General features: G+C 39.5%; 5 protein-coding genes across 6 annotated transcripts in view; 2 read left to right on the top strand and 3 right to left on the bottom strand.

Annotated features, from left to right (window-relative positions):
• LOC139730810 (nuclear envelope integral membrane protein 1a-like) overlaps window positions 1-1,889 on the bottom strand; it is a 16,936-nt gene extending 15,047 nt beyond the window's left edge. The window contains exon 1 of the mRNA XM_071641679.1: window positions 1,804-1,889. Within this exon, the coding sequence (XP_071497780.1) occupies window positions 1,804-1,843 (40 nt within the window). The 5' untranslated portion in view covers window positions 1,844-1,889. The remainder of the gene's footprint in view (window positions 1-1,803) is intronic.
• A 3,178-nt stretch (window positions 1,890-5,067) lies between these two features.
• LOC139730809 (speckle targeted PIP5K1A-regulated poly(A) polymerase-like) lies at window positions 5,068-15,607 on the top strand. The gene is made up of 9 exons (XM_071641678.1): window positions 5,068-5,297; window positions 7,957-8,147; window positions 8,867-9,094; window positions 9,670-9,979; window positions 10,471-10,654; window positions 12,610-12,839; window positions 13,458-13,550; window positions 14,397-14,948; window positions 14,988-15,607. The coding sequence occupies exons 1-9, from the start codon at window positions 5,204-5,206 to the stop codon at window positions 15,605-15,607; spliced, it is 2,502 nt and encodes an 833-aa protein (XP_071497779.1). The 5' UTR covers window positions 5,068-5,203.
• An 11,496-nt stretch (window positions 15,608-27,103) lies between these two features.
• Window positions 27,104-112,015, bottom strand: LOC139730845 (uncharacterized). The gene is made up of 2 exons (XM_071641717.1): window positions 111,664-112,015; window positions 27,104-28,665 (listed from the first exon to the last, which is right to left on the bottom strand). The coding sequence occupies exons 1-2, from the start codon at window positions 112,013-112,015 to the stop codon at window positions 27,104-27,106; spliced, it is 1,914 nt and encodes a 637-aa protein (XP_071497818.1).
• A 21,956-nt stretch (window positions 112,016-133,971) lies between these two features.
• LOC139730808 (large ribosomal subunit protein bL32m-like) lies at window positions 133,972-137,995 on the bottom strand. Of its 2 annotated transcripts, XR_011710943.1 has the most exons (4): window positions 137,889-137,995; window positions 136,459-136,717; window positions 134,975-135,483; window positions 133,972-134,927 (listed from the first exon to the last, which is right to left on the bottom strand). XR_011710943.1 is itself a non-coding variant. In XM_071641676.1 (3 exons), exons 1-3 carry the CDS (start codon window positions 137,992-137,994, stop codon window positions 135,264-135,266), a joined length of 585 nt encoding a protein of 194 aa, XP_071497777.1. In that variant the 5' UTR covers window position 137,995; the 3' UTR covers window positions 133,972-135,263. The 2 variants fall into 2 exon arrangements, 1 of the variants encoding a protein (XP_071497777.1); XM_071641676.1 differs by having other exon boundaries at window positions 133,972-135,483.
• Window positions 137,996-141,517: 3,522 nt separating this feature from the next.
• LOC139730807 (proteasome subunit alpha type-2-like) overlaps window positions 141,518-144,179 on the top strand; it is a 6,911-nt gene continuing 4,249 nt past the window's right edge. Inside the window, exons 1-2 of the mRNA XM_071641675.1 lie at window positions 141,518-141,624; window positions 143,514-143,723. Of these exons, the coding sequence (XP_071497776.1) occupies window positions 141,587-141,624; window positions 143,514-143,723 (248 nt within the window). The 5' untranslated portion in view covers window positions 141,518-141,586. The remainder of the gene's footprint in view (window positions 141,625-143,513; window positions 143,724-144,179) is intronic.

Raw genomic sequence — 144,179 nt, 5'->3', positions numbered from 1 at the left:
TGTACAAAAGGGACTGAATGTTTTACTTCGACACAGCCGAAATTCGACTCTCGTACTTCGGCTTATCCAAATATTTCTTACGGAAAATACATAGGGGAAAATCGGGACTTTTTATTTTGCTTCGAGTTAAGTGATTTTCGACTCACTCGACGTCGACTTATCCGAGGTTTACTGTAATATGCATAATTACTCGATCAGTCAGATAGCTAAATATCTTTACTCTCCTTTCCACAGTCTTACTTTTACAAGAAAATTACAAAATGTGTCACTATGCTATGCGGTGTCCACCAAATGTAACAAAAAAGGACACCGCGTAGCATCGTGATACATTTTGTAATTTTCTTTTAAAATTAAAACTGTGTACAGGAAATTTGAGATATTTAGCTATCTGACTAATCTCGTAAATATGCATATTGCATCAAATTTTGGTCAAGCTAATTGCCATAATTTGTCTCTTAAGACCAAATTTTAAAATATCACGATGCTACATGGACACATCACGATGCTACAGGACACCGTTACATATTGTTTAATAACTTCATCAAAATTGAGTCTGAATGGCACAAAGTTTCCAAGAAAATGTGTGGCCTCAATGCAAATGTAAAGCCTACAAACAATAAATGTATAGCATAATGAATATTGAGTTATGCTGAAATGTATTTTTCAAATATCACGATGCTACATGGACACTGCCCCAACTTCATGGAATTACCCATATACAATTATACCACTTTGGGACCCAGTTTTGTAATGTTATATGGTCATGTCCAAACTCAGGACTTCTCTGATGATGGCAGCACACGAAGTCTGTAGTAACTAGTATTAACAATTAAATTATAGGCGCTAAGATCTTGATAGGTACTGAACCATGAATAAATTTTACAATAACATAAATCTTTTCTCACATTTGGGGTAGACTCGATCATGACACCAAGCACAAGAAGAATGGCTTTCCAGGGGCGGATTCAGGAATTCCATAAACAGATAAAGGGAAGCTCCCGGAAGGCACCTTTACAAAGTTAAAGGGGGGTGCACACGCCCCCTCCATTTTTTTCTTTTTATTTCTTTTGTTTTGACATAAATTTTACCCCAAAAAAGGGGGTGCACGCCCGGTGCGCCTCCCTCTGCTCTTGATCCACCGCTGCTTTCATTGTAGGGAGTTAACACAGTAAAGCTGTTACTACTACTAACGCTACTAGTAGTGTTAATAAGTTTCTACAACAAATCTGCAAGACTATTGCTATCTCCAAAGTTCGACGAAACATTCATTGGGTTACACCGTCACCGACCATCCATGCTGACCATGGCCAGTGCAGAGTCTTGCACAGTTGCAGAGATCAGATACTGACCCACATAACCATTAAATTTAACGTTAGACTATAATATGTAACAAGTTATATGATCACGCATAAACGGCCAGATCTATTTAGTAAATCTATAGCCTGACAACGAAGTAGAACCAAGATAATCTAACGTTAGATGGTCTACATTAAATCAGATAGAGGATCTAGATATCTTGTAACATGGTTAGGATTAATTATTTTTCACTTTCACCTAACGGCTAGGCCTGTCATTAGTCAGTGTCAACTTTGTGAATAGACACAAATCAAATTGACCATGCATGTGCTACCACATGAAACCAGAGCATCGGGACTAATAACCGCAGCAGCGACCCCATACGGACAAATACGTACCGACGGGGTTACGGGACTATTAAGAGAAGTTGTTAGAGCTATGTAATCATACGACCCTTTTTCTATCAATTTTTGCTACAGTTAGAACTCTCTTCCTGTCATTACTTACCGACTAAAACTGAAATGACCACAAGAAGTCTCGTCAACATTTCGATCGGCTATTCAAATGTAGTTTTCACGATGACTCTAAACACTAGCAGACAGCGTGAGCTCGAGTGTCTCGCGCTCATCATGGTCAGATCGAAAATCCCCGATTGAAAACCGTTGAAAATTCAACAAGCTTTTGGACTTTTGGAGCCATCCATCTAGGTTCCGAAATGGTTTCTATGAACCGACTGGTAGATCAAGTCTATCAATAGAGTAGAAAAGGATGAACTCGTACATGACTCGAGAGATAATGTGAATTTGACTTTGTGGATATTGTTATCCGAAATACCTCTGCTCGGTTTTTGTCGATGTCTTTCTTGTTAATGTCTATTTCGGACATGACCGGGGCTTCAGTACGACATACTAGTATGTCTAACAATAGTTGATTTATGTACTGATATAGCAATATTAAAAAGGGATGGTGTAGACAGATTGAGATGGGACTAATAACAGGTTTCCAACTTTTTTGTTGTTGTTAGATAATGAGAAACATCTTATGACACATGAAAGAGCGTGCAATTCTGAGAATTATTCAAAGTTTGTTTGATGAAATGGCTGATATGAAGGAAAATATTAAGATATCCTAATAAAAGGTGGGACTCACCTTTCATTAAAGGACTATTGTTTTAATTTGTTTGTGGATATTTCACCCATTTCAAAACCAATTTTCATCAAATAAACTTTGAATATCTCTTAAAATTGTACTGGGTATGTTCTTTCTCTTTGTATCATAAGTGATTTCTACTTATCTTGCTAAAAGTTGAAATCTGAGTCCCATCAACAAAACAGACAATTATTTTTTTTTAATTCATCTGCCACTCATTGCGTGCCCCAAACTTTTATTAGGACCATTGTATTAAGTTGCTTGTGGATATTTCAGCCTTTTCAAAATATTTACTGATGATAATAAGTAAATGATAATGAGAACGGGACCGGCGCTACATTTAAAAAAAAAGGGGGGCAGTTTATATTTCTGGTGCCACTTCCGGGATAAATCGACTGGCAAGCAAAACAAAAACAAAAACAAAAAACTTAACCATATTTTTGGGTGCCATTAAAACAAAAAAGGTAAAAAAGTGGGGGCACAAGTGGTTAGACCACTATAAAAGTATATACCTTGTATCACATAATTATTATGTATTATGCAAAATGTGTTTTTTATGTGGTTTAACGCCCCCTTTTTTTAGTGTGGTTTTTCTTTTCTTCTTTTATTATTTGCTTATCAGCCGATTTTGGAAATGAAAGGGCAGTAAATCAAGTGTTAAGACTTTTTTTTTAAAGTTGTACTGACCCATTGTCACTAATCACCATTGTGAAAACAATAATGCCATATTTGAGCTGCATGGTGAATGCTATCATAGGACCTACTTAGCAAGAATAAACTAAGTGAGGATATGATTCGCTACTCTCTTAAAAAAAAATTGAGTGAAAATATTCACTCTTGAAAGAGTGAATACAAAAAAGAGTGAATTTAGAGTGAAATTGGAGTGAATTTTGAGTGAAGATGTTCATTTTCACTCATTTTGGAGTGACCTCGGGGATCACTCGAAGATTTTGGAGTGATCCCTGAGGTCACTCTAAAACGAGTGAAAATGAACGTTTTCACTCAAAATTCACTCTTTTTTGTATTCACTCTTTAAGGAGTGAATATTTTTACTCGATCTTTTTTTTAGAGAGTAGAACTGGAACCAGGAGACTGCAGCCCCCCCCCCCTCCCCCTCCCATCCCTGCACACTTTTGGAAAAAATACAAAAAAAAAAACATGTACCAGTCGGGAGTGGGGGGAAGGGAGGGAGGTCATTAAATTTGGTCGATAATATTTACAGTGATATCCCTTCCACTGTTAAAGGTCCTGTTTACCTTTGGGAGCAGTGATTTAAAAAGGAAATCAAGATATCGCTTTTGATGCATAATGTGTAGGTCAGTTGTATCACCAAAACGTCCTATACCATATAAGATTTATGCAATAAAGCCTAGAATATAAGGAGATATCACAATTTTTCTCATTAAACCATAGCTGTAGATGGTTTAATAGTCTGTTATATGGAAAAAATCATTATAACTATTGTTCACATTTTGGATATTTTACAATACTGAACATCGATTATACTGGTTCAAATTTTGACATTGGTTGTTTCTATCCCTAACTCACATTTTAGAACTATTTTGAAGCACTAATGCTGGGTTTTTAAGTCTTCAGACAACATAACAATAATTTATTTTAGAAAGGTTACACATTTTAAGTTTGAAATTTCATGTCCAAAATTAAATTGAAAATCTGGATGTTATGTTCGTTGATATAATGCACTCATTATAGGTGATGACGCTAGCACTCCATTAAAAATGTACTGGTAATTTGTTTGTAGAACACATGAAAATTCAAAATTTATCGTTTGCTATCACTTTGGTGAATCTGAACCATTTAAGTGGGTATATAATATTATACTGATTTGGAAAAGTATTTTCCCTCCAGCGGCGTCGATCCGTTTTCATAATAATTGGAGAGGGAGAGGCCAGACTTGGAGTTGGAAAAGCTGTGAGAGCGAAAAGTGGGGGATGTCCCCATGGAGGAAGGGGGCTATGGATAAGAGATATAAAGAGGATAGGCAAAGAGATACAAAGAGGTACCGGGTACTACAATTTTAAGAAATGTACTATACTTTTGTACTATCATTCAAAGTTAACACATAGACTTTGGAACCAGCCGGTTCATGGCACCGAAAACTTCCTCTGCCACGGTGATGAATTGAAAAGGAGGACGCCCTCCCAGGCGCTAAACATGAAATACAGTACTCGTGCATGCGGATGGGTAAGCACTATTTGGGCACCCGTCCCGCTTCATCATGAATATTCATCAGGCAGTAAGATGCTGTACTAGTAAATGGCAGAACGCTGGATACGTGCCATAGAATGTAAAAACGTATCGCCGGGAAATATAAAAATCTCGAAAAATTGCATCAACGGGGAATGTTAAAACGTCTCGCCGGGAGATGGACAAATGTTCAGTTTTGACGGGAAATGTAAAAACGCTGCCCGGAAATGTAAAAATCATGTATTTACATGTAGATGATGAATATTCATGATGAAGCGGGACGGGTGCCCAAATAGTGCTTACCATGCGGATGCATGCCAGGAGATGCCTGTACAATAACAAACCCGCTACTATACTGTGTGCACGTGTGTTCTAGCATAACACCTTACATACACGCTGTATGTAGCCGTCAGAACCATCTGTGCTGTGCTGTGTTGTTGCACAATTGTGTTGTAAATCACTTGTTGGCGCACCTAGGGCACAGTCTCTAGGTCGAGAGCGCTAATTAGAATCTGTGGAAAACCTGCAACGAACATTTCTACAAGGCAACATGGAGCAAGAAGGTGGAATTGGAAGTGATGAAACGATATCAACCAGAGGAAAAGTCTTCCACTGTGATCTCTGTGATGTAAAAATAACATCAGGTAAAAATCATTAATGATTATTGTAAAAACTAAAGTTTTAACACTTGTTAATAATAACGTTAATTATAATGTTATAACGTTAATTATAATGTTATAACGTTACAACTAACATTACAACTTAGTACAAGTAGAGTCTAGATATTTAAATTTACATTAACAAACTCAGCAATATTAAATATTATCATGATAAGCCAGCGCCGATAAGCCCATGGCCCTTCTTCAACTTTTAATTTAGATTAACTCCTGTGTGAGCAACTAGATTCATTGTCGAATAATATGATTCACATTACTGTAACCTTGTGAAGTGCAAAACTATAGTTAAAAAGTGGATATTTTCGCACGACTAATTTTTTGCGCTTGGCCGGGTAAGAAGAGTTTCGCGTGTTTTTAATTCCGCGGAATTAAGACATCACGCACAAGAACATATGGCAAGCAAAAATATTCGCGTGCTTTTATTTTTGCGCTAGTTTTTGGTTGCGCGAAAATTTCAACACCGCAAAAATTTCCACTTTTACAGTATATTGTGTGTGTGTGTGTGTGTACTGTGCTCGGGGAAAAGTCAAGTGATGTCACGTGTGGTGTTGACAACACCTGAACACAGTAGGTAGACCATCATTATTACTGGGTGGGAGCTGGCAGCACCACACATGATGTAAATTTACCTATCATATTCATAGATAGCTTGAGTTTTCAAGAGTGTTAGACCTGTTTTGTTACAGCAGGGAATAATTTTCAAACTCAAATTTGTAGTTTCAGCTGATGAAAAATATCTTCAATGATATTCTGTAGTACACTTCTATATGTAACAAGAAAACTGCAGCACAAAAGTTAGTTTCTGTAGCAGTTTGGTGTAAAAATGCGTAGCAAATTGCTATGCGATACCAGGAAAATTATTCCCAGTTACAGTGCTTTTAAAACCATGAGATATATTCGTAGTGAGAGTGTATTAGTGGTGAAGTTACAGTTGCAGGGTATTTGCTTTAGAGCAGTCAAAATATGTATATTTTTTAGGGGCAGCTGAGCTGAGCTGAGCTGAGGCTGTTACATGTTGACCATGTTGACCTTGAATACTGCCCAGCCAACACCAACACTGCAAGTGCAACAGTCAAGAGTTGGTCACTGCTTTCCAGAAGAAGGCTGCCCCTTCTGTCATCAGAGGGTTGAAATCAAATTAAACCTCCTGTAATAAGGGTGCTGTAAACTTTGAACTTTGAAGCAAGATTTTTAATGGGCACTTCACTGTTAAAAATTTTAGTAGATATGCCACCAAATCTATTTACTATCATTGACTGCACCATCACCTCAGTTCTTGCTCTAGTCTTACAGCTCAACCCATCCCCCCCCCCTCCCAGTTTAGCATGGAAATAGCAGCTTCCTCAGGGATTTTTCGTCAAGGGTTCATATTTCGATAACATTTCAACAGCCAGCACCTACCCCCATTCAGTTCTGATGATTAGTGATTGTTGTTTATTTTGTTTTTATTTCATCTTATCTTTTCTAATGTTGACTGCTTTAAAGTTGCCCTCCAGACTCATTTGTTTATAATCTGCTTTCCAGTAGAATTGTATTCATTATGTATGTTCTTATTTTTCAATCATTATTGCTCCATTTAATTTCATGTACCGGTATATGTGTGCTTAATGATTTCTGTACTTCATAATTCACTTTTTCTCACTGCGCCTTGAGCACATTAGTCATGTGTAAATGGCACATTATAAGTAGGGGCAAGCATGGTGTCACTGGACACCATGGTATTACCGGACACGCACATTTTTGCGTACTAATGACATTCTGTACGCGCGAGACTTCGTAGATTAGCCTCACAGAACTTTGTGTGGACCGAAATCGCAAAAAACACCACATAAAAATGTAAAAACACGAAAAAATTCACATTTTACCTCAAATTTATAGTTGAGTGACCCGCACCTCGTTTATAGTTAATATTTATGCATGTTTGAATCACATTTCACGACTGAAATTCTATGAAATCCTACTCACATACAGGAAAAATGCTGAAGATTCTGTAAGAACCAAAAGTTCACTGATCAATATCGGAAAAATTGTAGCTATCGTCCTCAAACGCGAACGATGCGGAATAGTTGTGCGCTAAGGGGCAAGCAACTCATCACCCGCGCGTGCAGCTCCCATAGACAAAGCACGTATACTCTAACCAGTTGTCGATTTCTCACAAGGTTTTATTGCGTGAACTGTTCGAAATGGTCAAGACAGACATTTTACTGTAAAATACGAAATTTGAGCTTCATTTGCAGATTTTTTTGTGTGTCATCCGCTCGGTGAGAATGTGTACGGTGATTTGTGGGATGAATTGTGATTCTGGTGCAAGGATTAGGTGAGAAAAACCTCGATTATTCGATTACGAAAATAGCGTCCGGTAATACAATGCGATTTTGCACGGCGCAAAAAACCACTATTTTTAGAGGGGTATGTTTGAAGCATATTTTCTAAAAACTGGAACGAAGAAATGATGTAAGTTGGCTGAATTCGTAATTTCCATGAGTCTGTGAATAAGTGGTGTTGTTTTTAGCCGAAATTTCATTCTATGAGTACGGAATTCAAAGCCACAAAGAAAAGCGTCCGGTAATAGGATGTTCCACCCTACCTTGCATTATTATTATTATGATTATTATCTTTGAATCAGCCAAAGCCGTCCAGGATCATCTGCAGGGAAAGAAGCACCAGAGGCTTACCCTGATCCAGACCACCAGGCAGAAGGAGGCAGAATGCAGCATCTTCGTCGGAGGGCTCACCAAGCTGGTGTCTGAACTGGAGCTGACCGACTACTTCACAAAATATGGCGGCGTGGCTCAAGTGATTGTGGACAAGGATAAGGTAAGTGCGTAGTCTTGCCATGTTCATCACAGCTGATTTTCCTGATACCAAACAAAATAACTCTGCCATCAGAGACTATGTTGTCAAACTTCAATAAGGAGTAAACTGTCAACGGTTAGAAAGGAGCTTTTTATTAACTATTATTTGGAGATTTTGTTGTTATGTAATAGTTGCAGTAAGTTTGTTGCTATGGCACAAACTATTTGCAAAATTGGGAATAACTGTTGAAAGCCAGGAGGAAAGCATACAAATTTAGACTGCTTGAATGACATATCAAGGGACAGTTTGAAATCATGAATGAGGTATGGCTTGTATCTCTGTCAAATTTGTGAGCTGTAGAGGCAAACCTATTCCATGAAAAATTCATGTTCTTGTAGGAATCGCAGGATTTCAGCATACCATACAAAGCAGTCATTTGTGATTCATATATAATGGAAAACAGGTGTATTACAGATCTCCACAGAATTGTACGACTGTTGCAAAGCTGTTTGACCTCACCCAATTTATCAGTTTGATATCTGGTACTGCTGATGTTTTTGTGGGGTTTTTTTTTCAGTCTGCTCTCTGTTTCTCCTACCTCTAACTAATGACTTGATCTCGAAGTCTTGTCAAAGCAACTACTGTGACGGTGAAATAATGGTAGTAGTGATTTGTATGATCCTGGTGTATCCTTCATGACAAGTATGTTTTGTTTTGTTCTTGCCGTAATCATTTTTCAGGGGAAGTATGCTATTGTGCAGTTCAGCGAGAAAGAAACTGCGGAGAGGGCATCCGAGGAGGAGAAGCAGCTCATGAACGGCAAGAAGATCACCGTGCGGCCGAGAGAAAACAAACCCTTCGCTATCAAGAGCAAACACCATTCGCCCCCAGGGAAGGGGGCCCAGGGGAAGACGGCCAAGGAAATGGAGATGGACGTCGTTCTGGAGAAGCTCTTGGAATCAGAAAATGTGAGTCGAGCACTCTCTGTCCACTGTCAAAGTCCAGATAGAAAACCATATAATGAATAACATGAAAACATTTTGTAAATGTTTTACCAATGTGTTTGAATTTTGATCCAAACTCAGTTGACTTCAGTCAAAAGACTCACTTATGTCTCAGTTGCTTCAATACTGAGAGCTGCAACTTGTTCAAATGCCTGCACATAGCTTGTTGAAACCCGAGATGTTTAATTTAGAGCAGGCATTTATTCATATTTATATGTATTGAAGAGAAAATATGAGCTAAAAAGTGTGTACTCCAAAAAGAACTGACACAAACACAGGTTTCTAAGTCATAGTATTCCAGTTGTCTGGCTGTCAGATTCTTGGTCTGAAGCATTAATCTCAAATCTGAACCTAAATGGCTCATTTAACCTACCATGACTTGATAATTACAAAAAAGTATGAGCTAATTATTGCTGCTTTCCTCCCCCCCCCCCCCCCCCCCCCCCCCTCAGCTAGAGCTTAGCTTCAATATTTGAAGGTGTGACCTACTGCCCTTGATTAAAGATTTTCTACTTGTTCTGCTTTTATCCCTCGTGCAGGTTTCATGTCAGTTGCAGACACTCATGGAGGAAACCTGTCTAGCGCCCTCAGACCTTCAGCTCCGCTACCTCATTTGCGACCTCCTGCAGGAGGTCTTCATCGAGATGTTCCCGAAGTGTCGGGTCTACCCCTATGGGTCATCCGTGAGCAGTTTTGGGGTCAAAGGGTGTGACCTCGACCTGCAGATTGACCTAGGACGGGGCGACGAGACATTTGCGTACCAGTTTGCTTCGCTTCCGGGCTCCTCGGAGACAAGCATGGAGACAACTGCAGAGGTGATTTCACCCAGCAGTTCTCAAGATCAACAAATGTTTTGAGAGTTCAAAAGGCATAAATTGGGACACGTAACCATAGATAATGTTATTTTCTACTAAAGCAGTGGAATTGAAATATTTCATCTCTGAAATTTGACCAGAATATAAAGAGTTAAAGCCCCTTGCTAACATTTGCAGTTAGAAACAAAAATTTGTGCTTCAAAATAGTTCTAAAATCTGAGTTTGGGATGATAATAACCAACATGAAAATTTTAATCATTACTTTTTCCCTTTGAGACACAATTTTTTCAGTGCTGCATGCTTCAAAAAAAAAAAAAGTCTCTTGCAGAATATAGAACTCCTGTGGGAATGTCCAAGTGTCATATTTACGCCTCTAAAAAGGCAATATGTATACCCTTTCCTAGAAACTTTGTGAAAATCTTAATTTGCAATTCAAATGAAATTTTCAGTTGGACATCAAACTATCTGAAGAAGTTACATGTTGTACTGTTTTTCAGGATCAATCTGCACTGGAACAACCAGGCCCCTCTGACGAGCCCCGCCCTGAGGATCTGTCCGGCAATGCTGCCCTTGAGGTGCTATGTCGCCTCCTGAAGGAGTGCGTGCCGAGCTGCCAACATGTGCGAGCCATCCCCAGCAGCCGCCGCCCAGTCATCAAATTCAGGCACAAGGAATCTGGGCTACTCTGTGACTTGTCCATGGACAACAGGTAACGATGGACACATCATGGCATTTTTTGCCCGGTGTAGCCTCTTCATTGTTAGAACTGTTCTCCCAGACAACCCTTCCATTACTATAATCCCAACATTGCTTGGTAGCCATTTTTTTCTGCGTATTTACAGTCGGGTCACAAGGGATAAAGGTTGTATGTGCCTTTCGCAAACGTCATGAAATTTTGCATGGTTGAGAAATCATGTCTCCCATCATCGTGTATGAAATGTTGCGGTAATACACCTCAGAGTTTCGAAGAAAACAAATGAAAAACCGGCCCCATGTCACTCAAGAATTTGTACTGAAAATAACTGTTGGAATTTTTTTTTCAGGGTCCAAATAAATTCACTGGAAATCCATAGTATTGTTTCCCCCTCCATCATAAAAGAGTTTCCAATTTTCTTATTCTGAGGAAAGGTCTGAATTACCTACCTCTACCATATACCGGCTTATGAAAGGTCGCAAAAAGGGACACAAATATTTTTGTCCATGGATGAGCAGTACAATGAACCAGGAAAGCAGGATTTTCATTTTTATGCCTCCGCAACGAAGTGGCCGGAGGCATTATGTTTTCGGGTCGTCCGTCCGTCCGTCCGTCCGTACGTACGTACGTCCATCCGTACGTCCGTCTGTACGTCTGTCCGTCCGTCCCGTTTTGTTTTTGTCGATATCTCAAGAACCGTGTGGTGGTTTTACATCAAACTTGGTATGAGGGTATATCCTTGGGAGATAATACTTTGTGTAGATTTTAGGGTCACAGGGTCAAAGGTCACAGGTTATTTTGTGAAAAAAAATTGAAATTTCATGTTTTTCTCCATATCTCGCAAATGGTTCAAGGTATCTTCATGGAACTTAGTGTATATGCTTGTACCGATGGGCAGTGATTATCTAGGGAAGTTGGGGGTCATGGGTCAAAGGTCAGGGGGTCAAAGGTCAAGGTCAAAGGTCAAGGTCAACTCCTCAAAATATCACTACTTTCCTTAAAATGCAATATGCCTGAAGGTTTTTTTTTTTTTAAACTTGATGTATGGCATGTATTACCCAATTTATATTCTGGGGGAAGTTTCTTGCCAAAAGGTCAAAGGTCAAAAGGTCAAAGGTCAAACTAATGAAAGTGCTAAATTGCACTTTTTCCTCCATATCTCGAAAGTAACTCAAGGTATCATCATGAAACTTACATATTTATGCATGTTCAACCTAACAGTGATTCTCTTTGGAACTGTGAGGTCAAAGGTCAAAGGCCAGGTTTAGATAATGCTATTTTCCCATTTGATACTGAAATTATACTTTTTCTCAATACCTTGAAAATTACTCAATGCATAAACTTATAAAAGGGTCAAAAGTCAAGTAAAAATCATCAGTTCCCCAAATACCTGCACTCTGACATTTTAATCATTCATCCAATTGAACCTAGTTCTAGGAAAGTGAACATTCAGCACATTTGTGTCAAACCTGTCATTTTGATATTTTGCCAATTGTGTGAAACTGTCATCACACATTGTCAAGACATTGTACTATAGACCTATTGGGAGAACCATGCATTATGGCGGAGGCATATCAGTAGCCGTAGCGATATATCTAGTTTAGACTTGTAACTTTATACGAGATACCAAGAAACCACTTATGAAATAGTACAGAGTATACTATTATAAGAGGAAATCAGAGTAAATCAGATGAAAATCTGTTTTGGAATGGCTAAGACATCAAAAGTAAAACAAAGCAGTCCTAATAACAGGTGGGTCCAACCTTTTATTGTGTTGCTCTGTTTTGGATATCTCAGCCGTTCAAAACCAGTCTTCATCAAAGGAATGTTGAATCCCTCCTGGAATTGCATGTCCCTTCATATTTCATAAAAGGTTTCTCCTTATCTCACCAAAAATGTTAGAAATCTGAAGTTAGGTCTCGACCAAAACTATATGATCCCTTTAATTCACAATAAATCTTTCTTCCCAGACTCGCCCTGCGAAACACAGAGCTCCTCCACTTCTACTCTTCCCTGGATCCCAGGGTGGCTCCTCTCACCTTTGGCATCCGCCTCTGGGCCCGTCAGCGCCAGCTGGCTGGGAATCAGGGTCCAGGCCCTCTGCTGACCAACTATGCCTTGACCCTTATGGTTGTCCACTACCTGCAGAACACCCAGCCACCAATCTTGCCTACCGTCCACCAGCTCAGAGCGCAGACAGGTGAGGGCAGCAGACATTCTTCCCATCCATCTAAATGGGATTTGATGTGGGTCACTGCCCATCCCAATTTGCCATTTTCGACAATGCATGAAATTAAACCCCACTTTTTACGCTTTACTGACATAATGGTGCCACTAAGATTGAGGGCATATGATTTTGAATAACAAATGCACCTAAAGTGGCCAAGCTCTGTTTCTATGAAAGCTATTTTGGGCTTATTTTTCTTCTTTTTTTTTCTATAGAAAGTCCTCTCTCATATGCTTATCATGAGTTTCCATCAGCATATATATGTCCATGCTTTCAAAATAGCAACATTAAAAAAAAAGAAAAAAAAAACCTTTGGTATGGTCAAAATAGCAGATATGATGGAAAAGGTTAACGATAGCTGATTGTACTGCATTACCATGGCAGTGATGATACAACAATCAATCAACTGTTAACATATCAGTTGTTGTGTAAATGGCTACACTCATTGTATAACTTACAGTAATTGCATGCTACGACACGAAGCCCCAGAATGCTTGGAACAAACAAATCTTGCATAACAGTCGAGTATTTGTGTGTCACTCCCCCATTTTGACAGAGGAATTGTTCTTGACTTACATTTGTCTCTCAAAGGACCAGCAGATGTCGTAAATATTGATGGATGGGATTGTTCATTTGTAACTGATGCTACCAAGATTGGTCAGAGTGATAACACCGAAAATGCCGGTGAGTGCCAGTTTGTTTGTCCGTATGAATTAATCCTTTGTGCTGGATATGTATGTCAGGTCAGCGGGGAGTGAAATTTGATATTAAGGCTTGATAACGACTTGTGTTTTGCTCTGAATCATGTATGTTTATACTCCTGTGGAAGACCAAGCAAAGTGAAGTTAAGATCTCTAGCTTCAGAGGAACTTTATCTGATGGCTTATATCTTAAAGCAATGAAGGCTAGAATACTCACAAGAGAATCAACAAAATGAGAGCATGAATTTGTATTTCTTTTTCTTTCTTGATAACACCTGGGGCCAGTTTCATAAAACTTGTCATCAGTGACAAGTTGTCATAGGTGTGACAAGCTACTGAAATCCTTGCATCTGATTGGCTGAGAGCAAATTTGTCATAGAAATGTGGCAGTTGTCGCTGATAACAAGTCTTATGAAACGGGCCCCAGATCTACATCTACATGTGTGTTCTAGATGAAGACTGCAGGTTATAGATGGATTTTCTTCTTGCTCTGTGTGATGCTTTTTGCATGATGTCTGGCGATTATGATTTAGATTTTTTAATGTTAGATTTTAGTGGACACATTAGCTTAATGTATTGCTTTGGTTTGAGTAATCTTTTTAAAACATTTTCTTTGTATGTATCTTTCACTTCAATTATTCAAGGACCATAGTTGTCTCATGGAATATATTATGAGAGGGTTTTGTGCCCTGTAGATGTAAAATGTTTCATGGGACAAAGGATGAAAGGAGAAACTCCAAAGTGATGCTGTAAATTTTTACTTTCTTTATCATGAAATCATGCCCAGACTTCCTTTTCACTTTTCTTCTGTTGGGGCTCTGACACCCAGAATCCTTGATGAAAGGTTTCTTCAGCTTCTACACCAAGTGTGACTTCACCACCAGCGTCCTGTGCCCAGTCTCTGGCAAGACGGTTCCCCTGACCCAGTTCCTGAAGGATCCTGGTGAGGGGGGTCCAGTGGACTCACCCCAGGAGTTCAAGGTGAGCCCAGTCAACATCCAGGATCCCCTGGAACTCAGCCACAATGTTGCCATGAACGTCAACGACAAGACGGGGTCCAGACTGCGGGAGGAGCTCCGTGCTGCAAACCTGACGTGCATCTCGCTGCGCTACCGGAAGCAGGGGGCAGACGCCCAGACCGGCGAGATCCCAAAGTGGGGCCTCCTAAGTCTAGTGGAGGAAGTGGACACTGCATCGAAGAAAAAAGAGAGTTCCAGTGGAAAATCTCCTGCAGTTGCATTCCCGATGAAGGTGAACTTACTGACCGACAAGTTTGTCAAAACACATTCAGACGAGGGGGCAATGAAACGGGCGTGGTGCCAGGAGGTTGAGAATTTCTTGATGCAGCTGCTAACCGATGTTCTCTTAATAGAGAGCGGAGGTGCAGAGAAGGGCTGTGGTGATGCAGGCGTGGCAGGAGAAAGCAGCAGCAGCCCTCGCTCTGGTTCGAAGCGAGACTACAACCACGCCCTTGGAACTGGTGAGGCTGGCGAGGGGGTCATGGAAGACAGCGGACTGGTCAATGACTTGCATGACAGTGAAGAGGAAGGGCCTTTGCGTAAGAGACTGAAGGTTGATCCTCCTGTTGATGACGATGACCAAAATAATGTGTCCATGTCATCTGCTGAAAACACTAGCTTCACATCCACAGAAGGATTGACATCTCCGCCCATCTCGGATTCTCCGGGTGAGGACTCCGATGGGAGTATCTTTAGGAGGCAGGTGTGGTGCAAGTCTCATCATGCCGTCTGGGTTGGGAGGAGAAGGCTGAGACGAAAGCTCCAGTTGGAGAAGGTGTGGGGAGATGCCCCTGTCGACGAGATCTCCCGAGAGAGGCGCATCTCGGCGGAGCTAGCCAAAGGACCATCGCAGCCGGACATGGCGATAGAGTTCAAGTTGGAACTGCGGCACAGATTAGCGCTGGACTCCACAGCGGTCGTCTTGACATTCCACCCCGTACAGAATGAGGCTGGCATCAGGGACTTTGCTCATTTCTTTGATATGTTTGGATCAAGGATGCTTACCCACTTACAGCTGTGACATTTTCTGCTGGCACTTCTCACCAGGAACATTAAAGGAGCGGTGCAGCCGAAATGCCAGACTGGATAGTTTGAGATACGTTGGACAGGCAAGCTTCAAGGGTCATCCAAGATTTCCATATGGACTTTAAAAGTATTACCATGTGCGAGGAGGGAAGAATTCTGACAAGTTGAAGGTCAGATTATGGTTCAGTATTTGCTGCAAATTTTTTCGCATACATGGTGCTTTTATCCTCTTCTTTTAGCCATCTTTTAATTTTCATTAATATTTAAGTGATAAGATTTTGCCTTGAAGTTCTCAATGTATTGAAGTGTATTGAGATAAATGAATCATTCCATGAATATTACATTTTGAGGATTTTACATGTGGAGGTTGGAAGATGGGTCACTCCACCGATGGATGTTTGATTTATCATAATTTGAAGAGGGAGAATGTGAGATGCAGTCAAACTTGTGAGACTATGGCAACCACTGACGTACAGCATGACTGATGGTCTTTTTGGACAGGTTAACACATAGGTAGGTTGGCAGCCTATTTGAGTTTTTTTTATGCCTTTGCAAACAAAGTGGCCGGAGGCATTATGTTTTCGGGTCGTCCGTCCGTCCGTCCGTCCCGTTTTGTTTTTGTCGATATCTCAAGAACCGTGAGGTGGTTTTGCATCAAACTTGGTATGAGGGTATATCCTGGGGGGATAATACTTTGTTTGGATTTTAGGGTCACGGGGTCAAAGGTCAAAGGTCACAGGTTATTTTGTGAAAAAAAGGTTGAAATTTCATGTTTTTCTCCATATCTCGCAAATGGTTCAAGGTATCGTCATGGAACTTAATATATATGCATGTACCGATGGGCAGTGATTATCTAGGGAAGTTGGGGGTCATGGGTCAAAGGTCAGGGGGTCAAAGGTCAAGGTCAACTCCTCAAAATATCACTACTTTCCTTATATTTATGCAATGCCTGAAGGATTTTTTTTAAAACTTGATGTATGCATGTATAACCCAATATATCTTCTGTGGGAAGTTTCTTGCCAAAAGGTCAAAGGTTAAAAGGTCAAAGGTGAAGTGAAAGTGCTAAATAGCACTTCTTCCTCCATATCTCAAAAGTAACTCAGGGTATTATCATGAAACTTACATATTTATGCATGTTCTACCTAACAGTGATTCTCTTTGGAACTGTGAGGTCAAAGGTCAAAGGCCAGGTTTAGATAATACTATTTTACCATTTGATACTGAAATTATACTTTTTCTCAATACCTTGAAAATTACTCAATGCATAAACTTATAAAAGGGTCAAAAGTCAAGTAAAAATCATCAGTTCCCCCAAATACCTGCACTCTGACGTTTTAATCATTCATCCAATTGAACCTAGTTCTAGGAAAGTGAACATTCAGCACATTTGTGGCAAACCTGTCACTTTAATATTTTTGCCAATTGTGTGAAACTGTCATCACACATTGTCAAGACATTGTACTATAGACCTATTAGGAGAACCATGCATTATTGCGGAGGCATACACCAGTCGCCGTAGCGACATTTCTAGTTTTTCCATCACATGATATCTTTTAGTGTTGACATTACATGCATGTGTCCTCCAAACACCTATGAATGCCAAAACGTCGTCATATGGCTTTATGAGGTAGGGATAGTCTTAACTCTTTGTTCTTATAATTTCACTCACTCTTTGTTCATGGTGCAGTTGGCCTAGACAAGGCTGTTATGTGAGATGCTGTTAGGCTGGCTAGAAGAAATGTTTGATACTAATTAGCATGCCAAACAAGTACGTGAAGGGCTTAACATAACCCCAAGAGTAGAGCCGCTCGACACAGTAGCCGTAGTCACATTGGCAAAACTTCAAAGTTCTACAAGTGGACGGCAAACTTTCCGAAAACTTCTTGCGAGACTTCATGTGAAACTTCCCACTCAAACTAGGGAAATTTCCTGAAACATCACACATCGTTTGGAACTCTGTGCAGTCTGAACGCTCACACTGAAACTTCGCGAAGTTCGACCCATGACCAGCCCGCTGCCTGTCCATGATAGCGCCTATGAAGCGCACGCTCATTTAGAATGTATGGGTGTGCATTGTTTATGTGACAATCATTAGCTGTCATTTGTTGTGCGCTTTCTTCTTTGTTGTGTGTGCATGGCAGCAGTTGCCCTAACTTTGAGAACGGAAACTTGGAGAAACTTGGCTGCCAGTGTGAACGGACGAGCAAACTTCGCTAATACAGTTGAACCTCTCGTATCCGGACAAGCTGGGACCGGGGCTCATCCGGATGAGGGATTTGGCCGGATACGGGAGACTCAATGCTGTATACATGTACATATACATACACATGTACTGATGTAGCCCATTGTAGTACCACATGTAGTAATGTGTATACTGCAACCTTTTCATTGTTACATTTGGGGATGTTTGGGGATGTTAAAATGTCTGAAGGTAAGCAATTTGGAAGGAAATTTGATGTAATGTATGTAAATCATGTTGGAAGTAATATGTAATTCATGTGTGTTTGTGTAGGAGTTCTCAAGGAGTTGGGGAATACCCCTTTCCTCCCGTAATTATTTTTAAAAAATCACGGCGAGATTGCGTCCGTATAATAGAGACATCCGGATAAAGGGAGGCCGGATAAGAGAGGTTCAACTGTAGTTCTCGAGGTTAAACTTTTGAGAAAGTTTTTGCCAGTGTGACTGCGGCGACTGAAATGCTGCCGTCAGGAGGCCAGAGAGATGGCCGCTGGCTGTAATGTGACAGGTGGCCACTATTTGTAGGGTTGTTAACACATTCACCTGATCCTGATGGAATTTTTAGTGGCTGCATGAAGCAATTCACCTTTACAGACAGGTGATCACAAACAATAATTTTTTGACTGTGCATATTTTATATATTTGTTTTTCTCTCTGTGTTTTGCTATTTTATGAGAGGTATCGTGTTGTTTAGAGTGTTTTTGCTCTTTTCAAGTGAAGATAAACATTCTTCCAAAGTACCTTGTAAATAGATATCATGCAGCTGTAGACGTAATGTCTCTAAACATGTCCTTGTTTTTTATAAAAGCAACTCCAAAAGAATTTACCATATGCACACTTGAAAATGCCTGAATAAGTCAAAGATCAGATTCTGTGTCTAAGTTCTCAGACAAGGTTAGAGTTGTGAAAGATTTTGCCAAGGTGTTTTGTTGTTGTTGTTTTTTGGGGGGATTTTGGTTAGATTGAGAAAACATTTGGCAGAATTTGAGCTGTATTGACTTGTGCAGTTTATGCCACAAATTTGCTGGCATAGGAGTTTTCATCATGAATTTGTCATTTTTGTGTTAAAAATTGGGGATCCAAGTGTGATAAAAAAAAGAAGCCACCCTTGGTTACGTCATTCTGGTCAAATCTACATGGACTGACAACAGGGATTTGATTTCTTTTCCTAAGTTCCAGATAACATTGGAAATATTTTATTGTAAAAGGAAAGAAAAAATAGGTTGTGAACCTTCATTTCCATTTAAACAGGATTCTAAATGTCATGTCTTCATCAAAGGATGAAGCGGTAAATCACCAAGGCAGATTTTTTTTTTCTTTCACATACCCTAATCGTACATGACGAATAAAGATGTGGAAGAAGGATGAATTTATTTGTATCATTTGCGTGTCAGTTTATCCTGCAATTGCTTTGTTTTGTTTTGTCTTGTGTAGGTTTTCTGACCATTTTTGTTTTTAGTCATTTCTATTAATTCTGCAATGATGGGATAAAAATGCTAACTTGGTGGTGAGGTGGATTTTGCTAAATGAATTTCTTCCAATGTCACATATATATGTACATTGCAATTCTTCGGTGCAACCAGGAGGATAATACCGGAGATTTTGGTTTTCACTGCTCAAAAGAGCTTGAAGCAAATCAGTACATGCATATAGGAGTGAAAAGAAATGACAATGATAAAACAGCTTTGCACAGAATTTGACACATATCCCCGGGATGCGTTTGTCAATTTGCTTCTATCATACCATACTCTCCTTCCATTTTATAGTAACATTATCACTTTGACAATGAATTTGCAACAGGTAGCTTCACAGGAAGCTCAGAAGACAGGTGAATGTCATTTATGTGTTCTACTTCTTTGTGTTTGTGGTGAATTTCCCTCTAATCCCATTCTGAATACAATGGAGAATATATTGTCAGCTGAGAAGCAGAAGGGCGCTATCGCATTCTAAGATTTGGGGGTGAATAAAAATGAAACAATGAAAATGTTTATGTAATAACAAAGTTTATTTGATCGAAAGTGGGTAGATTTATAAGCATTGTTCCAAATACAGGGTAAAATAGCACCCTTGTGGTTTCAATTTTTAACATTTTACTGGAAATGAAAGTAATTTGAGATTGACCCCATAATGTAGAGGAGATCGATAGTTACATGATACCAATAAGTCAATACCCCCTCCCCCCCCCCCCCAAAAAAAAAAAAAAAAAAAAAAAAAAACATCGGGATAAAGCCCTTCGGGTTCTTGGCTGACGATAAATGAGCTGGAAGTGAAGTATAAGCCTTGGTGACATGCTAAAGTAATTCTCACCCCCGACCTACATTGGAAGGTATGCATAATTTCAATCGAGCTTGCTCAAGGTTTTGGAGAAGTTTATTCCCCTTCGTGTCTAATGAACTCTGCCCTACTTTATCTTGGTATAGGTATCTATCCAAGTGTCGGAATTAATTGGCAGAAATAATGATAAGAGACATTGAAAATGCCAAAACAGCTTCTACTGCTACAGCTGTGGTAGAATATGGCAGGGTTGTCAGCAATGAAGGATTCCACCGAATAAGGTGGATATACACTGTGGGTGTATCAGCTTTCAGCAAACCTCTTAGCCATGGCTTTGAAAGTTCTTCCTTTTTACCCAGGCAGACATAAACAGGTGTATAGGTGTATTTGTATAGTGGAAACCTAACTAAAGAAAAGTTGTTTAATGCTAGCCTTGTGGAGTTTGAAAATAGAAACCAACCTCCATTAAACTTTCATGACTAGAACAGGAAGCATTAACCTTTAAGGCAAAGTAAACATGGAACCGAGAGAGAGAGAGAGAGAGAGAGGGGGGGGGGGGGGGGGGGAGAAGGGTGTGTGTATGCTCCAGTGTGTGTTTGCATGTGTGAGTGTATGGTAGTTGAAAATTGTGCCGTTTTGTTAATATTCAGGAATGTGAGAGTTAGGAGTTTAATCTGATTTCACACCTTTTTGTTCTTAAAAAAAAAGAAGAGGAAACTTTTCAGATTTTATACAGTTCAAATGCATTGGAAATGGTCAGAGTTTTATGGCACTTGATTTTTTTTTTTTTTTTTGAAGTTTCAGAGTTTTTTCAGACTTTTTTTTTGTGCAAGTACAGTAGGTCCTCGATTATCCGGCCATCAATTATCCGGATTCTCTGTTATCCGGACGTCGACTGGCTTACTTTTTCTCCCTTATTTTCATGTTTTTCAGTGCCAAATCTCACTCTAAACAAACACACGTTCAACCATTATTGAGCGAATACACTATGGGACATACTCCAATCATGGCAGCGGACTGTAACTTCTAAGTCAGTTCGGGAGACGATGGCTGTGACTGGTGCCGCGCTTGTCACTGGTATTGAGTGCACAGTAGTGGTGACAGTTCAATGCACCTGCACTATTCAACAAGTTTCAATATCGATCTCATTGTCAGTCAATATCAATCAACAAGCAATACATGAAGGGATGTTTTACTCATACTTTGTATTTCATTTCATTTCCGTATCAATTTATGAAGTATGAAACATGACAATACCATGCACATAATCATATTAGTGAATTGGTGATAACATGTGTATACACAACCCTAGCGTGGTATGCCAGAAAGTGCTGTATTTGAACGTATCTCTCTTAATTAGCTGGCCAAATCGATTATCCGGATGCCCGCCGGTCCGACATGGCCGGATAATCGAGGTCCTACTGTACTCTCTCTAGTCACCCCTGTGGACATTCTACACATTGTACAATTAAGTTTGTTGAAGACAGTTATGGGTATAAATAGATGCTGTGCATTTTGAACACACTCTGTGGTGAAAGTACATCGTGATATTTCCGATGAATGCTGGATTCTTAGCGTTGTGGTGGCCACCTCCATATCTCGACAAAAAGAACAATGAGTAAAATCAATTATGTGCACATTACTCTTTCGTCAGCGCTATACGCTCCGAGACGGGAGCTAAGATAACTAGTACAAGTATTTTGACAATAGAGGGCAGTAGTTGTGCTTTTTCTGACGCCTATCATCTCTGCAGGTCTCGCACCTATAAAATAATAACCATTACTCAATTTCGTAATATCCCAGTTTTAATCAGGCTGGTATGTAGGGCCTACATGTATTCCTTCTGCTTGACTATTTCCGTATCTAATACAGTGTGTATTTTACTTTTGTTACGGCGTTGTGATCTGCAGCTTGAGGAATGAATCTCAATTTACGTCTCGGTCATTGTTTGTGTTTTGAATAGATTTCGCTTAGTCATTGAAGTTGTGCCCCACGAAAAATTGCATTAAAAAAGACCAGAACATTATAAAACAAAGGCGTAAGACAAAGGGCTCGCTGAAGTTTCGTCCAAATTTATTGATCCGTAATACATTATCAAATATAATTTCGAATGCATCCACAACATAGAAAACAGCTTGTGTATCATCGTGCAAACCATGCATTTATGGCTGATGACAAAATTCGAATACACTTTTCGCATCACAACGTTAGGCAGACTTTGATACAAAAATATTCGCTCTTTCTCTCATATACCACATATGAGACAATGACAGACGTGTTTAACACAAATCTCATTTTCACGAATCACATAGTTTATCAAAAGACATTACACACTGATAGCTCCAATTTTAATCCCAGGCGCGTGGTGAATAAGTGCCATGATACAAAGAGATGCGAACTCTTAGCATCATTGATACAATGTACAATCTTGTTACAATTGCTCAGTCGTGCAGCCGAAATATAACTTCAGCTTCTATTGACGCGTATGTATAATTTTATGTGCACACCTTTCATGCTAATATGATCATGCAAGTGTACCTCATAGTCCTGATCTCCGTTCCTTGGCCAAATAATGTAGGGAGAAGCATTCTCGATGTTCGAATTATACCAGTCCTGATCTACGTATTCCATCCTTTGAGATTCATTACGTTAGTTGCAAACACGTTGCATCTACCTACATTCACTCTAAATCATGGTTAGCAACCAGAACCAGTTTCCATGGTGATGAATTTATAGCTACGACGTCACGCTTTGGTATCGATTCAATAATGTAGTCATTTACCTAGTAAGTAAATTATTTTGTGCCGTTTGGTGGGGCGCCCATAGTTTGGGGTGAGAGCAACGGCTCTGAAATACGATTCCGCCCAAATCTGTTAAGGAGCTTGTATGATTTTGCCGAACATGACAGTCATTTTGCGTACGAACTGGTTAGTCACTAAAGCCCGCCGCACACTACACGATTTTGCCCCGATTCACTGGTCTTAAGACCTTAAGACTAGAAGTGTGACGTCATAGTCTTGCCATTTTCTAGTCGTACGACTGGGTCTTAGCGCCAGTCGTAGAGATTTGACATGTTGAATTTCTACGACTGGTCGTAAGCTTTCAGCCATTCACAATGCAGTAAAATGCAAGCGCACGCGCTTTACAGTCGGATCGTATAGTGTGCGGTGTCCGATCGTACGACTGGTCTTAAGACCAGTCTGATCGTGTAGTGTGCGGTAGCCTTAAGTTGGAACGATCACAGACATAGAATTACACGCAGTGGTGCACCTAGTCCATATTATTTTCTGCTTTGTTTTGCGCTGGATTCGTTATCACCCTCAAACAACCCCAGTATTTCATAATGGAAACGGTCTTCTTGTTTGCTCACAAGATCGAAGTAAGAATATCTCTGTATTTCCGATGCTAAGAAACATTCATCGCAATGCTCAGCGAGCGGATGGTGTCAGATACTGGTCCTATAGGCCTAGACAGGACATAACGGATACGTTGATTATTTTGTTCCTGCTGTGGTGGAAGAAGATTGTCGTCGTTCGGAGAGTGGTTTCGACTTTAATTCACTTCTGATCTCTCACCCTTACTAACATTCCTTCAGAGGAAATCCTCCTAGGAAACCACAAGTTGCTATAAAAACCACAACTACAACCGCAATTTAAGTGTTTAAAGGGAAAAATTGTCCTCATATGCTGGCAGAACTGTCGATTTTGCTCTAATGTACACTTGTGCCTATAAGAAATGTGTGAAAGAACGCCAAAGCAACGTGATTTTAGTTTGGTAACGACGAAAATGTGAAATGTTAAACAAAACGGTTCGCCGGAAGTGTTACAGTCTCATAGGCAAATCGCGTCAGTCAGACAAGTTTCGGTGGTAGACCATCAATTTTGATATAATCATCATTGTAAGCAAACTCCAAATGGTAGAAAATGAATAATGAGCCCTTCTGATACTGAGTAACTATGTTTTGGCTTTAAAGTAACTTCACCTTTGCGCAGTGACCTGCGTTCCTTACTTTGTGACGGCTCGCTGTGTTGCTATTCCCTGTTTAATGGCACACAAGGGCGATGTAGCAAAATTAGGTCATTGGTATTTTGATACATGATGAAGTTTAAAACACATTCGAAAGGTTATATGTAAACGGAATTCCGAGCATACTCTTGTCAAGACTGACGATTTCATGGTAATTATTTTACTTCTTGAATGTCGTGAAAGGAATCTATTTTGTTTATTCATCACAAGGATGTAAAACTTCCTATACGATTGAGGCATCATGCGTTAAGTTTTGGTTTTCTGTTTTGTTGTTGTTGTTGTTGTTGTTGTTTTGTTTTTGTTTTTGTTCTTTTTTTGGGGGGGGAGGGTAAGAGTGTGTTTCCTGACAATCATATGGAAACAAGCCATCTTTTAATGGCCCTCTGTCGAACACAAATTAGTGCGTACCGAAATTGCTGTGGAAGCGAGGAATCGAGTCGAAATGAATACACCATGCGTTGCAATTTCGTATGAATTTAGAACACATTATCAATTCTGGACTGAGCTGCGCATTAGCTCTTCACCATAGCGACAGATAAACTGTTATTTTTGTCGTTGTTGTTGTTGTTTTTGGTGTTGGTGGTGATGGTGGTGGTGTTTGTTTGTTTGTTTGTTTTTTTTTTGTTTTTTTGTTGTTGTTTTTTTTGGGGGGGGGGTTGGTGTGTTTGTTTGTTTGTTGTTGTTTTTTACGCACAGCATGAAAGCGTTATTTCGTCTTGCTAAACAACAGCGAAGGAGTCGCGAACATTAATTTTGCCGACCGAACGGCGCCGACAAAACGCGCGTCGTGACTGCTGCGAATTACTTTGGAACCAACAGAACCTGCGACGCGATCGGCTGCGACTTCAAGGACACGAGAAGAAACATCCGCGTTTGATGTCATACAGAAGGAAAGGCGATTCATTATGTAATCAGATCAACTGTCATTGTAATTCCCTTCGCAATGGGGCACTTTACTCCGATAGATAACAAGGATGACACTGCAAAGTACATTTATTGTGTTAAAAGCAACTGCCCGGAAAATTACATCGACAGCTGATCACAGATGTCGAAATTTCCTATTGAGAAGGCATGACTCCAACCACTTGGTGTTAGAGGAAAAGCCCGGGTGAGGTCAACTCAAACAGGTCCGTAACCATGGTAACAAGGAGCTTTGTATGGAATTCATTTTGAATGATGATAGTCTATTTTAACGGGCTCACAGTACACAGACGAAACAGCGGGAAAACGAAAGACGACAACAAGAAGAGCACCAAAAACACCAACAAAACATTTGAAAGTACCGAACACAAAACCAGCAAAACCCGCGAATAAAAAAAAAGTCACTCAGTAATATTCCAACACAGCGACAAGCAAGCAAAAAAATAAAAGCAACAAATAACTGAAATCATTAGAGTTAAAACGCAGAGGAAAAAATAAAGAGACGGAAAGAGATAGAAAGAGGGAGACAGATTTGTAGTTGTATGTTAACGAAAGAGATTTCGAAAGTGATACATTAATTCTACTGTTGACCATTGTGGTCGAAATGATTTTGGGTTCACTCAATAAGGAAAAATTAGTCTCAAAGAGAGATACATTTTTTTTTTCAAATGAAAAAGAAATCAAGCGAAGTCGGAGAAATCAAGCGAAGAAATACATCAGAAATAATTTTGAGGTATAGGACAATGACACTGATGGGATGATTTGAATGACAAAAAGTATTCTAGCATAACGTCCCAAGAGAAGAAAACACAACCCGCATAGTCACATGATCATAGTGTTGCTTACGTAGTAGCATATTAAGTATGGATCTCTTTTTTTCCTTGAATGACTTGAATTCTGAAGAGATTGACTAATTTATCCCTCTTGGAAGATGAGCATGAACATGCCATATTCGATATCCTATCGTCAACGAAAGAGAACATATCTTTCGAAAAGAGGGGGAGATTACTGACATATCAACCAAAAATAGTCAGATGATATTACGTAAGTGACGTCACGTGAACAAGATGACTTCTCCTCCCCCTCTCTCTCTCTCTCTCTCTTTATACCAATGATATGCCATGCCAGATGGCACAACCGACAATTTCAAGCAACTGTCGTAGCTTTTCACGTTCAACTTATTTGGTTGCTCCTCAGTCATCACGGAAGTATTAGAAAAGCACGATTTGATGACTTCAGAATAATGCACTTTTTTAAAGATCAAGTAGCACGTGTTCAAAAAGACAAGATAATCACCTTTAGAACGAAACAAAGACATTATGTTCACGGAACACGTTCCGCCTAATATCAATTCTCAGTGTCCTGGCTCTTATTCAGAACTTCTTTAAAGTTTTGCCTTATTCATATTCCATTCTCACTGTACTCGTTTAAAAGAGTTACGGTATAAGAAGCTGCGATGAACAGATTTTTTCACAAAAATGTACTGGCATTTTGAGGCAGTTAAGGATACGTATGCTCCCATTATTATGCCCTTTTTGCTTTGTGCTTTCAATTAATTGGGTGACCCGCATCTCTACAAGCTTGCATTTTACGCTACCTTCTCTTTTTCAACAACACAATTATTTTTCTTCACAGTTTGATATAGCTTATGAACTTGCTTATTTTTCGTTCCCGCTTTGAAAGAAAAGTGCATGTGACCTATAGGAAATAAAATAAATCTGAATTGAATTGGTATAATTGAACCGAATGAAAACAGAACACAAATAACAGTCTACCAGAACGTTTGTATCCAAAAAGAATTATTAAAGGGCTACGTCTCTCCATGTGGTATGATATAAGGTTCAACTGAACTGAAGCACCTCCACCTTCCCTTTACTCTTCAAGGTTTAACGATTCTATGAAACGCCATCTCTTCTCGTTACATTCGTGTACACAAGGCACGTAAGAGTCATCATTACATTGAAAAGCCACGTTGTTATCCCACCAGCACTTTAAGAAGTGAATGGCTCTCAATAATGATTTGAAAGCTGCACTATCGATGTGACGTCACACACGCGTCTGGGCACATACTTCGATTTCCCGCTCCTCGCAGTCCGTCCCTGACTGGACGATGCCGCGAATGTGATTTGGACCGATTCGAACCGTTGCTGCTGTTCTTCGAGGTCCGCCAACCGCACAGCAGTCGCGTGAACCCGATGCGAAACTTCTGGTTCATCAGCCCATATATCACCGGGTTGACGGCGCTGCTCAGAAACATCATGAAGACGGCAAACTTATTCACCGCCCCTGGGATCTCGACGTCTAGTACTGCGATGAAACTGACGATGGTCACGGGTGCCCAGCACAGGATGAAGGAGATGAGGACGGCGCAGACCATGAGTGTCATACGCAGCTCGTCTTTGTTTGAGGAGGACGCAGAGACTGAGCTGTGCGAGGAAGTGGTATGCGAGCGCTCTCGAGCAGAAGGCGGGCGAAAGGAATGCCGGAGGGAGCGCACGGACAATCTGCGCACGCTGTTATTGTTGATTTTGTCAATGTCGGCGCGTACTGTCGTCTTCGTGTTGTCTGTCGCTTCGGAGCATGGACGGGTTTTGTTGGGGATGGGAGTCAAGTTGCTAGCGTGAAGTGAGCTGACGGTGGATAATGCCGATTGTACATTCAGGATGGTACTGTTCCTGTTACTCTCGGCAATGGCAAGACTAAGGGCCCCGACGGGGTCCTCCGCGGTGGCGCGTTCTAAGTTCGTCGGCTCGTCCACCGACGTCAAGTGAATAGATATCTTGCCAGACAACCGATTCTGTTCCCGCTTCTTGTACAAACGCGACCCACGGTTGTTGTCAGCGGTCGTTTGGGTACGACTATCAACCTCAGCTTTTGTAGTTTCGTCAGTCACTTTCACCATGTGTTCATGGAAGCGGCCGTTCGGCACTGTCGTTGTGTCTGGGCCTACACTAACTGGTTCTGGATCTCCTTCATTGTCTAGGGTGCTCGCCGACACGCAAGGGCTGATCATTATAACATCATTATCAAGAGAAAGTTGTCGAGTAAGATTTGTCACAAGTGACGAACACCTCTTGTTAACGACGGCACCTGTAGTGTCGCTACCGGTCCGAGTGAGTCCTTGTTGACGTCCATTTCTGTCTAGTGATGAACGCCTTGGGTGCATATGACCATTTGCTAACGGAGGTTGCAAGTGGCTCCCTCTACGCCCGTGTGTAACTCTTCCGGCTGCGTTGCTTCCATATCGACCATCCGGTGACCACGACGACCCGACGATACTCGAGACTATGCTGCTGACGGCACTGGGCCTGCGCGATGACCCGGCTCCGCCGCCTTCGCCGCGCGGGTACACCTTCCCGCTGCCGCGGTGCGACCGCATCCGGCGGAAGTTGGCCTGGACCGTCCTGAAGATCTTGAAGTAGGAGACGAAGATGACGATGAATGGGAAGAAGATGCCGAGCGAGAAGACGAAGACGGTGTAGGAGATGTTGGTCGACCACTGCAGCGTACAGATCGCCCGGTCCGGTACGAACTCGTAGGACGACCAGCCGAGGGCAGGTGGGAGAGCGAACAGCATCGACACGATCCAAATACCTGTATCAAGTACAGCGAAACGAAGAAGAACATACTTGATTTAGTGTTTGTTCCGAACGGATCAAGGAAAATAAATTTAGAAAGGGCGCTGCTGAAGCCAGCGTTTACACAGTTTTCATGTACAAAAACATCTGCTCGTGTTATACGACGTAAGAATATGAAACCAGTCTGCCTGAGTATCTGGTTTTGGTACTGTCTATTCCATTCAATCCAATTCAGGCTAATTCTACTCAGGTCAGCACAGCTAAATGTAACATTCATTCGTGCGTTGTTCATAAAAGTGAAAACATTGTGTAGCTTTTTTATCTCCTTTTCTTTTCGAGCAACTAGAACACCGCCATGAACACGAACTTTATAACATTTAACTCTGCGAAATTCTGAAATCTCTATAAACCTGTGCAGGACAGACCATGTTCCCGTGGCCAGTCGGTTTAAGAGCTGAACACAAGGGTACATAAATATTACTTTAAGGTCGAATGATTGAGGTTATACCATGAGCAATGTACATTGTTATATGTTCATTAATTGATATCAACTTCACAATGAAATGTACAGCTTGATAACTCAGGGAACTATAAAGTACAGGCCAAGAGGAGAGTCAACATGAAGGGTCTAAAACATCAAAGGAAAAATGCAGCTTTATGACAGATTTACCGTCAAGAAACCAGCCAAATTTATTACATCCCATGCTTTCCACACAAGATATGGCACCAAAATTCTCGAAATTAGACGGACCATCAAACATTCTCTTTCCGTCATATCTCATGTCACGTGATAACGGATTGGACTCAAGCCGTCGTGATTACTCGTTATGAGACATCATGAAGAATTTTTACGCCTTGTTGGAATAACTTGAAGCACGATGTTTCCGATGGATGGTTCGTGGGTCATTTTGCATCTCCTGGGGCCCGTTGCATAAAAGTTACAATTACGGTAACTTTGCCATCCAATGGTAACTACCATGGTAACAATATTCAACAGCCAATCAAAATTAAGAATTCCATGGAAGTTACCATTGGATGGCAAAGTTCCCATAATTGTAACTTTTATGCAACGGGCCCCTGGAGTCAAAAGGACACGCCCAGTCGTCCCATCTCTATGTACACTGTATGAGTTTTCCTATGGATGGGTCGTTTAAGTCGTCACAAGAAAATGGACGTACACACATGACTCATAGTCTTCTGTTGTTTTGCCAGTCGGGGTCATCCCATGAGCACGACACCAATGAGTCATACGGCCCACGAGCTCGATATTGAAAAACAGGGTCCACGAGTCATACAGCCCATGCACTCGACAGTGGGCAAATAAGGCCCATGAGTCCGACAGTATGCAAATAAGGCCCTCGAGTCCGACAGTGGGCAAGAAAGTCAACCGAGACAAACACTGCATACATTAATCCACGTGGTGTAATGAGTGTCAGTCTCGTGGGCCTTGTTTGTCTAGTGTCGGACTCATGGACCTTTTTTGCCTAGTGTGGAGCTCGTGGGCTGTATGGCTCGTGGGCTGTATGGCTCGTGGGTGTCGGGCTCGATCGTGACGTTCACTCTGCCAGTCATCAGTTTTATGCGCAAGCGTTATCATATCCGTAAAAGCGTTAATAAATGTTGTCCCTTTATATTTTTATCAAGCTATCACTTGGTGCATTGATAATTCTCGTTATCACTTTCAGTTTCTATCGTTTACCTCCATCATTCGTATTCATGTCATCTTCCAAACAAAGTTAATCTGATCTAATTGAATGAGGTGAAAGCAAGGAACTTATTTGTAGAGTTCGTAGAGCGAAAAGTACTTGATTTCGTTTCCACTTTTCTGCAGCATGATTTTTTAGGGTCCATGCACTTCGTTTACTCCTTTTCTATCGCGGTCGTTCAACTATATCCGTTCAATAAGATGGACTCTTTTTATCTCGATTCCCGCAACGTCTAAAAACAACATGAACACTCTCCATCCCTCCTTGATCTATCGTGTCATCGATTGATTCGTGGGCGGGTGATCATGACAACAGCCTTCGATTTTAACCTTAAGAAAATTGGCTGTCGTTCCCATATGAGATGCGCTCACGACACATAGCGGTCATAGGCATCACGGTTATCAAGCATGCAATGTTTAGCTGATTTTCGTTGTTATTGCATCGACTGATTAACGTAACATCGATCCCACGTGGCCGCTCAGCACACTTGCCGCGGGCACCCATACAGGCTGTGGTGTAGAAACTGTGGCTCGAATATCGCATTTTGATTGGAAAGTCGTCTGCAGTTGCTGTCTCCTACAGGGTTCAATGAAAATGAGTGTCTAGCATTCAGAGGCAGTATAGCGCTGGTATCCGACCACATTTTATGCCACTGGCAGAAAGTCGCACGCGCAATCCAATGTGCTTTTTTGCTCAGTCACCCCTCCCTCCTGCTCTCTTCTCTCTCACTCCAATTCTTTCTATCTCCCCTCCTCTTCTCCTGTCTTTCAATTCCAATATGTATCCGTCTATCTATTTCTATAATATATTATTTTCTCTACCCCTGCCTCTAGTGCTCTACTTGACATGGAGAACCTGAAAGGCATCGAAGCACGGAATATCAGCGAAATTCTGCTTTTGCAGCGAAATCGGGTTGTCAGCCAATTGGACACCCACCAATAAATCCGATGGTTGGTCAGTATTTTTCCAAGGTACGATCAGCGTCAGAACCAACACTGATTGGTGAAAATGAAGTACGCCCTGTCCGACAGCTTCTTTATTAACCATGGAAAGATTTTGTTCCACATTATTTTGTCTGAAACAGTCGATGAAGTTATCCTTTCGTATCTTGCGAGGTGCAGTGTACCGTCCAGTTTATTTATCCATACCTCCCTCTCCCCCTCCCCCCCCCCTTTCAGAGGTTACTGTCCGTTTACGTTTATTGTTTAATCACATTTCAAGGAACTTGAAACAATCATAACAAAACTTTGTCGCTCAAGACTTGCCGTACTGTTCTTCCGCCGTTGTTGCTCCGTTTATAGAACAAAGTACTGTCTTTCGTCACTCTTCCGCAAGGGGTTGAATTATTCATCGTTTTGGTAAGAGTTGGTACGTGAGCTCTTGACTGACTGATGTTTGAACAAGCGATCACACATTATTCAGCTCACATTTCAAGTACACTTTTCATATTTCTAGTTCTGTCTCTTTTGTATGTGTGTGTGTTTGTTTGTTTTTTTCTTTTTTGTGTGTGTGCGTGCGTGTGTATGGGGGTATGTTGGTACTTTTATTTCATGTTTAGCTTTTCAATCATTTTCCTTTACATGCGATGGGTGTGAACATCTTGTATTACCAATCATGCCTTTCTTGTCATTACGACGAAACTTCGGGAAGGGTTGTAGATTTTTGCAACAATAATCCCACTGTGATCATTCTCACCTGTGTATTGACGGATGCGCGAGGATTACACATTGCCAGTTAGTTATGTGTGTATTTTTTAGCCATTATTCTTCCCTGCTGAGTGAGTTCTTAATTTGCATCTCAATACCATTATTAATTTCTGTGCCTTATCAGCAAAGGGATGTTGCTCTCACACAGACCATCGCTGTTGATAATTATCATAAACACCAACAACTCCCTTCCCACCCCACCCCAACAAAAATATAATAGGTCAGATATTATAATTTTATTCACCGGGAGAGAGTGTTCATTTCGTCTTGATCTCCATGTTCCGTTTTGCCGAGGTGCAGGCGTATCCAAGGTTTTACCACCCTATGACCTTCTTTATCACTGAACTAATCATGCAATATTCATTCCTCGCTCCAGCAAGAACCCCGCCAGTTATTTAGATATATAACCGCCTAATCCTCTTTGTAGCGGCTCTAATGTCGCGATCGAACTTTCACATTTTGTTGCAAATACTATACTGCGCAGGCACTGTGTTTAATGCAAGGACGGTTTAGACTACTCACTAGTATTTATTCATTCTATTTCATTTCATTTTTTTGGCGTTACGACATATTCTCTATAGGTTCATCCGCCCGTTGAATTTAATGAGATATAGAGACTGTATATCACTGAACTTATAAGTAAAACTTTTCTGTCATCACAGTAGGCCTATAGTCATCAATAGTTGTGATTTCAAAATCTAATGATGATTATGACAATTATAATAAAAGATTTTATTTTCCAGGGTATATTTTTGATTGTTTCTATACCACCGTTAAATTCTGGGCAGGTATAAATGGGATACTCGGAAACGCTGGTTAGATTCGCGATTAGCATCTTGATATATGGCATGAATGAAACTTATATGAAATGGGCTTGATCTGGGATGTGATCGTTTGATAGAGAGAGAAAAGACATCATGTGATAAATTTCTACAATCTCTAGAGGTAATTATGGCGCCTTCTTATCATCTTTAGATATCAACATGCAACTTCACATGTGGATGTCGCACAGTGCAGCAATTGATAAGCAATAAGCACCGAGTTATATTTCCCCGCTTACACCTGCAGCGCTTTAGTTTTTTTGTTTTTGTTTTCAAGCTTAAAACTCGCCACGATTCTTTAAAAAAAGACGAGTGTGGAAGAAATGAGGATATTCTCTCACATATGACATTTGTGTCTTTGCGGGGGGGGGGGATGGGTTGTGCTATGCCTTGAAGGATATATTTTACTTGCCGCGTCTGTTTGTTCGTTCGTTTGTTTGTTTGTTGTTGATTATTTTTGTTTTTTTAAGGTGGCGGGGAAGATTGCTACATCCTCGTAAAATACACACACACACACACACACACACACACACACACACACACACAACTGTTCTGTATGATGACAGTGTACCAATAGGGACACATCTATGATTATGGTTAGATCTCAAATTCAGAAAAATATCAGGGGAATGATAAATGGGGGAGGGGTGTGATTGCCTTTATGCCAACACGTTCACTTCTTCAAATACATCGTACATCCCTTCAGCATTTTGAAAAAGCTGGCGCGATCATTAATTGGATCGAGACGTTGCTAGCGTCTCCAACGTTTCATCCAGCCGCTCTCCTTTTTCCCATACATAAAGTGAAAACATTGTATTGTTCTCATATGCCTGCAGAACTGTCAATTTTTGCTCTAAAATGTACACATATGCATAGGAAATGTGTGAAATAACGCTGTAATGATACGATTTCACTTGGTAAAAGACGAGAATGCGAAATATTAGCTAAAAAGGTTCGCCGGAAGGACGACAGTTTATAATAGCATACCCGATATTGGTTGCTTCGTTGTTTTTGTTTTTGTTTTTGTTTTTTGATTATCGATAATCAACAAATCGGGCAGCAGCAATACTCACCGATATTCCGCACTAGAGGGAATCGCGTGGAGCTTGTTGGAAAATACAAGTGCTACTAGGGCACAATCGATCGTCACGTAATGTTGTACTTAGAGGAGGGCTCTTCTGAAATAAACTACGAGAATAACTACGGTTGAAATTATTCTACACTTTTGATTTAAAAAAAAATACTTTACAATAATTCATCATCCTGGTAAATCGTGTCGGCCAGGTAAGTTTCTTGGTAGACCTTTCGGATATATTGTAAGTAAATTTCAAATGGTGGAAGACAAAATATATTGAACCCTTCTGAGAACTATGCTTTGGTTTTAAGCATTTGCGCCAAATGGGCAGTCAATCGTGATGATCTCTCTCTAAGCTAATTCAATCACATTTCCATAATACATTTGTTAAGACAGTTTCTTTCTGAACGACCTCTATCGATGATAAATATGTGTGATGACGTTACATTTTACAACGTTACAGTCGATATCTTGGCTTTCTATAACCAAATCAGACTGCGTTCCTATCGTTCACCACTAATTGATTTGTACCACGTGGTGCGGTGATAGCTGGCTACGGTTGATATCAAACCAACACGGGACTATGAGATGACTGTACGTCTAGGGAGCGAGTATCTAACCATATACTAACCACATAGAGATCGACGACAGGTGCGACAGTGAGAATTTTACTCAGCATAAAGTTAAGCTCAAGCTATTAGTACGTTTTGCATCGTCACCGAGAGGTCAGGCGGAAGCATCCATTAGAGGATCACATACCTTTGAGTTTATCATAATTGTCAGATTATCAACTTGCTTCTTTTTCTTAAATCAAGACAGACGAAGGGAGGGAGGTCCTTGCTGACCAAACCAGCAGGGCAGACGTAGGGTAACGGTTCACTCATGAATGATGCAGAGGTCTGCTTACCCAAACACTGGCTGGCTGACCTCCCTATATAGCAGCAGCCGGGTCCAAACGGTGCGCCATGTCGTCAAACATATCAATATCTGCCGCCAATTTAGCGTTATGGGGTTGGATGCATGCGGGGAGTCGTGGTAGTAGTGTAATTCGCAAATTATGACGTCCATTAGGCAATACAGGTCGCTAACCGATAGAAAGTGGACCAACCCGAGCCCCATAACTTTAAATCGCTGGAAATGTCATTAGAAAAGAAAGAATATCAGCTGATATGAACTACTTAGGCATGGCAGCATGGGGGAAATATCCTTTACAAAGTGTACCCGAACTTGCTGATATGCTTTCTTTTTTTATTCTAAAGAATTGTTTTCTCTCGGCGTAGATTTAGAAAAGATAAACTTTTGAACAGCGAATGAGCGTTGTATGAGTTGGGAAACCCCCTTCCACTTTTCCTGGCTTTAGGCAAGTTGATTTTAATACGTCACCATGAAACCCAAAGGAAATCGAGTCCGTGGTTTATTCAAAGAAATCTTTTCACGTGTTTATTTTTGGCAGGTGCGTCTCGGAAGAAAAATCCATCAACCTGTGACGTTGGCACTAAAAGACATTAAACGCCTCGAGCCTTGTTTATTCAAAATCACTGTGGCATGTAAGGTATAATAATGTTTAATGGGCAGGTATGTAGTAAGGGATGTAAATTATTTCAAAACAGTCAATTTTCACCCACTGTTCTCCGTCACAGCAATCTTGAGGTTTTGTCTCCCATTCCTTTCTTTAATTTGTAGGGAAATTGTCTTACTAAAAGGTAGAGCTTGAAAGGTATAAGGTTTGAGCTTGAACGTTATAAGATTCTTCGAACTATATTCGTCGAACTATATTCTTCGAAAGTATAGGCCCTATGAAAGATTACGGAATCAGGAAATCTGGATTCCCAAGTAAAGTTGCGAAGGAATAATTTTTTTATGGCAACCTTTTCTACGTGGTGAGACAGAATGAACGGCATTAAAAACATTCAAAAGTCATAGTCATGCAGTGATATTGACTGCTCTTGGAGCCGAGATTGCACGCTACATTATATGCATGCATTTGCGTTTGATCAACGAATAATTGTGGTGGAAGCTATCATAAGCATCCACATTTTTTTAAATCATCTCTTGTTTTATTTTTCCTCCCTCACACACACACACACAAACACACACACACATACACCCTCTCTCTCTCTCTCTCTCTCTCTCTCTTTATATCTCCGTTATATATCACTTTCGTAGTCTCTGAATCTTTTACACCCACAAACATAAATATTGCACATCTCACATACAACAGAAGATGCCCTTTGTGCACTCTATACATGGACTGACCTTAAACTTTTTTGTCTCCTTTTGAGCAAAACAACAAGCGAGGAGCAACACCAACAACAACGAAGAAGCACACGTATCAGTAAGACAAAACTGTAAGCAGGGATCCCATGGGTAAATTTGGTTGAAGTGTAATCTTCCCTCCATATACCTAAAGTAAAGAAATGTAGAAAGAGACGCTCTTAAGAAAACGAGAGTAGCATTATTGTGATGATATATCCACGTCACTGTGGATCATGTTTCGATCCATGCCTCGGGTTATAGAGAGTGCCACACTTCTGTGAAATTAAAAAAAAAGGAACAGAAAGAACAAAGCGGGAATAAACGGTGGGAACTAGCATACCGTTGTTACAGAATAACAAGGGAGACATTCCAACGAAGGTGCAATAGGGAGATTGGAATTCTGCGTATCGTGTGTGTGTGTGTGTGTGTGTGTGTGTGTGTGTGTGTGTGTGGGTGTGTGTGTGTGTGTATGTGTGTGGGTGTGTGTATGGTTTGTGCATGTGGAAAGTACGACCGAGTGAAAACATAGAGATCAAAATGAATGTATATTTCTCCGTTCATGTTTTCCTTATACGTATTTTATTGCGAGAATATGACATGAAACTTGTCAGAACTGTCTGTCTGTGTTTGTTTGTTTGTTTGTTTGTTAAGGTGTTTGTAAGTTTATTTGTCTCTTGATTGATCTGATATTTGAATTGTATGATTGAAAATCTTTCATCCTATATATACTCTTTGCTTTACTTCGTCACCTCAACAATACCATTCGCAGGCCTCATCACAACGCGGCTCTATCCATATTATAGAGAGGGAGGTGGGCTCAGCGAATTTGGAGGTTAGGTTTAAAACACAGCATGTATGTTAATGCATAGAGTATACACACTAATAGGTACCGTACGGCTTCTAATCGAATGTTGTTTGTAGCTTCGCGATCCCCACAGGCAACTAGCTATGATAATAAGCCTTTTCGCATAGTTCCTCTTTGTGCACGAGCAGAAAAGGCATGACAGTTTTTAAATTCGCTGAGATCAGCATCTGTGGCTTTTTTTTTATGTAGGTTGAGCCGCTTGGCCATATGCAACACAGCGTGCTCATATCATAATTATCACATTATGGTATAGGCCCAGTGGTGGATCCAGAGGGGGGCGCACCGGGCGCACGCTCCCTTTTTATTTGTTGTTAAAACTAAAGAAAAAAAGAAGAGATAAAACCCGGAAGTATTAGCACCAGAAATATTGTTTGCGCCCCCGCCCCCCTTTACGGAATTCGTAGATCCATACTCCACTATACGTTGACATTGGCAAAAATTAAGCTTCAAATTATATCACTTTGGACTAGTGAATTCGTCAAACATGTTTTTATAGTGAGACAGGATGCTTGGTCATTTTATTACAGCCGGTCTGAGATATCTTTATGATCGTCGCCAAAGGCTAGCTGAAGTCTCCTCATTTAATGCCATTAGTTTATGACTTTGACAATAATCAAAGCCTTGGAGGAATTTTGACATGTTTTTACCTTCCCCCACCCACTCCTTTCGAACTATACCTCTCTCAATATATCCGCCTGTCTTTCGAGCGTGCATCAATGGCATTGGATCATGATAATCATTTGATAGGTTGCCCCAAGGCGCTTGCCACGCACCCTGGATAAATTGCAAGTTACACCAACCATTAGGGTAACGCTCTGAGCCTGAAGCGTATATTATGGCCGTACACTTGGAGCATTAGCTGATATGATATCGCAGAAACACAAGTGAGTTGAGTGGGTTGGTCTAGATCTGTTCGTCTTGGAAAGATTCGCTCTCAACAACATTGCCTGCAGGTCTGCTATTGTACGCGTGACAGCTCTGCTCTCACCCATTTGACCATGAGGCGTCTTGAATTATAACAACATGCTCACGTGTATAGCGGCGAGATGTGAAATGAACTGTGGACTAGTATAATGAGGCCGCGCGAAAGGATAAAATTATGTTATAAAACCACATGTGAATGTGTAGATTTTTCCAGTATCTTGCACTGTGGCACGTACATACCTATAATACATTCTCACATTGTTACAGAAGAGATCAATTAGATTGATATGCAATGCCTCTTGTAGGTCGCATTATACTAACGTCCTGTTTAACTTTATCGACAATATTGTAAGCGGAAGAAGACTAATTTATATCGACTTCAGTTGGGTTGTTTTATGTGTTATAATACATAATATATATCATCTCTACACCTGCTTTATTTAAACGAATGTTCCATGGTCATTGACGTCACAGAATCCTGCAAAAATACAGGAAATACATTTCCTGTATTTGGAGTTGTACCTTTTACTTTCTTGGCATTATACTTTGTGTTCTTATCACTGACGGAGAAATATGTATAATACGCAAATCAAACCACACCGAACAAAATTGTCCGAAAAGCTGACCATGAGAGTCTAGCTTAACCAATACCATGCTTTCATCACGACCTTAGAGCATCATTTAATTCTGCCGAATACTAATAATAAAAAAAAACCACGGATGACGTGTTGGAAACTTTGTAAATAAACCGCCGACATTTCATCTTTAAATTAATACAGTGAGTTTCATACATTTAAAAAAATCTCTGACCGCTAAAAGGAGCAGTGAACCTCGTTCTTTTCAGGCGTCCCTTCAGGTGTACTCAATGTCCCTCTGGAACTGCGCGTTGGTTTCTTTTAATCCTAAATGCTTTGCTCGATGAAAGTGGAGCTTTAAAACAGAAGGGACTACATTCTATAGAACACGCCCTTTCCACTCATGAAATACATAGCAGCACAGGCTAGACATGCTAGAAGTATAAACGACCGACGTTTTTTGGATGAATAAGGCAGGGGTTAGACTTTTTCGTCTATCATTTATGGTGAATTTGTTAGTTTCTGCTTTGTTATTACTGTATAGTACTTACTCCAATAATTAAAGGTATAGGAGGTTAGACTTTTCGGGTTTATTGTTTAAAGAGAATGTGATTGCATCGACTTATCCTTACAATTAAGGTAGGGGGTTAGACTTTTCTCGTTTATTGTTTGACGTGAATGTCTTTATCTTTGCCTGATATTGCTTTATTGCACTTCCTCTTGAAATTACGTCGATTCGTCGTGGGAGGGGATTGGCCGAGTTGTCTAGGGACGATTTCTCGCCGAGGTGTAAAGGCAATATGAAAGCGGAAACACGACCCAGATGTTATCGAGCGGATACTCAGTGGAAGACGTTTCCATGTTCACAAACATTTACACATACATTCAACTTCAATATTGAAATCAAAATGACGATAACCATTCCAGAACGTAATATTTAAAACAAAAACTGTAAATTTGAAGATGTCCTATATCAAAGTTAAATGACAACGCGCTCTTCTTGAATAGTGCATCTTTCAAAATCCTGGGCGTTTAAAAGGGAAAAAGGTATGATTACCTTTAGTCAAAGAAAACAAGCGCACCTATTAAAAAAAATAATAGAAAAATATGGCACCGCACAGCAGTGTCTTTTTTCCCCCATTTTTGTATGCCATGCCATCAAAGTCAGAGTCAATTCCAACCACACCTTGTTCTCATGCTTCCTGTGCACGTAATGGTCTAGAGTTTGTTATTGTTAAAATGCATCAATATATAGGAAAGTTTTCCTCTTTTCTATAAGCCATCCTTTGGGAGGTAGAATATTCTAGTGGGGGAAACGGCACACGGAAATGTCATTTCGATTTAATCACTTTCTGGGCCAGATTGGATTTTTCTTTTCTCTTTCTCAACTCCCCCCTCAGCGCTGTTATCCATAATAAGATGGATTTTTTCCGGAAAAACGCTTCGCGTGCACTGATCGCGCTTAAGCCGACGTTAAATTGCATATAACACGCCGCAGGGGGCTTGCTGTAGGCAGCAGGCATCACGTATGATATCAGTGGGTCACCGTGCCGCGGCCAGCCGCAATTCAATTTGTTAACTTTCTTCCCATTGCGCCTCTCCTGTGGGATGTTATGCTCAAGTACCAAACCTACGTCAGTACATTTTACCCCTTTTGTTTTTGCTCCATATTTGCTACTGCGCTTACAAAGTCATCGCAAAAGTCCACATCTTCCGTAGATAACCTGACTTGTACGAGCAGGTCACATTCTGTAACGGTATATAAAACTTGTGCCAGAAAGAGAAGCCATACGTGTACTAGTATAGTAGTAGTAGAAGTAGCAGTAGTAATAGTAGTAGTTGTAAGTAGTAGTAATGGTGGTGGTAGTAGTAGTAGTAGTAGTAGTAGTAGTAGTAGTAGTAGTAGAAGTAGTGTAGTAGTAGTAGTAGTGGTATCGGGAAAAGTGTTGTAATATTCAAGTATACGGAGATTGCAGTTGTATGTTATGTACTTACGGTAGGCTAGCTTATCAAGTTTGTTTGATCACAAATTTAATCAGCTGTTTAAGCGCGGTTTCAGCGGAAGAATGATTTATACCTGTCTGTGAAGATTATACAGCGGATAGAGCTGATATAAAGTGGTGCCGCTTTGCAGGTAATTCGTTACTGCTGTCGGTTCAAAGATGCAATCATACTATAGTCAAAGTTAAAACGTGGAACCTTCGTGTTCATGCATACAGATTCCCATGATTATTACTCGTGAAGTAGAGAAGGGATTTGAAGGGTATAATCACAGAAACTGGAAGTATCAACTCGAGAAAGGTCAGAAGTGAGTAGGAATTATTGTATCGTATCGTATCCTATCAATATTGACAAATCCATATCTGCCCCAGTTTTTGCTCCTCCGTGCGCCCTTCATCGTTCGATCATGGGATGAGCGGCGTCATCCGACGGGATGCGTTGCCATGGTGATCCAGCTACAGGTGATCCCACCCATAAAAAGGAAAACAGTCCTCCTGTTTGTTTGTGCTCTTGCGATGTAGTGAGCGGCCCGCTGCCAGGTTAGCGGAAAGTCTCATCAATCGAATAATGGAGCGGCAAACATTGATCTGCATTCAACGTGTGGGCTCCTCTTCAACCTCTCCATGTCATTCAACCGCGAATAAATATGTGACATGTGGCAAATCAGTGGGCAGTACCTGACAATGTTCGATCCTCAGCTATAAGTGCTGACATCTTAAATGGTGGCTTGACACAGTATAGTGTGTGTGGTTCGAGATTTTCTTGACCATCGCCATCAGATTCTGTACTACATAAACTATCAATTATGTTTCTAAGTGCAGGTGCAAGAATTAAAGGCATTATTTACCATTTGCAGATGAAACAAAAACCCAGCTTTAGTGCTTTAAAATGTTCTGAAATGTGAGTTAGGTATAGAAACAACCAATGTTAAAAAAAAATTGTTATTAATGTAAATTATTGCTAAGCATGCAGAATGTGAACAATAGTTATGATAAGATTGTAAACAGAATAAACCATCTACAGTTACGATTTATTGAGAGAAATAGTGACATCTCCTTATATTTTAGGCTTTTTATCTTTGTATGGTAGCAGGATGTGTTGTGATACAATTGACCTACACATATGCATCGAATGTGATATAACTCGAACATTTATGCATCGAAAGTGATAACTCGAACATTTTTACAATCACTGCTCCCAATGGTAAACAGTACATTTAACGATGCGGTGTGTCTGTTAGGGGAAGCTCCTCTAAACGATTTGCCAAAACTTCAATTTCTTATCACGTTTTCTTACAAGATTAATACTCGGGGTAAATATTCCCTTTTGTGATGTCTTTTGCAGACCTTCTACAGTTTTTTCTTCCAGGAACCGACAGTGACAGAATGGAATAGAGGGTTAGAGAGAGAAGGTGAAAGAGGAGAGGGTAGGGGGAATAAGAGAGAAAAGAAAGATCCCAACATTTCCTCCTACAATCTCCGTTGGTCCCCTGAAACATCACCTTCTTGGAATGGCCGAACATCGTTTTGACGCGCCAGTGCAGGGAGCTGTGTACGTGCACAACGCCAGCTGTTTGTTATTGGACATTTACATAATGGCAGACATGGAGATGGAATGAATCGCTTGCGATTTATTACTATCGATCGGGGACCATATCCCCAAGTAATCACGCGCGAATTGTTTCTAGGTTTCATATCGTTCGATGTGATTCTGTTTGTTTTTCTTTTACCTTTTTTACCTTTTACCCTTTCTTTCTATTGGGCTGTTTACTCGGTGGCGAGGAAGAAGCGGTGAAAGCTAATTAAGTTACATTTCATAGCTACTTGACGTGGTTAACTTTTACTGGTACTTTATATACGAAAATAGCTACTGTTATTCAGTATGATTTGGAACAAGTGCGTGTTACAAGATGTTAAAGGTCTTGTTTACCTTTGGGAGCAATGATTCAAAAAATGTTCAAGATATCACTTTTGATGCATATGTGTAGTCCATTGTATCACAAAACATCCTACCATATAAAACTTTTGCAATAAAGCCTAGAATATAAGGAGATATCACTATTTTTCTCTTTAAACCATAACTATAGATGGTTTAGTCTGGAAACATTATATATAACTATTGTTCACATTTTGTATATTCAACAATACTTAACATGGATTATACTGGTTCAAATTTTAACGTTGGCTGTTTCTATCCCTAACTCACATTTTAGAACTATTTTGAAGCACCGATGCTGGGTTTTTGTTTCATCTGCAAATGGTAAATTAAAGGGTGTGTACAGTTCTGGTCGAGGTGTAGATTTAGCTTTTAACATTTTGCGAGATATTCAGATACCATTCTATGAGATGTCAAAGAGCATGCAGGTTTAAGGGGTATCAAAAGTTTTTGCGATGAAAATCGGTTTTGAAATGGCTGAGATATCCAAAAACAAGGTGAAACAAAGAGATCCTAATAAAGTTGTGGCATGTCGCCTTTTATTATTAGCACTTTTTTGGATATGTCAGCCATTTGAAAATCAATTTTCATCAAATAAACGTTGAATCCTTCTTAAAATTACATGCTCTTTCATATTTCATAAGAGACTTTTCATTATCTCACTTAGGAATGTTCAAAACATGAATTCCTACGTCAACCAATATACTGTACAGTCCCTTTAAGCTTTTAAGGGACCGCCAGGGAGTTTGGAGCTCCATGGGAACCCTGTGATGTGGGACAATGGAAAGGGATTCGGCATTCTTGTAAAAAATGTCTTTGTCAGGAACAAACATCCTCAGAAGAGTTCAAGTTTTATGTACGGCGTCCCTCGGCCTCTTAGACCTATCATACTGGTATCCTTGGTGTAAGACCGTGGTGAGGATAAACTCTGCTGTGGCAATGCTGGAAAATTATGTAAATAACGCCCTCTTCATTGCAAGAGCAATGCTTATACGCGGAGGCGGCTTCTCCGTGTAAAAACGACTAAAGAATTGTCAAATTTATTATTATCATTACTGTTTCCATTATCATTATGAGGATAATTACTGACATTATCAGAACTTATCGTTATTGTTATAATAATTATTACTATTGTCATTTTTATCATCTTCAATATGATTAGAAACACTACTGTCAGTACATCATGACCTCTCCTGAATGTTGACTGTTATAGTGGGCATCAATCCCATTGATTGATAATAGAAGCATGAAAACCATCCACATAGATATTCTTGTATTGAAATGTTACAAATTTGCTAGAATATCAATTCAAGCTGAATGAACTGCTTAAGCCTTTATTCCGTCTAAAAGCAGGAAAAAAAAAACACGACCGGGCTACATCAGAATCCACGTCAAATCCTCTGGGCTATACACATCAAGGTATTAACTACAATGTACTACAGTACTCGTTTTGCTCTTACAGCTTTCTTCAGGTTTTCCTCTGCACCTCTCTCCCTCCCCCCCCCCCCTTCTATCTTTCTTTCTCTCTCTCTCCCTTTTTCTTCTGTTTTTCTTTATGGCTTTCGTCTCTGGCTTTTACTCGTTCCTTTTGTTTCTCGTTTCCCAGTCCTGTCCTTGAATCAGTAACAAGTGTGCATTCATTTTCTCTCCGTTGAAATCTGACGGATGGCTGATCCGCAGGGAAACAGTATTTGCCTGGCGGAGAGACGAGCAAATACACTTTGAGGCAGACGCGGAAGGACTTCATCACTATTATTTTTCCTTCCTCCCTCTCCAACCTCCATACACGCCAGCGATATTTTACTCTAGTGTGGACTTAATTGATGTAACGTTGCTTTAGCCTCATCCATCCTGTAGCAGAGATTGCAAGAAACCTGACGTACTTCTTCTACCTCACCATCAACGTCGAAATCCATAAACATTTGCAATCATTTTAGAGAGCCCAGTGTTTACCCTACCTCATCCTACCTGTCCCCCCGGCGGTCGTATTTGTGGATGTCTTCCCTGCTTTCACAAACAAGACTGAGCTCGAGTAATGTTCCATTAGTAAAGCTGTCTTGATCCCTAACAGACGGCACAAAGTAATGTCAAATGGAACACTATATATCACCGGATGTATAATCTCTTCTCGTACTGATATGTTTCTCATTTTTTATTTCTGTACATGACGCAAAACACACACACTACTTATATTATTCTCATTTACGAGACTATAATGTTTAATATCTCTCTTACAGGATAAAGTAAAGACTACTCGTATTTTGTGTGTATTAACTTTGCGGTAACATATTACAGGCATACGCATCTATATATTGTTTACATTCATCTATGACTTCATTATATTCATATTATGTATAGTGAAAGAAATTAGGATTGAGGCGGATGTTGCTCTCACGTCTATTTCTTTTACTATATGCTACCCACAATGAGGCACCGCGTACGTTTGGGAAAGGAACAGTCGTTCGCACTATATTCAAACATATATATATATATATATATATATATATATATATATATATATATATATTATAAGCTTTTACACCTGCAAACACTAGATCAAACACGGAATATGAAATATGTTTATGCAATGGGATAAGATTGCTAAGTTATAGGGAGTATTTAAAGACTTAGGAGGGGTTCGAGAATGTGTAAGAGGACACGTACACACCTCCCTGATAAAAGTAAGGTAAAGGGTAGAATACGTTGCCCTATGCTGGAACGTAAAATCCATACTTCAGTGGCATAATATCATTTGTCTGAAAGATTCTTGAATTATGCATACAGAATACATTTAGAAAAATCGACTGTTTACATGAAAGGCATATCGCGTTCAGCGCTGCAAGACTTCCAAAACTTCCATTTCGGCGATACATTCACTCTTCATTTAGCTAGATAAAAATTTGTAGCATTTCTAGTCACATGTGTTATACCAGGAGGGTATTGAAACTGTCTGTGGCATAACGAAAGTTATGATAAGAGGTGTTAGCTAAAGACGTTGAACTGTTATTTACAGTTTTCATTGCAGGCTTTTGTAAAGAGTCTGTCGAAGCAAGTGGATGTTGCCACCCCCAAAGTGGAATCGGCTAAAATCACTTTAAACCCTATTTTAAACCCAACGTTGACGGCATCTTTAACTCTCGAGGAAATTCAGATATTCTCAGATAAATTTGCTACAGAATGATACCAACTGATTTGCGATGACCACTTCTTATCCATTTGTGATTGACCTAGACTTGTTTTGAATCCAATAAGTTTAATCCTCATCTGACCCATATATTAATATTTTTTCTTGCTGTGGGTTTTTATCCACTTTTCTTTTTCGGGGGGGGGGGGAGTTGACAAATAATAATTCATTCATTCGAAATGAATTAAAAACACAAAATACTAAAACGTGTCTGTGACATAACTAAAATTTGTCTGTAACACAAATGGACCATGTTAGAGATGAACATCATTCAGTTTCATTTGTGATTATGGAATTGCATCCAATAATTTGTGATATGTTGTACAAAGCAACATAATATAGAATATATAAGATTATATACAAATGCACTCGGATATCATATATATCATGATAGTCAATGACATTGTAAATAAGCTCTCATTTTGATATAAGTGACAGAAAATTCAATGTTTCTGCAAAATCTATTTACTTTCTGGTAACGAAGATTAACGAGCAGTCAGCTCTATTCAATACATTTCACCATTTTTAACGTATCTATATTGATAACCTGTCTCGAATTCAGCGATTACCATACGATGTATGACAAGATCAATTTATCACACATCCACTTTCTGAATCAGGAAACGGACTTAGCTTTAATTGCATTCCTTTAATTTTCTAGGTCGGTATGCTTTTATTGCTGGAATAACCATGATAACTGCCAATCGAGCCGGGAATAATGGCAATAATGGAATCCTCCGTGCTCGGGCGAGTGCGACATTATTTGTGGATCGGCAGTGACGTTTATCAGTGATTTAACCGGCCTTACTAAACGGTAATCATCTCGTAACGAGGGGGTGTCATCATACTTAATGAATCTAATGCCATTTCTCGTTGCGTTCTGTCTGACACTTGTTAAATGGGATGGTCGAGTTGTCTCATTCGTGCGTAGCGACACCGATATGGGCGCATGAAGGTTCAGCCAAGTTGTCGCCATCTTTGAGTGTTATCATTAAGATGTTCGCTTCTTTTAGGAGGTGGGATATGGTTTTCTTATTCCTTAAAATTGCAGATTTCAAGCTCAGGTTTACCTGTGAGTAGCTGTTGTTTGCAGAACAGAGGAGCAATACTGCGTTTAAACCAATCTCTCTCTCTCTCACTCCCTATCCCCCTCCCCCCCCCCCCCTCTCTCTCTCTCTCTCTCTCTCTCTCTCTCTCTCTCTCTCTTCAGCGTCAAGGCTTTCCACCAAGGTCCCGCTTGGATGCACTCCCGTTGCCATGTCAACGAATAAGCTGTCTGGCTAGTTATCAATAAATAGTTTACCATGTTTATAATCATGTTCACTCGACAGCTGAACATGTCGACTGGGAATGAATTCGTAAGCTCGACAATTCTTCGGTAATTCTACACCGATCTTGTTGAAACTTAGCCTACGGCGCTCTTCACCATCAAGGGCATAACATCTGCTCGTTGGTACATCTTGCATGTTTTTATCATCTTCTAGAGTGTCTCTAACTTCCTTTACTTTCTTTTTTTTTCTCTCTCTCTCTCTTCCGTTCATCTCTCTCACCCTCCTCATATCCGTGAAGTTTTTTGTTTTCTTCATCATTCCAGTCTGTGAGTCTTATCACCCTCTTCTTTCTTTCGCTTTGTCAATTGGAATATTCATCCTATTCTTATCCTCTTCTCTTTTGCTCGTGGTCGGTTTTTCATGTCATCTTCCACCATCTCCACCTCGCTCCTCTTCAAAAAAGCTCAATTTTTGTCACTTCAGATCTGTTTGTCTTCTTCACTTTTTTTTTCACTTCTTAATTGACTTTCTTCTTCCCGTCGATTTCTTATTTCATTTCTTTCCCTGTAATAAAGGTATGGTATAGTTTTTGTTGAGATGAGAATTTAGGTTTTAACTTTTTGCGCGATATTATACTAGAAACCACTTCTGAACTATTAAAGAGCGTACAATTTTGAGAGGAATTAAAAGCTTATGGGATGAAAACGATGAAATGGCAGAGATATCAAAAAACAAAGTCAAACAAATTCTCACCCATTTCAAAACCAATTTTCATCAAATAAACTTTGAATTATTCCTAGAATTGAATGCTCTTTCATATTTTATATACGCGTTTTCTAATCGCCTTGAAAAAAAAAAGTCACAAGCTGAATCCCTTTCTCAACCAAAACTACATCATCCCTTCAATCATCTTTCTTTGCTCTGTTAATCGTTCTACTTCCTTTCTATCTTCCATTATGTTCTCGCAAACTTTATTATCTTTTTTCTCTTGATACGCTTCTTTTTTTCTCATCTTTCCTTTCTTCCCCATCTCCTCCGTGTTCATTCTTCACTTCTGTTTCATCATCGTCGCTACCAAAGCGTCACCACCGTATATAGACTGTAATTTCTCCGACACATGGATGTGTACGGATACACGCATCACACGTCTGATTCAACCCACTCTGGCGATTTCGCTTGGTTTGCTCACGCAAACGGAACACCTTTCTCCTAGCAACGATCAACTCAGTTTGCACCCCCTGCTTACTTCGTCCTTGGAGTTATATCACCTGGATGAAACTAACACAAGCAAGCAAGCAACGTTTGCCAGTGAATATATACGGTTTTTTGGATACATGGAAATGTATAATTATATAATCAATTAGTACTATGTGTGCTTGTCTATATATAGTAAGGCACCAAAATGTAATCTCAATGAATTACGTTATATTTGTGGAGACAGCGTTGAGAAATTTAGAGGAACCAAAACCACACAAAGTTGACTATATGATAATCAAAGGCGCTTCCATGTAGCTGAAATCTTTGAAATTGCATCACGTCTTATATTACCCGATGCGAACGACGACGTGGAGTTTTATGGAAATGGTGCTCCTCGCTTTGTGAGCTTGTCAAACCAATGTGATGAACTGTAATGCTTTGATGCCGTCCTTCCGATGAGCCATTTCTTCTTCGAATGGCTTTTCTTCATAGATATTCTTTTACAAGAAGAACTCGAAAAGATAATGCCTTTATATGCAAGAAGAAGCTTCACAGACCTGTTGCTGACAGCCAAACGTATCGTTGGCATCTTATTCTGCTCTACATCATATGAGTATAAATGAAGAGCTTGATGCAAAGACCAATTTGTCCAATTTCATCGATTTGAGATATGTGAGATTACATCTGCTGAAAAACAAAGAAAATAATTAAGAGATATGAGATAATCTTAATAATATCTTGAAAAAAACATTTTTTTTGCAGCGTAATGAGTGCAATATTCATTTGATTTGTTTGTTTCCATATCTAACTAGTACAAAATTATTGCAAAGTAGCATATCACATCGTAAGTTCTTCATGTAAGATTTTACATCTCTCAATATGATGATATCTGTACTTTAACAAGTTTGAAAAATAGCTTTTATCTGTTGATGTTGTTTTTTTCTTTCAAGCCCTTCAAATGCACTCCGAATAATTCATTCGGAGCTTCTTCTTTGCATCTACCTTTGTGTATTGTAGAACTTTGTAAACATTTTACAATGACATAAACTCATTAATGTATTTTATGAGATATTAAGTTTGAAATTTAGATTCATTCATTTCATTTCATTCATTTCATTTATTTCATTTCCAACAACATTTTCATACACAAAATAACACAACATCAATGCAATGTAGTAACAAAGAAAAATACGTGAAGTTGACAATACTACGCATCACAAAAGCAAAGTAAACAATGAAAATTGAATTGAAACTACAGTTGCAGGAAATGGAGGAGACATGCTAAAAAGCTAAGCTTGTATTTTGCAGTCTCCTCGTGGACAAAAAGACTAAATAACATCAAAAAGCAATGTACAGCATACCAGATTTTAAAAAAAAAAAAGATTATTGTTCGATTATTTGGAAAGGAATACTATTACCCCTGATTTTGTTATTTTCATCGAGAAATTTTGTTCGAAAATAATATACTATCTCTATCTTGGAATTTTTGTAGCCCACTATTTGAAAAAAAAATGATATTGAACATACTTTTTTTTCAATTAACATGTTTTGTGCATTCTTATGTGTTTTGTCAATCATATTTTTTTTTTTGTCTTTCTTTTGTGAATCATAAATATTAGCAGTGAATGCGAAAGGTTTTGGCTGTGAAAAATATTGGTTTGGGAGGTTTTGGTTTTTTTTTTTTTTGAGGGGCACATTAGTGATGATCAGGGTATTAAAATCAACACAAGGCAACATGCATTTGCATTGCCTAGTTTCTTTAAGTGTACATGTTGTAGTCCCATCCAGGGACCATCGTTGTATAAGAAACTATGCTAGATTTGAATTAATTCCCTTGCATCGAACGTAGATAGAAAAAGAACAACGATATTAAAGAATAATTGTATTTCGTCGATGTCTCTTATTCGCCAGGGGGCGTATCCAGGAATTTCGTTAAGGGGAGGTGCCTTTACAAAATTAAAGGGGGACGCCCCCCCCCCCCATTTCCCATTTTATTTCTTTTGTTTTAACAAAGAATGAACAGGGGGCGCGCGCCCACTGCGCCCCTCTCTGGATCCGCCACTGCTGTGTATACGAGCTTGCCTCATGACCTGCGTGTGAATGCGTTAAATTCTGTTCGCTATGAATGAGAGAAAGAGAGGCCGGGTGCAATTCATTCTGTCGGAGTAAGAAAAAAACAACAACTAAAAACTGGTTTGACAGACTACTTGACATTGTGAGTTTGGCAGTGAATGCACGAAGCATCGATGAATATTAAAGATGCCCGCTCGCCTGAAGTTCACGTTCTCCTATTCCCGAAGCTGGCAAAGTTTGAGGGACTTCCACTTGATTTTCCCTGTCTCGTTGTTCTTTGTCGACAAGCGCTAGACCGCGTGAAGTGGATGGGGGTGGGGAGGGGGGGGGGGGGGGGGAGGGGGTTAAGAGGGAACTTAAAAAACTCGCGTGGACTTAAGAAGCCACAAGAAAAACAAAGTCCTGTAAATCTTCTCTTCTGCCACAAGCTCTTAAGAGGGATCAGCGGACGTGACAATTATTTGCCGGCATACTGTGTCCTTTGCTAGATAAAGACCGCAATATCGCTGCTTACTGAATCATTATGATATATATGCTGTTTTATTTGAAACTCAACATTTTCATCTCATTCAAATATATTGATAGATTAGATAGATAGACAGATAGATAGATGTATAGATAGATAGATAGATGTATGGATGAATAGATAGATAGATAGATAGATAGATGGATAAATAAATAGATAGATAGAGAGGTAGATAGACAGATAGATAGAGAGAGATAGAGATAGATGGATAGATAGATAGATAGATAGATAGATAGATAGATAGATAGATAGATAGATTGATAGATAGATATACAGTCATAAGGGAAGAGAAGGAGATGAAGAGAGCGGGGGAGATCTGTGTAATCAAATTACAATTTATCCAGCTTTCCCAAACAATTCAAGCTTTAACAGCTCAAATGGGTGCATTCTGTTGGATGGAAGCAGTGAATGCAACGAATTGGCCGACAGAATTTTACGCCCCGAGCAGATCACACGCCCTAGTAGATCGTGTTGTCCTGTGTGTGATTTGTCATCCCTTATTACATGTCCTTGGCATAACCTTACTCCCTCCTCCACCTTCTCCACCCAATCCCTACTCTTAACCTGGTCCACGCCCTTACCGCAGACAATAACAAAATGAGATATCAAACTTTGAATCCCTCCTAGAATTAGATGCTCTTTCATATTTCATATGAGGTTTCCCATCATTTCACACACAAAAAATTGGAAACCTGAAGCCCCCATCTTAACCGAAAACTAATATTTTTAGCAAATATGATTTCGAGTTCAGTACCTCACCGTGTTTTAGTCCTGGGTTCAAGTTGGCTTGACATGACTAAAGTTAAATCAGACCCACTGTGTGGTAAAGGTCTTATTCAAATCCGACCTAAAATGAGACACTTGTGGAAATTCCAGGTTTCAGATGATGTCATAATAGGTCCCACCCCCCCCCCCCATCTCCATCCTCCGATTCATCTATATCACTATAATGCCTACTTCTGCAGTCCCCATCGAAAGTATAATGTAACCCCTTTCTTTTATTGATTATTTTATGTTGATATTTCTTTACTTTCATGTACCTTGTGCTATATGTTTATGATTATGTTGAGATGGAGACAAAATAAAAAAGAACTTGAATTCGAACTCGATAATGAAACAGATATAGCGGCAGCCTTATTATGCATTTTGGAGGAAGTGACGATACCGTCACAAGTATCCCATTGACCCATAAAATCTTCACTGAATGTTCCTTTTTAACATGACATTGTAAAAAAACAAGTATGTTGCCTCCTTAGTGTCAAGATTGTTTTAGACTTCCGAAGGTTCGTTAGTAAGCACCCTCTTTTAATTATCGAATTAACGAACCGTATTTCGTTTTAGGATTAACAAACGTCTTGGTATAGTAATAATGATAGAAACAATAGAATAAGTATGTTTCGGAATCGTGAATCTTTGGAATAACGAACCTTATTTCATTTTCAGATCAATGAACCTTCGGAATAACGAAGATAACCCCTTTTGATATTTAATACGTATTAACTTTTAGGCTACATGATTGGTTACTTCAAGTCAGCTTTATCTGGAAGATTCTAAATCATATATTTCATGTTAAAAGGTGTAATTTCAGGCATCGACAATTTTTAGTAAGTGTTCCTTTAAATGGAGCCCTCTTTGACAGTTGACTGACAGGAAGACGGTCTGAAGGTCAAGTGAAAACTTGATTATAAAACAAGCATGGGCGGAGTTATAACGTGTAATCTTCGCAAGATTCGTGAATCATCTGTTTTATAGTGTTATCCGCGCCCACGTAGTTTGTGCGTGCTCCCGCAAACGTGCACGGGGAACTTTAGCTGCGCCAGACCACGTACCTCCTGTTTTCTAATCCTTGCACCAGGGAGGTATCTCTCTCACACCTCCCTGCTTGCACTAGCACGCAGTAGTCTGTACGAGATATAATATTGTGGTACGGGCTTGTGAAGTGAATTCCCACTGCATGTTTAAGTTATCCACGGTAAAACGAATGAAAAGACAAAACGCAAACAAATACAATGTCAGCGTTACTATGCAATCAAACAAGGGAAGGATAGCTGTGAAATAAAAAAAAAATGTCCGATTTGCACGAAGCAGTGATTACTGATACGAACATGTCCTGACATCATGGCCTTAACAGCTTTCTCATTGGTTCAAAATGTTGCTAATGTCACAAAAAATAAGTTATAGTCAATCCACAATCATCAATCCACAGTCAAACTATATCAGCAATACCGATTCTCTTCCGTATTTGAAATTTATGCTCACATGCCCTTGTTTCTCTTCATGTCGTAATATAAGGCCTTGTTGTTATTTTTTCCTTTCCTTTGTCATCTTTTGTGTCTAAAACATGCTTATCATGGTGTTTATACTTTTTTTTACTGTTCTTTGCATATGTTATGTACACGTTTGTAATACTGTATGTATAATGCTTGTATTTTTAACCTGTATGTGTGGACCCCTTTGAAAAGCAGCCTTTGACTGACGAGGGTGTTCCACCCCATGAGTGGAAAATAAAAATTGAAATGAATTGAATCAAAGCTACTTCAACCAAAGCCACTTAAAGTCATCCATGCTAAATCAGTACAACCCTGAAATAACTTATGTGATAATATGTGGGCCCTATATGTTTTTGTTTTTTTAAGTCAGTGAACCAATTCAATCAAACTCAAACCAATGCAAGCGGGGCACTTGCAAAATTATCATGATTGCTCCTAACTGTGCATGAAATTACCTTTAAGTTTAAACACTGCTTCACAAAAAGGTGCATTTCTAAATTTTTGAAAATTGACTATTATATTGTTCGTTTGTTTGTTCATTTTCCATCTGAGAAGATGGCTGGATAGCCCATATTCAGCTACGTTAAGCTGGTCTTCCATGGGGTCTAGTTGGATGTGAGGTGGGACCACTTCACCAGGTTAAACACCCTGCTCTTTGCGATGAATGAATGAAGCGGGATCTTTTACGTGCATGAGTTGTTACTCTCCCATACACGGGACCTCCATTTTATGTCCTATCCGAGTGTTTTGCCTCTTGCTAGAGGGGACTGTATCCTTACACACAACATTGCTCAGTCCAGACTCGGGTTCGAACCCGGGCCGCGTGATCGTGAGGCATTATACATGGTGTTTGTTTTATTTTCATAATACTCCCACTCTTTGTTTTGCTGTACTCAGTACTCAGTCTCATCAAGGCAAATCGAACAATAACTAACTTTTCTTTCTAACTGCAAATTAATACAAATTTAATGTAGTTCACAAGTTCACTATTCACCTCCCGCCCCGGCGAACGTGTCGATACCTGGATCTGGAGGGGGTTTAGGCTGCGTACTCGGAAACGATCTTCGTTAGACCCTGGACGCCAAATCAACGGGGGATTTGATTGTGTACAAGGCTGACTCTCAACAGAGGCACAGCCCAGATCGCAGAGAGCCGAGAGCCGACAACACCGTCCTCCACTTGTGCTGATTACAGCAAGGGGAACTGGCGGGGTCGTTGCGATCCAGTCAACACCCCCGCTGTGGTCTGGCCAGTAATCAGTGGATAGTGCGTCATCACTGATTCATACAGAATACTCTATTAACAAGCAATTCGGATACGAGGGAGTTTACTCCCTGTATCAAACGCGGGCCGCCCCATCGTGGTGGCTTGCGGGCATTAATTCCTTCTTCCATTCTATATATCACTAATCACATATTTTGTATATGAAACTTTCATTACAAGCATTCCCATTTTTGCGCTTTCCTTTCAAGATGACATTTAGTGTAAAAAAAAAGAAAGAAAGAAAGGGGGTACATAATTCCTTCATGCAATATTCACACTGCGGGATAAGAACAACGACAAACATTCAAGAAACTTTCATCAATTTTCGTGGTATGCAGAAGTCGCGCTACTGTGCGCAATTAAGCGCTGTAACTTTATAAGGTATAGAATCATAATTTTCCACGCAATATTTTATAATGAGGAGCTACTAGAAAGTGTTGAGTGGTCAGTCAAGTTGTAGTCTAACACCCCCATCCTCCAAAAGAAGATATACACACAATGCCAAAGTACTCAAGACAATTATATACACGTAACTGTAGACCCTAACGTTAGGTGTGTATTGATCACGCAACAAAACCCTGATTCCATAGGTGAAGTACGAAACTAATCACTGCGTTTTGCAAATATCATGACTCAATCTCTATTTTTTCTCTAGATATAAACCCTGATTTCGACGTCAGCGGAGAGTGACATCACAAACAAAATAAATCCACCCACACAGGAATATCAATTTAAGCTTAACACGCAATCCAAGGTATACACGCAGTGAAAGGTTAAACACCCCCCCCCCCCCAAAAAAAAAGAAGAAGTATCAAATGTCTTTATTCATGTTGGACATTTTCTACTGATAGCAACTACAACAGGCTTCAAACACATTTTTGGTTGGTTACTTTTGTTTCTGAATATATGTAGAGCGATTTAATAAGAATTGCCCAAAGCATCACATTATAATAGTCTTACCTTGTACCGATCCATTTATGAAATTATCTGAAAGCCTGTAGAGGATCTTCTTACTGGATATCCTTACACTTCACACACGTGCACACAAAAAGGAAAATGAATAAGAGAAGAAGATCACTTTTGTTGTGGTGTATATCGTGGTTAACCTTCTTCAAGTCTGCACACTTATGCGATTAACAACAACTTGACACCCATCAGCAACATGCTAGGTGCAAGGGAAAGTCCCTTTTAATTTGGCTAATAACTGGTATTTAGTTGGTTTGGTTTGGTTTTGGTTTGGTTTATTTCTGCATTATTTTTCTCGAAGTACAATGACAAATCAGTTCAAATTGAAACAGAGTATGCAAAGAAAAATTAAAAACACATAAATCAATACAGAAATAGTCAATTTCATAACAACATCGTCCCTAATACATGAATATTCAAGCAACCTTATATAATGCATGGTCGTATGTGAAAAACAGGAGAGATCAATACAGGGTACCATTATCACAAGCAGAGCGTATGATAATGAATGAGGCCCTATCATATACAGTATTATTACAACATCAATAAGTCTATCATGATTATACACAAATTATTCAATTCAGTTCAATTCAATTCATTTTATTTCCATACTTCTCATTTATGTGCATTATAACAGAAATCAAACAAGTTCTTTCACCTTGTAAACAATGTGCAAAACACAACAATATACATGGTGATAACACAGTAATTATATGTAATAACTGGTCAAATTCGAAATCGAGATGGGGTTGATCAAAGAAAAGTATGGCGGGACCTACATGAAAGCAAGCTTGTTTGGCTGTAAGCCCCGAGTAATCAGTGTTTGTGAAAAAGAAACGGAGAACGGATAGTAGATAAGACCAGATGATGTAAGGGTGCCAAATAAGAAAAAAAAAACTAAAATGTGAACTATTACTGTGACCGAGCTATCATTGGTTTCAGGAGTACAACATGATTTGCATAATCATAAAGCCTACTTTGGTATATACACTATAAACTGTTGCTGCATTAAAGCTATCGCCAGGGTATGATCAGCTATCGCCAGGGTATGATCAACTAAATTAACTGTTATACAGTACAATTATTCCTAAAGAATAGAGACTTCGTGCTTCTTAAAGAAAGATGCAACATCATTGACGTCATATAAAAGTGTACAAGTGACAGTGTTTTGTTACTTCAAGTGACAGTGCAAGACAATGTAAAAACCATGAATGCTAACTTATATTGCGTATGAATTCTAATTAAACCGATGGTACAGTTTCGGTTGAGATGGGGCTTCAGGTTTCCAACGTTTTTTGAAGATAACTTTTTAGGTAATGATAAGCCTGTTACGAAATATGAAAGAGCATATAGTTCTAAAAGGAATTCAAAGTTTCATGAAAATTGGTTTTGAAATTGAAATTTTATTTGATGAAAATTGGTTTGGAAAAGGCTGAGATACCCAAATCACAGCAATCCTAATATAAAAGGTGGGACCCAACTTTTATTAGGATCGTTATGTTTTACTTTGTTTTTGGATATCTCGGCCATTTCAAAAACCGATTTTCATTTTTAAAAAAAGTTTGAATTCCTCTTAGAATTGTATGCTCTTTAAAATTTTATGAAGTTTGAATTTCATGAATTTCTAAGTATCGCGCAAAAAAGTTTTAAGCTGAATCCTCACCTCAACCAGTAGATCTGATGAATTCTCTTTAAAAAAAGATCGACGGAAAGTATATCTAGTGTTTGATTATTGAGGATCTGATGAAATTCATAGGATTGAAAGAATGACAGAAAACCGGGAAGACAAAAACAAAACAAAGCGACAGGAAACAGACAGACCGAAACACAGAGAGACGGGGACGGCAAGAAAGTGAGAGAGAAGACACACACCCACACAGGCAGACAGACAAACAGGGAAATGAGAAACAGACAAACACTTAGACAAACAGACAGACAGATATAAGAAAGAGAGAGAGATAGAAAGTAAGGTACAGCCCAGTAAGTAATCCTTTGAGACCATGAAGCAATAGTTAGAAAAATGGTACTTCTTTTATTCATCTGACGCCTGGAGAGATTCTAATTCCAATGACTTCGTCTCAGGTGTGTTCGGAATAAGCTTCCCATAGTTTTTCTTTGCTTTCCCTCTGGGGTGATGGGCCATTTTGATTTGATTCGATTCTACTAAATTTCCCCATACAATACATTAGAGCGCAGGCGTGCAAGAACCAAATATAACGCTGTCTCGAGTGTCATGTTATGAAATTTGTTGTTGTTGTTTTTTACAACTGCAGGTTGCCATAGGTTTTTTATTTCTTATTTTTATCCCAATTCAAATCAAATTCTATTTCCAATATCACACTTTTGTTTTCGATTCATTTTCAGCTTGTTCAAGTTCAACTTTTCAATTTCGCCTTTTTCAGTTTCAACTTTTCAATTTCATCAATTTCAACTTTTTGATACAATTTCAACAATTTGCAACTTGCTACATTGTGACATGGATCAGCCGTAGGTAATATTCACTCAGCTGCCGACATTTTATTCAATTTCCTTTCTGTAGCTGTGGCAAGTAAAATTACTGTAATTCAGGTTAATTACAAAGCTCCGTACTTTACCTAAAGGCCTGCTCAAAATTGTCTTCCATCAATCTCCCCCTGCAACATCACGCTGTTGTCAAGTGATATTGTTTTGCTGATTGAAATGAGATTTTATAAATGCAAATAGTTTGGATCAACAGATATCATTAGAAGAAAAAAATAAAGGGAGTTTTATTTCATTTCATTTCATTTCATTTCATTTTGTATCATTGCTTTATTAAGTCTCCACAAATCATATTTCATTTCATTTCATATGGCTAATTCGTGACATACATCTACAAATCAAACAATCCCTGGTAACATGATGAAATCCCATGAATGCAGAATGAATTGAGTAAAGTTGCAGGATACACCCAAATCAATCTGTACCGTATATGGCATGTTCTTTATATTTAGAATGAAAGATGATGTGTGAGGAAACCTACAGAAAAAAACAAAATGCCTGGTGAGGTAGGTCCCCAGAAGTGAAGTCGGTATATGCACACACATCTATGTACATACACATGCACACACACTCCACACGCGCGAATACCCCTGGACGAGCATGCGTGCACACAGCAACACACAAAACGAAGTGCCTTGGAAAGTTTTTATCAACGCGCTAGATATTCTAGATACAATGGAAAGAGGAAGGGGAGATGTCAAAAAACCAGTATTGATATTATCAGCTTATCGTAAACTGCATATATTTCCATAAAGTACATCCCAGCGGAAGAATATCTGTATTTCTGATTTTTATTTCTCTAAGTTTGTGTTTTCAGAGGTTGTGACCAATATAATATGTGCGTGTGTATGTACGTGTGTGTGTGTTTGTGTGTGTGTTTGTTTGCATCTGTGTCGATGTGCATGCAAATAATGGAACGAAGTATATGATCGCTATTTAAGCAGCAAAAAAGGCCATTAAGGTTGTATAGAATGTCCCTCAGCGTTGACGATTGATTGAAAGATGATAATCCGTTGGTCTACACCAGAGCTTTCAAAAAGAAGGTTTCGTGGTCATCTAGGGCGATAGACTAACCTAGATTTTTTTCCTTAAGTGATAATTGCCGGGTATCGACCGACAAATGTCTCTTTAAGGTTCTAACGTAACGAGCCTCTACCCTACAAATGCCAATGAGACTCACTGTCATGGGTTATATTTCGAGCAAGTATAATTACACACTGCGTCTGTCCAGGCGGTTGTATCAGTTAGAAAAAATCTCACCTAACCGCCCCCCCCCCCCCCCCCGAAGCCAGTGTCCTTAATTGTCGTTCTCTCTCGAGGAATGGACAGGGCGAGGGATCGGCTTCTAATAACAAATTTTTGTAAAGTCCTGTAAGTATAAGCACTGAAATCTAGCAATCCTTGCAATTTCCAAGACAAGTTCTGTACATGCGTATATTTTCGCCAGCAAGAATTCATTACTAAACTTACTAGTCAAACCCTGCGTCCTGATAGTAGCAATTCATACAAATACACATTTCAGGTGATGGTCGTTATTCCGGTTCGTTAATCCGAAAACGAAACAAAGGTGCAAACCTTGGAATTACGAACCTTATTTCGTTTTCGGACTAACGAACCTTCGGAATTACGGACCTTATTACATTTTCGATTAACAAACTTTTTTTTTCATTTTCGATTAACGAACCTTCGAAATAACGAATTGTAACCCAAATTTTATACTGTCTCGTGACTGCGAACTCTTCGACTTTGCACCCTTAAGGGTGCAGATCAATGTCACACTAGGAGCACCTTTACTGGTGCAACTTTGCACCTTTCAGACCAGTATCACAACGGGAGCATCTCTTAACCTGCAACTTTGAACCTTTGAAAGTGTAAAATTGCAACCGTAAAGTTGCCCCCAGTGTGACATTGGTGTGCACCTTTAAGGGTGCAAAGTCGAACCTATTTTACAAAGTGTTTCAGCACATGAGCACACAAGCGCGCAAACAATTCATCCCAATATCAGAACGAAAAAAAAAATCAAATGATACAAAAAAGTACATCATAAGACATGAATTTGTATTCAAAATTTGAATTTCTACTGCTGCTGCTACTGCTTCTACTACTTCTTCTTCTAATGCAACTATGTGTACTACTACTACTACTACTACTATTACACTTCGAGCGCTACTACTACTACTACTACTACTATTATACTTCGAGAGCTACGTCTACTACATACTACTGCTACAACTACTACTAGTACTGCTACTACTGCGACTAGAGTAGGCCTGATATTACTCCACTACAACTAATGGTATCATACTTCTGAACTGCTACTATATATCACTTTACACTTTTTGTTTTTGTAACTATAATGTATCAACCACTGCTACTACTCATGATATCGATAACATAATATCGATATAACTATAATGCATCAACCACTGCTACTTCTCATGATATCGATAACATGATATCGATATAACTCTAATGCATCAACCACTGCTACTTCTCATGATATCGATAACATGATATCGATATGACTCTAATGCATCAACCACTGCTACTTCTCATGATATCGATGACATGATATCGATATCATGAATAACAATGATAACAATAACGCCACCATACATCGTAGTCATCATTTATCGGTGATTTTCATGATTTGGCCGACGGCACTCGTCTCACATCAGGCAGTCTTCTATTACCGTCCTACGTCATTGCACACGTATTACCGTACAGAGCACTGCCCGACCAAAGCATTTCCACTCGAATCATTGTGACGTCAGTACATCCTTTGATAAGGGTTCCAATTCTATGAACTTCAAACTCTTTCAAAACGTCTTAATTCAATCCTCGCAATGGTATCTTTACAAACCGCTGAGCCAGTACATGATGATGATAACAATAATGATGATAATGATGATGATAATGATGATGATGGTGACATACTGACAATGGTGATGATGATAATGATAATGATGATGATGATGATGATAATAATGATGGTGATGATGAAGATGATGATTACGATTAAGAAGATGATTATGACGATATAGTGACAATGGTGGTGATATGGTGACTATGAAGATGAAAATGGTTAAGACAATATGATGATAATGATGATGGGATGACGATGCCTATGATGATGGTGATTATGATTATGAAGATTATTAAGACGATTTTGATGACAATAATGATGATGATGATGATGTGATGACTATAATGATGATGATGATACTGATGATGATGATGGTGATCATGATTATCTTGCTTTCACAAGAACTCGACGATTCCATCACCTTTTCAGTACTATATTTTTTCTCTTAAAACGTTTTTACTTAGAGACATGTCCACAGACTGCGTGAGCTTAAAAGAAAAAAAATCGTAAGAATGTTTGTCGCAAGATAATAGAATGTTCGCAGAAATATATTCCACACCCAACAGATCCTTAAAGGACAAGTTCACCTTCATAAACATAAGGATTGAGAAAATGCAACAATATTATTAGAACACATCAGTGAAAGTTTGAGGAAAATTGCACAATCGATGCAAAAGTTATGAATTTTTTAAATTTTTGTGTTGGAACCGCTGGATGAGGAGACTACTACAGCTTGTGAGTCATATGCGTACAACAGTATAAAGAAAATGTAAAAGAAAATTCAACATATTTTCACTTTTTTGGCATAATAAAAGTGCACTTGACTTGCCTCTTTCCAAAGGCAGGGGGAATAATATTACCAATAACATTTGTCGGTAACGAGTCAGGGGAATGTGTACTTTTTTCAAAAGATGGAATTTTGTGAAATTCTCTTTATATTTTCCTTATATTGTTGTACGCATGTGATATCTAAGTTATTCATACACTGCAGTAGTCTTCTCATCCAGCGGGTACTGCACAAAAACTTCAAAAATTCATAACTTTTGAACGGATTGTCTGATTTTCCTCAAACTTTCAATGATGTGTTCTACTAATATTGCTACATTCTCTCAATTCTTATGTTTATGAAGGTGAACTTGTCCTTTAAACACACAAATAAACAATACAGAAACAAACAAATTCAATAAGTAATATCAGTCATTTTGTTTTCACAACACAACGGTGTATACAGATTCCCTCCTCGATTGACATGTTAGCTGAATTCGGCTCACTCCTCGAAAAATTCGGCTCAAACAAGCATGACGTCTTTGCGAAAGACAGATTAAATCTGGTCAAAGTCATAAACATTTCTTTCCACTTCCCTCGGGGATATTTTTTTCACTTCATTTTCAGACATAAATAGCGCAATATTTGATTTTTATCAGTCTCTGTTGCGCTTTTATCAAACCATATTTTCTACCTCTATGCTAAAAATTAGGACGTCGCCACCACATGCACACAGATACACACACGCACATGCTCACGCCACACACACACACACGTACACTTATATTTTTGTTTTTCACTCGAGCTTAAATTAAAGTCTGCGGGAATTCGATCGCAATATCATTATTTTTCCTTTCATCTCATTTTGTGTGTATATCGATTGTACGTTTTGGGCTCATTCACTGTTTCTGTAAGCCAGGACGAATGCCCGCTGGAAGTATCCACTTGCATTTCGCGCGGTAATGCAAGTGGAGTTAATTGCAGCAGAATGTTCGTCCGAGTTCAAACTCTTGTCTGAAAATACGCCATGTAAGAAAATACGCCATGTAAAATAACCACGTTATTCCACACGTGCATGAGATAGACTGCGAGAGAGAGAGAGAGAAAGAGAGGGAGAGAGAGGAGGAGGAGGAGGAGGATGGAGAGCGGGGCTGGAAGAGAGGGGGAGATGGGAGAAGAGAAAAAAACCAGAGATGTTGTTGGCTTTGAATGGCATGAATGATTAAATAGGCATTTGGGTTGTCATCCCTGTCACGATTCGGAGTCGTGTTCAATGGGAGACACGCGGCCTCGCACGCGGTTGGAAAGTAATCGTGCAGGGAAAACAAAAAAGGACGCTCCCATCAAAGCAAATTGTGCCGCCAATTCAAAGTCAGAGCCAACTTTTGATCTTCTTCGAGACAAACAATGCAACAAACATGGACAGGCGAAGAATACAACCTCTTTTGCTTTTTATTGGCCCTCCTCTTAAAAACATTGATCTTTCTTTTTCCCTTCCCTTCCTCTCTATCCCTCTCTATATCATGAATAGATTTATCTATTTTGCTTATTACTTAATCGATTTATCTATTGAATCATTTTGCTCTACTTCTTTTAATCTATCCACCATTCTATCTATCATTCATTAATTCCTTTTTTTTTTAATTTTCATTTCCAAACAATGTACATGGAAAACAGAAAACGTCAAATTGATGGTGTTTTTTGTAACATGTTTCACATGATCGGTAGGAATAAATCTTGTTTGATTAAGGACTTAATGGAAAATCTATCTATCTATCTATCTATCTACATTTTTCTTTTCGTTTATTTGTTGATTTATTCATTAGTGATTAATGATTCATGTTTTGTTTAAGCCTCCTTTACTCAGTGTGCTGGCATCATTAGTCGTAACTTTGAATCCTCTATCTCTCTCTCATTCTCACACACTTTCTCTCTCTCTCTCTCTCTCTCTCTCTCTCTCCTTCTCCTAATTTCTTCTTCCTCCTCCTCCTCCTCCTGCTCTTCTTGCCCACTCTATCATTCTTTTACTGAACGCTTTATATGCCTGCATCTTCGTATCTCTGAATAGATGTAAACAAGAAACTATTTTTGAATGTCCAACCGTTTTTGGATCGATTTGTTTGTTTAAACGTCGGCTTGGGTTAAACTGTTGTCTTCAAAAAGCAAACAATTATTTTTTATGTGTTTACGATCAGCGTTGGAAACTTCAGGTCTGTGATTAAAACATTAAAACTGGATTTCACTTCCTAAGCCATTTCTCACCAGCTCTCGATCGACTGTCGACTGTGCTGTTAACTTGGCGTCGAGACTATTTACTCCATAGTGTTTGATTGTGCCGAAAAACAGCGGCGAAAGAAAAAAAAAGCCGAAGAGCACATCCGAAATGAAATAAAGAATAACGCCTTATCCTTAGGCCTATGCTATTGTATGCTGTCAAATAATTCGCTCAATTTCGTGGATGTGTTTTCCTCGCAGAATGTACACTTCCTGAACAGTCGAATTCGGCAACTAGAAGTTTTGAGCGGTCGTTCGGTTGACGAGATCTGATCGGGTGATCGCGGACGGTGGATGCAGGGCTGCACACGTACACATTCCGCTACCAAACCGAGTCCTAACATCTTCTTTCGCTGCAAAACGCGGAAAATGTTTTAAGGTGCTTCCAAGTGAAGTAGGCCTATACTGTTGTCAATTGTGTAACTATAAACTTTCCCTTTAAAAAAAGAAGAAAAAACATTCTTGCTTAATCGCTGCTACTAAAAAGTAATCTGACGCATAGGATATTTCGTGTTCATATTACGTGTGTTTGTGTGTGTGTGTGTGTGTGTGGTGTGTGTGTATGTAGGTGTTTCTTTTGGTCCTTCCTTTTGTAGGCAATTTGTCTGGTTTGATTGCTCAGTAAGTAGGCGTTAGGTATTGTTTATGAGGAGACTGAAAACTACAAGCCCTGCCTTTTATATGTATATGTATATGCTTATATATATATATATATATATATATATATATATATATATATATACATATATAATAACGACAGATTTTCTCCAAACGGTCTCTCCGAAGCTCCTCTTAAAAACACTTGATTCCCCAAATTCAAAAATTCTCCTTGCAGCTAAGTCGGCAGGATTTCCGCACGTCGGCGGTCCTTAAATCCTTTATGTGCTCAGAGTGCCGAGTAGCACAAAAAAAAAAAAAAAAAAAAAATCCCACAACACTCTACACACTGTCAAAAGTCCCTGGCACAGAAAGGGTTAAACAATAGCCAAAGGCGGGGAAAATATAACGAAGAAAATAAAGACTTCTGTCAGCGACGTTTCCCTCGGACAAGCAGGAAGGTGGTTAATGCTTGTCACGACGCTGTCTGAAGCTGCAGCGGCATAGGCTAAAGATGGAAAGTAGGCCACAGCCGGCCGGCCCTCCGTGCCGCTGAGGGCGAGATGTGGAGATGGAGTGGCCGAGAAGGGAAGAGGAAAGCGTGAAATTAGATCAACATGGTCGACGCGAAGATCTGAAACAGACTCTTCGATGGCAGTTTTTTTTAAAGCAGTCAGAAAAAGTGCCTTCTTGAGATAGTATTCCCTTTATGTTATTTTCCCTCATATTACGAGTGTTATCATGAATCTTTCACCTGTTCTTCAGTGAACAAAGGACATTGATGCACAATCTGGCTTTTTCGTTAGGGAAGCTATCCTTATGGATATTAAAACAAAATGACGTTTCTCAGACTTCATCTTTACTGGGCACAGCACCGTAGAGCGTATTCCTAATCTCGAGACATATTTGCATATACAGTGCACCCCCATTATAACGGAGGCATTTATAACGAAATTCCGGTTATAACGAAGTAAAAAAATCAAGCCGCAACATTATCAGCTCTTTGGTTTTTATTGCTTATTTCTTCGGTTACAATGAAATTTCGATATAACGAAAGAAAACTCCCCGTCTCGAGGACTTCGTTATATAACGGGCGTTCACTGTAATACAACCTAATATCGAAATATCGATTTTCAGAATTCGCTATTGGGAAACTGATAACATCTTTAGGTTTTAACATTATACGGAGGAATCTTTTGTGGGGAAGGTGTCACAAAGTATCGGAGAAGAAGGAGAAAAGTGGGTTAAGAGGGGGGAGGGGACGGAGGGAGCTAGGGCGAGGTGAGCATGCATGCAGCTTTAGCGTGACAGTGATGTGAACTTAGCGAAAGCGGTCAAATGACAAATCCAATGAAGGCACATGAGATGACTGTTGAGATAAACTTGAGAGCTTTTCCTAGGGGCAGAAAAATAAAGGGGTCATATCTCTACATTCTCTTCCGATTGGGGAAAGCATCTCCGCCACTCTCACCCCTCATCTCCTCAGAGTGATATCATTATCGTTCTCCAAGTACCCTGTATACCCCTATACCCCTAACCCTCTTTGTTACCTTCTGGGGCCCGACAGGTGACTCAGTTAGATTTTCAAAAACGAAAGAAAGGAGACCTTCCAACATCATTCTGCTTTGTCATGACAATTCCCGTGTCAATTTATGGCAGGAATTTGAAAATGATATGATCCACGGGTGTCTGCACGGGTATAGACAAAGGAACTTTCCAAACTTTTTGCTTATGCTCTCATCTTTTCTCTCGCAAATAGAGGGCAAAGAAATGTATATACAGAGGTGTGTATGTGTGTGTGTGTGTTTTTATTTTTTTTTTTTGCTGTTATCCTCTGAATAACATCGTTCTGTATTATTATATGAATACCAAGTAAACAGTAAAGAAAAAAGAAATGACATGTATGTGTCTTGACGAGGTGTTCATTTAGCAAAAGAGTGAGAACTTTGAGAGTATTGTGGTGGAAATATCTTCTAGAAATGTGTAAAAAAAAAAGATAAAAAGGCGTGGAGAGCATTGACATTGTATGAAGCTAAAAAACCGAAACACAACTAGAATCGGAACCGTGACACAATTACTATTAGTATCAATAGCAATAACATCGAAATGATGTAAAAGGGGATTCCCCTATACGAATACAGTTTATTCTCATCTCTCTTTACCGTGTGGGTAACACGCGCGTTATAGATACAAGCACTATCCCGATTTATCCCTATCTTATACTTCGTGTAATGAAAAACGGTTCAGTTTGCTCGACATCCCAACGTACGTACAGTGTCATCTATGGTAAGCTAGCAAAATATACTGAAGGTAAGTATACATAATTAGCTCCATGTGCCTGTTCATGTATATTATATAAGTATGTGCATTAATTCACGTAATGCATGATACACAGGAATACGTGGCTTATAACTACATATTATATATAAGCACATTCATGCCTATACCCACATACATTCCCATATACGTAGGTATATAGGGCCTACCTCGTCATTGAGATAATAAACCTACTGAGTTTTGGTTCGTCTTTTGGAATGAAAAACATACTAAACATTGCTAAATATTTTACTGAAGTTCTGCTTACGTGTCAATTTAGAATTTTCTCTGATATTGGATATCAAACGTAAGCATTATTGCATCTATCCAGTGGTGTAAACCTGGAGGAATTTACTGAAATTTCACGAATCTCATTTTGATGGAATGGGATGCAGATAACACGAAGGAAGTTGTTATCTCATCACATGACACAAATATCTTTTAGGCCTTGGATTCCATCTGTGTATTCTCTCTCATCTTAAGCTGTGTCAACCAACTGTATATAAATCAGACACAGCAATGCGATTTCCTCTCCTCGCCTACTCGTGGCGGTACATAGTATGAGAACAAGCAGTGTGCTATTGGGGACCCTAGATATTGCAAATAGAGCAATATATTTATAGTCACATGGCATAGCTTGATAGGCCCCATGCACAGCAAATCGCCACTGCCATAACGCCCGCCATTGAACTAGTCGCGGCGCTTTGAAATGCTATACCAAATGAAATTAGCATGAGAAGTACATTTATCTGCTAATGCTGGGTTCCCACTGTCGAACGTCACGCTATACACGTCACAATTGACCATTAGATAGATAGATAGATAGATAGATAGATAGATAGATAGATAGATAGATAGATGTTGGTTTATTTCATCATTATTATGGAAAATGCTTAGCAGCCCAGAGGCTGAATTGCGCGTTCTTGATGATATATACAAACGAAACAAAACAGTACATTAGAAGTAAATTAGTAGTTGATCGTGGAATTTTTGTTTATTTCTATCACCGTATGCACCACGATTGAAATGGCGGACTCAATCGTGGAGTAATCGTGGTGATCTTATCGATCATAATAAGGTCAGTCGTGGCAATCGGAATAGATAGTAGACAATTTTTGAATAGTCTAAAACTTTTCTGCGATTAACGCGATTGCCACGACAGTGTATAAGATCTGGGGGGCATTTCATGAAGCATTTTGGTCGGATATTTTTCTGACAAACTGTTACAAGCTATCGAAATCCTTGCATCTGATTGGCTGAGAGCCCAATTTGTCCGACAACTTGTCTGACAAAATGCTTCATGAAATGCCCCCCTGATAAGATCTGATAAGATCACCACGACTACTCCATGATTAGGACTACGATCTCAATTGTGCCGCACATGGTGATAGACACAAACGAAAAATCCACTATCAGCTATTATACAACACCTCAGAATGATGTCGAATTGTGATTGGCCAAGAACATGTCACATGACATTCAATAGAAAATACCTATCAAACTCATTGAGAGTGACAGCCATACAATAGGCCCCTGGCATGGGCCTATTGCACGGCTCGAAGGTACTATAGCACGGCTTCGTGGGGGGCTACTAATGCATGGCCGCTCACAGAGTTCTGTGGCTCACACCCGTAGCAAAGCGCCAGCAAACTACATTGTACAGTGTACGTGCTGGCCGGCTGCGCTGCGCTGCCGGTAAGTCTCACAGGGGAGACCAGGCGCGGCGGAGTACTGCAAACGTGTACGCGCAGTTACTTTACCTAGCTAGTTGCATGTATCGCGGCCTGTATACACCTAGTGGTACTGCTGTGTTTTTACTTTTGACTCTGATCTGCTACGTGGACCACAGTGATCCCAACATCAAGACTTCATTTCAAGTTGAGAAACCGTAATTTGATTATTTTTCTGTGTTTTTATACAAAATCATTTTCGGAAATAGACAAAGTATAGACCTACTACTAGATCTACCGACATCTCAGATCGACCTAACAGTCAGGCCTAACTCGATCTAACGTTAGCGTAGAATGGGTATAGACCCTGGGGAGTTCGTGATTCCTGTGACTGTGTGGTCGAATCATGACGAGTGTTTGAAAGCAGTACACAGGGTGGTTTACAATTCTCTGCCTAATTGTTACATTTATTTTTGGGCCTTCCTGAGTTGGCGGTCACTAATTTTGTATTGTGATTGTGGACAAGGTGTTGTATAAAACGAATAATTTATGATTTTGTTCGTGCATTGGGGCACGTAATACCGCACTCGGCGCGAGATTCGCCACTGGTCTATTCAACGCGGCGCTACGCGCCTTGTTGAATAGACCAGTGGCTCATCTCGCGCCTCGTGCGATATTCGTGCCCTATGCACTCACATCTCATAAATTATTCGTATACTAATGGCCAATCGTGGCGTGCGTATAGCGGATCGCACGACAGTGGGAACCCAGCATAGCGCTTTTTCATGCGTTATACACAGTTGCGTTGTTCCTCACACGACAGCGCCCCTACGCCCTTACTATAAAGGTAAACTCTTTACAAAGTAGCAAAGCAGGCAGTGCCTCCTTCGGTATGGTTGGCACGATTTATTGATAGAGTTCAATATTACCTATAAAAAACTAGGTTATTATGAGGGTATGTTCTTCTGTGTCGGCGCCACTCTTCTAGAGGGTCCTGCCTACATTATTACCCTGGAGTTTCCAGGTACCCTTGTATAACACGTTTAGGTCAAAAGGGACGTTGTGCAGTGTTGTGGGTGAAGTATCTTGTCACCGATGCAAACACCCCGCAGGAAATGCACCCTGGCTCGTATGTCCAGGGACATCTCAAACATATCGAACTCCTCTCCGAAATTTACGCCTCTTTCATCTTTCCCTGGGAAGAAAAAAAAATACATCCTCCTCCCCCCCCCCCCAAAAAAAAAAGAAAAAAAAAAACATATTCGTCCGCAATCTCACTGCCCTTGAAGACCCCCCAGCAGAAATATTGATCATGAAGGTTGGCAGGCATCATGCATCGATTAGAGGCTCGGGGTGTGCGGGAGACCCCAGGACATGGGGGAGGGTGAGAGTGAGGGCGCTGAGGTGCGTAGATAAAATTGGGACCCTCGAGATACTTTAGAGGAGAAGATGATTTACTAGCTCTGTTTCTCTTGACCAGGTGGGGAGTCATGTTTTGTGTTTGTTTGTTTTTTTTTTTCAATTTAGTTTAGTGTACTCCCTGACAGGAGATACTTGCATTATGCTTCGTGTGTTTATGTTGTATATTTGAACATTCAGGTTGAATGCAGAGCAATGAATGATATTGAAAGATATGACAAGATATTGAAAAGAAAGTGTGTATAATGACAGTATATTATGTGTGTGATATTGTGTTTCGATTCTCAATACGAACCAGGGGTTTAAAATATCTAAAACACGGGCTCCAAAATCATTAAGTTATTTGGGCCAGATGAGTTGAATTCAAGCCATGTCACACACTACCTCGTCACCGCAAACATTTACAGTATAATACACTCATCTAATCCTATAACTGCAGATGAAAGTGCTTAATTCATCATGATACAGAGCCGCAGCCGAGCCGATAGATCAGCGTGTGTTTCTGCTTTGCAGCCCTGTTGCATGATCGTGCATGGCGAACAGTTCAATGATCCCAGCCCTACATTCACGCGCCATTCAAGATAAATTAACCCTCACAGGACAATTACGACCACTCAATATCATTACCATAATAGTGTACGAAAAACCTGCCGCTAGTGATGATAGAGTTAATCTAAAAGCTCTGCTCTGATGGACTAGCCTGAATTCACACCGAGATTGAGAAGGTCAATGACTTTTTTGAGAGGTAAGGGTTGCTGAAACGGTCTTAATCAATGACTGACCGCATCGCTAAATCGGTCATCATCCCCGCTCAGAGACAATTACACCAGGGGGCAGGTAATAAGTTTGTGCAATCCTTTTCCCCTCCTATCATCAAATGCCACCCAAGCCCTCCCCCACCTTTCCCCAGCCTCCTTTTGTCAAGTATGATTTAAGACACGGGTATAAGCGAAGGGTTATCTTTGTCAAGAGTGAAAGTTTTGAGGCTTCGAAGTCCCCCAATACGAGAAATCAGGGCACAGGATAAAAGTCCTAGAAATGGCCTGGCATGGTATCAATTACAGGGTATCTCCATGGGATTATACAAAGTTTTACTGAAGGTGGTGGGTCTCAAAACTGTAAACAAATCCCTGCAGAGACAAGTAATATGGATAAAAGAAAAATCGGCATTGTTTTACTGTATAGTATCGAAATAATAGTAGCTCATGCTTCGTATCCATGTAAACTATACAGCATGACGACTGGTGTGATTTACCTCGGTTACTAACTTTTTAAGTTGATTATGTTTTAGGTTTGCCTGTTTGTTTGTGTGTTTGTTATAAGTTTCGTTCGTTTGTTTGTTTGTTTGTTTGCTTTTTTTTTGAGGGGGGGGGTAGCTAAACTTGCACCCAGGGACTCTCGAAGAACAAAAGTGTTCTTCCCCTCAATGTTTCACGCGCCTATATAAGATTTACATAAAAAAGAAAGAGACTTTATGTATGTCTGGAATGAGAGTTGAACTGTACACGAATCAAGAGTTAAAAGTATAGTTGGTATCAAAGTGATATATGTATCTTTTTTTTGGGGGGGGGGGTGGCGTCCATGCTTTTATCTCAGTTCTAACATTTTTGATAGGCACTATAACATAGGCTCACTACCGAGAAGAGGGGGGAGGTCGACCCTTACAAAACGCACGCGTTCCATTGCTGCATTGTCCGTGTCATTCCAATTCTAAAAAAATGGTCAACTAAATTGAAGAGTGGGAGACTGATTATTAAGAGTCTGCTTTAACGACTTTCCTTTCTTCGTCTGTCGTTCCCCTTTTATTTCTTTTTTTTCCACTGTAATAAACGTTGAGTGCTGCTATTTCAGAGTTCATTTATTGATGACACTTAAAACATCCATTTGTCAAGCATCCAGTAAATGCTTTTAGCTGAGACATGTTTCACAATCACACATGTCGAAGGGAGGGCAGACACTAAAGGTCTTTCTTATGTAGGTCGGAATCTTGCACAACTGCGATGAAAATCACGTGGCAGGTTCTCCGGGAGGGATGTTGGGGGAAGGGTTTGATAACTTCACTTGGGAGGACCGGATAGTTTTTACCAGTTCCACGTGACTGTCCAGTACGTGTCATCCTTTACGCAGTCCTATGTTAACTTATATAGTTAATATTAAGGTGGAGTTGTGAAATGAATTCAGAATAATTATGAATGAATGAATTCAGAATATAGTATAGTTTTCAGATTGTTGTGACTTCTCATTTTAGCACCCGATCAATAATTACGAAAGCGTGAGGTTTTGCTTTGGTTTTTTTTTTTTTTTTCGAGGGAAAAGACTTTAATCATTTATCGATAGTGGATTTGAATAGAAGATCGAACATGTATACATTAAGCAACACTTCAAATATTCTACTCATCCCACACAAGATATTTAATTGCTTGTAACACAGGTCCAATCATGAAGTGATACCTCCATCATAATTAAACAATGTGTAGCTTAAGATGAAAGTCTCCTGCATTTTTCTTTTATAAATATCGTTTAAATCCTTCTCCCACTTTCTAAAGATTATGACGTAGTACGTTTCACAAATGTTTTGATAATTATGCAATTGTAACGTGTACGACTTTACTTGGCATCATTCCCCTCTCATTTCACATCAAGGATGACGTGTTGCAAAGTTTATCTCTTGAAAGATACAGAATTCAAATCTAGTCAAATCAAATCAATCAATACAGTGATGTCAATGTGATTAATGAGCTATTAAGGGGTGAAGAACGCAGCATGGAGATTGAGATGGAGGAATATAGAAAGATAGAAAGGAAGAGGGAAGGAGAGAGGGAGAGATAGAAAGAGAGAGAGAGATAGTGGGAGGGAGAGAGGGAGAGGGAGACATGGAGATGGAAAATGATAGAGTAAGCAAAAACAAGCGCAACGTTCAAACCATGGGTAGCTCTGCCGTTACCACTGGCAACCGCTTTATGTGGTGGAGTGCCAACTGCATTTTAAGGTTGCGAGCATGAGATGGCTTAAACGAACTTTTAAACGTTGAGTATGAAATGTGTGGAGACAGCTCCAGAAGACAGGAAAGAGTCGGTCCACAAAGGCAGAGAGATCTCCTCCTACAAGTCGCATCACAACTTACACAAACATTTTCGTGATATTCTCCTCCATATACTCTCCTATACCTCTTGCGGCCCCTCTCTTGCTGATGTCGAAGGTTTCAACGCCTTCTCTACAGGGTAAGATGTACGGGATGACACCTTCATCAAATTCAAGGGCAAACAATGATATAGCGTTCTCCTTCCCGGCACACTGTCTCGGTTCTCCTTCCTCCGAACCACCCCAGGGGCGGATCCAGGAAATCCGTAAAAGGCGGGGGGGGGGGGGGGCAAAACAAAATTCCGGTGCTACTTCCGGGTTTCATTTCATTTTTTATATTTTCATTTCTTTAGTTTTAACAAAACAGTAAATTGCGCCCCCATCCGCCACTACACCCCCCCCCCCTTCCGTTCTTCCTCAACACTTTTGTGAATAACACCTCTATTGCATCTACTCTGCTTAACCCTGTCACACTCCACTGGCAGCCCGTCTGTATGACATTTTGCGGTACAGTATATTGGTGTTGTGAGGGTTAATCGGGATGCGTCACAAATCACTGTCATTTTCGTCCAATCTGTTGTGAGATAATGGGCGCGAAGTTTTGGTCGATATGGAGGAGGAAGGGTAGTAGGATGAGACGGAAGGGATGAAGGAGAGTGGATCATTTGGGACAAGGAGGAGGAGGAGGGGGAGAAGAATGATGATGATGATGAAACGGAGAAGATGCAGAAAAAAAAGAAGACTAAGAAGAAGAAGAAGACGATGATGATGATGATGGTGATGGTGACGGTGACGGTGACGGTGACGGTGATGATGGTGATGGTGATGGTGATGATGATGGTGGTGATGGTGATGATGATGATGGTGATGGTGATGGTGATGGTGATGTAGATGGTGATGGTGATGGTGATGGTGATGGTGATGGTGATGGTGATGGTGATGGTGATGGTGATGGTGATGGTGATGGTGATGGTGATGGTGATGGTGATGGTGATTGTGATGGTGATGGTGATGGTGATGGTGATGGTGATGGTGATGGTGATGGTGATGGTGATGGTGATGGTGATGGTGATGGTGATGATGATGATGACGATGATGATGATGATGAGAGTGGCAGAAGTGGAGACGGTATAAAAACGATATCATCGGTGAAGGTTCTTTTCAGGTCATGTAGGAACATACAAGGATTGAACAATGTGAACAATAATGAATATGCATTCTGTCATGGAATGATACAATATAGAATGAGTCTCAAAATTAGGGTCTGAATTATAGACTGTTAGCAAAGAGTTCCGGTCAGTCGTTCCACAAGAGCAGCAGTTTGCTCAGCAGTTGGCCACAGCAGTTTGCTTACAGTTTGGGTTTCTTGGACAATGTGATGAAGTCCAACAATCCAAGGTATGTCATAAATCGTTCCTTTATGATTTGTGCATCATTTAAGGAACAAACAAAGCTTCCATGGTCAGGGAGTTAAGACTATAAGAGGAAAAACCGTGAATGAGATATAAGGTTATGTATGTTCAAGGTCAAGGTCAAGGTCATCGCCGTATACGCTGTACTACGTATTAGCGTCTATTGTTCCGTGCATTGTTCAATTGCATTAACGTTCAGTGTAGCGTGCGTGGTGCATGGTCCGCGGTGTGGAAAGTGTTAATGAGAATACGTTGAACGTTTTGGACGGTCTTTGTAAAGACCTCTCCCTATCGGAGAACGGTCCGAAATGATAGTATTGTGAATGTGAATCCGTGGAGTTTCAAACGGATTTTCTTATATTATGTATTGCTCACGTTAAAACGTAAAAGTTGGATTATATCTTTTCGCGTATGTATATTTAAGGTATTTGTGTTAGGAACGCTCCACGCACGAAGTTCATACACGCGGAGGGATATTAAAGTTGAAGTTATAGTGATATGTCTAGCTGTAGATTCTTTGATAGTCTCATTTAGGACCACAAAAAGGGTTGCTAGGGAGAATCTAACGCTCGTTGTTATCAGTGCACAATTTGCGACAGGACGTCTTATAGTGACATTGATGTGAGATGTGGCATTGAGCGTTTACAATCATAAGATTCAAGACATATATTGATTGTGTTAAATAGGTTTATTAACCGACGATGATTTGTTTGACTTAGACAGAATATTGAAAGTTCATAATGTTTATCCTGCTTGTAGATTACACCAGATACATAACAGGATACATAACAGCAATACTCATGATTATAGATAACACAGCTATTCTCATGAGTTAGTTAGAATAGATATAAACGTTGTTTAAATATTCTGGCCTTAATTACGTTATCAGGAAAGAAAGAAAATATTCATTATCGTCTTACTATTTCTGTGTAGAGCTGAAATAGAGTATACTGATTTGTATGGCGTGTTATATAGATAATTTTCTTCTTGTTTGTATCTTACAGGAACCACTCATTCCAACACAGTTGTTGAATATATCACACTAGCAAGCGCAAGTTTGCAGTATGCACAGTTACATATCGCTGATAATGCTGTGTAACAGAATAAAGAACCCACATCACGTTAAACCGAGGATTTCTTTGTTCTTTTATTGCAACAACGTGTCCATCTGAAGAGATTGCATACGAATCCATCACAGCTTCAACAACTCTTGTATATTGGATTCAGGATGCCACTTACACAATTGATGTTTATCGTGCTATAACAACTTACTCACCATCAAGAGGCTGTGATTCCAGAACCATACCATGGCTGATGTAGAGAAGTTAAAGTTGATCAGGAGAAACACCAAAGGGGGATTGACACGCACCTTAAACTCAATCGACAGGCTATTAAAGGACACCTTTGGTGAGGTCGACACCTTAAAGGGGTACATAGCCAAGGCGGAAAGTCAATTCAAACAAGTTGAAAGCAAGCATGCGGAGCTGGTCGAAAATATAACAGATGAGGCGACATTCGAAGAAGAGGAGACCTGGATGGGAGAGTGTGAGAGTAGGTTTGTGGAGACCATTGTACGTGCGAGGAAGTCCATTGGGTCCGCAAGCTGTGGTGAGCCGCCTACCTCCCAGCCCGTGACGCCGTCAACTCCCCCTACTTCTACACCATCTGTTGTTCAAGATCCGGCACCGCAAGCCGAGGCTGCGTCATGGCAACCTCGATCTACAAGTCCAGAACCGATTGCTCCCTTAACTCCGCCCTCTCCGATGCATCGACATTCATCTTGCACACCTAAGATGCAGAAGATGAAATTCCCCACTTTCAACGGTGACATCAAGGACTACCAGCGTTTCCGTACCTTGTTTCAACATTGTGCTGCTGACCTCACAGAGATAGAGTGTTTCTACCAACTCACTCAAGCCATGATTAATGCTCGCGAACGAAACATGATAAAGGGTTGCATTAATGTGCAGAGGGCTTGGCAGGTACTTGATGAGAAGTACGGAGACCAAGACAGAGTTGTCGACAGTCTACTCCGTGACTTGGAAAACCTGAAGCCGTACGAAATCAAGGGCAAGATTAGTCTAAATGCCATGACTGGATTTGTTCAAACCTTGCAGGTATTTGAGATGCAGGCCGAAACAATCGGCCTCTCTGGAGAGCTGAATAGTAAAATCATGCTAAGTCAGATCAAGCAAAAGATGCCTGAGGGACATCGCATCGCTTACTACAGAGATGTCAGAGACGAGCACATCAGTGACTCCCTTGGAGGCTTGGTCAAATGGTTACATAGACAGCTCCTACTCCAAGAGAAGGCGAAGTCACCATTCCCAGAGAAGACGAGTACCTGTGAGATGAGTCAAAACAGAGGAAGCAAGTCTTCAAATGCAGCAGCGCGGAATCCACCTAAACAGATCCAATCTAAAGAGGGGAAGCGTTCCGGGGTTCCCAAGTGTCCTCTTCATGTCAACTCGAATACGCACTTCCTGAAAATGTGCATCAAGTTCAGGAACCTCAGTCTAAAGGAAAAGTATGACGTCATGAAAAAGAATGACATCTGTAGCAGATGTGGTCATGACAACTGTCCTGCAGGGAAATCCCCATACGACCACAAGCTATGTCAGTTTGCGTCGCAATGCAAGGTTCAGAGTTGTGGAGATGATTCACACTTCTCTGCTATCTGCCCTGTTGTATATGGAGGGAAATATCAAGGCTCGTCATCTCCGCAGGATCTCAATGTGCCACCTACACGTCCACACACCACTTCAGCGAGTGTGAAGACTGTCGCAAACAAGGACACAGGCGCACTGCAGAGTGTCCTCCCCACTGTGATGGGATATTTGCGACACGGAAATAATCGTCAGCTGGTGCGGATTCTCTTAGATGGTGGGAGTCAGGCCACCCTGGTAAGAGAGGGCATCTTCTCCAAGACCGAGGAAGACATCTACCAGGATCACGATCTGAGTCTGGTTGGCGGTACCAGGATCAGACGAAAGCTTCGACTATTAGATTGTTTCATCGAAGACATCGGGGGAAACTTGTCGTACCCAGTTTCCGTCACAGAAATAGACAAGCCTTGTGGAGAAGCCCCTGTCGTGGAAGCAGAAGACCTCCAGCAGTATCACCATCTAAGGGAAGTGGATATTCACGCCGCCTCGTCTGAAACTGTCGACATGTTGCTTGGCGTTGACAACACGCACTTGATGGTATGGGAGGAGTACATCCTTGGGGAAAAACCTGACGAGCCAGTGGCGGCGAGATGCCCCTTGGGATGGTTTATCCAAGGAGGACGTTCAGGAGGCCCTACAGCTCTGCTTAATTACGTCAACGTATCGGCAATCGGTCCCCTAGAGGAGTTCCTCGGCCTCGAGACAGCAGCTTTGCAACCGAGACGATGTAAGTGCTCAACAGAGATCTTGAACAGAGGGGCAACCAAAACCATGGAGCAAAGTGTTTCTCAGCGTCAGGACGGCTCGTATGAAGTCAGACTGCCGTGGAAGAAGTCTCCTGACAGTTTGCCAGACAACTACAACTACGCCGTTAAGAGGTTGCATGGCTTAGAGAGTCAATTCAGAGATAGGCCTGAGGAGTGGGACGTATACTGCAAGCAGATGAGGGACTTGCAACACAGAGGTGTCTCACGTCGTGTCAGTGACACAGAAATTAGACAAGACAGAGAATCTGGGAGAAAAATGTGGTTCTTGCCACATTTTGCGGTAAAGAAAGATTCGCCTACCACCCCAGTCAGGATCGTCTACGACGCCAAGGCAAGATTCCAAGGTCATTCTTTGAACGAGTACCTCGTGAAGGGTGAAGACCTTAATGCTGATCTGTTCAACGTGGCTCTGCGTTTCAGAGAGAACGAAGTAGGCGTCATCGCTGATATCAGAAAAATGTTTCAGGCAATCAAGATCAGCCCGGAAGATGCAAGGTTCCATCGGTACGTCTTTCGAGAAAATCCGAACCAACCCATTCAGGTCTATGAACTTACTACTGTGACATTCGGAGACAGGCCTTCTCCAACGGCAGCAATTGTGACACTCAGGCATGTCATAGATCGACACGCACCCGATGATGAGCACCTGAAGAAAGTCGTTACCGATCAATTCTATATGGACGACCTGAGTGAATCGGTCACCAATGTCGAGGAAGCCGTCAATCTGAAAGCCAAGCTTGTAGAAACGCTTGCTAAGGGCAAGTTTGACATTCGCAAGTGGCAGTCGAACGTACAGGAAGTGTGCGACTCTGAGGAGGACACTCAGACCGCATCTGTGCTAGGAACAAAATGGAACCTCTCGACTGACACACTTAGTGTAAAAGAAGTCAAGCCCATGGAAGATGCTCTCCTAACCAAACGCAAGTTGTTGGCTCACACGGCATCATACTATGATGTGTTTGGTATGCTTTCTGGATTGTTGATCCGGCCGAAGATTCTACTCCAGCAACTATGGCAGTTAAATGTCGACTGGGACACGCCACTCAATGACAGACCTGAGCTCTGTCGAATCGTCAGTGAGATCAAGGTGGATTTGGAAGCAGCGTCTACCATAGAGATCCCACGATGTCTCATTCCTGAGACATTGCGAGGGAAAAGGCCATTGCCAGAGGTTTCTCTACACGGAGCCAGTGATGCGTCTGAAGATGCCATGGGCATCGGCGTCTGGTTGAGGTGGTCAGAGACTGAACAAACGGAAGTACAGTTGTCCTTCATCGCTGCAAGAGCCCGACTCACTCCACTCAAACAAACGAGTATGCCAAGGAAGGAGCTTCAGGCCATTCTCCTACTGTCAAGACTGATGGTTGCTCTGAAAGATGCCCTTCGTTTCAACATCTCCTATTCGAAGATGTGGACGGATAGTTTGACTGTAGTAAGGTGGCTGCGGGGACAGTCCAAGTCCTTTCGCTCGTTTGTCGCATACAGAGTGGGCGAAATCACCTCAGAGTTCGACCCTCACCAGGACATTGCCTACGTGCCGACCGATCAGAATGTCATTGACGTCGTCTCTAGAGGCACCACCGCGGAAGGAATGCTTGAGGTCATCAAGGGACCAACTTACCTGAAGCAACCACCTGAGTCCTGGCCAAAGACACCGCAGAACATCCAGGAAGACACTTCGGATCCAGAGAGGAAGAAATTCCACGTTCGAAATGCGAAGACACTAGCGCTGAAAGTCAATGCAGTGGCTCACTCTACCGCAATCGTTGATCCCACCAGCTTCTCGAATTGGCAAAGGCTGAAGATGGTCACAGCTCGAGTGTTATCTGTGAGAGATGTTCCAAAGAAAGAGTGGCTCAAGAAGCTTACTCAGCAGATTTCACAGTGGCCCTCTGCCAAACTCCTGAAAGAGGCCGAGTTGTACTGGATACGTCAAGCGCAGAAGGAAATCAACTTTCAAGATGTCAACATAATGCGCCTCGATCCGTTCTTCGACGAAGGAGAAAAAGTGTACCGCGTTGGAGGTCGCATTCGCCATGCTCCGATATCATACGACACTCGTCATCCCTATCTCCTCCCAAGGGAAAGCCACATCAGTTTACTGATTGTCAGAGATGGACACTCCCTTGCTCTTCATGGAGGACAACTCAGGACAGCGGCGGAAGTGAGGAGAAGGTATTGGGTTGTCGGTGACACGAGACTCTCCAAACGCGTGGTGAAGGAATGCATCGTGTGCCGTAGGCATAGAGGGAGACCAGTCGAACAGAAAATGGCGGACCTCCCAGAGTGTCGTGTGAAGCCCTTCTCACCGCCATTTCAGACAACGCTGGTGGATTATCTCGGGCCGATAAACGTGAAGGTAAGCCGCAACATTACTGCCAAGGGTTACTGTGCTGTGTTCACATGTGCGGCTACCAGGGCTGTTCATCTCACTTGTGTCCAAGACCTTTCGACACAAGCTTTCCTGCAAGCCCTGGATCGCTTCATCAGCATCAGGGGTGCACCAGCCACCATCATCAGTGATAATGGGACCTGCTTCCGTGGTGCTTACAACACGATCAACACGCTCAACCTACGACTGGACCAGACAGAACTGAGGGAACACTGTAGTAGCTTCAAGGTGCAGTGGAAATTTGGGCCTCCTGGTGGACCTCACCATCAGGGCGCTGTCGAACGCATGGTGCAAGAGGTCAAGAAAGCCATGAAGCATCTCGTGAAAGCTGATCGTTTGCCCTTCCCTGAATGGGAGACAGTCTTCAGCCAGATTTCAGGGTTGATCAACAGTCGACCGATTACAGCTGTGTCATCTTCACCCCTCGATCATCCCCCTCTTGCTCCGAACCATTTCCTCATCGGGAGAGGAGATCTTCCGAGCCCTGATGTCCCCTGTGCGCAGTACAACGGAGACTTCAGGAAGCGGAGAGAGCTGTGCAACGCAATGGTCGACAAGTTCTGGGCACGTTGGATGGACTGCATACAAAAGCTCTCACCGCGCTCGAAAAACCAACGTGCAGCAGAGAACCTACAAGCGGGTGATGTTGTGCTCGTCATCGGAGAAGACAAGAGGCGCGGCGTTTGGCGAATGGCTGAAATCCTGCAGACCTTCCCTGGAGATGATGGGCTGTACGCAGACAAGTCAGTCGCAAAGAGACCTGTGACCAAGCTGATTCTTCTCATGAAGGGGACAGAGAGAGTAGACCTTCAAGGTGTAACTGAAGGACTGAGTAAATAATCGCGTTTTCTAAAGAAAGGATTCACTGTAGCCTTTGTTTTTTCATCGTCAGCTCTGAACATTTTGGGCGACTAAGTTCTTGAATTTGGTTATCAACTCAAACAAGCAATTTCTTGCCCTAATGGAGATGGTGAAACTTAAATTTACTCTGCTTGGACTTTAGAAAGCATTCTATTTGAGTGTTCGTTTGTCAACTGGTTTGAATTTCACCTTTAGATCTATTTAGGTCTCGACTTTTGAGCGGTTATCTGTTCATTGTTGTGTAAATAATCGCATTATTGTACACGTTTTGAGTGTTTGTAAAGTGACTTCCGTCACGTTCAAGGGGGCAGGATGTTATGGAATGATACAATATAGAATGAGTCTCAAAATTAGGGTCTGAATTATAGACTGTTAGCAAAGAGTTCCGGTCAGTCGTTCCACAAGAGCAGCAGTTTGCTCAGCAGTTGGCCACAGCAGTTTGCTTACAGTTTGGGTTTCTTGGACAATGTGATGAAGTCCAACAATCCAAGGTATGTCATAAATCGTTCCTTTATGATTTGTGCATCATTTAAGGAACAAACAAAGCTTCCATGGTCAGGGAGTTAAGACTATAAGAGGAAAAACCGTGAATGAGATATAAGGTTATGTATGTTCAAGGTCAAGGTCAAGGTCATCGCCGTATACGCTGTACTACGTATTAGCGTCTATTGTTCCGTGCATTGTTCAATTGCATTAACGTTCAGTGTAGCGTGCGTGGTGCATGGTCCGCGGTGTGGAAAGTGTTAATGAGAATACGTTGAACGTTTTGGACGGTCTTTGTAAAGACCTCTCCCTATCGGAGAACGGTCCGAAATGATAGTATTGTGAATGTGAATCCGTGGAGTTTCAAACGGATTTTCTTATATTATGTATTGCTCACGTTAAAACGTAAAAGTTGGATTATATCTTTTCGCGTATGTATATTTAAGGTATTTGTGTTAGGAACGCTCCACGCACGAAGTTCATACACGCGGAGGGATATTAAAGTTGAAGTTATAGTGATATGTCTAGCTGTAGATTCTTTGATAGTCTCATTTAGGACCACAAAAAGGGTTGCTAGGGAGAATCTAACGCTCGTTGTTATCAGTGCACAATTTGCGACAGGACGTCTTATAGTGACATTGATGTGAGATGTGGCATTGAGCGTTTACAATCATAAGATTCAAGACATATATTGATTGTGTTAAATAGGTTTATTAACCGACGATGATTTGTTTGACTTAGACAGAATATTGAAAGTTCATAATGTTTATCCTGCTTGTAGATTACACCAGATACATAACAGGATACATAACAGCAATACTCATGATTATAGATAACACAGCTATTCTCATGAGTTAGTTAGAATAGATATAAACGTTGTTTAAATATTCTGGCCTTAATTACGTTATCAGGAAAGAAAGAAAATATTCATTATCGTCTTACTATTTCTGTGTAGAGCTGAAATAGAGTACCGGTATACTGATTTGTATGGCGTGTTATATAGATAATTTTCTTCTTGTTTGTATCTTACAGGAACCACTCATTCCAACACAGTTGTTGAATATATCACACTAGCAAGCGCAAGTTTGCAGTATGCACAGTTACATATCGCTGATAATGCTGTGTAACAGAATAAAGAACCCACATCACGTTAAACCGAGGATTTCTTTGTTCTTTTATTGCAACAACGTGTCCATCTGAAGAGATTGCATACGAATCCATCACACATTCTTTAGGAAAGAGAGAAGCAAGATAGTGGAGAGGGGAAGAAGAGGAGAAGGAGAAGAAGGACCGAGGAAGAAGAAGGAGAGGAGGAGGCAGACGAGAAGGAAATGAAAAGGATCATGGGAAATTATGGCGAGAAGTTAACAAATTTCGGCAGACAACTTTGGCTCAGCATGAAGCAAGCAGTTTTTGATGTTCATGTGCAACGTATAAGAGATGTAGTGTCAGATGGACACGGGGCTATGCGTTGTCATTCGTCCTCAGAAACACTCGTAACGGATGAGCTATCATCGCTGTTGCAAGTTACGACCTTGCCGCCTAAAGTGTGAATGCTGCAGAAACGTGACGTGCTTGAAATTTCCCGATTCCAAGCGACGGGGAAAGACGAAGATAGGTCTTCTCCTTTCATTAAAACATGTGTTCGTACACCTTTAAATCCCTCTGCTAAGAGGAAAGTCAACTAGTTAATATCCCTTTAACACTACAGAAGGTTACGTCCATCCAAAAAGCACGATCTTGTCATATAGTTATGCTCCAAATCACGAAATTAGAATTACTGAGTCAAGAATGTGTCATAGTAGCCAACGCCTCCCTGATGGGCCAAAAATACGTGCACATTAGGTACACACATACACACACACACACACACACACACACACACACACACACACACACACACAAACGAGGACACGGTATTAGAGGCTCTACAATTTATGGCGGACAACATTACAGATCACGACTCGCGATATGATGTATCACTTCTGGGCTATCCTCTGGAGAATGTAAGGCAAAAACAAAAAAACAGGTCAGGTCATTTTTATTTGGCATTTGACTGCTCATAAGATAAATAAGTGATTTATTGTATTTAAACTACATCTTTTTTTTAAATTATATTTTAAAGGTAAAGATATTGTATGGTAACAATCATAAATCATGTTGAATTGTTTGTTTCTTTCCAACATTTTCCAAGCAGTTTCTTAATTATGTTTGCAGTGTGTTTAGCACCGTTCACTGTAACAAGCGATGAGATGATTTAATCTTCATAGAGAGTTAATGTACAATCGAGTCGTCCATGCCGGTACCGAATACTGCCCGGATTTTATGAAAGCGTTATCTCATTATTATGATCATAATTATATACACAATAATGCGCAAACAGGCTGTAATAAACTCATTAGTCTAAGCTATAATGGCAAAGTGACAACGTAATCACCGGGCATAAACAGGCATTAGGGGGCGTAACCTGATTATTCTTTGTCTTTTCCGTTATCGAGGACACACACAAACACACACAAATAAATACACACACACACACACACAGACACACACGCACATATATATATATATATATATATATATATAAAACAAAGAGCCTGTTTTTTGTGTGTGTTACTCAGCTTAACGTATCAACTAAATCAATGTGCGTGCGTGTGTGTGGGCATTTTTCATTTCTTGAACCCCTCGTTTATTCATTTGCATGTATAGGCCTACTGTTGGTATTCATACTTTGCTATTCAGGCTATAATGTAGGAGGCGTACAGGTTAATGCGGTAGGGATATTACGATCAGGCATGATCAATCATAGTGAACAATGATGGGTAGAGAAAAGTAAAGAAATAGTGCGAAACGTGTGTTTTGTTTGTTTCGTTTTGTTTGTTTTTTTTTATTGGCGTAACAAACATTTGACAAACACTTCCATTTTCACAAAGGTTCACTTTACACTTTGAAGTGCTCGATTATCTTCAGAACATATTCCATCAAACGAAATATATAACAAGTTTATAACAGGGCGGTCTTCTTTTAACCACTTCTAATTTCGCAAAATCTTATCCCAAATTTGCCAATTAGTAGACAGCCCACTGGTTGATCAATCAAATAAAATTAAGATAACTTTTACATCTATATATGATAGAGTGGGAACAACGCCCAAAATCCGAATTTGTATTTACACTGTGTCACTTTTATTCGTAAATTACAATATTGATCACTAAAACGTCTGTGTACATCTGTTTATGGGCGACAACCAATCATTTTTCGTTTCTTCGAAATAATATTTGTGTGAGTAGAAAAAGGTTAAAGAATTCAGCTGAAATTCCCACGTAAATGCCATGATCATTCAAGCTTACCAGAAGTGACTATAGCAATGAAGTCTGCAATATAAAAAAAAAAATTACCAAAATATACATCGCCTTGTATATGAGCCTTGAGAGGACAGTATACAAAGCACTGTTATGTATTGATTATTTTAAATAGTGCAGGCATAGTAATCATATAGATACGATGACAGCTGTAGCTCAACTTTCACAAATTAATTGATATTAGGTAGACGAGTAATTAACAAAATAAAAAATGGAATGAAAAAATGCTTGGAGTCAATGTACTGATGAAGAAAATTACAAAATTGTTGCCAATCCAGTCAGGCATGTGGGTCGGTGGAGGGCATAGAATGCGCTGCATGGTTATCGTGCGATTGGAATTAGATCATACAGAAATAGATATCATTTTAATTAGAGGAAATGGTGGATTACCAGTCTCTAACAACGCTACCTTGTCACATCGCTGCGTTAATGTGATGATAAACTGCGCGATGAAGGTCAAGCTGTCTAACAGGTAGAGAGAGAAGCGATGCCAAGTCATCACTTAGTATAATAGCACAGTAATGGAGGACAAAGGAACTCGAAAGCTGTGCTGAGCTAGGACCACTGCCGTGGCCGAAAAGTTACACTTTGCACCTTTTTTTTTATGATAACAGCTGGTATTTCGGTTATATTCATGATATTCTACTGGAACATGTTTGTTCTCATCAAATTATAAAGCAGGAAAAGAATGGTTTAATCATAAAAATGAAATTTCACAGCTACAAAAAAAAGCTAGAAAAAAAAACATCAAATGGGACTACACGGGACATTGCAGTCATGCTTCACAATTATGCAAATATCTTAGCAATGAAAAGGGATGAACATCGAGAAATGTCTTTATTGGTTTGCTCAGATACTAGTTTCTAAAATTAGGTGGAACATTTGGAAAACCTAACAATGACGTTTGAAAAAAAAATATTCATAAGATATTTCATATTTCTTTAGAAAATTATGATATTTTTCATTATGAAATTTAGATTTGGCGTAAGATATATAAATATTGTAATGACATTTGAAAGTTATCAAAACAAAATTTCATCAGTGCAAAATTGAACTTTATCCTCTTCAAAATGACGTATTTAAAATGACAGAGCACTAATGACAATACAATATTTTTTGATAATTTCCAAACATTTCAATGGCCCGAAAGACTAGAAACGCGTAGAATATACCCTCAGCAATTGAGGGGTTTTATCAAACAGATCGAGAGCTGATGGGAACAAACTGAGCAAAATCAAATCGAAACAAAGCAGTGGTAATTTCATAGAAATTGAACCCGAAAAATTAGAGTGTCATGATTTCTTTTTGTCTAGTTTCACATGTTTTCACGAATCAGTAATTTCGGCCACAAATTTATTTTGCAAGATATATTGTGAACATGATGATGTAATTATCTCACAAGTCATCGTCTATTGGTTGACACACTTATTTTTTGTGTTTATCATATCTTTTGGCGTCATAAAGGGAACAATACCAATTAGTCCGTGTAAACCAGCTTGGGGGGGGGGGGGTGTGTGTTGATGATTGACATCATCACATCATTCAATTGCATAATTTGTGGAATGAAAACATGTTAAACTCTGGAATTCCATACCTTGTTGCTTATTTTCTGCTCGTTGGCATTTGCCCCTTTGTCTATATTTAGCTTGAACAGGGAATCAAGTTCCACTTTGACGAGCGGTTGCTCTCACGACCCATGCTAGGATGAGTTGGAGAGGGTGCTATTCGTTATTCCGAAGGTTTGCTATTCCGAAGGGTCGTTATACCGAAGGTTCGTTAATCCGAAACACGCAATTCCCTATACCTACTCTCTAAAAAAAATCGAGTGAAAATATTCACTCTTAAAGGAGTGAATACAAATAAGAGTGAAATTAGAGTGAAATTGGAGTGAATTTTGAGTGAAAATGTTCATTTTCACTCATTTTGGAGTGACCTCATGCAGGGATCACTCGAAGATTTTGGAGTGATCCCTGACGTCACTCTAAAACGAGTGAAAATGAACTTTTTCACTCAAAATTCACTCCAATTTCACTCTAATTTCACTCTTATTTGTATTCACTCCTTTAAGAGTGAATATTTTCACTCGATTTTTTTTTTTTAGAGAGTAGAGGTTCGTTAATCCGAAAACGAAAAAGGGTTCGTCAATCCGAAAATTTGTGGCGTTATTCCGAAGGTTCGTTATTCCGAAGATTGGTTGATCCGAAAATGAAATTCGGAACAATGAACCTTCGGAATAACGAATCTTAGGAATAAAGAGCCTTCGGAATAACGAACCTTCGGAATAACGAGCTGTAACCGAATTGGAGCCTATGACAACTGAAACTAATCCGATTTAAGAACAAAAACTGGAAGAGAAAGCAAAACATAACGAGAGACAGACAGAAATATGCTGTAAACGGGGAAATTTTCGCAGTACATTAATTTTCGCGTATTTCGCGCTACTTTAGGCTAGCGCGAATTCTAACCCCCCCCCCCCGAAAATATCTCCACATAGTTTTTTGTTGAAAGTTATACGAGTTGACAAGTGCGCAGCGCCAATTGAAGAACCCACAAATATGTTTTTGAAAGAGGGAGAAAGATTAAAAAAAAGAGAGAAGGGGAGAGGTAGGGAAGAGGGGTGGAGGAAAAAAAAGAAAGAATAGGAGAGCGCAGAGGGGGGAGAAGGAGGAGCTGGGGGAGGGGAGGGACAACGGAGGAGTAGTGCAAAGGGAGAGAGGAAAGGGAGGAAGCTCGCCCTTGTTTTCTGATTATGTATCTAAGGACACCTTCGATCACTGCCAATTTTGTATAGTGTCCATTCCGTTTAATCCTCTTCGCTATGAGCTTACTATGAGTATATCATCTCCAGTAAAGTGTGGAGTTGATCAAACCAGCTGTAACAAGCCTGCGAGGAAGTGCCTACTTGTGTCAATAATTCATTTTTTTTTCTGTCGAGTCAGCGATGTCGCTTTCTCGTGCTTTCACTCTCGCATTTCTCCATTCTGAGCCCAAAAATAAATACATGCATAATTGCTCCAAATTCAAATAACTCGGATGTTTTAGAGTGGTGTAATTTTCGTAACAGGGACTTGCCTATTCAGTCATGTTCATCAGAAAAGACGGGAAGATAGATAAAGGTTTGTACATTTTTTTCTCCCTCTCTATTCGATACATTATTTTGACATCATGGTCTTTCAGTCTTTCTTTTTGTGAGCTGAGATCACCGGCCTACTTGAAAGATTTCTGCGTCAACGTCTCAAAATTCCAACCATCGTTCAGTCCATGTTAATCTTGCGTGCTTGCTATGAATCACTCTTGTCAACCATGCTATACAACATTCTACACTTGAGACATAAATACTGATAGTGTGCCGCAAGTATACAACTCTAAACCATCACGTACCTCCAGTAATTACTTTGTTCAACAAGCCAGGAATTGGTCGGGTGATAAGGAAAAGTTACTAAAACGCGGTGACGTATATTTCTTTTGGTATCACTTAGAGCTTATTCCGTAAATATTCTGAATATTCGCTTATGGAATATTACAAAACAAAGCAGAACAAAAAAAAAAAAACCACACTTGTTAAAGACTAAAAAAGGTGTAAACACACTGTGGCTGGAACAGCATAACAATTATTGACAACAATAGCAATAATATAAAAATCTGAGTATAGAAGATACAATTATCATAACACATCATCCATTCCTAACGGAGAGTAAGTGTCTTTAATATTCAGATAATATGCTCGATAATTTACAACGTTTTTCCTCCATCTGTAAATACATTCTAACACGATTTATGAAAGCAGCCAGCCGTGTTTACGTGAACTGAAGAGAATGCGGAACACAATTTCACTTCACTGACTGCTGATGCATAGCGAACATCAACTATAAATTTTGTTTTGTTTGTTGTTTGTTGTTTTATGTTTTTTTTTTTGTGTGTAGAGGTGACCCGTTCATCAATCAGTGTCTCTTCGTCTCTGCTTTTCCCCAAAACATGTTTACATCGTTGTGTAAATACAAATGCGCAGGAATTGCAACGGATTGACAAAATGCCCTTCATCGACGTAAATTGATATTAATAAATGCACAGGAATAACGTAATTCCGCTGCAGCGCATGTGGACGAAACACACAGAGACGACAGAAATTCCTCCAAAAAGAGATGAAATCAGTCTTGAAAAAAAAAACGTGTAAAGAGGAAAGCGAGATCACTGCGCAAGGTGCTCAATGTGAAATATTATATCTACATGCATATCGCAATTACAGAGGAGATTTTCGCCGAATCATATTGAAATCACCTGCTTTGTCATGACCTCCATCTACTGACATCATCAACGATTCTCAAGCAATGGAAAAAAAAGAAACGAAATAGACAAAATAGACAAAATAGACAAAACAAAGCGAGAATAGTCCAAGACCATGGATGGCAGGGCATGGGCGTAATCACGTCATTAGCGGTGTAAAATATCTTTAATATTTTCGCCAACAGGTCACTCCTGTTTTTTAGTTTGCACGGCCGCTGCAAGGACAGTCAGCCGTTCCGAGTCGAGCACAATTATCTTTACCTCAGAATCGTTGATTGTGACACTGAATGCAAGGGTCAAATTGCAAGGCAGGTGATTTTTCAGTGTGATTCGACGAATCTCTCTTCTCCTATCATGGCAAGAAGATATCAATAACTAAAACTACTTGAATGATGAATCAAAGATAAGGTGAATCAGTCCTGTTGCGCATGCGCGAGGTAGCGATAACGCCAATGACCAACGATAGTGCGTGCACAGTCGCGTGGTGACTGTAATGGTCAAGGTAATTTTTGATTACATCAGGTATTTCAACAAGGCGTGGCACATCGCCAGCTCATATTGTAACATGATGATATATATATATATATATATATATATATATATATACTGATATATACTGATATATATATCCTCTCTTTCTCTCTCTCTATAAATATATATATATATATATATATATATATATATATCAGATTTATTTTGTGTGTGGGTGGGTGTCTGTGTGAGTGCGAGTGCGCTTGTCTGAATCTATATTTACAATGACTTGAGTTTCATCAAGACTGACTCGAATTAACATGATTGAGTGGACAGTAACCGATCATGACCGGACATTCTTTGTATCCCCATCCCCCCCCCAAAAAAAAAAAACAAAAAAAAAACAACAACAACAACAACTCCCACACACAAAACAAAACAAAACAAAAAACAAAACAAAAAACGGCACGCCTTTTTCGAGATATTGAGAACTGAATAAGGTGACCAGGGATGTTCAAGATTTAAGTAGGGAGGTACAGGGTGAGAAACAAACACCTGTTCACAAGGTGCGAAGACTCAGAGTAGCTTCTGTCGTCGTGATGCGAGCGGATGCGATGGATGTCATCACTGTCATTCGACGTCATCTTCATTCACGATGAGTGACACTATTAACAAGATTCTTCTTTCCCACTTCTTCCGCTCTCTCACGGACACCGACTATCATCTACGAATATACTGAGACACGCAGATGTCAATTATACACATTATAGATATTGATATCGATGCACGTATACGAACATAGAAAAACAGACAGGCAGATGGATTGATATGTGTGTACTACGTATCTATTGCATTTCAGCTATTTGTCTCTATCTATCTATCTACCTATCTATCTATCTATCTATCTATCTATCTATCTATCTATCTATCTGTCTATCTATCTATCTATCTATCTATCTATCTATCTATCGATCGATCTTTCTTTCTTTCTTTCTTTCTTTCTTTCAGATCATCTACTGCACACATTTCTTACTTGTAATATCATTCTATCTAGCTATATCCATCTTTCTGTGAGTACATAGATCTATTCATATTTCTTTCCATCTATACATCTATTCAAACATCTCTTTACAGATCTGCCTCGCTTTCTAGGACGTGTCTCTATTGAGGCTTAAATCCATATTGGTATGGTGGCTTCATCTAGTTCGAAGTGTACGTAAAATATCAAACGAGGATCTCTGACGGATATCTGCGTGGAACCAAAAAGTGCAAGCTGATTTTCGACACAACCTGACAATAGTTCAGACAAAATGGAATTTCTAATGATGTGCAGACGTCCTCTCCACAAAGGAGGTACTATGTTAGCATCCACTCACTGCAGGACACGGTTAAAAGCATTGAGCAAGACTCATATTTTGAGCATAATAAAGCAACAAAACTTTTCTATGACGTATATCAATCCTTTATAACACTGGGTGGCTCGGATACTGAGGATTTAAATCGTACGTATCCCAATTTTCCATGACCTAAACTTCTCAAAGTGAAAATTGTACTTGATGAACTGTTTGTCTTGTCCACTATTCAGCCGCCATATCACAATTCTTATTCATCCATTTATTTATTTATCTTATTCGTTCATTCATTTATTCATTGATCTATCTATCTATCTATCTATCTTTCTATTTATTAATTTATTATTGGGGGGGTGTGCATGTGTGTATGTGTATTTCGTGTGGGGTAGGCTCACTGCTTGCGAGTGGAAGGGAGTCGGAAATGGAGGAGTTCGAGAAAGGTATCATGTGCGTGCCCTTAGTTGAACGCTTTGGTCACACATCTGTAAATGACATCCTGTGTAGAGAGGCGTGCTATAGAATTGAAAGGGGGAAAAACTCAAAAAAATTCTGAAAGATACATAAAAGTCTCCACAATGTGTTTCGAGTTTGGTGTCCAGGCACATCAATATAAAGCTATTCTTGTTCACTTCTGAACTTTTCATAGGAGGATGGGGTGATGTTCAAACTCAGGTCTGAGGTCCCTTTAAAAGGGAGGCTAAGGCACCGCCTAACATGCCTAAAAGGCTTAATGGCATATTTTTGTGAAACATATCAGTCCCTCTTTAACAATAAATGACAGCATGTAGAGCCTCAAGAGAGACAAGCAGTTTTAGCTCCATCAATCACAGCTGACTAGTTCTATAGCTCTGACATTTCCCATCTTCTTTGAATCTCCCTCCAATAATCTGAATATTTTGATGTAAATGTATGGTCTTCATTACCCAGGGCAGCCTCTTCAGTATCATTACTGTTCTTCCAATATACTTGACAAAGTGTTAGAGGACCCACGGGAGTCTATTTTAATGGCAGGTGTGCTAATGTACAGTTAGTGTCAGACTCGCCATTTACCAGAAGAATTATTGTCCATGAAGCAATCCGTAACATGATGGCAAGCGACATAGATGATTTAAGGAGGAAATCTCCCCACAAAATGAATTAATTTCAAAAGAAAGAGAACAATTTCCCTACAGAACGATACAAAAAATAACAAAAATCGCATAAGAAATAGGGAATATACGACATTTTGATTTTTTTTTTTTTTGGGAAAACATATCTTAACCAGTATTTATGAATATTCAAATCAGAAAGTCGACGATGTCATGCTCTCCCACAGGTTCTTGTTCATTTCGTATACAGAAATGACAAAAATCATATATTTTCTAGTTGTATAAATATAAAAACTTGCTTAAAACCACCCAAAATAAAAAAGAACAAATGTTAACTCTGATATGTCTTGGTATGGGAACATGCCTTCGCTTGTGTTAGCTAAAAGTAACAAATTTTCCTAATTTCATGTACAACATACATGAAAAATTGTGAGGATATGACATCATCAACTGGCTCATTTGAATAAAGGCTGGTCAAGAAATGTTTTCAAAAAATTTGAAATTTCAAAATGCCATATCTTTCTTATTTCTTATCCTATTTTTGTCATTTTTGTATCGTTCAGTAGGGAATAATTTTCTCTTTCTTCTGAAGGTTATTCCTTTTTAGGATGGATTTTCTCTTTAAGCACTTGCTCATACGTTTAACCGTAAAAACGTGGTTTGATGATGCGTTCCCGTCATGTGATTAGTCTGCAAACCCCAGCCACCTCAAGGCTATTTACGGTGGGTCTGGATTGCCGTCATTCAAAGGAAGAACATCTATTCTTCGCTTTGAGATTTGGCTACGAGTGACAGACACGAGTTACTCATCGATGACAGCTATGATGACAACAACACTGACGGTTTCTTGAAGCGCGTACATGAAATATCAAACAAACTTCAATTAGCTTGTATAAATTTGGATCATATCTGTAACTAAATCGCAGGTCGTAAACTTTCTTCACTTTGCCATCTTAGAAGGCAGGTAACACAGTTGGACCATGGAACTACATTAGCTCCATGGTTGGACTAAAATTTGGCATAATTTTGTGTTTTATGCGTCACATATAAACGTGAAAATACAGTTGGATACATTGTTCCATGCACATTTATTTGGGCCTATAATCATGTGGGTTTTATTTAGAAGAAACAGGTGCAATATTCTATGTCGTGGATGTATATTTTTTATTATTCATCGGGTGTAAAGATTTATGTGTTATTTACATAATAGATTATTGAAATGTGTGCTGTTTTATTATCCTTTGTGTTTAATTTTGAAATGTGCATGCTCTATGTATGTGAATTACCATGCCACTAGATTCATGAAGAGTTTCCATTTTATGGAAAATAAATAAATGAAATGAAAATGAAATGAAATGAAAATATAGGAGAACGACTCAATCTTCACGTTAGACGCAACGAAGATACGCCTCAGGAAATCTGCCTTTAAGACGAAAATTTATCCCATTAGATCCACAGAGTAAATTTGGTATTAAAAAAAATGGTCTCTTGTAATAGGATTGTATCTTTCCAAAGACACTTGAGTGCTCACGAGTTTTGACCTATGTCCCGATTGTTTCGATCGTCCTGTCGATAATGTGTGTGTTGTTGTTGTTTTTTTTTTTTGGGGGGAGGGGGCTTGAATATAGAGACATTGCATGTTCACGAATGCGCAAAAGGTAACCCTGATAATGATTTAAACATAATATGTTAAGTGTTTTAAACAAATTAAGTTTAGTCATGTCTTTTTTTTTTACATTTCAGGCTACCGTCTAATCAATGTACTTGGTTAAAAAGAAAAAATCATCCGCGGCATCACAATAGCCAACATAATGCGTGATATCACTGAATCATTATGATGTTCTATCCACGACAATGTGGTACCCCACAACGAGCTCCCAATTTTAATCAAGCATATGCATATACGTGTGTGTGTGTGTGTGTGTGTGTGTGCGTTTCTTCCTTTGTCTGCTAGAGGTTCAGGAAGTCTGCACTTGGCCAATGAAATCGTCTTTATTCGCGTTGGATCGATTACATAACGGTCCGTGTGAACTTTTCGTCATCAGAAATAAACAGAAGCAAGGTAACCCTTTCCGGGCGCCAATTCAACTTGAAATTGATCTTGAATGCGATAGGGTTGTCCGTGGTAACAAAAGGGTTAAGATTACTGAATGGAGCTAGTAACCTTGGTTGGACAGGTGGAATGGCAAGGGCGCGGCATATTATGTAGGCCTATAAATATCGGCAGAGAGAATTGCCAACTTACGTAAGGTTTTTAGAATCAGGTCAAGTTTCAAGTTCAAGATTATGTTTTTTCTCCATCTCCTATACATAATCAACAGCACATATTATGGGAACAATGTAAATAAGATGAAAGAGGGGTCAACGTACATGGCATAAGTGATCAAAAATAAGGGATTAAAAGAGGAGGTAACAAAGGAGGGAACTTTTGATGGGAATTAAAGAAGCGAAACAATTGAGTGATGAATAATTTGGGGTGGAGATTAAGGGGACCCACTGAAAAGCGAAGGCGTTTGTAGATTGTGGGGACACCAGAATGCTGAACTATTCATTATTAAACTTGATGTTGGAATGATTGGGTATAGTAATCACACTGTTGTTAACAATAATAACAAGAACGTTACTAACAAAAATCATGATGACAGCAATAATAACGAAAATAATAGCAATTTGAACTCATCTGAAGCAGCAGTGGCTGCGTCGTTATCGTTATCATCAGCGAGCTTTAAATCTGCGACGCGAACGTTAAGACGACGCCTCCTCCCTGTATGGACAATGTAAACAGCAGTCTCGCGCATGTGCAGAACACCATTTTTTTTTTGCCTAATAGCGTCGTCTTTAGAGTTCTCATCGCAGATCTAAATTTCGCTATCATCACCATCATCATCATATCTAACTCAATTTTCACTCCCTGACAAACGCAAAGTGACTTGTAGAAACTAGCCAAGTATACAGAAAACAGCTGCCGGAACTCGTTGAAACACGCGCCTCAACACAAACTCTAAGAAAAAGCAAAAAACAAACACACACATGCCCGTTCCTCTTTCTCACGCACTCCTTCCACGCACACTGCCTGTCACGACATGGCCAACTGATGGCGTGTCAGTAGATAAGGATCAAATCTAATTTGTTGATTGGATCTGTAATGTTCCGTTGACAATTTAATCTAATCTTTACCCCAGCAAAAAAGAAAAAAAAAGAAAAAAAAAGAAAAAATATGACGGGTCTATAAAAAGGATGGAAGGGGGACACTTTAACGGATAGTGATGTTGAAGATTCCTTCGAGAATGTCTAGCTTTATTTTCAGCACAGGAAGGGGTTAACTTCTCGGCCAAGCGAGGATTTATTAAACGGGGGTGGGGAACTTCGGAACTTTTTCACTTAACACCTTCAGGTGTGACATATATCCCCGAAGATATCACACTAAAGAGCACATGAGTGAAGCTAAAAGACACCACGGAGGTATTTGCGGGTACCGTCTTGTTACATGTGATTTATCAGCAACGGGATATTCTAACTGAAAGGCAGCTTATCCTGAATTAAGTCATCACGAATCAAGTACACCGCCGATTCTGAGAAGGCCGATGTACAACGTTTTGATTATGAGGACCCTTTTCTTGAGAAGAAGCATAATTAGTGTACATAGCTCTTTACGTGGGAACCTTTGACATCTCCGTCTAAAATGAGACATGTTTTTTTCTTCCTTGTAAGGCATCGATCAATATGATTCCAAACTCAACCTATGCACGTGAAAATCATTCTCCTTTTAACATCAATTCGGCGCAAGACGCGAATTAGGCGCGTAGCGGAGGATTTCGTGGCTCCCTAACGTAGCGGTTCTAACTTTGCAAACTTATCCGACTCTCCTGACATAATATGGGAATTTGGGTTCAATGGAAGCAAAAAAAAAAATCAGGTTTTGACTTTGTTTGATTTAGCCTTGAGTTGAGATCTCACACTTGTGAATAATTTTCATTCCTCAGTTCAGTTGTCCTTCAAGGCAGCCTACATTTATTTTTCACATGAAATTGCGTGTGTGTGTTGCGACCTGCGCTTAGTTTGCCCTGTCTTTCAGAACGGGGGTTTGGGGATTTCACAAAGGATTCCACTCTAATCTATCACTGAAAAAAAAAAATTTTTTGTATGAAATTGGCATAAATGCATTTTTGTGATGCCAGCCGTTGTTTTTGTCCTGCTTTTCTTAGCGGGGCAAAGTGAATAAACTGAAATAATGATAAATTAAAATAGCTGCGGGCCATTGTATGATTATGGGTGAGATAATTTCAACAGCATACAAGTCAAAGAAACAGGTTGACCGGCCACGTCTTGGCGGCTACCCTCATCTAAAGGTGCAATCACACATTGCCGGTTTAGATGGCGGTTCATGGCGGTTCAGCAAATCGCCGTGCTCCGCCAAAGACCGTGTTTACACCGTACACAAACTCTGGTCATCCGTCACTCATCCGCCATGAACCCCGAGAAACGCGGGAGACCGCGGGGAACCGCCAGAAAATTTAAACATGTTTAATTTTTCATGGCGGTCTTGGCGGTTTGAAATGGACCGTGTTCACATCGCTGTTCATCGTGTAAAGAACGGCATCCTCCGTGTTTGCACCGCAAGATCCGTGATAATACCGTGTTAACACCGCCATAATTTTCAAGCGAAAAGAAACTATGACTTAAAAGAGAATAATGGCTCCGGCGACACTTCGTGGCGGAGCAATAAAAAAATGGAGAAAAAAAGCAAAAATGAACCCATAATGCAAGATTGGGTAAATATATTGAATGCTATAGTTTCCTTATTTCTTTAACACATATACAGTAACAAATAAAGTTTAATATTCAAGAAGTTGTTAAGTATGTTGAATAGTACATCATTTACATTAAAAGATAAGTTCATAATTTTATTAAAGCTTAACAGCTTTTGAGATGGCCAGCAACGTGAACCTAATAAGTTATACACAGAAAACTTATGTAAATATGTTGGGTTCTGCTTTCGTGATTATGCATGCCTTTTTGTAAGACTGCATGTTGATACAGATATAAGAGAGTAGAGGGAAAAGCAGTGTTGAAACTTCAAAAAAAACCACACCATTATTATGTTATGTGAACCTGTAAGTAAAGAGGAAACTGGACACATACTGTATATGCTTCTTTGATAATGTATAATGTACATAATCTTTTTATTGACTGTTGTTAAAGATATTATCATTATATTAGCATGGCATCATTGCCGTTCTTAGATAGCGCATAATACCTTCGGCAAGGTCGCTATGCGCTTTAGAGGGGGAACAAAAAGATAAACAGGAGAAGGTAATTTCAGAAACAGCAACATGCTGCATAAATCATCATCTACAATCACTATGTAACTATTTTAACAGATAAGTTTTTAAAAACATTCTGGACTTATTGATGGAACTTGCATGTTTTATCACTAAGTCTTGGGGTGCTGTTCCACAGTTCTGGGGCGGCATAATCTACGTTTGCCATAGTAGTTTGTTGTAATGGATCGAGGGTATCACATACAGATTCCCCTTACGATTTAGGGACTCTCATAGGCTCATATTTCACAAGGGGCTCTGAAAGGTAATAAGGAGCAATTTTGTGAAATCATTGATGAACAGGCAACAAGATCTTAAATTCAATACGCGAAATAATTACGTATATGTGAAAACTTAATAAAAAAAAGAGAGATGTTGAAACAAGCAAATACTTGTACATCACTTGATAAATAAACCTGCAAATGAACAGGAAACTGGAAACTATGTTGGATTCTGCTTTGATATGTATGTCTTTTTAATGACATTTAATACAGATATTTTAAAAATTAAAAGAGAAAGAGAAAAAGCACGTTGAAACTTGAAGATAATTGCTTGTTGCATCACTTATATCAATCTGTAAAACACAGGGGGCTACAACGTTTCATAACTTCTTTAAAATTGTGTTTACCTAACAAAGCAAAACGCTCCTTGTTGAAACCCATTGAGGACAAGTGAAAGGGCTCTGACTGCATCCGACTACATGGGCTTGGTATGGACTCCTCCACCTTCCGGGGCGATCCGTGTTACTACCGCGTCAATCCGCGTTTGCTCCTTGTTCAAAACGTGTTGAGAACGTAGTCAAAGTGCTTTCCGCCATCATTGGGACACGGTTCACGGCGGTTTGAGAACCGCCATGAACCGCCATCTAAACCGGCGATGTGTGATCGCACCTTGAGGAGTGATTCCAAGTGACTTATAGGACATTCCTTGTTCAAAATAGATACCAGTTGATAGTTTTTCTGGCTCAACTTTCAACTTGACCGCTATGTTCTTCTTTATAATGTTTCATTGTACATCCAAACTGGATGTCATTGTATAACTGTATAACTGTATTGTATAATAAAAACTGAACTGAACTGAACTGAACTGAATAACCACTGTCATTTTATTTTGTTGAATGTAATGCATTTTCATTGAGAAATATGAAAAAGAATTGAAATTGAAATTGAAATTGAAATTGAAAGCGGACCTGTGATAGCGGTCAGATTAAGATTGGACGCAAAGCAAGAAAGTATATTATGATACATAACACCGGGCTCGACACGAACTTTTTTCTCTGATGGTGACCGGTTGATCGGGCCACTAAAATCTTTGAAAATCTGATTTCTTTTTTTTTTTAATTGAACGAAACATAACAATCCCTTTGGATCTTAGTTGCCCAATCGGGCAATCGACAAGATAGCCTTTTTGGAAATTTGGTGGTCCGACATCAATTTTTAGTGGCTCCAAGCCACCGCTTATAAATGTCGAGTCCTACAGAACATGTGATCACGAAACATCAATGTTGGTGGTAACCAGTTATGCAAATTAGCTGAAGTAATTATGTTATGGCTTGGCAATGTCATCACCCCATAATTATCATTTGCTCGTAACCACCATTTTAATGTTGCGTAAAAACGTTGGGAACTCTACAATGTACAGTTCCAGAGCTGTCTTATTCTAAGTCAGATAGTGAATTAAAAAAAAAAATCCCGTTTTCTTTGTTTGATCAAACTCAATTGATGAATTTCAACTTGAACACACTGTGCATGAAATCCATCTTTAAAACATCCATATAGCACCCAATCAAGGATTGCAATTGTAGACTATTATCTCCGCCCAGTGCTGCTGAGAAGTTGCTATACTTGACGGGGAAAAAACGACACCACATATGTTGGGCAAAATGCCATAAACAGACAAATGTAAAAGCTATTGGGATTTTCATTATGGGTCTAACACATTTGCCTAAAGCGACCCCCCCCCCCTCCTTATCTTTACGTTCAAACAGAAATTAGCTATCACCAGCAATTATGTTAATTTAGACTTCTTCCGGACGCAGGCAATGCGAACCATATAAAGAAGGCCCTTGGAAATTAAGTCCAAATTTACGCGGTCAGTTTCAGCTTTTTGTTTGTTATAAAAGAAAAGAAAAGACAGACCGCCAGAAAAGAAAGGCAAATGTGGAAATCATATACTTGGCAAATTACTGTCAATCACGAAGCAATATATAGCTCGGTAATGTCAACTGAAGAGAAAACCGCAGCTCCCATCTTAACTGATTTCTCATAGAGAGGAAGTGAGCGTTTTGGGGTGACCTCTCGAAGCACTTTTAGCTCCGAACTTCTCCGTGTTGGTTAAGGGTGCAGTGGATGAAGGGGTGGAGGAGGGGGATAAAGGGGATGGTGGAGGGGTGGGGGAGGGGCAAGGAGGGTTTAAACATAGTATGCCTCCTATGTAGGCGGCACAGTTTGGTGTGACAATGCGGTTTACCTTGTCAAAACATCACGGGGGGGGGGGACATAATAAATTAGCGGGCTTTCATCATGCTAGCTTTATATTATCACAATGACGTTATGATGTGCCCGTCAATACACGAGAGATATTTCGGGTTAATTTTCGCAAAAAGGAGGATATTAAGTGATCTCGGCAACCTTGAAAGGAACTACGAGTGTCTTTCACTTTGACATGAAGGTATAGCCTGTACTGTGAATCGCGGGATAATGCACTCAGTCATAGCCCTTTGTCATTACACCCGTCAATGTTAATGGATAATCTCCATGACAACTTGACAGCAAGACCGAATTGACTGGTGCACCCACCCATCCAAAACATACACACAGACATACGCACGCACAGGGAGAGAGATCAAGAGAGGGGGAAAAAAAGGCTACACGATGTCAAAAAAGAAAGAAAGAAAGAAAGTTCATATTTAGAGTCAACGAGTTGAATATTCTCGCAGTTTTATGATTATTTCAGGCTTCACTGCGTGAATTTACTTATCGTTGAATCAAGTCTTGTTGATCCAAATTAGAACTACGTGAATGAAGCGAGTTTTCCCCCATCGGTCCCGGAGGACGGAAATAATGTAATGTGTTTCGGATAAGGTTCTCTCGCGCTCTAAGTGTTACTGTCACAAGCCCAAGAAATGAAAGTGATCAGATATTTCCATTCGTGTCGGCATGGAAATAATTCGCCCTAAAACATTGCTGATTGGCAACATGTGCCGAGATGTATTCTTGCAGCTTTCAGGGGTTAAAAAAAAGTAACTGAGAGTCGCGTGTTCCTGTTAAGTCAAGTTGAGTTTTGTTACAATAAATCTTTTAGTGGTGCGCTTTATACGCGACAGTATGCTCTGAATTCATTCCAAGTTGCGTTTGCAGTGTAATTTGATATCAGCAGGAACCAATCAGAATTTGAAATGTAAAGCTGGAATATAGCATCTTAATTGAATTCGAAGCAGGGAAAGATTTCCTATGTGTACCTATGATCATTCTGGCGTGTGATGATGAAGAGTGGGACTCGGGAATTAATCAAATTTCCACGATAGAGTACCTAACATCCGAAGTTCAGTCGACGGGCACATTAAGCAGTCATATTCACTGACGTACTTCAACGAACACAACCATGGTCGAACAGAACGTAAGGCGATCGATTTTTTGGCCACGAAACAACAGATGTGCGTTTTTAGGCTTTGCGTAATGGTCCGCTCCCTTGACTCTGAACCAGTAAATCACAACGTTACAGTCGTGTGTTAGTCTGTTTTGCCTAGCATTTTGTTTTGACGTTGAACGACGTCCGAGCGTCACCAGGGAGTTGAGTGGGTTTGCCAGAGCAGATCTTCATGCGTCGGCAACGTGCAGTAGATACGAAACACCATGCACTTCTTTCACTCACGCCTTCGCAGTCCCTTCTTGAAAGCATTGTTTGCGATGCTTCCAGTGGAAAAAACAAAAAGCAACCCCTCCCTCCCCCCCCCCAAAAAAAAGGAGAAAAGATGGGATGATTGATATTGTATGATATGGTGTTGTCTCTCATATTGTGAAATCGAAGCTATAATAAAATTACTACTAAGCCGCTGCAAATGTTAAAAAAAAAGAATTATAACAATTACTAATGTACAAGTGAGTGACAGGATTTACCACACTAAATTTTTTGTACAACTGGGAGTACTGTGGTATAGGCCCTAAGGTCTACTGGATAAGACTCTTGACGTTCAAACGGAGGTCGCGAGTTCGACTCCTGCCGAGTGCTTACTTCCTTGGACAAAATGTTTTTACCCATGCCGTCCCTCTCGACACAGGCGCATAAATGGGCATAGGCCTACCTGGCAATAATGATTGCAGGGCCTTCTGGAAGAGATAGGCCTATATAGTTCGTTATTCCGAAGGTCATATTATTCCGAAGGTTCGTTATTCAGAAAATAAAATAAGGTTCGTAATTTCGCAGGTTCGTAATTCCGGACTGTAGTCTGGGAGACACGCCCACCCACACGGCGTGCATAAATTATGTGGCTTATCTGCATAATTTGTGCACGCTACGCGGAAAGCGCGTTTGCTGTGCAGACGCACCTTCCTTCTCTTCACTCTTGTGCTGTGCAACACCACGGTCGGAGGGTCGGATAGAGATGGAGGAGAATTTGGAAGAAAAGCTGCTGAATTTGGAGAAAAATATTCGTTAGTACGGACCTTTTTTGTTTCATTTTCGGCCTAAAGGTATTCTGTATACAATAGGGAGCAGTGATTTAAAATGTTCGAGTTGTCACATTTGATGCGTATAGGTCAGTTGCATCACAAAACATCCTACCATGTAAAAAAAATCGCAATAAAACAAAAAATATAAGGAGATTTCACTATTTTTCTCAATACACCATAACTGTATAATAGATATGATAGACGGTTTAGTCTTATTACTTAATAATCTTATTATTACTACTGTTCGCATTTTGTATGTTTAACAATCCTTAACATTGATTATATTGATTAACATTTTTTCTTTGGTTGTTTGCATTTTAGAACGAATTTGCGTCACTAAAGATGGGTTTTTGTTTCATCTGCAAATGGTAAATAATGCCTTTAACAAACCTTATTTTCAGCTGTCGAACCTTCGACATAAACAAAATTTACCCTTCTGGAAGAGTTGTGCTTGCACCAAAGAGGCAATACTCTGAGTATATGAATAAGACCATATTATTTTCATCATCATTGTCATTAGCATATTATTAGTGGTGAAAAAAAAAAACATTTCGGAAACAGTTTACTGGCAAGATGATATTTATTCATATTTTAATAGTAGGCCTAAAAGTAAAGTTGTCATTTTTTTAATAAAGATTATGCTAAAGTGTTTATTGCTCTATTTGAAGATGTTTGTACAGTTCATTTAGCAAAGGGCGACAACAAATCGAATAAAAAAGACCCACTAATGTTTTTCACGTTCATGTCTGCATAATCGTAATATTTAGGAGTTAGGTATTGTTCAGTAAACTGAATACAACTTCATCACTATACTGATCTTAAGAAGTTAGACCGTTTGGAGAGATATTGTATTCCGTGACCACAATGAAACGAACCCACGGATTACCGAAATTCTGACCGAAATAATTATGACACACATTGAGAAATTCACGAACACATCACTGTAATGAGTCGAAAGAGTTGTTTTGGTCCTGCGCATCAATAACCAGGGAGGTGGAAACCTCCCTGCATATATACAACTACAACCTGACGTCATTTCCGTACACACTTATGTACACTTTTTCTTGAAGGCATATATATTTCCTTATTTCCAAGACGCTGAAAAAGTTTTATGAAAGATGATGGTTGTACCAAGGAAGTACTGCTACCTCCTTTGCAGCACTCGGATTCTTATGTCAAAGACTAGCAATCTTTCTCATAAATTCCATAAAGCTAAAGAATTATTTTTGGTCCTCACGTGAACAAATAACACAAAGAAATGTCGACTTCTTAAAATCGCACGTGGCGTCAACACCATGTGACCGAGAACTGTTAAAAAGTCTCACAGGACGCCACGTTTAGAATTCTTACTGAAGTACTTATCAGATATTTCTTTTTATACTTGTCCTATTTCCCTCAAAGCTTTGCGTGGCCGTTTTCAATAATATGCTATCGCCTCCTTACGGGCTTATTGTGTGTGTGCATAATTGATACCAGAAAACGTTTCACTTTGTTAATAATTTATTAATTAATCTATATGACTCTGGGCTTTATATCAATTTGGAGTGCAGGAAAATAATCCCCTCTTCTTGCTAAATAAATGAAATTTAGTAATGCTCCGTGAGCGAGCCAATGAGAGACAAGAGGATCTATGACATCATCGCTTCATCTAATTTGCATAATGTCGCCCTGACCGATATCACTACATTCAAGAATTTCAATTAAAAATGATTTTATTTCCATATAAAGTAATACAAAGTAATATACATAACGCTTACATGAGTATATAACATCAAAAGGAACTTTGAATTACGTAATTTTGAACAAAACATGAATACAATTATCATAATGATATCAACTCTGGTTTGGATAAATAAACAAGTAAGCAATACAATCTTAATTTATAACTTTACATGGAAAAGAGGAATTCACAAGAAAAGCATAGCTTGTAAAATTTGTGAATTACTCTAGAAGGTGAGGGCACCTCAAGATCCGTCAAGGACACCATGTATAAAATGTTGATATCCTGATGTCAGGCGAAATAATCAGAAAATAAATATCTATAAACTATATCGGGAAACTAGGTGAGCGCATGAAATTCCATTTCACTTCACTCCCTTTACTCAAGATGTATTTGAACATGAAACTATTTTCGACCCTGCTATGACTCTAGGTGGGATATTAACAGTGCATTATATCAAAGCGTACGCTTCTTAATTACAAAAAAAAAAGAAAGAGAAAAGATGTAGCAAGAATCATTATTTTGCGTCTTAGTGAGACGGTTGACCGAGTTTATGTGCAGATTGCTTGCGGTCTGCTAAAAAAAAAAGAGATTTTTTTTTCTCAGGATATTTAAATGATATAGTAGTGAAAGTTTCGAGTGGGGTTGGGAACATGCCGCAAATCTGGCGAGGAACCAATTGTTTCCTTCAATGCCGCAAGACGACGTCGAGAAGCGGGAAACAGCCTTGTTTCCTAAGTGGATTAATTGCTTAACGCACACACTTCCCGCCATTTCCCGCAGAATCGTCTGCAACTGTTGCGATACTATCACTCGCTACAGGTTGTCTTGGTCCTGTCTGACAGACGAGAGAGCCAATCTTGTTGTTGTCGGGTCTTTTTTTTTCTCGACTGACAAGGATTTAGGTCCCATTTAATTTCCAATTTTGTATCGTGCCCTGAATTCTTTATAATCGCTATATACAACCCTGGTGCATACAATCAGTCGTTTTTACAGTTCGAACAATGTAGCTGAATGACTCGCTTTCGTCTTGTCTATCCAAGAGAGTTAGACAATTCCACTTATATACATATATATATATAGTGAAAACTTTGAGCAAAGAAAATGGGTTTTCATCGACCCATTTTCTTTGCTCAAAGTTTTCACTATTTATCATTTGTTTCTGGTCAGTTTTTCCTTTCTATGTTTATATATATATATATATATATATATATATATATATATACACACATATGTATATATTGTATATATACACATATGTATGTATATATAGTATATAACTTTTCATTTGATTTACAATGGACAAGTGATTACAAAGAAACACTAAAATTCCGATCACAAATTATACTTTAATGTTGGCTTCATGGTTTACGACATTTGCACACGCAATGTTAGTCTAAACTGGCTGTTTCACGAATGAATAAAGCAAGAATTAAAGTAGAGAGGCAAAAGGACCATATTTTTCGGTATAACTGATTTTCAAAGCGTCTGTATACTTCTTATCGATGTCAGACACAACATAGAGTGTATATGAATAATTATCATGTTGAAGATTCGCATTGCGTTATACATATAATTCTCGAGATGGCCAGTTGCTTCGAGAAGTTCATTACACTTTGCCTGTCATTTACCATGGGAAATTTTCCCATATTGTAACAATATAGTATGTCTCCCCGCACTAATGTCCTCGGTCGCAAAGGCACACAAACGTAAACACCCTCTCACGAGCACAGTGTGTCTTTAAACTCTCCTCTACACTTTTCACTTGTCGATTTGAATATAAACAAAGTATCACGTAAATCCTTTGCCGAATGATTAGAAAGACGTGCATCATTAAAATCCTCATCACTTCCCTGGATCCAGAAGCAATGGGAGAGGGGAAACGAGTATTTTGGAGTGTTTATGTCCAGCAATTCATCATAGGGGACATCTGCAGTAAGTCATTTTGATTTCAACTTAACTACCCATGTTTGAAACCCTCGGAAACGGATGTTTACAAGCTACTGCGCTAATTTAAGATTGCTGATGTAGCAAGATGGCAGTTTGTTATTTTATACGAGACGGCGCCAAGCGAACATTTCTAGCCGGAGGAAAAATGTGGTGATGATTGTGGTCATGCCAATGAAAGAAAAAAGAAGAAGAAAAGATAACAACAGGATTAACAGCGATGGCAAGAGTGGCGTTGACGAATGTAATAATACTTGTACTTACAATGAAAACAACATCGCTAAGTTTTAGTGAATACAATATATCGAGGATATAAGATATCATTAAATTGTAAAAAGGAGAAGGGGGAGGAAGAAGAGGAGGTGGAGAAATAGAAGAGGTGAAGAAGGGGAAGAGGTGATGGTGATGGAGATGAGGGGGATGAGGAAGAAGACTAAGAAAAAATATGAAGAGGGAAAATGAAGAAAATTGCTCCCGGCATTAGAAGTTAGAGTCATTACGAGATGTGTGGGCGACCAGCCAACAAAACGTCCGTTCTGGTACCGTATCAATTCATCCTCACCATTGTTAAAATAAGTAATTCATTTCCTCGAAGAGAACATACTTAATATGCTGTTTATCTTCACATAAACCCACTCAGATGTACTCACCAAAAGAAATGCTAGATAAACAGAAGAGGGTAACTTTTCTTGGTGGAGTGATCGCTAGAATTTAGATGGTTTCGAACATACAATTGACGCTAATGCAGTGTTACAGCAAGATAACTGAGCTGTCAAATTCGATTCTTTAACTTAGCTCCGCGGCCGTTTTACAAATTCACTTGTTTATATCGAGATTAATACTTTCTTCTTATAAAGTGATGAATGGTTTAACATAAACAGAAGAGGGAGCTGTGGTGCAGAGGATGAAGTTTGGGCGCCTTCAAGTTCTTGAGGATGTTTGTAATAGAAATGATTGCAGTAGATCTGGCAGTATTGCCATGCAGGAACCAACCAAACAACAAATGTATAGTCGAAGATATCATACCGCGGGAAATACAATCATCGAAATGTTACGATAAAACGGCCGGAGGTCCCTGACTCTTACAGACAATAGAGATGAGGGGACCAAGTCCCGAACTGTGCAGACGCAATACCTGGACGAGTTGACTGACCCTCTTCAACCGAGCGTCAAAATTGATACCTAACAATGCTCGGGGAAATATTAATTGACGGCAGGGCTCTCTAGAAATGAGTTGCTTAGCCATAAAGATACTACTTATAGGAGGAATCATAAGTGCACACATGACATACACACAAAGACATGTATATTATAATAATCATGTGTGTATTATGCGTGTGTACTACCTGTGTCACCACCTGTGTGTATCGAACAGGACGAGAACCGATTGGCTGATTATCATAACTGACCAATTTATCAGAGTGCTCCTTGAGCTTTTATTTGCCATCAGATACAGACTCTATGACCAGGGCAAGTGATACAAATGATACGGAAACATAAACTTGATTCAGTCATCACACTCTCGCGATTCATGAAACGATCCCCGGAAAATTGCCTCGATCAGAATGATTTTAAAAGAGAACTCCGAATGATGTTTAGACTTTTGCATTTGAGCAGCTATCAATATACAGCGTATTGGTTATTACTGGGTACAGAGTTTCAAAATTTATAGTGATTGGGATGAGGAATATCAATGTTTTCAAAACTCATAACAAATCGCAATGAACGAGGATGATGACATAGCAGCTTCACATAAGAATATACATTACTGGGATATGTGAGTCTCGTATGTCATCATCCTTAATTGGTCAGTGTACAGGTGTATAATTGGTTTTTGGTTTTTCAGAGTATTGGCTTATATGCTCCATGACAACAACAAATTCCATAAATCTATATTATAGCACTATCGATTTATTTGCTACATGATATGAAATCATGAAAATCGTCTGAAATTTCCCTTTAAGAAGAGAGAGTGAGATTAATCCCACTGAAGCGCTCATAGGACTTCCCCACCTCAGCCTCCTCTATAATTCTGCCGTTAAATGTGGCTGTACATTTGCATTTAGATGAAGTTAATCGGTCTTGATCATTGACCAAAAGGATTTACTTTTGACTCTCCTTGCGCAAAGAAAAAGTGTCACAAGATCCATTTCTATTTATCTCGTTTCCCATTGGTCCTAATTTCCAATCCTAAGTTACATGGTCCGATAATGAGGAATTCATCTATAAATGTCTGTGCCGATTGACACTGACCTTTGACTTTTCGCCCCAATCATTTCGTGCCAATAAACCTCTCCCTGTTCATTTTTGATTTTCTTACAAACCCTTGGGCATTATTACCACACATTCCTAGATGAAGTTCCCACCTGAAAATAGCCTTCTGACTAAAGTACAGTAACGATGTGAACTGAATATTATACGTTTTGTCTCTTGCAATATTACATGTAGATTCATTTCTAGGCAGCTTACTAAGTTGTGATTTTCTAGACATTTCTTAGCTGAAGTTATCAATGGAAATATCATATTTGAATTTGACGCATTTCACTTGATCTTTCATTACATGCAAATGACTCTCTATCGATTTCCATTATCCCTATTAAGAGATATACTATAATTGGACATTCCTATATCATAGTAGACACCCATTCAAAGCTACATCCAACCTTCAATAATCTTTGACCTATGACCTTTACAAATCTGTATACGTCAGGCGGTATCTCCGGCCCAAGTGTCATGAAAATCACACATTATAATGAAGTGGATTCTCAAATGTCATACCAAGATCTGAGGTGTGCGCACGAACGAACGGATGGACGGACACCCGGAACTGTAAGGGTGCCTCCGGAATTGGATGCGTATGAGGCATATTGGATGGAGTCGTTTTATGTAACATAGGCGAAAGCGTTTTGAGAGAAACTAGAGTAGAGTTTGCTCTGCCTTCTTACTTTTAATGTGGTGTGAGCACAGTTCGTGAATGCACTGCGCAACCTGGAATGATATCAGCTCCTCCTATTCGCTATATCTTTTCTCTTCGAATCCTTAGAAAGTCTTCCCTTTTACATTAATTATGACGCTCAACTCCGTTACACGAAATGTCACGGAACTGTGGGCTACAGTGGAGAATTATGAAACTATAAAGCTTAACATAATTATTCTCTCTGGAGCTTTAATTTCATGCAGAGTTCTCTTTCGTGTAGGACTTTGATTATCTTCCAGAACCCAGCGATTCCCTGGAAACAAAGAAACAAAAGACCTGTTCGTAGATTTGAGTGACGGAAATAATCCGAGTGGATTACCTAAGATTCGCCCCGCAGTGATCAGATTTAGTTCTCACGAGCTCCCTCCTCTCCCAGTCTTCAAACGCACTCGTCTACACGTATTCACTATCCTCTGAATCTCTTCTATTCTCTTCTTATGAATCTGCATGTGTTTGATCTCCGATCAAGCACATATGTTTGAGTTGGACGAACTCGTTGCAGACACCGGGGAGACCATTGAGAGATGAAACATATCAAGTATTATACCAGATTATCCCTCTCCATCGCTCGCTCGCTCACACGCACACACACACACACACACACAAACACACTATATGAATACATCTGTTCATTTATGCATACGAGTATACGTGTATATATGCATAAGTTACACACATTCATACATAGTTATATATCTATAATTATGTATCTCCTATTATACTTATTGGTGTATATCATATAATAAACATATATTTATGCACTGTGTAAATATGTGATTTATCTCACAGATCGATAGACATATCGATAGAATCACTTGCCTTTTTTACAATTTACGCTGATAATCGTGAAATGTGAAAATGTGAAAGAAATATAAATTGATATCAATCGTTATCAATTTCAAGGCAGAGTCGTTAACTTTTGGACCTATCTAAGGAATTTCGTAACCACAAAAGTGTCATTTTTATGGCTTTCTCAATACTTTTTTGTTTCCCATGTTATCTTTTCCAATTAATACCAGCAAAGAAATTACATAGAGCTGTGTCATGAAGAGACCTCGTTGGTTCAAACATCTCAGGTCACCTGCCCAATCTTCTTTTTGAGAATAGCAATTGCACCTGTACTCAAACGTCCACTCGAGGCTACAATTCGAATGAGTAATCTCAGAATCAGATAGGAGGAGGGTAACGGGCGACATACAGTGGAGAGGGGTCGATGATTTGGGTCATGGCGTTAAAGGTCCTGTTTACCTTTGGGAGCAGTGATTTAAAAAATGTTCAAGATATCACATTTGATGCATATATGTAGGTCTGCTGTATCACAAAACATCCTACCATATATATATATTTTTTTTTTTGCAATAAAGCCTAAAATATAAGGAGATATCAGTATTTTTCTCATTAAACCATAACTGTAGACAGTTTAATCTAGAAACTTTTTTTATTAAAACCATTGTTCACATTTTGTGTATTTAACAATACATAGAGATATGGATTCAGATTTTTACAGTGGTTGTTTCTATCCCTAACTCACATTTTAGAACTATTTTAAAGCACTAATGCTGGGTTTTTGCTTCTTCTGCAAATGGTAAATTATGCCTTTAAGTAGAAGGGGCACGGCATGGTTCCAAATTTAAAGTACGCCCTTTCAAAATTCAAGAGAAAAAGGACAGTGATAAAATTGATGGTAAGGAAGTTGCCCTCTCTAGCAGGTGATCAGTAAGTTTCTGATTCCTATCTTTCTTCTTTATTGCTCATTTTTCGCCTTAAAGCAGAAGGAGAAAGTGGCGTGGGGTGGTAAGAGGAGCAAATGACAGTCTTGAGGGAATAGACAGTATAGATTTCTTTTGACCGATTACAGGGCATTCAAATGTCGCTACATTTGGCCTCAAGATGGCATACCGGTAGCATGTAAAATTATAGCTCAAAATACCTTACTAAACAAGAGAAACTAATCGAAGTTGTTGTTGTTGTTGTTGTTGGATTTTCTTCTTCCCTTCAAGGGTCAAATTCATCTTGGCCATACGTGATTCGATTTGTCACGTATTATGATGTCAGTTGATGACGCGTGTTGCTGTTACAATGAAGTCTAAACAAGAAATACACTGTCTTTGCTATAATGCATCGACTGCTATTCCGAAATCTTGAAAACATTCGTTAGATTGAAAAAAGAGTGATACCTCTTATTTTCGCAAAAAGAAGCCTCCCTCAATCTTTGACGAAATTTCGTAATTACGAAGATTGCAAATTAACTTACGTGGACATTAAAACAAATCCTAGAAAATTCCAGGATTTGACTTTTTTGTAATGATGACTTTGAGAAAGCAGATAATAATCATGGAACACCGAATCTCGTCGTTCTTAAATATATGTTCTATGGCTTTTCCTTTAATGTCCTTGTTTGCACGATCTGAGAGCTGTAAAGCAGCCGTATGATACTAAGTAGATGAGGATTTATATAGCGAATGCTTGTTATAACAAGTACTTCATTTATCTTACATAGAGAAGAATTTCATCGACACTCGTATGAAATCGAAGTCAACATAACGCTTTCGGAAAGGAAAGTTTGAAAAATAAAGTGAATATGGGAGACACGAAAGATACAGTCACGTCATGGTTTGACATAGCACCGCCCGGTAGAGTGTTGCTGCAAGAGACATCTTGTTAAGATAAATTGTCAGATGTTGGAAAAAGAAGGATATTTCTGTGTATCCACATACAAGTGTACTAATTTTTCCAACAGATCAATGATAATAAGAGTGTTGATGATTAAAGCTCACCAACTCAATATTATTCAATTCAATTCAATTCAATTCAATTCAATTCAATTTTATTTCCATTTCCATTGAATAAACAGAAAAAATATATACAATATATTTACAGAACAAATTTATAACAATTTCAAAGAAAACGTACAAATGGTCACGAGTAACAACAGAATTTCGTTTCTAAGGTATATACCTAATACAAAGATTAGAATGGAAATGGAGGGTCCCACTTAAAAAGCAAAGCTTGTAGGGTATGGGACCCTCAAAAAATACGTACACAAGGTCAAAGAAACCAATGTCAACTGACATGAAATTAACTTAGGAAGGGGAAAAAAAGAAGCGACTCTCTCTTACCTGCGACCACGAGCGGTATTCTCTTGTTTGTGACCCAGGGACTCTGCCGGCGAGTCACGGGTCCGATGATCTGGTAGCGGTTAATGGAAATGATAGCAAGGGTGAGCACGACGGCCAAACCGTAGACCGACGTCGTGAAGCCGTTGAACTGACACCAATGATCACCGTATATCCATTCCTCCTTCACGAGAGTGGAGAGGATGAAGGGTCCGTTGGCGACCACAGTGAATAGTCCACACGCAGCGAGGTTGATCACCATCTTATTGTGCACCGTTCGCAGCCTGACGTCGGTGAGAATGATCAAGATGAGTCCGACGTTGCCCAGGATGGCGATGGCGAGGATTATCGACATCGCCGTGACTTCGACGATGGCCACGGTCGTCGGACCACCCCGTGAACCCTCTTCCATGGTGGTCGGCAGGACGTTTGTTGACGATCGTGAGTATGAGTGGGACGTTGAAGCCAGCGATGATGGAAGTGTCGAGAACAGCCACAAGTCCCCTGTCTCGGTGAAATTTCCCGCCATCGTTCCGCTAGCATTTCGAGTCGTACCGGCCGCAGATATACTATATGACTGGCCGTATGGATGCACTTTGACGGAGAGTGCAAATACCTAAAATACTTCACTCCACAGGTGCAGCGCGCAGGGTGCACTCCAAAAGACGGCAATCTACGCACCTGCTTTTCCTAGCAGTAATACTTGGGGTCCAATTTTCCCTCATCACTTAGTCACGTCACCGCCACGCTGTCGACAGCAACATGTCAATTCTTGGATCACATGGCATGTTAAATATAAGAAATGTTTACCAACATCCGCTCACGCCAGGCCAGTTTTTGCCAAATGAGCTGTTATCACTTCACCGACTTGATAGCAGACGATAATGCGCGCCAGAGGCTCTCCCTTGATGCTCTTCGATAGCTTGTCAATAACGGTGCATGAACTCACAATTATCAGGACACCCAAATCGAGTGCGTGCATCGAGTGGGTGCGTGTGTGCGCATGTGGAGGGAGAGAAGGGACAGACGGCAGTCTACGCGGGCGATGTGTCATCACTGGTCATGCTATATTAATGAGATACGTTACAACTCCTTTCAAACACGCCCATCCATCTACATCTCTTTCCCCTCCCCTCCCCACCCCCCTTTCTCTCTCTCTCTCTCTCTCCCTCTCCCTCTCTAAATCTGGTTTTCTCTCTCTCTCTCTCTCTCCCCTCTTTCTACATCTCGTGTGGATCGCACCCGCAGGTAGAAAACCAATCGAACTGAGTGAACATAGAACAGCTCCGAACAGTCAGCCAATCATAATCGATCGACAAATTTGGGTTCGACCAATCGATTTCCAGGACTCAATATCCAGATCGCAGAAGCAAGATTTAACTGTCAAGAGACTAGATACTATTCTTCGTTGGATATTACATGAAGAAGTATACTTCAAGGGATATCATCTTTCTACAGTGAAAACCCGAAATAAGCACAATACGAAACAAAATTTAATAAAATCCAACAGCTTTGACGTTCAAGTTAAATGTTAATCATAAACACTGCGCAACGACAAATCAACGTTGAAGAGATAATGCGATAATGCGACACATATACACACTAGCAGAGAATTCATAATGACCTGTAATAACTGCCTGAATAGTTATGTCAAACGTCGGAGTGGCGTTAATAAGTGTTGAAGATGAGCCTCCGGCGTGCTCTTTTGGATCGGATCTGATAAGGCTAATTGGTGTTCCTGTGATCACTGGACTCATTAATCCATCTCATGGAGAAAGCATCTCTACCTTCATTCGGGCATCTTGCCAGCATACATCGCGCCCGAAGAAAACAAACAAAATATGATAGAAAAAGAAAATCGATTCATTTTTTTTTCAGCAGTGATTTCCATAGAGATATCCCTCTATAATTATGTTCAAGTTGTCTTTGAAAGGATATATACTCAGCAAAAAAGAAAGTAAACACTTTTTTCCAGTTCATCTTTCTCATAGAAGAATAACATAAAAATTAATGTATCGTGTACCATATCAAAGGTAGTTTAATTGCAACCTGGTAGGTTGATACTAAGGAAAACTTTGCGCATGAGAGAACACAGTCGATTTTGTCCTCCAAGGCACAAAAGTAAAAATTGCAGAAATTGACATTTTGTCATTCATTTGCAAATAACCTTTAAGATGGCAATGATAGCAACAGACCAATTTAGCACAATGAGAGACATAAATGAAATACCAAAACAAGTTTTCGTTCTCGTGTATCTCTTTATTTCCAAAAGAAAAAAAAACCAGAGTCGGAAACTTAAAGCGGAAAATAAAAATATTCTGTTAACTAAAACCTCAAATGACATAAGGGAGTAAGCCGCAAAAGTAATAAAATGGACAGAATTTCTTCATTTCATTCATTTAACTTAGGAATTAAAGAATGCATTAGACAAATTCAAGAACGCTGTATTATTTTCAGTTTTCCTAATTTGAAATAGCATTTCAAATTTCTACCAATTTTGTTAACATTGCTTCTTCTTTAATAAGTCTATAATGCCATTTGAATTTGGATTTGACAGAAGATTCTTCATTTTCTCTATCATTTTTAGCCTTTCTTTATCTTTGGGGGCTGCAAAGACATTATAGAGTTCGTAGGTTTATTTTTTGAAATCAATTCGTGTTTCGTACTTGTGTTAAATTTGTCTTTTGTTCTCATTGTGATATGAAAGTGCATATTACGCATGAATGACAACTAGTTCATTTTTGCAATATTTACTTTTGTGGCTTTGAATTGAAAAACGCATGTATTCACACATCTGTAAAGTTTCCCTTTTTATTGACTTACCAGGTTGATAGCCAACCAAATTACCTTTAACATGGTATATAAATCGTTGATATTTAGCCAAACATTCTATGAGAGATTTGACTTTGAAAAAGTGTCTACTTTCTTTTTTGCTGATTGTAAAAGAGAAAACAAACCAACAATCTTTCTTACTGACATTGTTCGATTTTTAGTAAGCTTTAACTGCGTTTACTCGTCATAACGCATGGAACGGACCCCTGTCCCTTTTAAAAGTACGTCTACTACCAAACCATAGACCCACAAAAAGAGAAAGAGCAAATGACAATTTTGTCACAATAGTTTGCGGTGACGGCGTTTTTAGCGATGCTCTGACGAAGAAAGCTAGAAATGTGAGTTGATTGGATGAGACATTTTGACTTAATTTTGTTTCTTTCTCTTCATTTCTCATTAAATCTATGCATGTAGGCAACCTATCACTTAACGTCAGAGTTTCGTCAAGAAGGCACATGATCCTAAATGTACAACATTACCTGCCCGTTTTGATTAGGCGTTTTCTGCGCTTAAATTTTCCCAGAAAACACACAGCAGGAAACGTATTTATTTTCTTCCGTTGAATGATTGAGTTTCCTTGCACCCTGCATGTCGCCCCACAGCATACGTTTTCCATGTTTTGTAATTCAGTGAATACACGTCTGTACAATATTATTGACGTTATATCAGATATGTAATATCTCAGACAGTTTATGAAATTGTAAGCATTATTCTCACCAGCTGTAAAATGATTCGCATGTGTACATTATATTGGCGTAATGATATTCAGAATGTCATGAACTCGAACCAACAGCTCTTGTTGCGGCGCTAAAATTAGCCTAAATATGAGGGGCGGCGGGGCTCTCGAAATTGGATTATCCAATATGTTCGCAGAAGTTGGCGGGAGTTTAATTTGATCGACTGAGGAGGAAAAAAAAGATCTTTTTATGCGATATGAGATCAAAATCTGTGCCATTCACCATGGTTATGTCGATTGATTGGATTTGCTGCGATAAAAACAAATTAGAGTTGTGCTCGTTTTCGCAGCAACGGGCAATTATGCGACTTCTATCAACAGGCGGGTTTACCAGCGAAATAGTTTTCTTTATACAGGAAGGCTGAGATAGCAAATTGTGACATTCATATTCAGCCATAGTACTACTGGTGCCTCGTTATCCTGGCTCTTATAATGACAATGTCAACGAGATATAATGTTATATTTCTCTCTGTATTCTTTTGTTCATTTCACTGTATATGTCAGCGACGGTGCATGTTGTGCCCCTATATGCGAGTGCTATATACCTGTGCTTTTTACACACATTAAAAGGGGAATGAAACTCAAATTGCATTATTCATAATGCGGATTGATTGAATGCAGTAGTATAAGTAGAACACATCAGTGAAGTTTTAGGAAAATTGGACAATCCGGTTAAGGGTTATTAGGACCCAATTCTTAAAGTTTCTGTTCCGCAATTGCTGGATAAGACTCCTGCAACAATTTGTGAAATCATAGCAAGACAAAATCATAAAGAAAACAATTTCCAAAAAATCCCATATTATTATGAACATTACACATCCCTTCCATGTGTTACTACCATGTATGTTGAGGTTAATATTTCCCCTGCCTTCTGAAAGAGGTAAGCCTAGTGCTGTTTCGTTACGTTAGAAAACGAAAATATGTCGATTTCTCTTTATATTTCATTTATATGTTTGTCCATGTGTGACATCACGAGTTGTTGTTGTCTTCTTATCCAGTGATGGCTCTACCGAAGATCAAAAAATAAAACAAAACTAGGATCTTTTGAACGGATTGTCCAAATTTCCTCAAACGCTACTAATGGGTTCTACTAATATTTCTGCGTTCACTCAATCTACATAATATTTGGGTTTCAGTCCCCCTTTAAGAGCAATGTTCATTCAGGACTGTTAACATTCATGTCAGATTGCTACTTGAATATAATGTATTCTTATTTGATTTATAATAATGTATATGCAAATACATTTCTAATTCAATGCTTCTATGGAATTCATTGCGTAATTTGTTGACATTTCCTTTTAGATGACGGGTGGGAATGAAAAAAAAAAACTGTAGTCACTGGAGGTTTTAGCTTTCACTTTTTAACATGGCTTTACAGCTGGGTACATCACAGCTATTCTTTATTACAACGGTCATATCCTGTTAGTATATAGTAATATCTATATCTATATCTATACCTATACCTGTATATATCTACCACCTACAATCGATCTCTATCTATCTATCTATCCATCCATCCATCTATCTATCTATATATATGCATACATACATGCATCTACATACGTAAATACATATTATATACGTGAGTATGCTATTGATTTCTTCAGTATTGTCTTGTGTGTGTGTCAATGTCGCCGTCATTCTTTTTACGACTGTCGCTATACCTCACCCATCTCTCTCTATAAAGAAGTTCTCTCTACCTTCCAACCTTACCAACATACCTCTTCACCGACCTGTGCACCTGAACCTCCGTTTTTTTCCTTTATACTTACCTAACTCCGAATCCCTTGTTCAACAGTACGTATGATGCTTCAAGCGGGCTATAGAAATTAGAAATATAGATATAGAAATTGTCACAATCGATCGCCTGATGTCGCATCACGTCTATAGTCCTTGATAGGCGCGAGCAGCCAACGTGGCCTTGACTATATAGTGGGGTGGCTTAGTGAAATTATCGTGACACGGCGGACAAAAGCATGATTTTTTCACCAAAGGTACTTCATGATGTACCTTCTCAAAAAATAGGGTGCTCCAAGAAAATTGATGCTGGGAAGGAGGTCAGAGGTCAAAGGTCAATGACCTTTATTTGTGAAATAGGTTTTTTGGCTATTTCTCAGGTCAGGAATATCCAATCTGGATAAAACTTGGCAGGAAGAATATTGAGAACAAGTAAAATATTTTGATTGAATTTGGGGTGAATTTTCCAAAGGTCAAAGGTCAAAGGTCAATGAACTTTTTCTAAAAATCATGTTTTTGTTTATTTCTCCAGGTAGGAAGATTCAATTTTCACAAAATTTGATATGAACGTTATATAGAAGGTACCAAGAGTATAAACCAGGGGTCAAATATAATTGTTGATTTGTGCGTTGCCATGGCAACCCAAAACGAGGGTTTTTGATTGAAGTTAGTTACAGGAGGCTATTTTCCAGTTTGGAAGAGATTCCATTTGAATAGGTACAACTGATCAACGGGATGTATAGAGGTTTGAAATACTTTTCATTAGTGTTAAGTGGTATGTTGCCATGGCAACTACATATATAGATTTTGGTTAAACTTAAAGGAGACTTCAGAACTTATGAATTTGAAGAGATTTCCATCAGGGTTGGTATAATTGATCAACAAAAAAGTCGCCAGACAAAGATTTGTCACCTTTATAGCATGTGGGTTGAGTGAATGCAGCAACAATAGTAGAACACATCAGTGAGAGTTTGAGGAAAATTGGACAATCCGTTCTAAAGTTATGAATTTTTGAAGTTTCTGCTCATGCAGTCGAGGCTGGATGAGAAGACTACTATACCTTGTAATGTCACATGTGTACAACGATATAAAGAATGAATAAAGAAAATTCAACATAAATTATTTTCGCTTACAAAAGGATACTCGACTTCTCTTTCAGAAGGCAGGGGGAATAATTTTACCCTTGACATACGTAAGTAGCAAGTCAAAGAAACTATGTGAACTTTATTCAAAAAGTATGGTTTTGTGAAATTCTCATTTCATTTTCCTTAGAATGTGTGCATGTGACATCATACACTGTGGTAGTCTTTTCATCCAGCCGCGACTGTGCAGATACCTTAAAAAATCATAACTTTTGAACGGATTGTACGATTTTTTCCAAGCTTTCTGTGATGTGTCCTACTAATATTGTTGTATTCACTGAATCCACGTGCGCATGAAAGTGGACTTGTCCTTTAAGGACAGATTCTGAAAGAGCAGACTGTAAGCTTTAAAATGATGTATCACACAATTCAAAGGGATTCCCCTAACCTATCTAAATAATAATACCGGTACTGGAAAGAAAGCACACACTCTGGATAAGTATGAACTGAGAAAAGAGGCTGCATTGTCTATTTTAGCGTTTAATCTTTACCAAGCTGTCTCATGTCATTATGTTCATCTTTTCTTCCCCCCTCCAATTTTCATTTGAGTTTGCCATTATTAATTTTTGATGATAAGAACGATGCCACAAGGCATTGTTTCTTAAAAATGCTTCAACTGCTCCTTCAGGTCCAAAATCTACATCAATATATATTATTTTCCTGATCTCCTCAACATTTTCCAAAAATAAAGCATACACCTTTTATGCACTGAGTCCTCCTTTTTGTGGATAATTAAAGGCAAAAACCCAAAATTAGTGCTTGAAAATTATTCTTAAGTGTAAGTTACGGATACAAAGAACCTCTGTAAAAAATGAATCTGTATAATCAATGTTAAGTATTGTTAATAACACAAAATGTGAACAATATTTCTATGATAACATGTTTCCAGACTAAACCGTCCGCATTTATGCTTTAATGAGAAAAATACTGATATCTCTTTATATGTTTGCTTTGATTGCAAAAACTGTATATGGTAGGATGTCTTGTGATACAACTGGGGGGCATTTCATGAAGCGTTTTGTCAGATATTTCGTCTGACAAAATGTTAAAAGCTACTGAAATCCTTGCATCTGATTGGCTGAGAGCATTTTTGTCCGACAAGTTGTCGGACAAAAATGCTTCATGAAATGCCCCCCAGGGGGGCATTTCATGAAGCAGTTTGGTCAGATATTTTTCTGACAAACTGTTACAAACTACAGAAATCCTTGCATCTGATTGGCAGAGAGCAAATTTGTCCGACAACTTGTCGGACAAAATGCTTCATGAAATGCCCCCAGACCTACACATATTATGCATAAAATGTGATATCCTGAACATTTTTTTTTTCAAGTCACTCTCCCAAAAGTGTATAATATAGGACCTTTAAGTTTTTCTTGTGTTTGTTCCTGGCAGATTACTAGTACACAAATGCTCCAATCCATGATGACCTAACGGAAATTAAGGAAATTAAAATGAATATACTGAAAACCAAAACTACAAATACTAATAACTTACTTCATTCTTCTCTCCCCACCCCACCCCACCCCTTCTTTTTGGTTTCTTGATATACTCGTAGATCTAGCTGACTTTGATAATTGTCATTATGTAACATCATCTTCAATTGACAAGGCGATAAAACTTAACAATCATTTCATTATGCTGCTCGACTAATGGGGTTAGTTGAACTATATTGTTTTTAATGTACTATACTTTTTCCTCCTATCAATCACATGTATTTTGGGTGGAATGTATTTTGACATAAAGCATCATAGAATCAACCGCCTTTGGGGTCGGGAATTTTGTCATATCATATTGTGATTTAGATTCTGCTCTATGCCGATTTTGTTTTATTTCTATCAACTTTTTAAACTTCCCCATAGACTTTGTTCACCAGCCAACTACATCCCACCCTCTTTGGATAATGTGAACCAATCAAACATTGCTTTTACTTTTTAATAACATGTCTATACATAGCTATCAGACCAAAAATATTCAAACCGCTTTAAGTCTTTATGAGTGAAATTACAAATATCAATATATTTTTAAAAATATTCAAATTGTCTAAATTCAACTTCATCTATGAAAATAGACTTTTAACCTTTTTAAACATTTGAATAACCCCCACAAGAAATAAGAAACATATAAAGAGGGGAGGTGCGGACTATAAAAATTGCTTACGGGAACCAGGTAATCCCTGCGCTAAACCTATGGAATTCACACAATCTTGGAGGAAACGGGTTAAATTTGTTAGGAAATATGTAGGTCAATACCCAAAACCTTAAGTTCTCAATGGAATATGCAGCTCTTCTACTGGTAAACTAGTAGTTCTGGGAGAAAAAATGAACTGTGACATAGTCCTACACCTGGCTCAGTCATTGCCCAAGATTTAAAATATCTGAGCCAGAGTCACATGTCACTCTTTGCCATTTCTCTACAGGAGGTAGACAGTACTAAAAAAATCCTTTACCAGAAATTATAGGAAATTATTTAATGAAAAGGTGCTTAAGAAAACTGGACTATTCCAACACACCTCCCTCAGGTCTGCAACACAGACTAACCACCTGTTACCATAGGAAAACCAGTAAAAATGGTGTATTACTGTAAACATGCACACAATATGTCGTATTATGGGTCTGAATTTTAAGACTAGCAACCATGTACATTGCATTGCATTGTACAGAAACCTGGCGAATGCCCTGTGTTTAGTCTTTGAATTCAGACACTATTGTTATGTACAAATTAAGGGCATTTTCTCATCTTTTCTGTTAGCGGATTTCTTGGAGCACCCCCTAATTTTGATCCTCATATATATACAAATGTCTGTGGAAAAAATGACACTTTTGTCCGGCGTGTCACGATTATCAGTATATTTGTCACTAAGCCACCCCACTAATACAAGCGAAGACGGTTAGACAGTGCAGACAAGTTCACTCATTCTACAGCTCTTATATACGTATGTACATACATGCATGTATATATATTGCATATATATAAATATGTTGCATTATATATATATATATGATATATATATATAATATATATATAATATATGTATATATATATATATATAATATATATACATATATATATATATATATGATAATTATTATTATTATTCATTCAGCCAAATGAAAATGACAATAACAGTAACATAACATACAATCATATGGAAATGGCACAATTGATGTATAACACATACACAGTTGACGTATAACACAAAATATGAACAGAGAAGCAATACATGGGCTAGGGGTCACAAAAGTAATTATTTTATTGTTGCCCTATATGCATGGGAGCCCTCATGTGAGCCCTCATATTATATGCACGTTTGTGTGTGTTTTATATCTTATTATGTATGTATATGTATACATAATATGCACATATGTATTATACACACACATATGTATATAAATGTATATATATGTATATGTAAATATATATGTGTATATATATATATATATATTATATATATTACATACATACATACATATATATATAACATATATACATATTCAATTTAACTACAACTCAAGGGAGACATTGTGTAGATCATGCAATGTCAGCAGTAAAGCATGCGATTGAATGGGAGATATTACTTATATGATATTGTATAGTTGAAAACGTTGAGGAGACAGAACTTGTCTCCCTGGGATCGTGTGTCTCCTTAATAAAGTTTGTAGGGTTTTTTTTTTCTTTTTTTTTTAAATTAAGTAATTATGAACATAATAATGTCTCCCTAAATCTGAATCCATGGTGGAAATGAGAACATCCATGCATGCTTCAGCCGTTGAGTGGAGTGACAGCGCGATCCCGAGAATCTGCCCCTTGGAGAAATCAACAATATAAAAAACATAAGTTTCTTTTTTGGGACAGGTTTTCGGATTCTCTCCATCCCACTGCTTGTCGCGGTCTTTTAACGATTTAAAATTGTAAAGATATCTGAAGTACAGTCTACGTGCAAGACGATGCGTGATGGTTCGGAAGTCTCTCTGCAAGTTAATACGATAGTAGTCCCTATTTATACCGCCACCACACGACCTTGTCTGCACAATGATGTGACGGGCAGAAGATGCAGACGATAGATTCGACAGTAGGCCTACTATAGTGTGTTGTACAATCAGTAATATTATCGTCTTTGTTTTGTATTCTTTACACCCACCACATGGGTTTGTGAGTAAACTCCGCGGCCTTTTAATTCATGAACCAAAGTGTTTTATTTGTTTTGTCTATAAGTCAATTTGTTCGACGCTGAAAGTACAAAATAGATATGGGGGAAAGTTCATGGGCTAACTTTTTATATGACAAACGCAAATGACTGGAATCACTATATCTTATCCCACGTGCCTTTCGATTTGGGAGTATATATCATGTATATAGGGGGAGGGTGATATTTCTTTTCTTTTTCTTTTTCGTGGATATTATTTGTTTTTGTCTTTCTATACTCAGGGAAAATTGAAAAGAGGGTCTGCCTGGAGCATCAAAATAGAATGTTAAGCTTCATATTATACGATCCATGTACTGAATTTGGCAAAATAAAATTATCCGAACAAGTTTGGTAGAAAAAGAAGTTATCGACCTCAAAAGCATATTACATTATCTTTAATCGCTAAGGGCCTGCTGAAATGTTCACTCAGTGTTCTGACAGAGAATATTGTGATTGTCAATAGTTGTTTGTCTCGAAAGGATGTTACACAGGCTAATGTGTATAGTTTTTTTTTTGTAGAATATTCAAGATACTAAAAAGGTCATGGATATTAACAAACCCACTCTGTTAGGTTAATATTTTGAATGAACCGTTATCTTCATATAGGGTCAGCTGGTTTGTTCTTTACTTGATGGTAAATAGTCTGCTGCCCCTAAAATATCTTCCAGTCAGGAATTCATCTTATGGCGGGGTTGGTGGTTTAAGTTTCCAGTCAAGTATGAAACTACTGAATCTATATAGATAAGTGTACACGCACCAAACATTACAAGTACATATAATCCGAATAGAAGGGGGTCGATTTCCTGCATATTATAGTATCCGAAGCGAGACTCGCAGAACACGAACTTCGTCTCTATATTGTAAGACGCTGCAGCCACTTTAATTGCAATTACAGGGGCGGATCCAGGGAGGACCACAACCGGCGCACGCCCCCCCCCCTTTATTTTTTGTTGAAACAAAAGAAATAAAAAGAAAAAAATGGGGGAGGGGTGCGTGCGCCCCCCTTTAATTTTGTAAACGCGCCCCCTCTTTACGGAATTCCTGGATCCGCCCCTGAATTACATTGCATGTAATTTAGATTGAGAGAACAAGAATAGACACATGAATGATCAAATTGACTACAATGAATCGTTTTGTGCACGAGATATTCTCTTCCTTATATCTTGCAGTCTTTCCAGTCTTGCTGATAAAGAATGTTAAGTCATTTCTATTCAGGGCACAATGGACATAATGGAGTAGCGCTTTATGTAGCAACATGTCATAGGAACCTACTTTTCGCATTTAACGTCGTGTGCTTTATCTATCCCCTGGGAAACGACTCAAGAGATGAAAATGAGCACAGGCTAAGCTATTTAAAGCAGAGTTCATCCAATTCGTGAGAGGACCGTAAAATTTGTAGGTGATTTCGTGAACCTGGCGGGAAAAAGATTTTGCCAGAGCCTTGCTGAGCTGCAGGCACGCGCTCTGGTGCGACGGGTTGGCATGGTAACCATCTCACCCTGATGATGTTGGTGATGCTGCATACAATATGGGACGAGACAGTTTGACTGCGTTAAACGACACCTTATGACGTCATTCCTCCCAAGGGACATTGTCCTAGATAGGGGAAAATGACATTTACAAGGAGAGTAAAAGGGTCAAGTATCATGTATTCAAGCATTCTTCCTGACTCATATCCTTTATGTAGGCCTATAATTCCTGTTCGATCGTCATTCGTTTTATTCAGCCACGTTTCCAATAACTTTTTATCTACAATGTAACATAATATGCACAACAACCTTTAAAGTTACTTTTCACCCCGTTGCAGAACGATTATCTGTCCTATGCAAGCTGGCACCACATTAAGAGTGACACCTAGACTGCTATGATTATCCTAGGATCCTTTTACCTCTTCAATCATTATTCGACATCATGAAAGCCAAAATCGTAAGAAGCACAACTCCCCCCCCCCCCCAAGTTCACCACCATAATTCGTATCGCTGAACCCTGAAACGAGCGCGTTAGCCTTGGGACAGCTTCACTGACCTCCTTGTCCTACTTCAATCTATCATTCAGACAAGTGGAAATGCGTGGGCGGCGAAACGGCCGAAGCGGCCGAAGCGGAAATCCTCTGAAGTCACGTGACAAGCCAGACCCTGGACGCGGCGCCAAATATTGTCCTTCTCTGCTATATGGTATATAAGGTTTAAATGCTTACCCATTTAGGCACCTATACGTCACAATACGATATATGTCGTTGTGCTTAAACGGGTCTTCAAGGCTTTATGGGTTAATGGATTCTTATGTGTGCTCTCGGACTATAACGTCGACGCGATATTCGTGTTATCATTAGTTTCTGTATAATTATGTCGTAATGCCGTCATTTTCACTTGGATCATTTTGCATGGACACTATCTTGTCGTTGTTTGTTTGCTACCACCACTGGAGAACGTATTCCGTGGAATCCCTTATACATTATTCACACCAATGGACATTAACTATCGCTCGCATCTGCTCTAGTTGTTTAAGAAATGAAAATACACAATATTTCATAATACATGTAGTCATAATACCACGTGATATATATTTACTGAAGTATTAACCGCGCTGTACCATAGGAAACAGAAAGATCCTCAAAACAGGGTGTGTGATTAATCCTACACTGTAACGCCAATACATGTATTAGTACACAGGCAAGCAAACAAAAACAACTCAGCGCTCTTTCAAGCTCATAATTATTCCTCTTTTTTTTCGTATTAGGTAGAAATTGTGCAAAATGAAGTAAAATAGAGCAATTATAAAATGGGATATCAAAACTTTAAAAAAAATGAAATCTCTATACGTTTAGAGACTTGGAACAGCAAGATTCCGCTCAGATCCTGTGCACCATCTCTTTCACCTCCCTGGTAGGAACTCGCTCGTGGCAGTAAAAATCACTACGTTTAAGTGGACTTAAACTGAACAAACTTTGAGTGTAATGAAAACGAGACCTGAAGATGTAATTGCTGGTGTAACAAGTGCCAACATCAAGTTGCGATTACAGTATTTATTTATTTATTTATTTGTTTGTTTGTTTTTGTTTGAAGAGTACCTTCGGTTTGCAAGATATCTTCTGCTATGAGGTAGAGGTTATTACTTCAGGTAATAGTACAATAGTAATGTGATGTCTTTTTATCAAAGTTATACAGCCGCTTCAGTGTTGTCACTGTTCTACCAGAGGGCACTGTTATTATTACAATGGACTCCCGTTATAACGAAGTCCTCGGGACCGGCAGTTTTCTTTTGTTATATCGGAATTTCGTTATAACCGAACAAAAAAATACATAGAGTGGATGACATTGCAGCCCAAATTTTTACTTCGTTATAACCGGAATTTCGTTATAACCGTGTTCGTTATAACGGGAGTGCACTGTATTACCCTATAGCGTTGCCAGGTACCCATTTATACACCTGGGTCGAGAGGGATAAGGTGGGTAAAAACATCTCGTCCAAGGATGTACACACTGGACTCAGTGGCGTATCTAGGGGGGGGGGGGGGGGGCAAGGGGGGCACGTGCCCCGGGCGCCACTCTTTGGGGGCGCCGAAAACGGAAAAAGGGGAAAAAACGAAGAAGAAAAAGAAAAAAAAAAGAAGGGGAAAAAAAAAAGAAAGAAGAAGAAGAAGAAAAAAAAATCGCCCGGACCGGGAAGGAGGGAGAATGGGGGTGAGGGAGGGGTGGGGGGAGGGGGGGGGGGAGAAAACCAAATCAAGCAAGATGAAAACAAAAATGGAATGACAATGTTTATTGTGTTCACACAGGAATTCCATGAAATTTCGGCTCGCTCGTGAAATGAAATTTCGGCTCGCTCGGTGGGGGAGGGGGGGGGGGAGAAAACCAAATCAAGCAAGATGAAAACAAAAAATGACAATGTTTATTGTGTTCACACAGGAATTCCATGAAATTTCGGCTCGCTCGTTGCGCTCGCTCGCCAAAATTCATATAAAGAGAAAAAAGAAGATAAGAACAAAACGTGATGATGACGCGGACAAAATGACAATGTATATTGTGTTCACACATGCCATCGTTAGAAGTCAAAATGTTACACGGAGCAGCGGCTGCAATTTTATTTCTTTCGTTCTGAAGCGATCGCCCATTGGATCAAACGAGGGCGCCAAAGGTGTCAAACATACGGGGGGGGGGGGGGGGGGGGGCGCAAAAAACCAAATCAAACAAGATAAGAACAAAACGTATAATGATGACGCGGAAATATATAAATTTCGGCTCACTCGCGCGTACTAATTTAGAGTATTTTTTTTTCAAGTCCTCAGTTTGTTGGTATAAATCGTTATCTATAAGGCCGTCACCATTAATTTTCTTGATTAGAATTGCAAGATTTAATAAGCAAAAAATGACAAGAATTCCATGTTTTGTAAGCTGAAATACAAAAATTTTCGGCTCGCTCGCTGCGCTCGCTCGCCAAAATTTATCACACAAAAAAAAGATAAGAACAAAACGTGATGATGACGCGGAAATATATAAAAATTTTCGGCTCGCTCGCTGCGCTCGCTCGCCAAAATCTATCTACATTTATTACATTTAAATCACCCTCTATCTATAAGGCCGTCACTATATCTTCATTAGAATTGTAAGATTTAATAAGCAAAATATGAAAATTCCATGTTTTGTAAGCTGAAGTACAGAAATTTTCGGCTCGCTCGCTGCGCTCGCTCGCTAAAATTATCAACAAAAAAAAAAGAGATAAGAACAAAACGTGATGATGGCGCGGAAATATACAAGTTTCGGCTCACTCGTGCGTACTAATTTGGAGTATTTTTTCAAGTCCTCAGTTTGTTGGTATAAATCGTTATCTACAAGGCCGTCATCATTAATTTTCTTGATTAGAATTGTAAGATTTAATAAGCAAAAACTGACAAGAATTCCATGTTTGCTAAGCTGAAATACAAAAATTTTCGGCTCGCTCGCTGCGCTCGCTCGCCAAAATTTATCACACAAAAAAAAGATAAGAACAAAACGTGATGATGACGCGGAAATATATAAAAATTTTCGGCTCGCTCGCTGCGCTCGCTCGCCAAAATCTATCTACATTTATTACATTTAAATCACCCTCTATCTATAAGGCCGTCACTATATCTTCATTAGAATTGTAAGATTTAATAAGCAAAATATGAAAATTCCATGTTTTGTAAGCTGAAGTACAGAAATTTTCGGCTCGCTCGCTGCGCTCGCTCGCTAAAATTATCACCAAAAAAAAAGAGATAAGAACAAAACGTGATGATGGCGCGGAAATATACAAGTTTCGGCTCACTCGTGCGTACTAATTTGGAGTATTTTTTCAAGTCCTCAGTTTGTTGGTATAAATCGTTATCTACAAGGCCGTCATCATTAATTTTCTTGATTAGAATTGTAAGATTTAATAAGCAAAAACTGACAAGAATTCCATGTTTGCTAAGCTGAAATACAAAAATTTTCGGCTCGCTCGCTGCGCTCGCTCGCTAAAATTTCTCAAAAAAAGAGAGATAAGAACAAAAGGTGACGACGGCGCGGAAATATACAAATTTCGGCTCACTCGTGCGTACTGATTTGGAGTATTTTTTCAAGTCCTCAGTTTGTTGGTATAAATCTTTATCTATAAGGCCGTCATCGTTAATTTTCTTGATTAGAATTGTAAGATTTAATAAGCAAAAAATGACAAGAATTCCATGTTTGCTAAGCTGAAATACAACAATTTTCGGCTCGCTCGCTGCGCTCGCTCGCTAAAATTTCTCAAAAAAAGAGAGATAAGAACAAAAGGTGACGACGGCGCGGAAATATACAAATTTCGGCTCACTCGTGCGTACTGATTTGGAGTATTTTTTCAAGTCCTCAGTTTGTTGGTATAAATCTTTATCTATAAGGCCGTCATCGTTAATTTTCTTGATTAGAATTGTAAGATTTAATAAGCAAAAAATGACAAGAATTCCATGTTTTCTAAGCTGAAATACAAAAATTTTCGGCTCGCTCGCTGCGCTCGCTCGCTAAAATTTCTCAAAAAAGAGAGATAAGAACAAAAGGTGACGATGGCGCGGAAATATACAAATTTCGGCTCACTCGTGCGTACTGATTTGGAGTATTTTTTCAAGTCCTCAGTTTGTTGGTATAAATCTTTATCTATAAGGCCGTCATCGTTAATTTTCTTGATTAGAATTGTAAGATTTAATAAGCAAAAAATGACAAGAATTCCATGTTTTCTAAGCTGAAATACAAAAATTTTCGGCTCGCTCGCTGCGCTCGCTCGCTAAAATTTCTCCAAAAAAAAAAAAAGAGAGATAAGAACAAAACGTGACGATGGCGCGGAAATATACAAATTTCGGCTCACTCGTGCGTACTGATTTGGAGTATTTTTTCAAGTCCTCAGTTTGTTGGTATAAATCGTTATCTACAAGGCCGTCATCACTAATTTTCTTGATTAGAATTGTAAGATTTAATAAGCAAAAAATGACAAGAATTCCATGTTTTGTAAGCTGAAATACAAAACTTTTCGGCTCGCTCGCTGCGCTCGCTCGCCAAAATTTATCTAAATTTATTGCATTTAAATCACCCTCAAAAGACCCCTTTTAAGTGCTTGAAAAAGCATATCATGTAGACTACCGGGATGGGGTTGGGGTTGAACACTTTTTCAGAAATTAGGGGCGCAATTTTCGCGCTTGCCCCGGGCGCCGTTTTCCCTAGATACGCCACTGACTGGACTAGATTCTAACTCGAGTTCTCCGACTGGGAGTCGGGAGTCTTATTCATTATGCCACAGTGTACCCATACTCATAAAGACAATGGTAACACCATAATCGTTCACTCTGCAATACAGGTAAATTCGACTTAGGTGATTATTCGACTTATACGAGGTCGTCTTAAGCAAGGAGATTTCAACATCCTTGACTTGAGCAAGTCAGTGTCGAAAACTGCTGACTCAGCTGTGTGATGGTGTTCCAATGGGTCGTAGAACATCAGGTAAACAAAGCCGTAAAAGTATATGGTATGCTGTCACGACTAAGGATTCTGTCGACATAATTACATTGTACATCGTAAGGTCAATAAACCATTCAGAAACAATAAGAATTATGTTCTAACGCTACTGTTTTTGTGTTGTTGTTGTTGTTGTTGTTGTTGTTGTTGTTGTTGTTGTTGTTTTGGGGGGGGGGTTGGGGGCGACAAAGAGTATGGTAGGCCTGCAGGTGCTGATACGGGTGACTACCGTTATAACGACGACCGGCATTTTTTCGTTTCATCAAAATTTCGTCATAACCGAAGAGTAACGTAATACTGTAATATTATGCAGAGAGCTATAGATGATAATTTTTGGGACTTCTATTTTTACTACGTTGTAACGAGAATTAAGTCATAACTGCATGTAGGTTTGTTACAATGGGAGTGCACTGCATACTTTTTTTCCACAGATTTTTACTGTTAACGGAATTCTTGTTTTAGCTTTATTTCTACGAGCATATCCATATCCAGGATAATGAAACTCAGATCTTGAATTAAGAGTGGAAACATGATTATCGTGGTAAACAATGACTGCTATAACCTTACATAGACAGGCGTAGTTGGCCTGTAACGTGACAATCTTTTCAGTAGACTATAAAGATAAGTTGTGTCGACTACCTTAGCTTGCACCACATGCATAATTATCAAACTACATATAACTATAGGTAGTATCTGATTGCAGTCATGAGTATTTGGATACATGTATGCCGCAGACGAATATAACGTTAACAATTATGTCAGCACGAAAGTTGAATGTAAAATGTTTGAAATGTCTTTGTGTTCGTAGCAAATGTGACACATTGTATACTAGTAGTACAAAATGAACTGTCATGATTGTGATAAACGTTGTTTATTTCTTCACAAGAAAGTGTTATTTTTCGAAAAGACAAGATCCATCTGAACATGTATCGATTTATCAACTTAGTTTTTTGTGTTTTTGTTGTTGTTGTTTTTCAGGTTGGTGTTGTTATCGTCATTGATATCGAAGTTGCAGTCTCAATGACTGAAGTTGTTGTTATTATAACAGTATATGTCTATTGTTGAGGTGTTTTGGGGTTTCATGATCCATGTGTTGCGGAATCGAATGAGTCATGAACACTACGTATTATGGACCAGTGGGAATCATGCTATGTCAGAGGCAACGAGTTAAAGATTGCCTCGATCGGCTAGAAGGAATTGATGAGTCAGAATGACACAATACATTCGACAGGTAAGTCCTAAACCACGATTCTCCACGGACGATGACACCCACACGCCGTCATTCCGGCGGAAAAGGTGAGAATGATCCAGAGTATTCCAGACTCAATGTACATTGTAGAACGAGGTATTTCTTAGAAGCTGACGCCCACACTGTACTAGTACCATGTTCAAGATCTCACTCCATTTGAAACTACAATCCGTTGTTCCGTTAGCTTGATACAGTGGCCGTCAAACGCATAACATCGTGGGAGGTCCCACACTCTGAGGGTGAAAAGTGCAACTTTAAGGGTAAAGTATGGTTTCCATATTATTATGAAAGCAGAAACTTTTTTTTTTTTGCTCTGAAATAGAGACCAATGCATAAGAAAAGTGTGAAATAACGCTGTGATAACACGATTTCAGTTCGTAACGGCGAAAGTGCAAAATACACTGTGACATAGTAACCAAAAAGGCAATTAAAGCCGGAAGTACTGTACGTGTACATGTGTATTGCAAACTCAATCATGGTTGTTATTTGAAGTACATGTACATGTATCACAACCGATCACATCGATTACAGAATTTATATCGGGACTCGGCAGAATCCATCGCGCGAGAGTGAATCGCATGCGCATCTTATCAGCTGCATGCGATCCATATAGGGCCTATTATATTCCACATACAGTTGTGTACTAAGAATCTTGCTATAGGATTGGTCTAGAGCTGATCACGTGATAAAGCGTAGTTTTGCCCATCACATCACCTGAGAAGAAAAGTTCGTTACACCCTATGATGATAGTCATTATTTTTGTTTCGCTGATCTTAGTCCACACAGTCCTAACGCGTGACAAAACTTACAATTTTGAGTACGCGCGAAATAAAAGTGCGTTGCACTGTGGTCTATCATTTGACCTGGGTCAAGACTAGTGATAGACCACAGTGACAACCATAGAGCTGTATCCACAGCTCTATGAGTGCAACGCACTTTTATTTCGGTGCCACGCGCGAGGCGCGGAGCAAATTCGTTGTTTTTTCATCTACGCGCATACGTCTAAAGTAAGCCCTGAGGATACCCTAAAACAGCTGGTGTCAGATGTGGAATAAAATGGGAATATCTAGGACCCTAGATGTGGAATATGAAGCAAATAATCAACTTTTAGTTTCAGGCAATGAGACAAACTATCACTTCCTCGGCGATCTGAATGTGTACGCTATCTTTCCTCAGCTGCGCTTCGGAAAGATAGCTACATCCAGATCGCCTCGGAAGTAATAGTTTGTCCAATCACCTTCACCAACGTTGATTATTTGCTTACTACTGCTGAGGGCAATCAACACATACAATGTACATTGTACTAATAAAACGTTTTACATGTACCTACCAACTACTGAACGGGGAGGCCCCTTTATTTTTCACTCCTGGGGCCCGTTGCATAAAACTTACCATTGAATTTCAATGGTAACTACCGTCAAAATTAGGCATCACAGCCAATCAGCATCAAGGATTATAAAATTTACCGCTGATTTGAAGACTTACCGCTAGAAAGGAGCGGTAAGTCCAGCGGTAAGGGTTTTATGCAACAGGGCCCTGATCTCAAAATACATACATGTACTCCACAACGACATACACCTGTATTATCTTGGTAAATTGAGTAAGCCAGACTACAGTAGTTTCTTGATAGGCCTAGAGCCTTTCGATCAAGCAAATTCCAGAACGGGAAGGCCGCTTCCTTTTTCACTTCTGATCTCAATACAGTGGACTCCCGTTATAACGAACACGGTTAAAATAACGAAATTCCGGTTACAACGACGTTAAAATTCAGGCCGCAACATTACCAGCTCTATGTATTTTATTGGTTTTTGTTCGGTTACTAATACAAAATTTCGATATAACGAAAGAAAACTGCCGGTCCCGAGAACTTCGTTATAACGGGAGTCCACTGTATACGTACATGTACTCCAAAACAACTTATTTTCCTGGGAAACTGCGTCAGCCAGACTAGTTTCTTGGTACATTGTAGAGACTTTCGATATATTGCAGGCAAATTCAAAACGGGGGAAGATGAATTTTGAGCCCTTCGGAGAACCGTGTTCTGTCTTTAAAGGGAAAATCTGACTCCATCAATCGTGTTCAAGTTGACTTCACAAAAGAGAGTTAAAATCAAGCAAACATAACGAAGAAAACTGAAATGACACTGAATTAAAAGAGGGTTAGGGAATTTAAATGTTTTACATGTTTTCAGATATAAAATAGATGAGGTGAAGACATACAGTGTAATTGCATCACAAGTCTGCAGCCGACTTGTACCCTTTTTCCTATAAATGTGTATTGGAAATAAATGTAAGAAATCAGTCTTCAAAACTGCAATAATAAGCAACGATTTCTTTTTCTTTTCTTTCTTTCTTTTTATTACCAGGGGGGAGAGGTTCATTGCTAATACAAATATTGACAAACATTGTACCCGACTCTCTGTCTTTTACAGGTTTTGTCAATCTTATGGGGTGTTGCAAAAAAGTTGCAATTAATTGCAAATCCCCCAAAATCAATTACAACTTACAATCGATTAGGTTGCAAAAAAAAAAATGTGATTGATTCAGGGGTTAGATTTGATTTGCTGTTACAGAAGTCATACTCTCAAAGCCAACAGCATTCCAGCATTCCATATAAAATTTGTATCAATCCCTTCGTAACAGTCCTTTGAGGACAAAGTACAGTGTATAATCTCATCTTTTGACATATTTATTATCATTATTATTATCATTGTTGATGAAAATCTAAAATACAGTTTGCAGTTTCCATCAGCTCTTCATAAATCTTGGCAATATTTGTGCTCTCAACTAGCACAGATGTCAAAAGATCAATACACAACACACTAGTGTATTCCCAATTTCTACTAAAAATGTATTAAATAGGCTAAAGGAATTTGCAATACACTACATTATTTACTTCAATTCTCACAAGTGGGGAATCAATAAAAAAAAGCATTGAAAAGGGTCTTGTGTAGAATTGATGTATTTCGCTGCAAGGGGTACCTTGCAGGGGTACCTTTAGCACATCAATGCAATTGAGTTATGGTCACATTTAAAATTCATTCAAGCCTACTTATTAGAAAACTACCAGCAAGTTTCAAGTAGCTAGGACTGTATTACCAAAGAAATGTCTTTGTCAACATTAGGGTGCAAAGTTTTTCACAAGGCAAGACAAATTAAGATCTATAAATTTGTCACCACACAATGTGAGAAGGGTCTTGAGATGAGACTAGTGAGGAAGCCCAACCAATCACATGTATGATTTGAAAGCAAATGCGATAAATTGCAAATTTTGTGATTGACTGCAAGACTGTTGTTCTCTGAAAATAATTACCTGCACAAACGCATACACTTAGTACATTGCATATGTAGTCCTACATTATACAATACATGTATACATGTATTGTAATACTGTACAGCATTGCAAAAAAAGAACAAAAAAGATTCCATTCCAAAGGATTGGTCGAGTAGACATACATGTATATCGAAGGAGTATGCACATATACAGTCAACCTCACCTATGTGAAGAAATACAGTGCACTCCCGTTACAACGAACACGGTTATAACGAAATTTCGTTATATCAAAGTAAAACTTCTGGTCCCAAAATTAACACCATTAAAGTCTACGGTACAAAATTCGCTTATAACGAACATGGTTATAGCAAAATTTTCGTTATAATGAAGTCTTTTCCGAGCGCCACTGACAAAGAAAAACAAAAGAAATGTGCTCCCTTATAACGAATGCGAATTGCTTTCGAAAATATGTTGCGGAACAAGCATTTATAGCGTCTCTGCACGGGCGAACTATTCACATCACTTTGTGTGCGCTCCTTGTGTCACGCAGTTTCTGAGGGGAACTTGCGTTTAATATTGTAATACAATAATCCCATCCCATTTCACATAGCTTTCCTGTGTATGATGAGTATTCAGCAAACAGAATATGATATATATGTGTGGTTTCCTTGTTTTCGTTTTGTATTGTATTTGTTCGGTTATAACGAAATTTTGTTATAACGAAAGAAAACTGCCGGTCCCGAGCATTTCGTTATAACAGGAGTGCACTGTAGCTTCAACTTATGAGGAATTAAAATCAATACATGTAGAATATAAAGAGAAGAGGACTTGAAAAGACCTTCGACTTAGGCAAATTTTCGACTTATGCGAGGTCGACTTAAGCAAGGTCAACTATAGTTTGCTGATTCTGGACTATGTCTATCAGTATAAGGTAAATCCTGTTCCACAAACAGTCAATCTTGTTCAAGTTGACATAATCACTTAAGTCAAAGTCTTTTCAACTCCTCTTCTCTTTTGATTGAAAATTAATATTCTATTGATTTCAATCCCTCACAAGTCAAATTTTCTCTTAGTTGAAGCTATTTCTTCAGTCCAAATACAATGTAGATGCAACTTAGGCAAGGTTGACTGTAGTCTATTTTATGCCCAATACCTCCAAAATTAATTATAATGCTAAAGGACCTTTGCATATATCTTTATGCCAACACAGCTCACAAGTGTGCATGTCTCATTTTACATGGTATCACAACATTGTAATCGATTTGAAAAAAAAGCTCAAAGCCTGCAGAGTTTCTGTGGCTGACAAACTCAAGCTGATGAATAAATCACTTGGAGCAGAGTGTGGAAGATTTAATCTCAAATATGCTTCCATGATGTCAGATTATAAATGTCTCTTGTTTTTGCAACAGCTGACTGAGGAAGATTTACAGAGTTCAATTTCAAAGTGGACAGTCCACAGGGGTGTGTGACGCTACCATCTTGTCCCATCATCCACAAGGTCTCGGCTGAACCACAACGGTCGTTTCCTCTTGATCTCCACAGGGCGCTTGTTGGCATCGAGTTCGCCGGGCGTTTCTCCCTCATAGAGCACCAGGTTTTCTCTGTCGGGAATGATGCCCTCGTTGTTCAACTCCTCAAACATAGTGTCCTGGATCTGTTTGGTTTCCTCCCTGATCTGCACTAGGCAATGTCTGGCAAGGAGCAAGAAACAAGAAATTATCAAATACCATAACATTGTTCAGAGCTCAAGATCATACCTACGGGATTCAAGTTGGATTTGATAGATAAAGAAAGAAATCAAACGGACAAATTACCAACTGACTGATTAAATGGTCCTATATCTACATGAATAAGCACTAAATTAATTAGTATTTTGGAAGTAGCCATGACAGAAGAAATCTTTCCATTCTGTTGTCTTTATTGCAACTGATTGACAAATCACCCTGCACTGATGTAAATAAGCAGTTACAAGTTGATAACATCATCACTTCAGCTAATTTTCACATTTATTATGCGCTTGGGACCAATGTCACCATACTTTCTTATTTGACTTTTGACTTATAGCCTGGATGCCAAGTTTAGCAGGCCATAGACGTTCTGTTATTACTATATCCAGGGCTCGACACTAACTTTATTTCTCGGTGGCCCGATGGGGCCACCAAAATCATTAATTTCAAATTTTTGGTGGCCCGAAAGAAAAATTTGGTGGCCCGAAAAAAAAAATTGATAAAAGTCCATTTATTAAAGATAAGTCGCACACTCACTGCATGCATTTATGTATTTCCGGCGCAAAATGTTACGAGTTTATTGACATACTTTTCAAAAAATTTTGGTGGCCCGAGGTGGGCCACCAAATTTGCCCTTTTCTGAAATTTGGTGGCCCGACTTTCATTTTTGGTGGCCCCGGGCCACCGGGCCACCGTTAGTGTCGAGCCCTGCTATATCGCAACATTTGAGTACAGCTGTATTTGTCAATACAGTGTTGCTATGACAGGATACCGAGTACAAAAATTGTTCCTTTGATGAGAGGGCACCTCTTTAAAGTTTTACTGTGTACACACATCTTCCAAGCTCTTGGCTAATCGATGACACTCTAGACAGAGAATGGTGCTATGAATTCATTATATTCTACACTTAGAAGGAAACAGCTTCTGCTGCTTTCTTACCCGCACACATAGCCCACTTGTCTCAGGTTGCCACAGACTTCGCAAGGTACCAGCGATTCATTGTACTGTACTCGCTTTTCCACTGCTCTCCTCCTTGTTCTGTTCCGCTGGATGCTGCGTCTGTGCTTTGGGACGGCCCAGAGGAAGCCATCAAATAATTCTCTCAGGCTGCTACCTGTCCTAGCATCACCCTCGTCACCTTGACGACAGCTGGATTCCGGCTCTAAACATCTCATCCCCGGGACGGCAATAGCAGGCTCTGATTTGTAAGAAAGGAGAAATATGAATGGACATGATCACATACTAGTAATAAAATATGAATAAATCGTGTTGGGCCAGTGCCCCTTATCATCTTTTTATTTTTATTTGTTTATTTATTTATTTTTTTTTTTTTTGGGGGGGGGGAGGCAGATTAGAGTGCCTGATGATGTTGATCTGGGTCATTGCGTAATTGTCCATGTTTACTTACTTGTACATTTACTAGAGACGAGAGTAACATCTGACATTGACAACTTGACTTGTACGAGCATGCGAAACATAACCTACAACGCGTCACTAGCACTGTAGCAGAGCTCGGAGCTAGAGCACTGCAAACTAGAACTTGAAGTGGAACTAGACACCTATATAGAAAGTCTAAAGCTTGTTGATGGCGGCATAACTTATGCGATGCAAGATGAAAACTCACACTGCACAGACAGTTGTGAGTTGAGTTGGTATTTTCTGCATATCCATAATGTATAATATTTGTTATCACAGAGATGCCAAGTTAAAAAAACTTTTATGAGTGAGATTTTTATGACTCGGTGTCTCGGCACTCGCGCGCATGCGCACGCGAATGAGGGGGGTGTCCCCCTCCCATGGTAGGGAGCTTTTTTTAATTATTAGCTCTTAATGATGCGATCTGGTGCACACTTAAGTGACTATTTTTTACTAATTTTGAAAGGCAAAAGGGAAATATACCTTCAATTGCAATTATCACTTTAATCCTTTGAGCTATGCTCCTTATTTTTGGCCCAAATTGCAGACTTCACCGGATGCGTGAGAAAAATGGGTGCCATGCGTGAGATCGTGAGACAGACCCTAAATGCTTGAGTCTCACGCAGAATGCGTGAGACTTGGTAGCTCTGTTACCATTGGCCATTGCATTTGCAAGTCCTCTCCAATAAAGCCATTTTAACTTACCCTTATTAGCAATGATAATAAATAGCTCAACGCTGGCAACATGATGACAATTGACAAATGACATTGAAGCACCAAAGGGCAAAAAGACAAGAGGGCTCTTAAACGCCAGATAATACACAAATGTTAGCATGTGGGACTATCAAGTTTCGACGGCAAGTTGAACACAGGGGCAAGCAACAAACTAGCTAGACATACAACATTGAAGATCAACTCATCGATAGAGTTTCATCAATTTCCGTTAAACTTACCAAGTCTGATCATATTCTTTTCGATAATGTCTCCCACTGTGGCGTTAAATCTATTAAAGATAACCCTCAAGGTTGAGCTCACGTTTCTCAACATGTTGGTCGCCATTTTGAAATGAGAGGGAGAGAGAGAGAGAGAGACACACACACACACACAAAATAAGAGACAGGGAGGAACCTATTCAATTTCGTCCTATGGACGGTGCGCCACAAGTGCTTTTGTAATATCGCTCTTGAATGTCAACATCTATATAATCCTCTTTTTCATCCTGGTGAGATGAAGCTAAAAATCTAAGATTTCTTTGTTTTAGTCTCTTTTAGGGGAAGGGAGGGGATAAGACAGGCTGTATAGAAACCGAATGGCAACATTGTTGCTCTTTTTTCCCCTCATCGTTCTTCAAAACAATCTCAGCATTTACTCTAAGATACCCTTAGAGCTCATACATACTCTCGGACTTTTCAAACTGAAAGCTTTTCGGTAAAAACAGCAATAAAACAGTGACAAATAGGCATGACTACCCTCTGAACAAGTTTTTCATTTATCTGTTCATCTATCTGTATGGCCATCAAATTCAAAGAGTGAGAGAAAAAATTAGTGTTCAACTTCAACCGATGTGAAATTGTGATATAAAATAGAGACTAAAGAACATCCAAGCATTTCAGCTGATGAGCTAATGAGGTGTCTTAGCTCACTGACCATTTTTTTTTTGATGCCCTCCTTACCAGTCAATGCGTTGTTTTAGTAAAATGTACTGTCACGGCGCCTGCAATGGCCGCTGCACTGTCTGAATGTAACTTTGCAATTCATCAGTGACTGCTCTAGTAAAATTGTATACCTAATAAGAAAGGTGCAGTATAGCAACTTTAATAGGAGATATCCAAAATTCGAGGAAATACGGAAGTAGATGTTAATTAAGAAAGACATTCTGACCATTACTACAGAATTTAGGTTTTGATTACTGCATGTTAATGACACCTTGCAAAAATCTGTCTGCAGGGGCGGATCTAGCTTTTTTCCAAGGGGGGGGGGGGGGGGTTGAGGGGCTGAGCTGGGTATTGCGAGGGAGCGTAGCGACCAAGCCCGAGCGAGCGAAGCGAGCGAGGGGGGGGGGGGAGGGTGTGGGAGGGGGGTATCCCCCCTCCCATAGTAGGGAGATTTTTCATTTTTTTTTTTTTTAGCTATTTGAACCCCGTAAGTGATGTTTTCCTGGCATCTACTACCGTAATGGAGAACATAAAAAGCAGTCCATGGATATTACGTCTTATTAGAATAAGATCAAATAACAGTTTAAAATAGGCGCGCCGGAAGCAGTTTTGGATTGGGGGGGGGGGGGGCAAACATTGGAGGGGGCTCAAGATTAGACCATGCATATGTTACACAATATACACATACACACACACACACACGCACACGCACACACATCTATGTAAAGTGGCGTACGGTGGGTCGAAACATGGGGGGAACCATAAAGTAATTTTGACGGTCTGTATGCTTGTGCGTGTGTGCGTGAGCAATAATGGGACTACAATACATTACGGAATGTGATACATTCAACAACGCAGTCATTGAGGAACATTGTAAGTTTTCCTTACATGGATTATGGAATGACGGTGTGAAACGATCGACAAATTATATACTGTCAGCAACATAAGGTGAATGGCATAACAATAAAATGCGAGCGAGCGAAGCGAGCGAGCTTGAAAATTTTGATATTCTGCAGTTTCAAAACTGGAGTTTTGTAGCTATGTATTTCGTTTTGGAAATAAATGGGAGCGCATCGGGCGCAACTGCTGGCAATTATTGGCAGCAACATTAGGAGAATGGTATAACGATTCAATGCGAGCGAGCGAAGCGAGCAAGCTTGAAAATTTTGACATTCTACAGTCCCAAAAAGGGGTTTGTAGCTACAGTATATCTTTCACTTTGGAAATTAATGGGGCGGCGCATCGGGCGCAACTGCTGGCAATTACTGGCAGCAACATTAGGAGAATGGCATAACGATTCAATGCGAGCGAGCAAAGCGAGCGAGCTTGTGAATTTTGACATTTTACAGTCCAAAAACTCCCGTTTGTAGCTATATCTTTCGCTTTGGAAATTAAGGGGGGGGGGACATCGGGCGCAACTGCTGGCAATTACTGGCAGTAACGTTAGGAGAGTGGCATAACGATTCAATGCGAGCGAGCGAGCTTGAAAATTTTGACATGTTACAGTCCAAAAACTCCCGTTTGTAGCTATATTTATCTTTCGCTTTGGAAATTAAGGGGTGGGGGCATCGGGCGCAACTACTGGCAATTACTGTCAGCAACATTAGGAGAATGGCATAACGATTCAATGCGAGCGAGCTTGAAAATTTTGACATTCTAGAGTCCAACAACTGCCGTCGTAGCTATGTTTTTCGCTTTAGAAATTAAGGGGGAGGCGCATCGGGCTCAACTGCTGGATGCGAGCGAGCGAAGCGAGCGAGCTTGAAAATTTTGACATTTTACAGTCCAAAAGCTGCCGTTTGTAGCTATATTTTTTCCCTTTTATTCGTACATATTTATTTTATTTTCTTTGTTTATTCATTTATTTTTGGCAGCCCAAGGGGGGGGGGGGGTTTAAACCCCCTAAACCCCCCCCCCCCGTAGATCTGCCACTGGTCTGTATATATTGCACTCACTTGGTTCACATGACCGTGGTTGCATTTTTATTATTATGGCAAAAAGGGGCGTTTTATGCAAAATCTTTAGAAAAAAATACATTCTTACTATATCATCAACTACAACTATCAAACTAGATACTAACATTTGTCGACTACTTATCACATGACATTGCTAAAGATAATATACTTTCATCGAGCATTCAGTTTATGATAGGCGATAGCATACCATGGTGTCAACGGATCGTGTTGTACAGAGGCATATCCAGGAATTCTGCGGACGGGCGGGGGTGGGGGGAGGGGGAAGGGGGTGTCGCAAAAAAAAAAAATATATTTCTGGTGCCACTTCTGGGTTAGATCACCTGACAAGCAAAAAAAAAGGGGGGGTCCAGCTCAATTTTCTGGTGTGACTGCGATAAAGAATAAAAGAGGGTGCGCCCTACTTGGCCCTTTCATTTTTTTCTCTTTTTAAATTTATTTTTAAAAGAAATATTAAAGGTGGAGCACGCGTCCTTCAGGTGCCCCCTCCCCCTCCCCGATCCACTGCTTGCATGCAATAAATTACTCTGTAGGTTATCTATCAATCCCAAAGTCACCAGTTCGCCATGTCATGACGAAATGGTAATTAATTGTTCATGTTTTCCTCAGGCCATGACCACACAATTATTGATATCTGATGCATGTGTTGTATAAAACAAATAGTGAATGGTGTTCAAGATTCTGCCTTATCTCATTGAAAAGATTTCAGTTTCACTCACTAATGTGTTGCCTGCTTATCTACTTTCTTTTTTTGGAGGGGGGGGAGGGGTGTCATTCTAAGATATCCATCCGCTGCTCTTTTTTCAATGTCAGTACATATGTATTTGAAAGTTCATTATTTCAATCTTTTAGGGGCGAGTTTCGATGAATACGTGTGGCTCAACAAAGGGGCGAATACAACACTAGTCGACTTATCTGTTCGAGCGTGATGGGGAGACGAGAGGCATACACGGTATTCAATAACGTGAGCTGAAGCCGAGATTATATGCTCTGCCTTGCGGTTTTGTGACTAAAATCACCACGATGACAGAACAGTACAGCTTTTCACTGACAACTTTCAGGTAACTATGTGAATCATTAACACCTTGAAGTATTAATACTAGCATTACATGAGTTTGTTTAGTAATATGAGTATTGTTTGCACACATCATGTCGGCCAGAATGCTAAGTCATGGGCTCAAGAGCCTTAGTCCCATTTGTTCATTTAGTTGTTGCAATTGTGTGGTGGATAATAGCAATTCTCAGAGCGCTGATGTACTTTCGTATCTCAAATTCCGGAAGCCCAAATTACACCAAAATCCCGGGATATACTTAGTAGCTTATTTTCAATCACTTAAGTAAATATGAACAAAACTGGTTATCGCATATGGGGAAGTGTCAATATCGACATTTGGTCATTGACTTTCATGTTGTCACTCGAAACAACTCACTCTTGGCTCTTCTTACCTACGTAACGTTAGACCTCTTAGTCTTAATCTTAGCTCTTCGTGAGTGATCACTGTGTACACTGCCTGCACAATCTGAAACTGAAGACTGAAGTTAGCAGTTTAAATGCAACTAATCTTTGAAGTTGCTAGGAGCAAAATCTCAGTGTTCTAATGATTTATGGCAACTTGAATGAAGTTGGATGAGAAATGCAGTTCCTGCAGTGCACATTGTAATCCTACATGTAGGACCTCAGGGCTGCCAACTCTCACGCATTGAGCGTGAGACTCACGCAATTCAACCAGTTTTGACTGTCTCACTCTGATAAACGAAATCTCACACTAAACCTCCAAGGCCAAAATGGAATGTATAGTACATGACTACAAAAATAAATATATCTCTAAATTCTCTGATATTCCGAATATCAATATGCCCAAGCCCAAAATTTCGAGATTTTCCCACGCGGGTGTAAAGCTTAACCAATAATAATCGTTTTCAGTTCGCACGCAAAGACGAGATATTGGATTATGATTGGTTTCTACCTATACCACATGAGCGTAGCTTGTACTTTTGGCAAATTACAGTACATGTATGGCTATGACGTGTGCTTTACATCGCTTTACATACACAGACTGTGTACGTAGTACGTACGTACGTACAGCCGCACAGCAGGCCGCCAGGCACTAGCCAGGAGGTCGCTCCGCTCCCTCGCAGTGTCTCACGCCAAACTCTCACTCAAGGTTGGCAGCCCTGGGACCTAGATCGCATTAGACCACACAGACGGACACAGTGACACACAAACATGCATTTCTCAATAACACTATTATTACAGACTTCTTTCACGTGCTACAATCCTTGCACACTTATTTTTTAGCTCCTGTGTTGAGTCCCTTTATGGCGTTCGCATATTAATTTTAGGCAGCTAACTTCAGTTCTAGATAGTGCAGGCAGTGTGTGCCACGATATCTTGCTAAGAATGAGTTTGTTTTGAGTGACGACTTGAAAGTTGATGTTGATATTGAGGCTTTCCGAAAACGGATTTGGTTTAAATGAACATATGAGTAATTAGAAATAAGCTATTAAGTATATCTTGTAATTTTCCTGCAATTATTTGGTTCAGTCGAATTTGAGATACATTGTTTTTAGTTTTACACCACATGGATATGAAAGTACATTAGTGCCCAATTGTCTAATGCAGTGAATACGTTCTTTAGTGTGTAGCATATATTTTGGTACTAAAATGTAATTCATTTTTGACTGGATGTAGCTTAACAGGTAATCAGAGTGATTTTTTTTTTCAATTCATAGGCTTATAAAGGTCTACTCAGCTCAGGTTCTAAACTTCCTTTTTCCGGATTGTAAATCAATGTAGGTTTCATCGACATTAGCGATTGCAAACAGTGTACTTGTGTATATGTAGCCATAGGAAATCTTACTTGTATGCACACATATTGTCAGATTATTAGTTCAAGGTATGGTTCATCGTGAAACCTGCATTAATTGATGGAATGTGTTGACATTTCAGTCCATCAGGTAAACTTGTCCAGATTGAGTATGCCTTGAATGCTGTTGCTGCTGGAGCTCCATCAGTGGGCATCAAGGCATCCAACGGAGTTGTCATAGCAACCGAGAAGAAGCAGAAGTCTGTCCTTTACGAGGAGCAGAGCGTCCACAAAGTAGAAGTCATCACAAAAAACATTGGCATGGTGTATAGTGGCATGGGGCCAGACTACAGGTACAGCCATTCTCACATACAGTGTATTTCATTGTTCAGTGTCATTTATTTTCCTATCCTGGTACATGTATAAGGTGTGTCACATTTCATGATTTCTCTCCACATTCAGTTTACCATCCTTCATGATTTCTCTCCACATTCAGTTTACCATCCTGTAGTCACTAAATTATGAGATTCTAAATTCTTTTTCCGGGAAGAAATATGAAGCACTTTCCTTTTTTGTTGTGTTTATTTGTTTGTTTGTTTGTTTGTTTGTTTGTTTGTTTGTTCTTTCTTAGAGTTGGGGCTATTGAAAGGGGAGCTTTGATAACACATCAGATGCTGATGCCTTCTACTCCAATAATTGTTCGGTAGTTGAGAGGAATGAAATACTAGTATTGTCCAAGTTTAACTGACATTGTCATCTACTCTATGCGCACAGGGAGTGTGTGTGGCATTTTACCCAATTTTTTTTGC

The sequence above is a fragment of the Diadema antillarum genome, unplaced genomic scaffold (assembly GCF_040938485.1).
Source record: "Diadema antillarum isolate AM-2024a unplaced genomic scaffold, OU_Dant_1.0 seq00000338_RagTag, whole genome shotgun sequence".
Taxonomy (NCBI): Eukaryota; Metazoa; Echinodermata; class Echinoidea; order Diadematoida; family Diadematidae; genus Diadema; species Diadema antillarum.
Note: the sequence above shows the minus strand (reverse complement) of the source record. Positions and strands in the feature narration are given on the sequence as shown.

Excerpts from the sequence above, each read along its gene's own strand:
- LOC139730845 (XM_071641717.1), bottom strand. The coding sequence starts at position 112,015 with ATGTCGATAATCCTCGCCATCGCCATCCTGGGCAACGTCGGACTCATC. Across the intron at positions 28,666-111,663 it reads AATACCGCTCGTGGTCGCAG|GTATTTGGATCGTGTCGATG; the intron begins GTAAGAGAGAGT and ends TACTTGATACAG.
- LOC139730808 (XM_071641676.1), bottom strand. The coding sequence starts at position 137,994 with ATGGCGACCAACATGTTGAGAAACGTGAGCTCAACCTTGAGGGTTATC. Across the intron at positions 136,718-137,888 it reads AAAGAATATGATCAGACTTG|AGCCTGCTATTGCCGTCCCG; the intron begins GTAAGTTTAACG and ends CTTACAAATCAG. Across the intron at positions 135,484-136,458 it reads CAAGTGGGCTATGTGTGCGG|ACATTGCCTAGTGCAGATCA; the intron begins GTAAGAAAGCAG and ends GCTCCTTGCCAG.
- LOC139730809 (XM_071641678.1), top strand. The coding sequence starts at position 5,204 with ATGGAGCAAGAAGGTGGAATTGGAAGTGATGAAACGATATCAACCAGA. Across the intron at positions 9,980-10,470 it reads CAGTTCTCAAGATCAACAAA|CCTCTGACGAGCCCCGCCCT; the intron begins TGTTTTGAGAGT and ends AACAACCAGGCC. Across the intron at positions 12,840-13,457 it reads CCAGCTCAGAGCGCAGACAG|GACCAGCAGATGTCGTAAAT; the intron begins GTGAGGGCAGCA and ends TGTCTCTCAAAG.